Source organism: Mytilus trossulus, unplaced genomic scaffold, assembly GCF_036588685.1.
Source record: "Mytilus trossulus isolate FHL-02 unplaced genomic scaffold, PNRI_Mtr1.1.1.hap1 h1tg000070l__unscaffolded, whole genome shotgun sequence".
In the NCBI taxonomy this organism is placed as follows: Eukaryota; Metazoa; Mollusca; class Bivalvia; order Mytilida; family Mytilidae; genus Mytilus; species Mytilus trossulus.
Genome location: NW_026963294.1, coordinates 3972851 through 4117029, shown reverse-complemented (window position 1 = coordinate 4117029; position 144179 = coordinate 3972851). Strand labels below are relative to the sequence as shown.

At 32.5% G+C, this 144179-nt stretch overlaps 5 protein-coding genes and 2 pseudogenes across 8 annotated transcripts; 6 read left to right on the top strand and 1 right to left on the bottom strand.

Moving 5' to 3' along the window:
- Positions 1 to 54314: 54314 nt before the first annotated feature.
- LOC134699438 (isochorismatase domain-containing protein 2-like) lies at positions 54315 to 61654 on the bottom strand. Its single transcript, XM_063561037.1, has 4 exons — positions 61450 to 61654; positions 56715 to 56825; positions 55473 to 55605; positions 54315 to 54804 (listed from the first exon to the last, which is right to left on the bottom strand). Exons 1-4 carry the CDS (start codon positions 61628 to 61630, stop codon positions 54621 to 54623), a joined length of 609 nt encoding a protein of 202 aa, XP_063417107.1. The 5' UTR covers positions 61631 to 61654; the 3' UTR covers positions 54315 to 54620.
- A 188-nt stretch (positions 61655 to 61842) lies between these two features.
- LOC134699550 (GDH/6PGL endoplasmic bifunctional protein-like) lies at positions 61843 to 74988 on the top strand. Its single transcript, XM_063561140.1, has 4 exons — positions 61843 to 61975; positions 66734 to 67409; positions 69713 to 69804; positions 73337 to 74988. The coding sequence occupies exons 2-4, from the start codon at positions 66766 to 66768 to the stop codon at positions 74959 to 74961; spliced, it is 2361 nt and encodes a 786-aa protein (XP_063417210.1). The 5' UTR covers positions 61843 to 61975; positions 66734 to 66765; the 3' UTR covers positions 74962 to 74988.
- An 11877-nt stretch (positions 74989 to 86865) lies between these two features.
- LOC134699459 (uncharacterized) lies at positions 86866 to 91715 on the top strand. Of its 2 annotated transcripts, none has more exons than XM_063561050.1 (4): positions 86866 to 87041; positions 88328 to 88687; positions 89409 to 89521; positions 90115 to 91713. In XM_063561050.1, exons 2-4 carry the CDS (start codon positions 88331 to 88333, stop codon positions 91643 to 91645), a joined length of 2001 nt encoding a protein of 666 aa, XP_063417120.1. In that variant the 5' UTR covers positions 86866 to 87041; positions 88328 to 88330; the 3' UTR covers positions 91646 to 91713. The 2 variants fall into 2 exon arrangements, with proteins under 2 accessions (XP_063417120.1, XP_063417119.1); XM_063561049.1 differs by lacking the exon at positions 86866 to 87041 and adding an exon at positions 87186 to 87354 and having other exon boundaries at positions 90115 to 91715.
- A 7594-nt stretch (positions 91716 to 99309) lies between these two features.
- LOC134699445 (uncharacterized) lies at positions 99310 to 104943 on the top strand. Its single transcript, XM_063561041.1, has 4 exons — positions 99310 to 99436; positions 100748 to 101107; positions 101714 to 101826; positions 103353 to 104943. The coding sequence occupies exons 2-4, from the start codon at positions 100751 to 100753 to the stop codon at positions 104860 to 104862; spliced, it is 1980 nt and encodes a 659-aa protein (XP_063417111.1). The 5' UTR covers positions 99310 to 99436; positions 100748 to 100750; the 3' UTR covers positions 104863 to 104943.
- A 2417-nt stretch (positions 104944 to 107360) lies between these two features.
- Positions 107361 to 112080, top strand: LOC134699549 (uncharacterized; annotated as a pseudogene).
- Positions 112081 to 115347: 3267 nt separating this feature from the next.
- Positions 115348 to 119102, top strand: LOC134699548 (tyrosinase-like protein; annotated as a pseudogene).
- Positions 119103 to 124334: 5232 nt separating this feature from the next.
- LOC134699460 (uncharacterized) lies at positions 124335 to 133486 on the top strand. 3 transcript variants are annotated; one of them, XM_063561051.1, is made up of 2 exons: positions 124335 to 124451; positions 131782 to 133486. In XM_063561051.1, exon 2 carries the CDS (start codon positions 131800 to 131802, stop codon positions 132904 to 132906), a length of 1107 nt encoding a protein of 368 aa, XP_063417121.1. In that variant the 5' UTR covers positions 124335 to 124451; positions 131782 to 131799; the 3' UTR covers positions 132907 to 133486. The 3 variants fall into 3 exon arrangements, with proteins under 3 accessions (XP_063417121.1, XP_063417122.1, XP_063417123.1); XM_063561052.1 differs by lacking the exon at positions 124335 to 124451 and adding an exon at positions 129457 to 129572; XM_063561053.1 differs by lacking the exon at positions 124335 to 124451 and adding an exon at positions 129895 to 130135.
- The last annotated feature ends 10693 nt before the right edge of the window (positions 133487 to 144179 follow it).

The following is a 144179-nucleotide window of genomic DNA, read 5'->3' as shown; positions in this document are numbered from 1 at the left end:
TATGGATCTTGTCTGTATACCAGCTTGCATTATTTTGAATATGTACTAATTTTCACTTCGTTGTACTACATTTTTATGAACACCAATATTATTCTCCATAAATCTGTACAGAGAAGTTTTAGCTGTATTAATATGACAGAACTTTCTTGGTATTCCCAATTATTGAAATAATTTTATACACAACACACAAGTTGTATACCTAAAACGAAAATTATTTGCATTTACCTGTATATATCATGTATATTATCAAAACCGTTTTTTTTTCAAAAGTGATTATTTTCGAAGCGTTAAATATTTCGCGGTGGTGTCTTCCCATGGCTTTGTTTGGACTTGTTTGTTTGCTGTTTGGCCTTGAATGTTTGTCTCTGACATTTTATTGACTGTGCATTTGCATTCAGGTATTGCAGATCAAATTGATTCGTTCATAGTGTGTTGATTTACGTTTTTTTATTGAGTTTAGCCTTCCAATAGCCATTCTATCATGTGTTTTTCTATGTTGTGATGCTATGCTATTGTTTCAGAAAAGATTTGGTACCATTAAAACGTTTAATCCCGCTTCAAATGTTTGCACTATATGTACTTACTGTGCATCCTTTCTGGCCGATTTGTTTTTGCATTCTGACATGTGAAGCAGAATTCATTCAGAACCTTATAAGGGACAAAACAAAATGCACCTTGCAAAATTCTTTAATTAAATTTCAGATGTATTGCTGATGTTCACTAAATAACCCATTTATAAGTTAGTACTTGCATCTAAAAAATCCCAGTTAACTTTAAATTAAGGTTACTACTAAAACAAGAAAGAATGCTTCATATCTTGATCTTTTTCCTCGATAAATACACGACTTCACACTAAAATCTTTGACAAATGGGATGACTTCAACTTCAACAATATAGATTTTCCATTCCCCAGCAGTAACATACCCTCTAGATCTGCTTCGTCGTATGTTTTTTACATATCTTAATTGATATATAATGCTCGCGTACCATCATATGTTCAATCTATATGTATCTCATTAACGGGAGTGTGATTCTCACGTAGAAACTGCTGCAAAAGAGTTATGAGGAGAAAATATTAAAAATGACACTCCGTACATTTTCTGGACACCATCACGAATTCGTTTATCTATACTAAGTGTCTGCGTCTTAATTTACTAATGACATGTTTTCCCATCTTAGATTGTGTTTTAACATCTTAACATCTACCTCGGCTGTCTGCTTAGGACTCAACATGAACATGACTGTTTAATCGGTTGTAAATTTCCATTGCCATATTTTATGTCTCAGTATTTTGTTTATCAATCATTCATGTGATGTTTTTCTGTGTTTCTGTTGTGGTTTCGTTCGAATGAGATGTTATACTAGTAGTGTATACGTAATTGAATATAGTTCAAAATAACGCTTTCCGTACTATTTGCGTCACTGTTTGTGCTGTCAGTCGTTGATGAATGATTTTCGTTGTGGTTCTTTGGTTTGGATGTTGTGTCGAGCATTATTTGTTTGTTTGTGCGTTTCTCTATGACAAGTGATATTGTGTGTGGTTGTGTGTAGTTTACGTTGTGTTGTCATTTAAACGAAACAAAAATTAACATTGTCATATCAGCGGGAGGTTTGGCTAGCCACAAAACCAGATGCAATCCACAATGTGTCCTAAAATGTCCCGTACCAAGTCAGAATATGACAGTTATTAAGAAGTAGAACGTTTCAATGTATATTGGCATTTCCGCTTGTTACAGTTCAATGTTCTTGTTGTTCCTTTGTTTTCCCCTTGATTTTAGTTTGTAATCCACATGGGTTTTCTCTTAATCGAATTATGACTTATAAACAGCTGTTTACCTTTTTGAATGTTTTTACATGTTTACCTCCAATGCTTGTTTGTTTTGTTCACACTTCCTGTAAATATAGTTGCATAGTATGCGACTGACATGCATGTCAGAGGTTAAGCTATCAAAATTTAAAAAAAAATCAAACATTTCTATATCAGAAAATGCATCTACTTAGTCAGCAATATGACAATTATTATCTGTTCGTTTGATGTGTTAGAGATCTTCATTTAAACATTTGATTAAAGGTTTTTCCTTTTGAATATTCAACGGAGTTCGGTATATTTGTTTTTTTTACTATTTTGATGCCGTGTTCCTCTCAAATTGAAAATATGACCTGCAACATTAGCAAATAATTTCCAACTAAGTGCAATTTCAAGATGGTCTTAGGATAATGTGTTGTGTGTCGTAACGCTCTAGTATAAGTGTAAAACAAGGCAACAGTAATAACACCTGTTCAAAACTCGTAAATAGATGGACAAAAAAGCAAATCGAGGTAACAAACCAAAACTGAGGGAAACGCATTAAATATAAGAGGAGAACAACGACACAACATTAAAATGTAACACACGCATAAACGGACTTGCCATTACACAAAATCCGATGAGAATAACAAATTTAACATCAAAACCAAATACATGAATTTGTTATAGAAAAGAATAGAAAAGTACCGTGACACGTCTAATAGTAATGTGAATGCACACTAAAATATAAGAGAAAACAAACGACACAACAGTAAAATGTAAAACACACAGAAACGAACTATAATATAACAAAATGTCCATATTCCTGACTTGGTACAGGACATTTTTTAAAAGAAAAAAACAGGGGATTGAACCTGGTTACCTACAATTTTGTAGTAATTGCAAAAATTACTCACTTATAGGTTTTTCTGTACATATTCAGGTTTTGCTCCAAACATAAATATTGAAATTTCTGGAGAAATAGAAAAACATAAAAAAGGAAACAGATTTATACTGTCATGTTTCTCATGTTGGAAACCTCACGTGGAAGGTGTTGACTTTTATGTAAATGATGTTTTGGAAGACACTATTCGTAACCACGAGGACCTATGCTATCACAAGTTAAACCAGTGCAGGCCAGAAAGATGTTCATGTTCAGCTAACGGAAAGAATTTTACTTGGAGTTTCATGAGTGACCTATCTTACATCAAGTTCACATGTACAATGAGATTCGAGAATGAACGGTTCATTCGCCAAGCTGACTTAGTTTACAACGGTTCATGTAATTAAATTTAAAATTAGATAGATAAATATAAGATAAACAAAGGCTTAACTAAAAAAACGAGCAAGGACTTAATTGAATACCTTTAGGCATTTGAATTTATATGTAAAAATTATTGCCTGGTAAATCGTTGCTTATCCGTACGAAAGTTTCCAAACATATTTTAGTAAGAACTTTTGCGTACTGGCCGCACAAAATATATGAGTTGTAGAAGCTATCTCATTATTTTAGTTCCATGCTCCCCTTTAAACCTAAAAGACTTATTTAAATTGTACTTTCAATAAATGATAAATGTGAAACCCTTTTATTCAATGTCACTGCCATGATCATTCTAGTGGTTATAATGATTTCGATTAACAATGAAAGTGCTAAATACTCACTTAATATATATATAGAGACCTGAACAATGTTTCGTCATATCTAAACGGAGTACAACTTGTATCATTGGAGATATTTTGGTCCTCCAAACAGCATTATCGGTGACATTGATCATGTCATATAGTTTCTTTTCAATTTCTTAAATAGATCACTGGTTGTTGGTGTACTACTATACTGTTTCCTGCTAAACAATACCACCAATTATATTTAATTTAGAAATTTAACAATATTGTTTTTAAATAATACCAACTAATTATACATTTGAATGTCCACACCAAATATATTAATGCAATTAAATACTGATTTTATAATACATGTTAGAACGTATATGTAACAAAAAACACACAGTTAGCGACTAGCGTCACCAACAACAATGTCCAGGTCTTGATAATTCTCTTCAGATAGACGAAAGCCATTATACAACTGGCAATATTTTAACTCACGTTTTATTGAGTTTTACTTCTGTGCATGCACATATTTTGTCTGACGTACGTACATAATACAACTTGTTTTATTTGCAGTATTCATTCATATGCAAACGACAAATATGTCAATTTCCAACTCAAACAACAATTCACATAACATTACTGTCGAAACGGATAATGACCAACAAAAAGAAACAGGTATGTTAATAAGTTGTATTAGAACAGCAGGAAGTACGATACCATAATGAAATCCAAATTCAAAATTGTCACTCGGTAAAATTTAAGTTTTGTCTTGCATAAAGTGTTCCGTTAGTGTATTCGTTGGTGTGTTTCTCCCGATTCCTTTAATTTAAAGTTGATTGCTGTGTAAAACAGAGTTTTTCAAATAAAATAATCTTATTCGCGGAAATTTACTGATTTTACTCCTTGTTAAATAAAAGTGTTATGGTACGTTTGCGGTGTGTAGCTATTTATGAAAACAATCAAACAAGTGATTTTTATATTTACTTTATATAAGACATTTTATCGAACTTCAAAACATGCACTCCCAATACAAAAGGGGATATTGGATCATATTCACAAAAGTGTAACAAAAGATTTCTATATGACAGCATGGAAATATCGGAGGCCACTTTTACTTTTATTTGCCCAGCTTTAGAAGAAGAAAGACATGCAAACATTGATACCAAACGAAATGATAATCAAACATAATATTCTAAAACTCAAGACACTGTTTAACTCTCAAAATACCAAAGACACTCAGACAGCTTTACAATTGTATGATTTTGTTATAACAGTAAACATACATTTTGTCAACAATAATTTCAACGTATTATAACACTAAAACTTTTTCTTAAAATATGTGTATTTAATTACTTTGTATTTTTATATTTCTTTATTTTTTTTATAATTATCCCTGTAACATTGGTATTGTTATTTTATGAGAGAAAAGGCTATTTATCTATTTTTCTATCACTGAACAACACAAACACAAAAAATGTATATACATTTTCGGAGTCTTTACGTTTAAGCAAACAAACTCACCATTGACACCAAAATTAACACAACAGACGCGCATTTCGTCTACAATAGACGCTCGAATCCAAACACGTTAAAAAGGGCAAAATAAAGTTCCAAATTGAAGATCATTGAGGACCAAAAGTCCGAAACTTTTTGCAAAATACAGCTAAGGTAATATATTCCTGAGGTAGAAAAGCCTTAGTATTTAAACGTCAAAAGTTTTTTAAACAGTTAATTTATTAATATGATCATATCAATGACAATTCATGTCAGTACAGAAGTATTGACTCCTGGACTGGTGATACCTTTGAGGAATTAAAACTCCACCAGCAGTGGCATCGACCCAGTGGTTGTAAATGAATTCCTCGCAGAGACCTGGAATACATTTGTATTTACGCTAGACGCGCGTTTCGTCTACAAAAGACTTATCAGTGCAACATCTAACAGATAAAAGTAAACGCACAATATGAAATGATATCATACTAGAAGATCTTTTGGTGCAACACATATGCTATTTCCGAGGCCTTAATCATCGTTAGGCTTTCAAGTTTGAAAGAAATGTAATCTATGCCCCGCTTATCGAGATTGCCGCTATTGCTGACAATACAACATTGGGGTTAATACTATTGAGGTCAACATGGTCAATGGAGAAAACTGTAAAAATATAATTTCAAATGGTATAAACTTATTTGAATAATGATAAGGGTTTTAAGTAACTATTGTAAGTAAATACAATGAGATGATCTGGTTTGACTCTATCTACCGGATAAAATTGAAACAAACTTTGTGTCGATCAATATCGGTGAATCTAATACTATTGATTTTAAACTGATTTTGCTTGGTTTTCATAACCACAGTAGACACAAATGAGCGACACAGTAACTCGAGAGTCACTAGTTTGTTTATACTTTCAATTGATACATTTAATATGTATAGTAATGGTAGAGTAAGTTTATAATGATGACAGATAAGTATATTTAATATAAATTAAAACGATCTTTTGTTTTTCAGGAAACTTAGGATATGTTATATTCGGCATAATTGGTACGCTCATACTTGTAATATCTTTAATATGTGTTTTGAGAATACGTGCCAAGAGACGGAAGAATAAAATGTCGAAAAAGAGAGGTATGTTTCTGTACACATATATGAACATAAGAAAATGCGGTAAGATTGTCAAAGAAAAATCACTTGAAACCACGCGATATATCATTGAATTATATGTCCTTATACGGCCTACAGAAATGACCAATACCAATACCAAATAGTCAACAACAAAAGACACCAAAATAACAATACAAACTAGAGAACAAAGCATTAAGCATCAACAAAAATGATATCAACAAATAAAAGACAACCACTGAATTACAGGCTGCTGACTTCAGATTGACACATTAAGAATGTGACGGGCGGGTCAGGTTTGCAGACGCAAAACTCCTCACCCTGAACCTGTGACAGCAGTTTGAGTCTACAATATAAGAACACACTATAACAATGAAATATCAGCTGAAAAGGGCAGTGTTACATTTTTGATCCAGGTAAGGGTGAAGGTTGGCACATACAAAAACGTTTAAAAACGATGAATTTCTTTGCACCTGAACAGGAACCTTGTGTTAAGTTCGTGAACTAGGTTCATACGTGTTTCTCCATTCACTTTTTTTATATAGATTAGAAAGTTGGTTTTCCTGAATGAACAGATTTAACATGATTCATTTTCGGTTCTCAATTGCTTGTCTGTCAGCCAATTTCTCTAGTTGATGTCGTACTTTTCACTAAAATGGTTCACTGTTACTAATTGTGACGTGGATGGAGTGTTGTTTCATTTGCTTTCATGTCACATCTCCTTATATCTATTAACTCACCAGCTCGATACAAACATAAAAGTACAAAACACAAACCGAACGTTATACGGTATTTATACAGTCCAAAGGTAAATAAAACAGACACCTTGTACAGAGCTGAGAGAAATAATTATCTATGAATTCATGTAAATAAGACATTTATAAATATCAACAATACATATCCAACACTCGTTGAAATTAGTTTAAAGGCGTCATTAGCAGTCAGAAAAAAACATGTGCAATGACAAAGCACAGTACTAAACGCCTTATAGAATGTGCATATATTACATATATGATATTAAGTTTGGTTTTACTGAAAACTGTGTCAATGTTTCTAAGGATAAAAATTGTATTCATAGGTATAATTACAGTTATCAAAGGTACCAAGATTATAATTTAGTACACTAAACGTGCGTTTCCTCTACATAAAACTCATCAGTGACGCTCATATAAGTAAAATATAAAGCCAAACAAGAACAAAGTTGAAGGGCATTGAGGATCCACAATTCAAAAAAGGTTTGGCCAATTACGGCTAGGGTAATCTATGCCTTGGATAAGAACATCCTAGTTTTTTTTCGACAAATTCAAAGTTTTGTTAACAGGAAAATTATAAAAAATGACCACATTATTAATATTCATGTCAACAAATAAGTGTTGACTATTGGGCTTGTGATACCCTCATCCAGTTGTGTTTTAAAATTGTTTTCTTATAGATCAGGTGTCAATCAGTTTATTTGTAAAATATCTATTTTTTTTAGGCTGGGTAATGAACATTTCCGTGAAACTATGAATGTGATGATCCGTTTAGAATAAATGACAGCAAAATTTCGAAACCAATTCTTTGTATCTGGGACACAATGTTGTCAAGGTGAAAATCAACAAATCTCTTCATCCCACTACCGGGGCAACATGCATTTACAATATCGACCTTCTCATTAAAGAAAACAATGCTTTGAATAAATTGCAGCAAATAACTTCACAATCAGATTGTAGTAAAAAGAAAAATCATATAAAAAAACAAACTCCGAGGACAATTCAAAACAAAAAGTACATGATAAAAAACCTAAACACATGAACAACATGAACAACAAGTGTCATATACTTGACTTGGTACAAGCATTTAAACACTAAATGTTATCTAGAATATATTTACTCAATACTATATCTGAATTCTATCGAGTTAAAAAATGGCAAAATGCTTCAATTATCTTAAAACATTAACAAATAAGACATGTAATGAGTTTCCTGTTTATTCGTAACAGTGATTGTGTTCATACGATAAACACAAATATGTGGTGTACTAAATAAGAGGCTGGCGTCGTATACAACAGTATGTGACGTTAATTGAATAGGATTAAGTGTCAATTAATTTTTATTTTGTCAAACTGAAGAGAGAGAAAAACACAATTGCAGTACCCCAATCCCTTTAAAAATACAATACAACAGGAAATATATCATCACGCTTAGCAACACTGATCTTTTATACTTAAAGGAGATGTTGAAGAACAGAATGACGAAGTCTCACAACTATTACAAGGTATGTTTCGTTCAAAGTTTTTACTTATTTTGTTGTGTCAGAATTTTTTGCATCACCTTGATTTTTTAAAACTTAAAAAATCAGCCTCTTATTTTGGATGGAATATGATAAAATATGTGTAAAATGATATTGAAACGTGGTTTATGATAACATTGGCATTAAAATGAACAAAAAATGTATGAAAAAAAAATGTTTTATCTAACCAAAATTTTTATAACAAAATGAAGTGGTTTTTGTGCAAAAAAACTGTATTTAACAACTTTTACTGTAGTCGATCTTTACAATGTCAGACAATTCAAAATAAATCTCAAAATGATTGTCCCCATCATGGTTGATCATTATACGCCAAAGAATTAGTACTGTGTGCGCACCCTCAATTCAAACGGATAACCGCATCTTAACATCTTTTGATTCCTGCCATAAGTCGACTAATTTGTTGTTAAAAGAGGGACCAAAGATACCAAAGGGACAGTCAAACTCGTAAATCTAAAACTAACTGACAACGCCATGGCTAAAATGAAAAAGACAAACAGAAAACTATAGTACACATGACACAACATAGAAAACTAAAGAATAAACAACACGAACCCCACCAAAAACTAGGGGTGATCTTTGGTGCTCCGGAAGGGTAAGCAGATCCTGCTCCACTTGCGGCACCCGTCGTGTTGCTTATGTGATTACAAATCCGGTAAAAAGTCTAATTCGGTAGGTCAAATTCATGAAAGGGAAGGGGATTGTTAAGGTAGCAGCAACCATTCCTGACGAAGGGTATTGTTTATTTCATGACGTATTTGAACTGTGATGTCCTTTTGTGCATTTTACCCTTAAAAGTGTCCAATATATGCTCGATACGGTTCAAATTCGGGCTACGATCGGGCCAAGGAAGATAAACCGAATTCCATCGGAACAATGGATCTTTCTCCACGATGCTAATTTCCACCTTTTGTGAGCTCTGCACTATATTGGATACGGGCAACTATGTATCTGTTCGTAGGTAAAGGTTCCCGAAATGGTTTTATCGCACGATAACCAGTAGCGATAGGCCAATCTCGAACAGTTCTTGTTTAAAGGCTCATGTATGGTCATCACTCACATTTTAGGATTGTATTGTTTGCAATTGCTTTCCTTCTGACCAACCTTCAGTATGATTGATTTTCTCTTGCAGATGTTATAGGGGGGACTTCTTAATCTCGGAAGGTGTTAAATATCGTTTGTTGCCTGTTTTTTATTCTCAAGACGACTTATAGTGGAATGGTGATGACCAATAATACGTGAAATTTTCCTGCTTCTTTCATGCTGATTATTTGCCATCTTGATGCAGTTATGAGTTGTGGATGACCAATTACAAGGTGTCAATCACATAACTTTATAAAATTGGTTAGGTAAAGTGTTTAAAACAATGAGGATAAAAACATCTATTTTATTGTTTACGAGTGCAGTAGCTGCATGTGCAGATAAGAATTGATTGAATCGATATGTATTAATTAAACTCGGGTGATATTTTAATAATGTTCACTTAGTTATATTTCAACAAATTATATCTCAAAAAAATAAAGAGTGTTTTTTTTTTTTATTTCAATTATAATTTTGTGTTGCAATACTTTTTTCCATGTGTATACATCATCATGCTAACCAAAGCTGTTCTTTTTTTACTTAAAGAAGATGTCGAAGAACAGAATAGCCAAGATGTAGAGCCATTATTAGGTATGTTTCAATAACTGTTTTAATTTAATTTGTTTTTGTGTCAAGATTTGTCTAACCTATGTACAACGGTTAAATGTACATGATGTATGCATACTCCTTACCTGGAATTCAACTGATGTAAAAAAACAAATGGACTTGGAATTGATAAAACGTAGCTTTTCATTAATATGTAAGTCATATATCACGCAATAGCATACATTATTGGCATATAAGGAACATTGAAGCCGGATTTTTTTTCTTCAACCGATTTATGAAATTCGAACAGCGTGAAATTAATGTAAAAATTAAAAAGTTAATAGAACACCTTCCTTAATATCTATAAAAATATATTATGACCCTTAAGCACCAACTCCTATTTAGATTGTGGACTTAAATAAACATATACCTTAGACTTGATAGACAGCAGACACTTTATGTCTGAAATGTTATGACCTAAAATAACTTTCTTCATACAAAACTCCTGTTGATCCCTTTCAATGAAGTCAACGGATTTCACGTATCTCATACGGGTTTGAGGCAAATAACAACAACTGCAAATAAAACTGTGACCACCGAGACAAATGGGGTCCTTTGAATAATGCCCCTTTTTGTTATCTCTTATAAAAGATTAGATTAAATTAAATACATTAACTGTGTCCTAATCCATTCGGTGTCCACGCTCTTTCTTCAACACTTGCAAAGCTGTACCGCGATTTGACTGGCATCTTCAATTTGTTTCACATCAGCAGAATGGTGTTAGTAATTCTTGTTTTCATTAATGAGAACATTTTTTAGTGATCACCCATATCCATGACATAAAGTATTCATCTAAGAGAATGTGGATGACGAATACAACCCAGGTTAATTTTGTTTTAATAAAGAAGACCAGTTTCCTGGCAGAGGTACGCTGCATAGATATCACTTACATAGAAGAGCTATACCATTGGTTAGAAAAATTGTAATTTTGGTCAATTGGTACTGGGTACAAATCGGTCTTACATAGGAAGCTAACATATCAGACTGTCCCACTCTGTCTTAAAGTGACAAGTCGCCGATTCGAATGACAGCTTGTTTGATAATACCATTTCTGTATATACAATTGTTCGTTGTTATATTATAGCGGCAAATAGTATAATATTTTGAAAAGTATAATATTTTGACAGTCATAATATACGATATTGATATATTATGAACACGAATATGACCAGGTATGTGTCATGTTTTATAATTTACTGTGTTGGATTCCAACATACTGCCGTTTCGTTACCGATAGTTTTTACAAACCAATAATAGCTGCTTCAATTGATTTGTAATTTATTAATCTGAAGAAGAAAACAGAGATACAGTATAATCACATTTCAAGTAAATACATCATCATGCTAACCAAAGCTGTTCTTTTTTACTTAAAGGAGATGTTGAAGAACAGAATAGCCAAGATGTAGAGCCATTATCAGGTATGTTTCATTAACCGTTTTAATTTAATTTGTTTTTCGGCTGACATCTTTAGTTATTACCTAGGAGTATCTATGCGGGTTCTGTTAATGTTTTTATAAAGAAGAACAGTGTTCATGCAGAGGTACGTTGCATAAATGTTACTTACAGAAAAGAGGTATTATATGATGAAGACAATTATTAATGTGGTTGACGGGTACTGGGTTCAAATATGTCTAATATAGAAGGTTGGCATATCAGACTGTCCCACTCTGTCTCAAAGTGAGAGGTCGACAATTTGAAGGACAGGCTGTTTGGTGATAATATTTGTGGTATATTTCGTCCCTCTTTTCGTGTATTGTGGATATTATAACATGGATTGGATATTTAGTTGTAAACTTTTGGTTTTGCCGTATTGCATATTAACAGCTTAAATCGTTTTTTTTTTTTTTTAGATAATTATGAACGCTTTACTGATTACACTTTAAATCTGTTACGTAAACAAATGGATTTTCGTTTAAATCAAAACTTTTCGATTTGTTTGTTTTTTTTACTTTTAGATATTGGCAAAAACCAGAGCCACCACGATGAATCATCTCCAGGAATAGGTATGTCTTTTTAAGTGTCTGTTTTACCTTTTCTGCAAAATATCGGTATTTAGTTACTAACATGATCATAGAAGAACAATATAATTACTTCAACTTATACTTAGCAATAATCCGACTTCAAAATAAGTCCTTTTCTCTTTAAATTTGAAATAAAAAACTCGTTCGTCTGGATTTTTTTGGTTACATTCTGATACCACTGATCAGCTTTGTATATTCATGTAATTTATCATACTTAATAACGAAGTTAAAAAAAAATATATATAGAAAAATAATCAAGCAACTAGTCAAATTATATTTTGAATGCAAGTGTTATTTTGAATTAAACTAATTAATAAAGGCAGCAGTTGTATATCGCTGTTAAAAACTCGTAAATTGATTGAAAAAATCTAGATCGAGGGTAGCAAACTTGAACTAAGGGTAAAGCATTAAATATATGATGAGAACAACGACACAACATTAAACAAGTTAAATTGTAACACACACAGAAACGGACTAAAATAGAATTTAAATCTTATCAACATCATTTATTTTGTAGAAACTTTTAATCATGAGTACTCAAAAGAACTAGCATATAGTTCTATTGATAGCCAAAAACAAAAGGAATCAGTTTCGTTGGTGGATAATTGTCTTACCAAAGGTATGGTTTAAACATTGTAGTTATTATAATTCTCTACTCTAGGTGGGGTACAAACTATACTGTAATACTTTCAAATACAAATAGGCGAACATTGGAATCTATGAGATGTCCACTCTGTTTTTAAAAATATCTCTGCTGCTACAGTGCTTCTCTACGAATATTTTCAACACAATAAAACATGACATCTCAGAAATTTAAATAGGATAAATTCAGGTCGGATAATTTTCAACATTAGTTTGTTCAAAGAAAAAATCGGAAATAGGCCAAATTGTTTTGAAATGCTACCACTGTCAGTTGTTTTGCAATTCCGTGTAGTTTGAGTAATAAGTCGCCTCGTGATAAACTAAAAAACCCAATTTGTAAGAAAGATCTCCTTTCAAATTGTGCATATTTTCCAAGAATGTAGGGTGAAATAATATCTCTATAATTCAAATGAAAACTTTTCGCTATTATTAAAAGGACAGAACTGGGACAGAAACTTAATGCATTATTTATGACTATACATTAATAAAATGCTTATATTCAGGTCAATTCTCAATAATGAATATTTGCTTATTTTTCAAGGCGGCCATTTTGTATTTCAAAGATAGATCAAAACAAACTCTTGCTAAGTACACCAAGTCATTCAAATATGTGGATTTTTGTGCTTCCAGCATCAAATCCACTGTGGTTTGTGCAATATTGGGAAATATTTTAGAACGTACGGCAGACATCTTGAAATAAGCCGCCATTTTGAATTTTGAGGGTGGGTCCATAGCTTATATTGATCAGTACACAAAAATGTACCATCATGCAAAAATTGGTGCTTTCCTCATTATTTGAGCAATTTTTTCACCGATCGGCCGGACTATATGTTCCAGAGAAATGTAAAAATCAGAATAGCACAGAATCACATTTTTTGTTTGTGTAGATACAACAGTGACGCTAAGAAGGTCCACAGCATCACAATGTGTATAGCGTTTTAATAAATTAAGGAACTGCATACACATAACAAAAATATCGAAAGAAGAGCTGTTTTGGAGGTATTCGGATTTTGATGAATTTAATTCAGAAAGTGTTTTGGATGCAACATATTAATATTGTTTTATTTCAATTCTAAAAGCCTACAAATGTTTGAACATGGTAAATTTCATTGATCATGTTGAGTGTTGACCGTCATTATACGGTATTGTTGTTTAATGTTTTAAGTTTCAAATAGATCATGTTTTGTTGCGATCAAATGGGAAAATTGACACGCATTACAATTATCAAACATGGTAGTATCGTTTATTCCGTATTTTGTGTTATAGTCTCCTAAAGGATATGACAGTTTTGTATTCATATCATTTTTTTTATGTATTTTAAAGGTTCAAGTTCAGTATTTGGTGGCATTATCCAGACTAAAGATGTTCAAGTGGCTTGTATATGCAGTAATTCTCAAAAGGAATTAGAGTATATCAGTAAGCTGATGACAATTCTTCAAAAATTAGGTTTTCAGCCTAATAATATTACTTTGATTAGTGTTGCATTTCCGGATAACTTTTTTTCACAAACACTAAAAACAGTCATGAAACTTGTAATTGTTATTCCGGAAGAATATCAAGTTTGTAAGAAAACTTTTATCAAGCTAGTCGAAACGGCTGGGCGACACTTAAAAGGAAGTCCATTAGCGGATATCATTCCAGTTGTTCGATCGAAAAAGGCTAGTGTGCCACTGTGGCTTACTGAAATGAAAATGTTTCGGAGATTGGAATCACCATTTGAAAATGCGTTACTGCGGTATCCACCCGCTAAAAAACTAGATGGACCTTTGAATGCATTAAATGCTAATCAAAACACACTAAACAAAATTCAATTTGACAAAGAAACGTGTAAGCGATGGAGAAATTTAGCATTAGAAGTTTTAAAAGGTTGGGGAGTTGAAGTAGAACAAAAATTGTTAAGTGTTCGTTTGGGTATATTGCAATCCGTCAGTCGGTACGACCCTATTTGCTTAAATGACTTTGTAGATAGTTTTGTTAGAGACACATCCACCAGTTTTATAAGATTTTATGACTGTGAGCAACTTGATTTGGGAAATTTCAAGCTCCATACCCACATGCATAAACAAATAATGAAAATATTTAGAATCTTTTTTGGCAGAAGGTCGAATTATTGCTGGTACCATTACAGACGCAATGGATTACGCAGGAGTAGAAGCTCAATCGAAAATTATCTCAAATCCATATTTCTGAACGAAAACCCGTCTATGATATTTCAGCAGTTTAGTACATATGAATCGCGCTTACGATCATTTAATAATTATCCAAATGAAAACAAGTTATTTTGGGGGAAATTAGCATTTGCTGGGTTTTTTTATTTAAATTTTTCTGATTATGTTCAGTGTTTTTACTGTAAGGGATGTTTGCGTACATGGAATATCACGGATGATCCACTGAAAAGACACAGAGAAAATTTTGAGACATGTCCTTTTGTTATACAAATTGACAGGAAGCTAAGTTCGGAAGAGAAGAGAAAACCATCGACGAACTACAAGGTTGACGGATTGCAAGATCGAATTATTTCATTCAGATCATTTCCGGATAAAATCTCAAATAGTGATGTGCAACGGTTAGCCGTAGATGGTTTTTACTACTGTGGGATAGCGACGGATATTGTATGCCTTGCATGTAATATTGGATTTGCAGATCCTCGAAAATGCAATGAGATTTTAAGACTGCACAAAATATATTCCAAAGATTGTCCAAACATCTCTACGTGCGATAACCATACACAAAGCATCAACATGTTAGACCATGAGGACATTTCGAACTTTCATCGGTACTTGGAGATTGAAGTAAGAAGGCATGATATTAAACGTTAAGTTTTGAAACTACATATTTTGTTCTTGTTATCATTTGATGATCTGTATGTGTGTTGTTAGTAAATAGTTTTATAATCATACGTTTTTTGTTCTTCACTTTGATTTAAGTTGAGTGATTCTTGAAAAGGAGTATCACAGTGTTTACAATTTTTAATCCTAATAGGTCTTTCCCTTAAAATTCCGTGAATCGCTGTTGGTGAATAAATGAGTTTTTAGAAATTGAAAAATGAATAATTTGATTTAACAAATCAATGAAGACTTTTTGGTTACTAGACTTTCTACGCATTAAATAACTTTATTGACTTGTTTCTTTATATATGAAGATGTTGTATTAGTGCCAATGAGAGAACTCTATTATCCAAGTCACAAGTTGTAAAAGTAAACCATTAAGGTCAAAGTACGATTCTCAACATGGATCCTTGACTCACACTGAATAGCAAGCTATTAAGGGCCCCAAAAAATAATATGTGTAAAACAATTCAAACGGGAAACCATCGGTCTAGTTTATATAGGATTAGAGAAACGAGATAAAAATTATGGACCACACAATAACTGTACATCAGCTTCCTGTTTTAGACAGGTGTTAAGATAATGCAGCGGGTTAAATATTTTAATAGATACCAGTATTCGCTCTTATCTAAAACAATAGTGTAACATCAAATCAGAAAAAGACACACTTGAAATTGCTAAACTCAATCAAAAGATATATAAACACATATGAATATACACTAAACGAATAAAGTTGATTTGTGACACAATGAAAATACAAAATCAAAAACAAGGTGTTAACAGTTATATTTTAAAAAAACTTCATGGAACAAATTTACGCAAAATAGAATTATGTACACAGGTAAATGAATATAATTTAAGGTTGGTCAGTTTAATGAACCTTCTGGTGATGTCTTTCACCAAATTCAAGGGATGGAGTGAAATATTTTTGTCATTAGTTATTGGTTTTTGAAGTTTCAATTATAATTTTCAAATCAATGTAAACCGAAGAAATAATGACTTATCATACATACTTATCGTGAAATATGTCACCCCAGAAGGTATCCATTTTGAATTCATAGACTTAAAAAAAAATGTGGTATGTGTGATAATGAGACAACTATTCAACAAACATGACAAAGTCAAAATGTGTAAAAAGTTAAAAATGATATGTTAAAATACGTACATTAAAAAAGTTCACACCAAACACACATCTATAAAACGACACTAGCACTAGAGTCCCTAACCACTCATTTCGGACGAAAAAAGAAAATAATTATCTAAGAATGAGAAGAACGACAACAGAAGGTACCAATTATGCCATCTAGATAGAAACTTGACTGTATAAGCCATGTACATGAATGGAAACAAGAAGAAGATATACGTTATATTCTCGAAGTGTTTTAAGTGTTTTAATATAATCCTTTTTGGGGGGGGTTTCATCACCTATTTTAAAATCCAGGATTCAAATAAAAGATGAGCAACACTTTAACTAAAAAAGGAAAACAACGAAACAACAGAAACACTGAAGTGTAAGAAAAACAAACGAGCATGCAACACATACTGAAACGAACGCTAAGAAACAGTAATATTTATATAACCCAAATGAACACCATTATGAGAACTTCTCCTTTTAATGTATCCTATTTTGTGCCAAAATATTTTCTCGGTTGAGTTCATCTTCCCTAAACCAAGCAGCGTTGTGGTATATGAGTGTAAAAGAGGGACGAAATATATCAGATCGACAGTCAAACTTATAGATAAAAAATATACAGACAACTTTATGGCCCAAATTTAAGAAAAATAGACAAAAATAGCACAGAATCACAACACAGAGAACTAAACAAAGCAACACGAACCCAACCAAAAACTGGGGACGATCTCAGGTATAATGGTCAGTCGATTAAGATCTGCCATTGTGTGGCCACGGAATATTAAATCTTGACTGAGTGGAAGGTCTGGCTTGCTTTCATCGTCGCTACAATGGCAGATGAAAAAAGATGCGGATAAAAATGATATCTGACTTGCAAAGAAGTACTTAATACCCAGACTTTTAACGGTCTCTCCACTGGTAGGAAATACATCATATTTTGCTATATTAATTGCAAGACTACAAATGTATGATGTTTATTTTCTGCTGTCTAAATAAAGTAGCGTCCATTAATGTAAGTAAGATCTGTCAGTCGACAATTGAGATAACTTAGCACCACTAAGACATATCTCAACTGACGAGACGCCAAAGCTGTTTCAGTCGTTGTGTTTATCAAGAGGCAACTAACCATATTCAGACACGACAACCTTTAAACGCAAACTCATAGACAAGTTACTTTTGGCTCAAAATGGTCTAAATATATGTCTCTTTCACCAAAAGTTTCATTTCTGCAAGTTTGTTTGTTAGTTTAAGTAAACCAGGACATCAAAAGCACTATTTTGTGTCGGAGTAGAGCTACTTGCACAAACGTTGTGTACATTATAAATAGGAGGGATTATTTGATGGTGTGATACCTAAAGAGACAAAACAAATTATCAGAAATCCTCTGTTTTGCTTTATTCTTAATCCTTAGTCAATGTGTCAATAATGGACTTGTTTTCCTTCAATAATGATGTCTACAATTTGAACATGTATAATGCATGATGACCCAGGAATGCAAGACATAAAAGATCTTACGGGGTTTGCTTCCGGTTAATCATCACCACTGATCAAAGATTGGCGATTTGTATACATACATTATCTACATGAAGGATAATTGTCCTCGCGTATATAACATACGTACGGTGACCTATAATTGTTAATGTTTGTGTCATTTTGGTCTTTTGTGGATAGTTGTCTCATTAACAGTCATACCACATCTTCTTTTTTATGTGTATCTAATAATTGTATTTCAAAAGCCCATGCAGTTTTATAACGTAAACAAATGATCCATCATTTGGATCATACAAGGATGGTCAATAAGTCAGAAATTGCGCGCCTATATCACAGATAATATCGGATATGTTCCTTATGTCGTAACTACAATCCACTTCCCTTTTGACCACGAATTCGACCAACCAAATAATACTTTTTACCGGGTTTGTAATAACATGAGCAGGACGATGGGTGCCGTATGTGAAGCGGAAATAGCTAACCCTTCTTGTACACCTGAGATGACCCTCAGTATTGGTGGGGTTCGTGTTGCTTAGTCTTTACTTTTCTAAGTTGTGTCTTCTGTACTATTATTTGTCTGTTTGTCTCTACTTTTTAGCCATGGCGTTGAGAGGTTCTTGTCTGTATATAAGTTTTACTGCCCCTCTGATATCTTTCGCCCCTCTTTGATCTGAGTGGATAAAATAAATCCTCCGTCTAAAAAAAGAAAAACAACATTATCATGAGTATGAAACGTTTTTAAATAATGTTTTTTTGGTTTTTATTTTTTATCAAAAATACTTTATTTCACAAACAATACATACATACTGAATTACCATTAATTTGTGTTTCACTGCATTTATTGATCTAACAAACGGTGACATATCAAAGGTTGCAGTGCTCTATCTGATCAGTCCAAGCTGTGGTAATTGAATTTTGATAATACATATGAAGCATACAAATAGCTAAATTAACATATTTCTGTTCTGATTTGCATGTTAGAGAATACGTTGATATGATTGGTCGAGAGGACTTCAGGTATTTAATTTTGACGTTGGTTATTTTTCGATAGTCGACGTTGACCTAACTTCTTTTCGTAACCAATGTAAAGACAACAGTAGTATACGGCTGTTCGAAACTCATCAATCGATTGAGAAAAAAAAACAAATCTGGGCTACAAACCAAAACTGAGGAGAACAAGACGGCACATATAAAAACACTGACGTTAACAACACTTATTTTCACTGCATGTTACTCGTTGAATAAAATACCACACACAAACATTCGTTTGAATTTTAATAAGAGTTTATGCAGTTTTCTTTTTAAACAGATAGCAAATTTCATTGAGTACATATTTTGGCGTTAACCAACATATACATTCATGGCCTTTTCAATGACATACATGTACAATTAAGAGGTAACGAGTGTGTAAAAATATATTCTCTATCTGTAATTTTTAAGAATTAAAGGGTCAAAAGTTTTTTAAAAGGAATTTATTGGTGTATAAACTGTAGCAAGTCACTCAAAGACATCTAATGAAAGTACTTTTTTATTAAGGACATTCGAAACATACATATTTTAGTTCATCTATTGCTTGTGAATTCCACTCTAAACGAAACTGAAATAATTACTTTCTTTAAAGAGCATAATAACATCATCAGCCGTTTAATTATGTGAATATTATTAGTATTAGATAAATAGCATGAATAGAGTTGCACCAATTTTATGAATCATTATAAACGAATGACGAAGCTATAATTTTTATTTTAAAAACGGTGTTTAATAAGGCTTTTGCCGACTTTATAAAAACGTCTTCAAAAATATCCCATTGAAAGTGTCTAGAATAATCAAAGATGGTACCAAGATAAAATCAAAACGATGAAATAAGTGTGCAATTTCAGGTTCCAAAGTAATGGACATACGTTGTTACACTTTTGATTTTGATTATCTCGTTGGCTTCGTTCATCTCCTCTTTGTTCAGGTTATGATGTTGACTTAAAGTTGTTCAAATAATTTCCTGTCTGTCGTTTTCTTTTTAGTTTTTTAAAATCAGGATGGAATTTTCCCAAAATCAAATAGCAGTCTATCGATCTGTATTAACATGATTAACAAAATGTGTCTAAATTTTTTTTTTAGATATATAAAAGACACAAAACAAAAACACCTTTGGCAGAATATTTAAGTCTGCCAATATAGAATCTTTCAATATTGTCAAACTTGCTGATTGAGAATTAAATACTCTGCAATACATATGACTAAATTGTATGAATTGTGTATAATTTAACGAAAATGTTCCCTTACAGAACAAACAAATATATAAACGTGTCTGTAATAGTTATCAAAGGTAACAAATTATTATCTAATATGGCAGACGCGCGTTTCGTCTACATAAGACTCATCAGTGACGAGCAGATTAAATAGTTATAAAGTCAAACAAGAACAAAGTTGAAGAGCATTGAGGACCCAAAATTCCAAAACAAATGTCCCAAACACGATTCAGGTAATCCATTCCAGGGATAAAAAAAACCTAAGTTTTTCGAAAAATTTTAAGTTTTGTCAACTGGACATTTATTACAATGACCATAAAATTTATATTCTTGTCAACACCGAAGTGCTGACTTCTGGGCTGGTGATACCATCGGGGACGAAACGTCCACCAGCAGTGGCAACGATCTAATATAGTAGACTTCTTTTGTATACCATATTGAAAAGATAAATATTATGTTTTTCGTTTAAAATAAATTGAGAATGTAAATAGCAAAAGTTTCAAAGAGACAACAACCCGACCAAAGAGCAGAAAACAGCACAAGGCTGAAAGTATATCATCAATACAGCGCGAGTGTTTTGCATCCAGAAGCGATATATGACAGGCCCCTTACAACAAAAATGTATTAATTCAATAAAAACACTTAAACATATAAAGGGACTAAAATTTAAGAAAAAACACACAAGACAAATTATGGCCATAGGTACCTGGCTTGTGACGAAAGAAATACTGCAGCGGGGTTCAAAATAACTTGCGAGATCTCAACCCTATCTCGATCATATTAATTACATTGTATGAATATATGTAGCCATTAAACAGGAAATTGACCATTCTTAAATGAACATTATAGAACAAATCAATTAAACCAGGAAACATTTGATGTTTTTTTATAAATGATTCAAAATGTCAAAGGTAAGAATCGATTCAGTATTTTGTTTATATTCGAATACATTATTAATTTGCTTGGTTTATTTATTTGAAATATTTACGACAACACAGGTCATACAGATCTTACAAAAAATGTAAACATTCGTTTATGATTATAATGTTTAACTATGTCATATCCTGAACATGGAATTAGCAGAGCACACGAAGTTTTGACTTCATCGATGATCATTTTAACTTGGTGTAATTAAGAAGAATATGTCTTTAAGCTATATAATAAAATATTAACGTGTTTTTAATATCTTCGTGCTTGAACGTTCAATACCTAACACTATGTTCAACGACATTAATATGTTGCAAAATATATGACATATATATATATATATATATAGTCCTACTTATGTGATAAAACGAAAATATGGAAATATCATCAACTTAGATTTTCCAAGAAATAAAATGTTGGTTTTTTTAAATAACAATTCAGATATGTCAATTTATAAATACGTCACAACTACATGTAATGTGTCGAAATATCAATGAGTCAATGTTTCAATTTAGTTATCTTTGATAGTTATCAAACGTACCAGGATTATAAATTAGTACGCCAGACGCGCGTTTCGTCTACATAAGACTCATCAGTTACGCTCATAACAAAATAGTTATAAACCAAACAAATACAAAGTTGAAGAGCATGGAAGATCCAAAATTTCAAAAAGTTGTGCCAAATTCGGCTTAGGTAATCTATGCCTGGGATCAGAAAATCTTTAGTTTTTTCGAAAAATTCAAAGTTTGTTTTCATTTTTTTCCACAGTACTATGATGTGGCATATGAATACATACATCATAATGTGGTTAATGTTCAATGTATGCCTATAAGGAATATAACATCCCCTACATACTTTGCCCTGAATTTTGTTCATATTATGGATTCTGTGATTTTTTGAAGTCAAACAATGTAGTATTTGTCAAATGTTAAAATTAGTAACATTTGATTTAATCATCATATTTTGATCTATTAGACAAAGACATTTTTGTTTAATTTTTTAAGTTTATGTATTTATGGATCTTCGGAATTTCCCATCCATGATATTTGTCGTGTTATATACCTGCCTCGAAACAATAACTGCTCTTCATTTTTTACCCAAAAAAACTTTTAACAACACTTTTATATATTTATTATATTATATTGGCTCTCAGCAATGAAGACTTTAGTACATGTATGTACACTTACGATATTTCTCTTACCGAAATGACTTTAAATAAATGTTAAACTAACAATGCACACTGCCCTTTCCTGAATCTTGATATCTATGTCTTTAACAGAAAGCTGAATACCAAAACCAAAAGAGATGATTTTCAATGTTAATTATCCGTTTATAGATGGTGACGTTTCTTGATCACAATTTTATGGAGTTTATATATATATATCTTAACTTTTTCGATTCGCTCGTGTATGTAGCGTGTTCGATTTTTACAAAGAAATCACTGAAATACTGAAAAATTATTTTACCAGGTTTTTCGATATCACAAACTTGTCAAAAGATTTTCTTTTAAATTTTATCAGCGGTACAAGTACATCATTCGTAAACACAAATCAACATGCAGACATACCATACATTCGGTCTGTCAAATTTGCTTTTCATATACTGTTTTGCTATAATTTAGGTCGTCGAATTTTTTGTCTATTAATTGTTTCATATTTTGCATGTTGAGGCTTCTTATGGCCGTCTATATGGTACGGGTTTTTCTCATTTTTGTACGGTTGGCTATAATTGCTCACATCCATTTCATTTGAACTTTGCTGGTTAGTTGTCTCATTGGTAGTCAAACCAAATCTCTTACGTTTTGTATTTACTGTATCTCTAGAATGCATTTTTACAGCTTTGTATCACATCACATCAAAAAAAAATTTGGAATACCCTTATCATAAAATGTTATTTTTACAAAAAGCGTACATAATTGATATAGTTTTCAGAAATTGAAACAAAAACTAAAATATAGTGGATATATCTTAGCACCTATGCATCTGTCATTTGTGTTTGAAGTTCTCAGGTAATTTTGCTTTTTAGAGTGAATTGATTCATGGATTCGTACTGATTTTTATATTTATCCACTTCAACTTGTTTGTTCTTTTGCGCTGGAATACCGTTGTACAATAATATTGGGATGGTTAGACACATAATTATCCATTACACATTTGTATATAAAAAAGAAGATGTGGTATGATTGCCAATGAGACAACTATCCACAAAGAACAAAATGACACAAACATTAACAACTATAGATCACCGCACGGCCTTCCACAATGAGCAAAGCCCATACCGCATAGTCAGCTATAAAAGGCCCCGATAAGACAATGTAAAACAATTCAAACTAAAAAAACTAACGGCCTTATTTATGTAAAAAAATGAACGAAAAACAAATGTGTAACACATAAACAAACGACAACCTTTTGTATGTGCCTTCCCCCTGAAAGTTGTTATCGTTTAGTCATGATTGGTCATGGTTGTTATGTTAACTAATCATAAATAGTATTTCATGGATTAGAACATCACCATCCACATTTGAAATTTCTCTCTTTATTCATGTCAGAGTCTTTACAAATATATGTTAACATGTTCAGGTATTTGTTTTATATGTGGTGACAACCGTTCAATGTTATATTCATCATTTGAACTCAGTGAAAAATATGCACCATATCTCTTTTTCATTTATAAAAGTGTGACAATTTACATATTTACATAATTAGTATTGTATAAAGAAGGAAGGAAACATCATTGTATCTGGTTCAATAGTTTAGGTTAATTAAACATTTGTAAAACTGTAAATTTCCGCTTTCAAAGCAAACTCCCTGGCTATATAAAAACCCATCGGATTTACAAATAATACAAAAAATAGTATACATGGTAGAATTATTAGTTGTATTGTATACGTGGGTAGGGGCTGTGTTTCTTTAATTTTCGAAATAATTTTAAAAAAAATTAGTAAAGACCATGACAAGACCAAGAACAATATTTATTGATAAACCTATTAATATATATCACAAGTATTACGATATATTTTTGATATACTAAATCATCTTTATTCTTTCAGTTTTCTACAGAAATCTGTCTATTATGTATGATTTTATTTAATGGTAAGTCTAATTTATAAATCTGGCAAAAAGTCTGTGGAGTAGAATAGTACAAATATTTCATTCTTTTCATAATAAAATAAACATACTAAGGTAAAATAAAATATTTCTCATTTAGCAAATGAGAAAATAACATTGCATATCTTACAAAAACTAATAATTTTAAATACGGTTGATTATAGCTCTTCATCTTTTATATAAGCTTTGGATTGCAAATATTTTGGCCACGAGCATCATTGAAGAGACATGTTGTTCGAAATGCGCATCTGGTGCAAGAAAATTGGTAACGTTAATTTTATTACTTACTGTTTAACAGTTTATTTTATATCAAATGCATGTCCTTAAAAGACGACATACACATTATAAAAAATACAGAACAAGAATTCAAGCGGAAATACAAAATATATGTTTATTTTCCACATTAGTTGATGCTGTTTAAAAGGAATAAAAAAAAAAGGGTTACCACTCTTGGAGGAAGCTATTTGATGAAAAACAATACAATTATCGTTATTAAGTTATCTGTTCCTTACATAAAGAACTTCCTCTGATAAAATGAGAGCTATATACAAACAATCGTACAGTGTGTACGGCTGTATGTGTTTGTTTAGACGACATTGTGTAGAGGTATAGGGGGATTGATTTATCATACAACTTGTGTTATAGGTGGCCTTGGTCTGTTTTCTGCTCTTTGGTAGAATTGTCTTTGTGGCGAATTTCCACTTTTCATTCTTAATGTCGTTACCGTTTTAGCATGGTAAAGTAATAGACAGGAAATAACATTTCAAATTTTTGGTTTACAGCATTTACATTGTTTCCTTTTTTGGTATATTGGACCTAGAATAAAATTACTTAGTTTGTGTATTTGATGGATAACCGTTTAATTTTTGTAGGTACACAGTGTGAAACTTGGACAAGAGTATATACAACACCGGGATCTGTCTTACGACTCAACATGATTGATTTAGAAGAATCGGTTCACTGTTACTTTTATCCTACAGGACAAGAATTCAAAAAGAGAATAATTAATGCATCCAGAGAATATGACGCTAAAAAATATCAACTGATTACAAGTATTATATCTACTATAACTATACAAGCCCCACAAGAAATAGGGAAATTTGCATCAGGGTTACATATTCTTGAATTAGAAAGAAAAAAACTGCATATAACAGGTAGGAAACATTTTATATTTAATTTAAAATAAATGATATGGTATACAATTGCCTTAAAATTGTAGACTTTCAGAAGTCATTTAACTATACTAGTAACAGATTGTTTTAACAATTTAAATGTGATTGTGGATAACACACTATCTATTGTTTAAAGCAACTCGCGGGTATCAATCTATTTTTTCCATTTACTATAGGATTTCTCTATATATTTCTATAAATCAACTTTATATTATGCTTAATAGAAAAATGAAATTAAAAAATGGGGTCACAGTTCATTTACACACACAATCTGCCTTTGAAAGAGGCATATATCCTTTTTAATGTCCTTTTTTCTGTTGACCCAATAGAAGCAAACGAGGTAATACCGAAATAAAAAAAAACTAAATTACAGAAATCGCTTAGATTTTACAATTATTTAGGTTATATACACTTATTCGAAAACAACAATAAAAAATTGGTCACCGATGATTTAAACAAGATATTTCAATTGTAATGCCCAAAAAAGGCTTTTTTGCAACAAAGGAAGATAATTTGGAGCTTTTTCAATGATATCTACATTTAAAAAATTGCATGGGGCCAACACGAAATGTCTTTTTTGAAGGATTTTTATACAATATGATAAAGTAACAACTATTAAAGGTAATTACTAATTTGTATTGCGTCTTTTTTAAACGTGTTTGTCTTTTTGTATTTTGTTTTTGTTTGTTATGGCATCCTTATAAAAAAAATTGATTAAGATTTGAAAACTTTAAAATAATTATATAATTCAACTGCCGACCTTATATAATTACATTAATCGTTTGTGTATATTTTGGTCTAATGTGTAAAAAATATCTATGACATGTATTTTGTAGACTGCTGATTTATATTTGTTCTCTATACGAATAATTATAATTACCAGACGGAAACTAAATAGACTAACATGTACTTGGATGGAGAGTTGTCTCATTGACTTTCAAACCACATCTTCTTTTATATATATGTAACACTCAGAAACGTGTCCTTCCCCCCAAACGTGTCCGATTCCCCCAAACATGTCTAGTTGAAAACAGCGCCAAAGCGTGTCATTGGTATAAATGCCCAAACGTGTCTATTTCGCAACTAACCCCCAAACGTGTCCAATCCCCAAAACGTGTTCATGCATATTAAGTGTTATGTTGTTAATGTTTGTGTCATTTTGGTCTTTTGTGGATAGTTGTCTCATTGGCAATCATACCACATCTTCTTTTTTATATTATTTGGTTATTGGTTTTTCATTAACGTATACTAATGACACTAATCTTACCATTTTATTAAAAATATAAATAAGACACGTGAGTACTTTTTTCATATCGGCAGAATTAAACTGGGTTTAAGTGGGGGCGTCATTTCGGCTATATTGCATGTAAATTGTAGGCAAATATGTTTAGTTAAACTGTACAAATAACTGTTTCTTTCTCTGTGCATTAAAACGTTATTGTTCTATCTAATTATGCAACTGGACAATTCGCAATCAACAGTCTAAAGTTAATGTATTCAGTGGAACTGAAAAAATATTAAGACTTGTATGTTTTCTCTAAATATGCATGAAATACTTGCAACTGGACAATACTAAACCAATAGTCTAAAGTTTATCTTTACAATAGAACAGTAAAAACATTAAAACATGTATGTTCAAATGTAAAAAAAAATAAAAACAGGTAAATAGAACTGCAAAAACATTAAAACTTAAATGAATGAAATATTTGGCACTGGACGTTTAATATGTCTCTTTATTGTATGTCTTTAGTGATGCTGGAAACCTAAAAATTATTAAAAAAAAAAACCCGGATAACCAGTTAATGATTTGATGAGCTTTTGACTCACAAACTATTGGCAAAAGTAGGGGGAATGCTGTTAAAAACCGGCCATGCAATATTCGGATAAATATAAAAGGTATCATTGGAGTTAATAAGTACAAAGTTAACGATTAATTTAACTCCAGAATTATGTGCATTTTCCCTCTAAATGAATATGAAATACTTGCAACTGGACAATAAGCAATTTCAGTCAAAGTTAATTAATAATAACAGATTAATTTTGCAATTATTATAATCATTAAAAACCTACATTGTACTAACTAAATCAGATTAACGTTATCAGCGATTTTATTTAGGAGATACATGTACAGTATTAGCGCTAAAAGACGTGTGACGTTTTGGCGTTACATATTGGACACGTTTTGGCGAATAACAATTACCGGACACGTTTGGAGGTTATGAAATCGGACACGTTTGGGGAATATTGTACATTTCGGACACGTTTAGGGAGAAAAGACACGTTTAGGGGAATCGGACACGTTTGGGGGGAAGGACACGTTTGGGAGTGTTACATATATATAATCATTGATACAAGTAAATAGAAGATAAGCTCTTGATACACCATTGGTGTATATAAACGTATGTTTGTCTTTTGTGAATACATATGGATCCGATCATGTTATGTTCATCAAGTTAACCTTATTATAGAATAGTTTGACTGCTCAAATACACTTGTAGAAGGTTTTATGTATGATCCGATATGTCATATTACCAAAGTCACGGTAAAATAAACAGCAAACTATACGCCAAGGGTTTTTCTTGTTGTTGAAGACCGGAATGTTGACCATAATTCATAATAACCACATTTTTTTTAAAGATTGGTAGATAATTGTCTCATTGACAGTAAAACCACATCTCCTTATTTTTCATAAAGGCATTTTAATTGAAAGGACCGCAACTATAGTTAAGTTGGAAATCATTCCTGAAAATTTAATTCTAATGCGAAGAGCTCTGTATGACCATACGTGTTCTTTAATTAACTTTCTTGCAGGTCTTAATACCCATGTTTCTCATCATGGAAAAAATCCAACCTTTGAATATAATAAAAATATATTTGTAAGCGGTGCGACTTTTTGTGTGAAATGAGGTCGAAATTTCAAATTTGCTCCATCGAATAACACGTGGTATACAGGGCTAGTAGCATAATTATTATATGGAACAGGATTTACAGTCATTCCCGAGCACCTAAAACACTCATCAAATCAATTGGTGTACGTCGTCCATCATAGTCGTCGATGTCCTCAATGGTTTTCGAATAAGTAGTAAATATTATTATCAAGTCATAATCTGCAAATAGATCAGTTTAAATTATTCAATTGTCTGTTGTCGCCATATAGAAAGAAATGCCCCTTAGATTAGGCTTTGTTTACCATTTTGGTGCTTTGATTACACACTAAAAGTTCAACATGAATAACTGTAAATAGACACAATAGTCACTAACACAAGATAAACTACAACGACATTTTACTAACGAAATACATAATCGTTTACAATGTTTAAAATCATGGACAATACACTGGCTTCGATCATTATTAAAAAAAATATTTAAGTTTTTAATTGTAGATAAATCATTGTCATCAGAGAATGAAATATATGGACCGGAAGGGTCAAATATAAATCTTACCTTCACATTGAATACCACACGGCCTCTCTCGGGTCGTTCTTTACGTTTAGATGAGGACGCAGTCAAGTATATTTTTCAATTTAACCTGAAGATAAAGAAGACCTCAAGCGAAGACAGCGGCATATATAAATGTTTGGTAGTAACTCCATGGATTGATATAGTGGTAGCCCGTACGTATTTATTCAATCACATCAGATATCGATGTTGAATTTTGTAAAAAGTCGCGGTATGTCATGTATATAAAATAATAATCAGAAGTTGATTTTATTTAACGTATAAGTGTGTTGTACTTCTTTAAATCAAATGTTATAAGAAAACGCCGGCATTTATAGCCTGATTGAAAGTATGTTAACTGTTTAAGGATGCATTTTTGTAACCAGAATTTCAGGAGAAACATCACAGTTTAAAGGATCATAAAGATGAGCTGATGTCAATAAAATATATAATTTAATTTTTTCACCAGTTTAAAATATACCCAATAAACAATGCGTTTTTTTGTACAAAAACGTCATGATTGCTGAAATCTGGACTAAATAAGGGTTTGACTTTTTCGAAAGTATACTTATATATATATTATGGGTGATTATTACGTCATATGAAAAGAGTCACAATAAACCACTATAAATCGACAATGTAACAATGCGATTTGTGCACGAATACGCTATATAGATATAGGAAGATGTGGTGTGAGTGCCAATGAGACAACTCTCCATCCAAATAAATATTTAAAAAAAAAACATTATAGGTAAAAGTACGGCCTTCAACACGGAGCCTTGGCTCACACCGAACAACAAGCTATAAAGGGCCCCAAAATTACTAGTGTAAAACCATTCAAACGGGAATATATAGTTTACTGAAATGTCGCCAGAGTTTACATTTGGAAACTTTGCCATATCCAACATGTAAAAATCAAATTAATTCATGCCTTCCATATTTTTTTTCCGTTTTCATGGCCTGGGTTGTTACATTGAATATTTTCCCGAGCGTATGCATGGATACAGTTAAGACATTTAACAACCAATGTCAAAAAATATTTTGCCTGCATGAATTATTTGTTTAATATAAAATGACTACAAACCGGATACAGAAGTTCGACGAAATTGAATTTCCTGGAACCTTTGGAATTTACGATACCGGTTCATGAAGTGCATGTACTCAAAACATTGTATGTCTAACAGGAGGGTCGGGTGGCTACTCGTCAACTTCCCTTGTGTTTGAACGTATTCGGTTGATTGTATTAATAAAGTTAGGATTTATTGGTTGTTTGAAAATTTATAAAAATTCTTCGAATTTTCATTATTCCTAAACAAAAGTTTTGTATAAAACTTAAAAGTCCGTCCGATGGCGGACACTATATCTCTCTTTGATGTAAGAGCTAGGTGGTTATCTTTATTGTATATAATAAAGGCAACAGTAGTTTACCGCTATTCGAAAGTCATAAATCGATTGAGAAAAAAACAAATCCGGGATACAAACTTATACTGAGCAAAACGCATCAAATATAAAAGAAAGAAAAAAAACACGAAATAACAGAAATACTAAACTGCAGCAAAAAACTAAACGACAATGTAACAGACACAGAAACGCACTACAAGGTAACAATTGCCATTTTCCTGACCTTTTAAGAAAAATGGTTGGTTAAGCCTGGTTTAGTGGCTAGCCAAACCACCTGATTTTATGCCAATATTGAATGTCTCACCTCATTTTCAATTCTTTACAACTAATTATTTTGGTAAGTTCAGATTTTGTTTTCGTATACGGTGCAGGAAATGCTTACCCTTCCGAAGCACCAGATTTCACTTCCGGTTTTAGCGGAGTTCGTGTTGTTTCTTTATTATTATCTATAACTGTTGATTTAAATGTCCTTTGGTTTTGTGAGTCTTTGTTTACTATTTGGTTTTGATTGTTAATGTCTTTCAAATGAGATTTAGATAAAGAAAAAATGTATTTGTTCAAGATTCTTGTTTGCATATAACAAACTACGGTTCAAACTCAGTTTAAGTCATAATATATCAGTCCTTTTGTTCGTTTATAAACACTGATGCTCCTCACATTTTTCCGTATTGTTACATATTGACTGTAAGTTTTGAAGGGGTACTAGCTACGAATATGAAAAAAAGGAATATGATTTCGTTTGGTTCAATCGTTTATAAAAAATAAATTATATTGAAATAATGGGGTTTTTTTAACAGCAATATTTGGTACAAATTTTCAAAATAAACAAATAAATATCACTGATGAATGATTCTCTTGCAAGTTAATAATTCGACCTTATTCAATCAGTATTCATATGACATTCAACTTAACCGATTATATAGAGATTGGATAGGCATGCACAAGTCCTGTTCAGCCAATAGAATAAAAATAGCGTCAACATTGAAAGTGAAACAAATATAAACCATTTTGTTGACTGATTCGATCCACCAAAAAAAACCTATTCTTTTACATGTAATAACGTTTATTAACTATATGTTAACCTATACCATGAGATGAAACATACCGAAATCTTATTATATTATCGAGTACATGCTTTCTTAGCTGTTTCTTTCAAACTTATTGTAATTTGGAATATTTTAGTATGTTTGAAATTAAATATAAGAATTTGAATCAAATCGGTAAACTTCGGTTTTATCATGTATATCTATTATTTAGTCATTTAATAAGGTTTACTGTTTGCAAATGTATAAATTATTTTAAACAATAAGGATGTTCTTATCCCAGGCAGAAAAAAAACACTAGCGGTATTGGGCACAACTTTTTGAAACTTTTGATTCTCAGTGATCTTCAACTATGGACTTGTTTTGGCTTTCGAACTTTTTTCATCTTATCGTCACTGGTTGGTCTTATTTGGAAGAAACGCACGTTTGGCGTATTAAAGTTTAAACCTAATACATTTTGTTAGTTAATATTCGTGTGTTTCTCTGTCCTGTATGTTCTCGAATTTATTTGTATTATAGTCCTGTCATGTAATGTTGTCATTTTAATGTGATAACTAACTTTACCACAAAAGCGGGAGGTTTGGCATGCCACAAAACCAGGTTCAACCCACCATACTATACTTTTGTATAGATTTACAAGATTTATAGTTTCACTATGAATGTTTTGAAGGGTACAATGGGAAAACGAATGAAAATCAACTTCAAAATCATCTCAGCTTTATCTTGTGATTTAATTATTAGTTTTTTTGTTATTTGTAGCAATACGATTTTTATACCAGACGGATGACAATATGATATATGGACAAGAAGAAAGAGCTATGAATATAACATGTGAAACTGTTCCAGGACATAGCCACGAGAAGTTATATATTAAACATAACGGAACCACGTTAACAGCAAATACAAGTAACACTGTGACGTTCCATTTCAGACCAGACAGACACGATGACTTCAAAGAATTCGAGTGTACTGGAAGACAAGAACTTCCTGTTGTCCGTGTAAAATTGATCGTCAACTGTAAGATATGTAACTAAAATTTACATTGATCATTGATAATGCTTAGTATAGTAGAAACTTTTAGTTAATTTTTCAAATTGCAAACTTTAACATAGACTTAACATGTTTAAACATTATAACACTTCATTTTTTTATAACATTTTATATAACAATGGCTTAATCTCCTTCCGATGATATCTCTATATATGTAATTCTACGGAAGAGGCTAAAAAAATACTTTACTCTGCTTTATAAAACTACATTGCTTAGTCGAATACTGTAAACATTAAAATGTGCATGCTCATTTTGTTGTTTTCGAAATAATAATCAGAAAATATAGACTATGACAATATTCAAAAGATGATTTTATTCAGTTTTTCTAATGCAAAATTACTGCGTTTTAGTTGGTTTCTAAAGCTCCTCATACAAAACAAATCTGAATAGTATGATTACAAAAATTTAAGTCTTGGTCATAGAAAAAATCGATAGGATCATCTTAACTTATGACGTTGTCGTTTTTTTTTTAAATTGTCATTGCAAAGCATAAATGAAAGAATCATTTACTAAATGTGTACTTGCCATGGCGGAAAATACAGATTTCATCAGTAGAGCTGAAATTGTTTACCTTTCTGCATTTGTTTCAGTAGTTCACGTTCGTCATGTAATACATCAGTGTATCCATGTAATCAAAGTGAAAAGCTTTAACTTCAGACTGAATCCATTTGTTAACAGCTTAGAGAAAACAGAACTAGTCTTGCATAGACCATGCATGTACTATGTTCTACTATGACGTTTTTCCTTGGCTTTTAGAACACAGAAATGCTAAAATTTAAATATAGCATGGGTGGCACGCGATTGACGTCTCATTTGAAATTGCATCGTAATATATATGTCCACCCCGAGGTACTAATGTTCTACATTTTTGTATTACATGTACAATCGAACTAATTTTATGATGCCATAACTTATGCTCATTTTAACATCGTTATGCGTTATACTTACCATTGTTTATACAACTCGCTAAAACTTGCTATAATAAATTAACAAATATATTAGGAAAAATATCAAAAGGACATGAAAACTCATTTAGGTCAAAAACCTTACTTTCTTATTAAAATATACGTAAAACATATGTAATACTAAGTATGTTGTATTTTCGAATCCGAAGGACAATTTAAAAAATGCGAACTAGTCAGTCTTTTGTTTAAGTCATTAATATTTCTTAACTTATATAGTCATAGTGTAATAATTAGATGTTACTGACGAATAATGACACAAACCGAAATAGTTAAAATGCAACCTGTGTAATTTACAATATATATTTATAAACATAAAATTGCAATTATTAATCTCTTGTGACAACCTTACTTTGAATTTTAGTTGCGCCAGATGTTCAGGTTATTGCATTGGAACACAGTTTGAATTGTATCGCCACTGGTTTCCCACAAACATACACATTCAAGAAATGGGAACATCAATCCGAACAGGGAGAACATATAAGATTTTTAAAGGGGTTACCTAACGGAACATTAAACCTGGAAACGCTAAAGCTGAAGTATCAGATAAGTGGTAGATATGTCTGCACGGTCAGTAACGGTATACCTGATGTGAATGGAAGTGTTCTGCAGAAAGGTTTTGAAAGTTTACAGTATACTGGTAAGAAAAGTTAACACCTATGTACTGTAACTATTGTATGTGTCTAACTTTGTTATTTTTTTCACTGGTTTACACTATTCTTTTTTTCTAACTCATAGTCTTCAATAAATATTGCCTCCATCATATTTTGTAAAAATATCTCCAATATGCTTTCGATTGAAATGTTTTGTAAAAAAATATGAATAACATTATATTTGCCATGATCTTCCTGTAAATTGAGTTGCAAAATTTTTATTCAAACCTTATAAATATTCGCATACATGTACCTGTTTCTGCGATGTCAGATAAAAAATACCTGCATTGTGCAAAGTGCCGAATATAACACGGCCAACAAGACAAATCATTAGTTGAATAACTATTTTCTCTATCGGTTTTTATATAAAATTGAACATTACTAGTCTTGAAGTTATATCCATTTGATATACATCTTTTAACAGGTCATTTAGTATTTGCATCAGAAAACAGGAAGGTGAAAGTTGTTCAACTGTACAAGCCTATTACATTGACATTTCTCCTATACAGTGATCCTATTGTGGAAAGAATAATAATGCGAGGAGTTGCTGCTAGTCACGAGATAAACAAAACCATACATGATTATAGTATATCTAGAACAGACCTGATGTATACTGAATTTGGGAAAAAAGGGAACATAGAAGGATATAAAGTTTCTTTTGACTGTAAAATATTTAGTGATGATTACAAAATGTATAATATATGGGCAGGTAATGGAATTGGAGAAGATTCTTTTAGCTTCGAGATCCAAGCTATCGGTAAGTAATTCGGACAATATATGTCTATATAAATAAAGGTCATTGTAGTGCTAAGAATAATGTATGGCGGTCAACAATCTTGTTTGTAATTCAATTGGTGTTAGGATCAAATTTTGTATTAACGTCAGACACGTGTTTCGTTCAAAAGTTAAAAAGGCCAATTAAGTAGTAAGATAAAGAGCATTGAAGTCCAAAATTACTAAACGTTTTTCCAAATACAACGTTATTTATTCTTGAGTAAGAAAAGCCTTAGTATTTCAAAAATTCAGAAGTTTGGTAAACAGTTATATATATAGGTGTCAGAAATGAAACTTTTGTTGAAAGAGAAATATATTGAGACCATTTTGAGCCAAATTTTACCTGTCTTGGAGTTTGCATTTAAAATTGAGGATAAATGTGCTCCATGGTATACTTATTTAAGATTATCAGAAAACCAGGGGTTATTTTTAGTGGTACCTCCTTTCGAGAGCTCTCTTCTTTCTTATATGATTTTGAATGTATGTTGAAAATTGGCATGCAGAGTGTTATGACACCTATAGGGCCTTCTCAATGATAATTCATGTCAGCTCAAAGTGCTAACTACTTGGATGGGGATTATATTGTGGAGTTAAAACTCCACAAGCAGTGGCATCATACTACAGTTTTCAAATTATTTGGATTGGATTTACGCGTAAAGATTATAAAAAAAATAATACACAAAGTAGTCTTGATAGGCTAAACATATATAGAGAAACAAGGATTAAAGCTTTCTATATCAGTCGCACGCTTTTGTCTAGAGAAGAATCATCAGTGACGCTTGAATAAAAAAAGTTAAAAGGCAAAAGAAAGTACGAAGTTGAATAGCACTGATCATTAATCCTTAAGGTTTTGCCAAATACATCTAAGGATATGTTTGATTTACATATAAGCAAAAACAGGGTAAACTGTATTGACTAAATGACCTTATGATGTGGCTACATTATTTGAAGACGGTTTTGTTTTCAAATTTATAGATAGAAAAGGTATATTTGAAAAAAAATGAATTCTTAAAATAAAGATCATAGTCTTATAAATATCCATTTTTTAAATTGTTAATATAATTAATCGTTACCTACCGTATGTTGCAGGTGAGCCAATATTTGTACCAGAGAATCGAAATCTAAAGCATGGGGAGCTTGATCACTCATTACTTATGACATTTGTCTTATACAGTAACCCTATAATGGAAGAGATTTGGATCAATAGTAATACCAGTTGGAATAGTCACAAGAAAACAAAAGATGTTTTCAAGATATCAAAAACTACCTTGCCGTATACTGTCTTTGGAAATCAAGGAAACATCAGCGCATATGAAATTATTTTTGAAACAAAGAATTTGAAAAGTCACGACTTTCATGAGTATTATATATGGGCAAAGAATAAACTTGGAGTTGATTTCTACAGATTCGAAATTTTAGAAATAGGTAAGACCGTTTTAACCATCATTCTTTGAATAATATTTCTTTTGGGTTGTGTAAATTTCCCTTTTAAACGTGTAAGTTATAATGGTATATTAGAAATTGAAAGATGTGAAATAGTATGATAACATATATAATTTCAATTTAACATGATTAAGTGAGAAATTACACAAAAGGAATAATATAACTGACGTTATTTCAACTTTACTTCAAAGATGGTAATAAGTTTATACTCTGTACGTTACGTTTTTAATACCTGTTATATACGAAGATTATAACTTACGGAAAACAAAATAAAATTAACACCACTTTTGTATTATGGCAACTTTATAATTAATAAACATTAAGAATTTTATTAGTGTCAAAATTCGTTTGGTACAAAATTACATTATTGACAAATGCATCGGATGTGAAGTTTTTTCAAGTCAAAGATAACGACACAGATTATTTAAATATCCATAATTGTTGATCATTTTTTTTTAATTTGATATAGATACCCTTAAAAACAACGGAAAGTACAACACTCGATTTATAACAAGCACTTGTATAGGCGCCGGTCTATTTGTTAATTTACTCATAGTTCTACTCTGTGTTAGATTAAAACGGAAATCGGTATGTAGCAGGCAACGTACTACAACAGAGGAAATTCATTATCACACATATGATGAAATAGGATACATGCCTCATCAAGCGGTCACAATCACTAATTTGGTGGTTAACCAAGAAAGACCAAGCCAGCCAAATAGAATTTTCCAGACGACTGATATAAACAACCAAATGCCCCTGACCGATAGACCTGAAACTTTGTCCAGTGTATTTACAGAATATCCAGGAAATGAAACGCATCAAAATTTAGCATCAGAAGATTCCGAAATGTCGTCTGCATTGTCTGATGAAAACATTATGCATAGATATGGGGATTGTATTGAGGAAGAAAACTTTTCCTCTGATGACTCCTTACAGTCATCTCAAAGAAGACGGAACCAATGCGAGCGTTCTTCAATTACAAACGGAACGTCAGCAAGCTCAACAGACAGTGAGGAATCCAAATTTGATTCACTTAAAAGTACATCAGTTGATATCAATTTCGGGGATGGATATGAAAATCCTTACCAAATCATTGTGCAAGAAATCCAAGACACTCATCAATATAGTTCTATAATACACACAGTCGAAAAAATGGGCGATACAGATTATGTCAATCTTTGATTGGAATTTAAACGACCATTTGGGGTTGTCATATCTAGCAGCGTTTTATAAATTGTAAAGATTTCGTTAATTTGGTCATGCGTGTTGGCTGCACAACATATTTGTATGTCCCCGCAACGAAGTTGTCGGTGCCATATAGTTTTACCCTTGTCCAAAATTCCGTCATTCCGCAAAACAAACATTATACGCAATTTTTGTCTAAACGCCTACAGATAATGGGCTGATTTTTGGCATGATAGTTAACCATGATGAGTTATAGATCAAGTTTAAGATTTGTTTCGGTCCGCTTGTTTTTGCCGAAATTACCGGTTTTCTTCCGTCATTCCGCAACAAACAATTCTGAGCCGGTTTTTTTATAAACTCCTTTAGATATAGGGCTGGTTTTTGATATGTGAGTTAACCATGATGAGATACAGATGAAGTTTAAGTTTCGTTCCTTTCTACTAATTTTTGCCGAAGATAAGGGCTTTTGACTTTGGTAAATTGTTGAAAATCACAGTTACAAAAAAAATGTATATGAACCTTTTTCTAAATGCTTTCAGATATTTGGGCTGAATTTTGGTATGTGAGTTACTCATGATGAGTTACAGATCAAAGTTGAGATTTGTTCCGCTCGAATAATTTTTGCCAAAACATTTGATAACAGTTAATTTATAATTATGAACATATCAATGCGAGACTACCATCATGTTAGTGTTCACATGTGTTATTGAAATTGCAGATGTTTCGGTTTTTTTTAGACGAGGCCATTCGTGTCGCTTTGACACATCTAGTCTTAGCTGTCTTCAATTACGTATGCAAAGAATCAATACGATGTTAGATACAAATTAAAAGAACTTAATAAAGTATATAGAGTCGGACAGGATCTGCCTACCATTTTGGAGCTCATAAGATTTCTTCTAGTTTTGGTTGTTTTCGTGTTGCTGAGTCTTTAGTTTTCTATGTTGTGTCATGTATACTATTGTTTGTCTGTTTATCTTTTTGATTTATAACCATTGCGTTGTCAGTTTATTTTCGACTTATGAATTTGACTGTCAGAAACTGAGGGTGATCTCAGGTGCTCCGGAAGGGTAAGCAAAACCTTCTCCATGTGTGGCACCCGTCGTGTTGCTCATGTTATTTCAAACACGTTAAATAATCTAATTCGGTAGGTCACATTCATGAAAGGGAAGAGGATTGTAGTAACGACGTAAGGAACATATCCGATTTCATCTGTGAAACGTTTCATAACGGTCAACCAACTCGTGATGGCGTCCATAAAATTTACAAAGAGATGAATTCAACTTCACCATTTGGAACTCTTGGTTTAATAGATTCCATAGGAGCAGCAACTATCTTTCAAGGAAATCATGATAGGATATACAAGCACGGGAATATCGTATCAATTCTGAGATACATTCTCCGTTTGCAGGCGCTGCTGGTGTGTTGCTATAAACATGATAAATGGAAAGTTCAAAATCGGGAAGCTGAAATCATCTCTTTTGTCGTAATATTTTGTTTTCAACCGACCCTCATTGTCTTTTTCTAGATACAAGTCAAGTTATGAGGCCGACTTAACTGTACGCATATGTTGTGTCCTTTATCTCCAGTTCGATGGGAAAGGTGCATTCAACATAGCCACCGAATTTGGAATTATTTAATGAGAGAACACCATCTCTATGCGGAGAGTAAAGACGTTACAATATCGTTCTTAAAAGAAAACACATGCTGCAAACTGCTTAAACTTCTAGAACACCTGAGATCATCTGAATACTTGGTTTGGTTCGTTTCGCTTGGTCTTTAGTATACTATGAGCTGCTTCGTTTAAATCTTTTATCTCCTCGTCGTCTTTCTTTTTTTTTGCACTTGAGTTGTCAGTTTGATTCGATTTATGAGTAATTTCAAAATATTAATTGTTATATTTTGCTTGTCTTTTTCATAACACGATAAGATGATTCATTATATCTCTTGTTCTAAAAGTTTCTTATTAGATTAGATAACGAAATTACTGCAGAATAACACTAACGGCACCAATTGCAACTTGTTTGTTCCCACTACGCATCGTGACAAATAATGGGGATTAATGATGTTTCCCTTCAAATAGGCAAGTTCCACGAGTTGTAACATTAATATAGCTAATTTTAGATACTTTTTTTTTAAAATCATATGCATTGTAACTCCTAATATGTCAATGAAATTATATTCATACAATACTGGCTTTAAATGTTTTCTTTTTGATATTCTTCATAAAAGAAAATCAAGGAAAGCCTTCAGATACGGGAAAATTATAAAGTGAACACAAAACAGATACCAAGGAAATGAAAAATGAAAAAGAAAATACTTATATTAGTATATACTCGGTGTAGTTATGTATCATCTATCAACAATATGTTAACCTTCATATTTTTTTTAAAATATGATTGTTCTACTTGTCAAATTGGCATTCACCGAATTGATACAGGATGTTACAAAATGTATTTTGTATTCAATAGCTTTGCAATTCTCACAAACAGGAATATCGTTACCGGAAATAAATCTTGACTCAAATAATAAGTTTAACATGTTTCATAATGGAAATAGAATCACATAAGAAATAGGGAAATATATCAAACATATATGTAGTGGTTGTCGGGAAAATGGCACATATCAGTCGATAGTTCCATTCAATGTCAATCTTATTTATAAAAAAAACTTAATTGATGTACAGACGAAGAAAAACATTTTTTAGAGTATAATGCGCACTTTAAGCATGGTAAGCAAACATGTGTAAATAATAAGTACTATAAATTACCTGTTTACAAAATTTTGAATTTTTGAAATACTAAGGCTTTTCTAGATTACCTTAGCCGTATTTGGCAAAACTTTTAGGAATTTTGGTCCTCAATGCTCTCCAACTTCGTACTTTATTTGGCCTTTTTAACTTTTTGGGGATTCGAGCGTCACTGATAAGTCTTTTGTAGACAAAACGCGGGTCTGACGTATATACAAAATTTAGTCCTGGTATCTATGATGAGTTTACTTAGACTAATCTGACTTTTTCATATTTAAACAGCCTCGGAAAAAATACAAGCACCACCATATTTTTAAAGTCATATTACGAGCGACCGCTGAAAAATAATATTATTCCAATCCTTGAACCAATGCATGTATATATCACAAACTAATAAAATTGAGAATGGAAATGAGGAATGTGTCAAAGAGATAAAAACCCGACCATAGAAGAAACAGCAGCAGAAGGTCACCAACAGATCTTCAATGTAGCGAGAAATTCCCGCATCCGGAGGCGTCCTTCAGCTGGCCCCTAAACTTCTTAAGTCTATCCCAAGTCTTCAGAGCACGATTTTTATCATTATTTTCGCATACATTTCGTATAGTTGTCAATTTTGTTTAATCGGTCAGTGTTGGTGTGAAAATATGGCAGGTAATTAGGGTTCGTGTTTTGAAACTGAAAACTGAAACTGTTTATCAACAACCAACAAAAACGGATGAATATTGAGCACATGTTTAACATGTACAATCAGATAATGGTTTATTTTAAGGACATCCATGCGTATTGCGATCACCGGATTTTTACGAGATGGGTCACACTGAGGTCACTTTGCATACGAAATTGATTCCTGGAAGGAAGGAATGAAAACCATGAAAATAAAATAAACTTTTTCTAAATATAAATAAATTAAAGACTTTTCTTCAGAAAAAGTATATGTACATAAGTTTTATGATGAACACTATCCGTTGAGTTATAAAAAAATATCTTTTTTAATTTGAGGTTTCTTATGACTTTAAATACAAAAGTTCATAACGCTTTATAAAATTTTCGGTAGATTTAAACGATACCGTTTTCCTATTGTCAATAGGACATACTTTCAGCATGTATCTTAGATACATAATGCATTAGCTTAGCGTCATAGAAATTGACAATGAGGGTCGGATCAAAACATAACTTTACGACAAATCAGATGAATTCAGCTTCACAATTGAGAACTTAACATTTCTATATAGCAACATTCTACAGCGCCTGCATACGAATTTATATCTCTCAACTGATACGATATTCCCGTGCTTGTATTTCCTATCATGATGTCCTTGATAGAAGATTGCTGCTCACAAGGAAGCTATTAAACCAAGAGTTCCAAATGGTGAAGTTGGTAAATTTTACGAACGCCTTCACGAGTTTGTTGACCGTTATGGAATAACCGTTTCACAGATGATATCGGATATGAACCTCATGACGTAACTACAATCCATTTCCCTTTTCACCACGAATTAAGATTATTTAACCGGGCTTATAATACCATGAGCAACACCACGGGTGCACCATAGGGAGCAGGATCTGCTTACCCTTCCAGAGAATATGTGATCACCCCGTTTTTTTGGTTTGGTTCGTGTTGTTTAGTCTCTTGTAATCTATGTTGTGTCTTTTGTACTGTCTGTTTGTCTTTTTATTTTTAAGACATGTCAGTAAATTTTCGATCTCTGATTGTGACTGTCCATCTGGTATATTTCGCCCCTCTTTTAAGGTATTTTGAATATAAGGTAAAAACCCAACATTGGTAAATGTTGTCATTAAAAGGCAAATAGTATAAGGAGAAAATGTCGTTTATGATGTTCAGGTGTATCAATACTAGGAAATAGCCTGTGATGACAAAAGGCTGTAATAATACGGGTGTATTCATAAAACGGGCTAAAAAAGAAATGTTATCACACTCAAGAAAAATAGCATATAATTTACTTATAGGTATCTGACCCAGTTTGCATAATACTTGATGTCTGCCATTATTCTTGATTATAGATAACAGATCAGCAAGTGTATAATTTATACGATGTTTAATACATTGATTACGGTTTTTGCGTTTACCATGAGACCTATTATTTCTAAGTCGTTTATCAACAATATTAATGACATCGATAGAAGTTTTAGATATGTTCCCCTGTCCTAATAATTTATCATTTAGACGAGAGAAAAAGCTGTTTGAAGTCTTTTTATCCAAAACAATTCGCGAACTTCGCGTGAATTTTCAAATTGCTTGTGTGATTCTCCTGGTTGTTTCTGAACGGTTTCGCGGGGTTAGAATTTAATATATTTCTAATTATGACAATGTACATTGTATAGCTGATAATCATTCCATACACCAACTATAATTGACCTATTACTTAAAGTTGAAGAAAAACAGACCAAAACACAAAAACTATAACCACTGGACTATTCACACGAGTTTAAAGTAAAAAAAACTGCGAGTGTAACATGTACATCATAAAATATTTTTCATACACCAAATACGCCAAATATAGAAGACATATTGCATACAGTATAAAAACACAATAACTAGCTGTACCATGAGCGCATGGTATGCCCGTCGTCTTGTAAAAAACTTTATAAATGTTTTGGAATAACACGGAAATTGTACAGCAAGTCATGTTAAGTATACACTGACTCAGTCCTGTTCAATAGGAAGTTAAGATAAGAAACAAAATAAAATGATCACATCATGTTATATGTTTTTTACCAAAAAGCTCAATAAAAATTCAATAACTCAAGAATCACAAGCATTAGCCTTTCAAAAGGGCTAGTCGACTCTTAGCTGATGAAAAGTTTAAAGTGCTCACGCTTTGTAGATGAATTCATTCACTAGAATGGCCACGTGCATCAATCAATAAATTTTACCACACATGTGAGGTCACACGCAAAGAAGTAGTATATATCATTTAACGTTGTTGTTTACGAAACTCCAGAAGATTAGACTATTTATAGATAAAAGTTAACTGTGTACCAATATCATGAATGTGCATGATTAATGACCAGGCAAAATATAATTGCTAAAAAAAAGAGGACAAATCCGATACTCTACGGGATTGAAGGACATTGACTGTCATACAAGTGAGAGGTTTAGCTAGCTATAAAACCAGGTTCAATCCACCATTTTCTACATTAGAAAATGCCTGTACCAAGTCAGGAATATAACAGTTGTTATCCATTCGTTTGATGTGTTTGGACTTTTGACTTTTACCTTTTGATTTTGAACTTTCCTTTTTTGAATTTTCCTCGGAGCTCAGTATTTTTGTGTTTTTACTTTTAACAAGGTTTGGATTGTCCTTACCAATCAATAAACTTTGAGTATTCGCGTCTCGTAATATCTTCCAATCAGGAAGCAAGAAAAATTCACGCACTCAATATCCATCGTCCAATTCTTAATATCGACTTCTCGCTATAGGAGACCTTCAGATTAATATAACTAACAATTGGTAAAGTTTAATGCAATGGTAAGGAATAGTTACTGAGATAATGTGCGACATGTATACATCCTTTTTTCTTTTTACAAAAACAAAATAAAATTAAACAAAATTTGGAATAATCACAAAAACAAGAGGCTGTCACAACGAGGAGCAAACCGGATTTATTAACATTTATTTGTGTCCTGGCAATATCACAAGAACCATAACTGATGAATGGTGAAAGTGAAAATCAATATCAAATTTGACCTCTATTTTGTCATCAGTATCAACATATTAAAATTTGAAAAGCTTAGATTGAATGGTTCATGAGTAAATGCAACAACGTGAATGGAAACGCCATTTTACGATCTTTCAAGAACCATAACTCCTGAATTGTAAAAGTCAAAATCGTCATTATTGAACTTGACCTCTATTTTGTCATCAGTAACAACGTTAACATATAAAAATTTCAGAAGCTTTGGTTAAATGGTTCATGAGAAAATGCACGGACACGCCTGGAAACACCATTTTTTCAATTTTTCAAGAACCACAACTCCTGAACGCTAAAATTGTGACGATTTCAGTAATTTAGCATGACTTAATGATGCTAGTTCCCGATATATATGTGCATTGTATTGTAAAACACCGCCCATGTTTAAGTAGCAGAAACATTCTACATTCCAATAAATAACAAAAAATTTACATTTTAACAATTTTATAAAACTGCTATATTTAAGGCCAAAAAGGGGTCTTACTGGACCTACTCCTTTTGATAAGTTGTTCTCAAGTTGGGGTGCAACATGTGGACGCCGGACAGACGGACGTGTGCCATTTGTATACCACAATATGTCCTGTCACAATGTTGATGGCGTATAAAAACTTAAACTATAACCACTGAACCATGAAAATTAGATAAAGGTCAGATCACACGTACCTGCCAGTAATATATGTACACCTTTCTATCCTTCCTTACACTTACTATAGTAGACCTAATGATTATAGTATCCGAGATATAGACTTGACCGCCAAAACTATTCTTTTTTTCTCAGATCCATGGATTGAGGTTAAGGTCAAATCAAATTTGATAAGCATGATGTGTTTTGGACAGAGAAAGACCATTATCATATCCTTCTCTTTGCCAATCTGGGAAACAATAAAGTTAGTCTAATTAATCATGCATTATGACCTCATGAAGAAAAAATAAACTGTTATCACAGAGATATATCTCGCCTTTTTGAGTTTTGATTATGCAAATGCTGAAATCAAAATAGCAATTCTTTAACATCTTACATAAGTTATGCAAATATTCAAAGTCAATGAACCATGACTGAGTTACATGGCTAAACAATCTCCATGTAAATGAGATGTGCCAATGCTAAAACAACTACATACCATTGACTTATTATAAGTCATTCACAAATCTAAATATAACAAGATGTTCAGCAGTGCGCAGCTTTATACGACCGCAGAGGTGGAACACTGAACAGTTGGGGCAAGTACGATACGTTTAAGTTTGATACAGCTCTGAATTTGGATTGTGATTAAATAGTTAAAACAACATGGTCCGAGACCACAATTGTAGTCCTTTGATGTTTGTTGTTCAAGAATATAGTATTCAGTGTTGACAGTGGGTTACTTGCCAATATTTTTTATACCGCTTCCAAATTTAGTTCTCCATGTTTTATACCTCAAATTGGAAGTAGGGGGTGAAATTAAACTTTAAAAAAAAATTTGGGTCGAGAATTTTAAAGGAAAGTAGTGATTTGGTCCAGCTGAGATTTTTTTTAAATTAGCACTTCAGAAGCTGTCGAAAGATTTTAAGGCGCCATTAACATACAATTGTCCATATTTTGAGTTAGACCTAGTAGTGGCTACTACTAGAGCTGATGAAGTTTTCTAAAATTTTGATATAATTTGTCCCAAAAGTAGTACAACACACTGTAAAAATTTCATTGAGAAAGCGCAGGTGGGATTTTTTAAATTTTCATTTATGTTCTAAAAGAAATGCACTACGAACCACATAGGTTTCTGACACAAAATAAATGTGATCTAAGAACTTAAACTGAGAAACTTCAAATTGGACATTTACATTATTATGGTCCAATATCCAATATCCAAAATCTAAATACATGGTTAGATTTAGCATATGGAAGAACCCCATAAATTCATTTTTTGTTGAAATCAAAGTTTAATTTTGGGCCCCGATTTGGACCAACTTAATCAAAGAGCTGAATAGCTTTGAGGGGAAAGACGGCCCTTGTTTCTATTTAATTATGTTTTTGGAAAGGGGGGTATCTTTTGATAGTTTTCATATGAAGAATGAAAAAGAGAACAGCTAGAACATGTAGAAAGGTTGGCAATATTGAAATCAATTGTTGTTTATGTAATTTCATTTCCTTAGTTTAGGATTCAATTTGGACCAATGAAAGAGATCTGCATCTTCTAAATCTAAACATTTGATTAAAGTTGATTATAAAGCTAATTATAAAACTCAACTGAATTCTGTCATTTCACAACAACTACAATATTTTCTGAAATCTTGATTGTGTACTACTGAACTGCAGGCTCGGGCCATTTTCCATTTTTTGAGACAGTTCTCTTGGATTTTTTGTTTTTTTTCTTTAGAAAGTGTGGACTGAAAAATCTATTCAGTTTTAAATTTCCATTGTTGAAGTTCGGAGTTATAACTCTCATCACAGGGAATCAGGTACTAATAAAAAAAAACAATATGAGAGATGTAAACTGTGTGGAACTTGTTTCCAAATCTTAATTTTGAAAAATTTGTAAATAATAAATATGTTTAAACTACAAAATGCAATTTTTTATTAATTTTTTTTACCATTACAATGATTATGTAGGTACACAAAAATTTAGTTTTAATAGAAGACTACTAATCCAATGAAATGTTACATTTGAAGTGTTTAAATACATTAACTTTTATTTTAGTGGATAATTACTCATCAATTGAGGTGCTCCTGAATTGGTGGAAGATTCTCAGAATTTTTACAGAAAAAGTGGTCTCACTAATTAGCGACAAGAAGAATTTTAGCGACAAGAAGCGACAAGAAGAATATTTTTTTCTTGTCGCTAAATAGTCTTCTTGACGCTTTTTGTCGCTTTTTGACGCTTCTTGTCTCTGATTAGTAGGACTCGAAAAAAGTAATAAAATCGTTTCTTTCCCCTGTCTCATGTAACCCCACGATCTTTGTTGATTTTGAAAGTTGTTGACCTACAAATTAAAGTATTGTATGTTGATGTTTAAATCATCTGCAGTAAACAATATTATGTTTAGATTTAACAAATACAAATTTGTAATTAGTGCACGATCTCTAAGAATGATTGAAATATTAAACCAGTGAACTGGTGAAGGATATCCCTGCTTCTTCCAAGAATGACGTCACTATAAAATGCCGAAGCAAGACATCTCGGCACATTACAAACTCGGGACATGTCAACTCGGCATACTGCAAACTCGGCACATTACAAACTCGGCATATTACAAACTCGGTACATTCATAATAAAAATGTATCAGATTTATTATTGTGCCAATAAAGACTTATATTCAATTAATTTGAAATTAATACTTAGTAAAATATATGAACAATTTATACGTTTATTTTGTTATGATTTCTGCATATATATTATTTGTGTATATATTTGTATTGTATAGTTTATATATGCCTCCAAACCCCTAGGGGAATAAATGAATAGTTGTGTTTGTATTTAATATTTTTACGGTGAAATTCAGTTTTTTTTTTCTTTAAAAATTTTGATAAACATTAAAAATGGCATCCCCGTTTTGCATCGTATGATACGGTGCTTTTTGTCCGCAATTCGCTTTTTGTCCGCTTTTGCTTTTTGTCCGATAATTTTGCTTTTTGTCCGAAACTTTTGCTTTTTGTCCGTTGCTTTTTGTCCGTTTTGCCTTTTGTCCGATTATTTTGCTTTTTGTCCGAAACTTTTTCTTTCTGTCCGTTGCTTTTTGTCCGTTTTGCCTCTTGTCCGATTATTTTGCTTTTTGTCCGAAACTTTTGCTTTTTGTCCGTTGCTTTTCGTCCGTTTTGCTTTTTGTCCGATAATTTTGCTTTATGTCCGATATAAAATGTGTATATTTTTGGCAGGTTTCATTTTGAACTTCAAAATACCATGTCCTTTTAGGAGTTAAATACAGACCATACTCACATTATAAATGATTTGTACATGAAATTTCATGTCTTTTACAATATATCGCATTACCTTTAAAATGGCTCGAAGCACTAATATCCTAGACCCGTAGGTGTTGGTCAACAGAGGGCAAGGGGAATACCCTTGTATATCCCTAAGTCTAAAAAACAACTATTTATACCATATAAAATGACCATGAGCACGTATGACCTAGACCCGTACGAGCTAGTCAGCATAGTGTAAGGTTGGAACCCTAGTATATAATAAAGTCGAACTAAACTATTGCTGGATGGCTAAGAGATTCTCCGCGTGGGCCATGATACCAGAGGTAGAGGTTGTCATTGCCTCTAAAATGGACTAAATCACTTATTCCCTAGAGAAGTACGCGGTATTATTAAAGGGTTTTAAAGGGAGTTGGAACCTCTGTTTACAAAGAAGTCGAAATAAATTATTGCCGGCTTGCTTAAGTACGAGATTCTCCAAGTTGGCCATTAATCCCAGGTTAAATGTGTGCATTGCCTTTTAAATGGCTGATAAAACTAACGCCCTAGACCTGTACGAGTTTGTCAGCAAAAGGTTAAAGGGGGGATGCGATGTCTCATTTTACAACGAAAATATAAATTAAGCCGACTGGCCTAACTAAGAGATTCTATACGGTGGTATTATATCAGAGGATGAGGTAGGCATTTCCTCTAACATAGCCATAACATGTATGTCCCAGACCCGTGTAAGTTAATCAGCAAAGGGTAAGGGGTGTACCTAAGTATATCACAAAGTCGAAATAAACTATTGCTGGCTGGCTAAACGAAGAGATTCTCCACATGGGCCATGATACCAGAGGAAGAAGTGACAATAGCCTCAAAAATGGCCACTTATGCCGTAGACCCGTACCAGTGCTTCAGCACAGTGTTAAAAGGGGGAGGTGGTATCTATGTTTACAACGAAGTCGAAATGAATTATTGCCGGCTGGCCAAACAAAGAAATTCTCCACATAGGCCATTATAACAAAGGTAGTGGTGGACATTGCATCTAAAATGGCCCATACTTCTTATTCCATTGATCTGTACGAGTTTGTCAGCAAAGGGTAAGGAAGGTACCCTGGTATATAACAAAGTCGAAATAAACTATTGCCGGATGGCCAAAATTAAAAGATGATCCACGTTTATCATGATGCCAGAGGTAGAGGTGGACCTTGCCTTTAAAATGGTTTATAGCACTTATGTAGACGAAACGCGCGTCTGGCGTATAAAATTATAATCCTGGTACTTTTGATAACTATTTATGCCAGCAAAAGGAAAGGAGGGTATAATATTCTAGTATATCGCAAAGTCGTTATGAAATATTGCCGGCTGTTCAAACTACGAGATTCACCACATGGGCCATGCTACCAGAGGTATAGGTGGTCATTGCCTTTAAAATAGCCTATAGCACTTATATGGCATATACCCGTACGAGTTTGTCAGTAAAGAGCTAAAATGAGGAGGTGGTACCTCTGTTCACATTAAAGTCAAAAATTGTAAAATGTAGCCGGTAGGCCAAACTCCGGGATTCTCTACGTTGATCATTATACCAGAGGTAGAGGTTTATTTCGACTTCGTTGTAAACAAAGGTAACACCTTTTATTTTTAACCCCTTGCAGGCAAAATCGTACAGGTCTTTGGAATTAGTTTTATTTGCCATTTTAAATGCAATTACCATATCTATCTCTGGTAAAATGGCCTACGTGGAGAACGTATTAGTTTGGCCAGCGGGCAATATTTTATTTCGACTTTGTTGTAAACAGAGGTACCATCTCCCCCTTTCGATTCATTATTGTCAAACTCGTACGGGTCTAGGGCATAAGTGCTATAAGAAATTTGTATGGCAATGCCCTCCTCTATCTCTGGTAAAATGGCCTACGTGGAGAATCTTTTAGTTTGGCCAGCCGGCAATTATTTTTGAGTACGGATGGATTTATACACTAGCAACCTCTTTTTATAGACGATTAACAATACTTAGCAGGGCTTATTTTTCGGTAAGGGTCTCCATTGCAAAGATAGGTTCTTATTGAAAACTATCATATTTGATGAAACGACTAATCTATTGCGATGGTGATACTAGAAATAAATCACTGAACATGATATATTTAAACGAAATCATTCGAATATGGAAAACTCCTCAAATCTCAAACACTTTTAAATCTTTCCATTTGCACCACAATTTCTTTACAAGTTGTTAAGACTGTTGTTTTTTTTCTAGTGATCTGATGATTTAAAATCCGGTCAGGTCTATGAGAAATGCTGTCGATTACATTTAAATTTCATCAGTCATGAGACTTATTGAAAACTGTAAGAAGTGTTGTTTCTGGCTATTTTTTTCTTGGTCACAAATATCAAACTAACAACTATATCACCCGAAAGACATGTAGAAACGGCCAACCGTTTTCCTTCCTTAACATAATGATGTGTCGTCATTTTTTATAACTATCTATCAGTTATAGAAGAGGGACGAAATATTCCAGAGGGACAGTATATAAGCAAAAAACGAGGGCAACACTTTTGCCTAGGTAACTGCATCACCTTAAATACACATAGCATATATCAATGACCAGGAAAAAATGAATGTAGGACAGAAAGTCAAAGAACAAAAAAAGTCACAGGAAAAAAATTACAATTAATTTGGAGACATTTGTTTGAATATATAACAGAAAGATCTTGCAATGTTTTCTTTTTATTACAAAACACATTTTTTTTTATATCAAGTGACACTGTTTTCTTATTTATGTCACAAAACTATATATAACTTGTGACTTTTTGTCCTATAGTTTGTTCCATTTCTCACCTATTTAAAAAAATAATGTTATCTTTTTCTCATCGTAATTATTATAAAAAATTTCTTTTTATGAACCATTGCCATAAATATATTCATTGGTGTGCCGAGTTTGTATAGGTAATGTGCCGAGTTTGTATCCCTAATTCCTAAACTGTTTGGACCAGAAGTCCCAAAATCAATCCTAAATTTTCTTTGTGTATAAATTTCAAAGATTTCTTTTTACAGTACTTATACTAAAGTTATAGTGTGAAAACCAAATATCTTCAGACAATGACAAATGCTAACATCATACCAATATACGACAAAAAAAAATCAATTTTTGCGGTTGTATAAAAATGAACTTGTAAATTAAGTAAAAGTCAATAAAGCATGAATAGGGGTGGGGCTATACAATATCCATGAAAACAATACTTGCAAATGTAAATAAATTTTCTGACCTTATCACAAACTAAATTACCTAATAACGTACAAAAATTTTCAGTCAAAAGACCATGACTGAGGGGGCAGGGCCAAATTATCTCCATGGAAATGAGATGTGATAATGCTTACACAACTGCATTGAAATATTATTTACCTATAAATAAGGGCATAAAATCAGATACAATTGATTTACATAATTAGTAACAACAGCAATAATAGAGGCATATTATACATATATAATTAGAATACAATGTATAAGCATTGGTCAGAATCAAGCTAAAACCCACATATATATTGTGAATAAAAGAATAATAAAATTACATTATACATGCATATGTATTTATTTTCAAATTATTTACTTGACTAAATGTCAGTGTTCATGCCTGATCTCCTTAATTCAAAACAGTCACAAATATAACAACCCAGTTTTTCCATAAGAGTAACATTTTCTTGGGTCAAGAGCCATAAAAATTGAGAAGATTTATTTAAGTTTATAAAATTTTAACAATTGTTAGAAATGTCTTGAAAAAAATCGTCCCTTTGAATATCATAAAGAGGGCATTCTAATAAAAAATGAAGCTCATCTTCAACTTTACCAAGTGAGCAATTAGTACAAAGACGCTCAGATCTTTCTATATGCTTTTTTGAATATCTGTCTGTCTCAATTTTTAAAGAGTGAGCACTTATTCTTAATTTACAAATTGACTGCCTTTTTTTGAAGTCCTGCAATTCTAAATATTTTTCTTTTTTAAAACAATTTTTTATGGAAAAATAAGTACCAAGCTTCCCTTTTTCAGAGTTAATTGTTTGATACTTCAGTTTATTCCAAAAAGTGACATAACTTTTACATAGTTTATTTTTAATATACTGACATAAAGAACCAATTGATTGGTCAAAATTTGGTAATTCAATTTCTCTCTGAATATAATCTATACTAGAATACCATGTATTTACATTAGAGCTATGTAACTGTTTACAACATATAAACGCATCATATAATAGTCCTTCTGTTAAATGTTCCAGTCTATGACAATATTTTAACATTGATAAAATTATAGTAAAATACATAGGAAATCTACCAAGCTCTGACATTACAGCTATATTACTTGACTTTCTGTTTACACCAAGAATGTATTTCATAAATTTGGTGTGAGATTTTTCAGAAGAATCCTGACCAAAGACTTTTTCTAGTATATAATCATTATCTTTTTTACAAGCAGCTGAATCTGTTATAAACATTCCCCATATTTCACTGCCATATAATAGTATGGGTTTAATTGTATGATCATAAAGATGTAAAAAAGTGGCAATACTAGGGTTAGATGATGACAAGCATCTCTGTAGCTTAAAACAAGCTTTTAAAGATTTGATGTATAATTCATCTTTACACTGCTTAAATAAACCACTAGATGTAAATGTGATTCCAAGGTATCTATATAATTTTGCACTTTCAATCTCTTTACCTCCAAAACGTAAAAAGCATTTTAAAAATTTTCCTGGCTTGTTAAAAATTATACTTTTTGTCTTTTTTAAATTTACATCAAAACACCATTCTACACAATATTCATGTAACATATTAATTCTCTTTTGCAAGCCTTCCTGTGTTTCTGAAAAAAATTACTACATCATCAGCATACATAAGACAGTCTACTCTACGGTTATTAATATTTACTGGATCAGGACAAGATAAAAACTTGTCAGGTAGATCATTGATAAATATTTTAAAAATATTTGGGCTTAAAACATCACCTTGTCTAACCCCTATAAATGATTTAAAACATGGAGTCATCTCATTATCAATTTTAACACAGAGGTCACTTTTACTATACATGTCTTTAATGATAGAATAAAACTTTCCAGTAATATTTTTTGTTAAAAGCTTATATCTGATACCCTGATGGATCACTTTATCAAAAGGCTGTTTAAAATCTACAAAACAGGCAAATAGTTTGCCCCCTTTTTTACTTATATATTTATCAATAATGGTTTTTAAAACAAAAACATGATCAGATGGTCTACATTTTTTTGAAAATCCAATTTGACATGGATTAATCACTGATTCTTTTACCAAAAATTTATCTAGTCTGTTATTCAAAACAGAGTTAAACAATTTACCAACACAAGAATTAATGGCAATGCCACGATAATTATCTGTTTTACTTGGATCACCAGACTTAAAAACAGCAGATAAATAGACTGATGACCACTGCATTGGATAAATACCAGATGAAAAAACATGATTAAACAGTTTCTGAATTAAAGGATTTAGAACTAAACTTCCTGCCTTTAGCATCTCATTAGGTATACCATCCAGACCTGAGGCTTTACCACTTTTGAGTTTAGATATTGAATCAATTATTTCTTTAGTAGACAATCTATAATCTAATTCACAAAAAGTTTTATTTTTTTCCATATTTTCTATTTTAGAATTAATTTCTTTAATTCTTGTTTCACTTATTGAAGGAGATTTATTCAAATCTGAAAAATGATTAAACCAGGCTTCTGGTTCTACTGACTTTCCTTTACTATCATCTGTAGACTCATTTAAAGAATTTATAAGTTTCCAGTATTGTTTTGGATCAGAATCTCTTAAATTGTCAAGGCTATTCAGGATGGACTGTTTAAATGTGCGCATTTTATATTTACGCAATTTATTATACTCTCTGTAGCATTTAAAATATGAACCTCTGACAATAGGATCATACGGAAATTTTGACAATAATTCTCCTTTAGATACTAGAATTTTCCTCTTTACACTTAAATCAGAATCAAACCATTTACAATTAGGTTTTCTTTTTATAAATATCATATATACTATGGATCCATTATTATTTGTGGGATACCAATATCATTGGTAAGGTGATAAATCCAAGTAAGGTGTTTTGATGCAGTAGGTAATGACACTGACATGTGTAGCTATTTTTGTGTTCAGATATTCATACATAAAGCAATTTTTTATATAAATTCTATTTAGCTGAAAACAATAAATTATAATGGTGAATTCCAGCTATTGAATTGTTTTCAAAAAGACATCTTACAAGTCATTAATTTTGTTTTCTGTATGAGACACAATTATTCCAATTTATTTCCACTTTACAGTTTATAAGTAAAAGTTAAAAAAAAGTCCATACACACCATTTGAGATAAAAATATAAGAATTTTATTGCCGATAATTTGATAATATCATGAATATTCAGGCCAAATTATAACAGAAATATAGAAATTGATGAAATAAATTTTATTTTTAAAAATGTATCCTTAATAACATCTATCATATATGATATAAAAAATAACAATAACCTCACAATCCATCTGATTAAAAAATTGAAAACAACACGTTAAATAATTTCTTGTGTCCGAAGCGCTTTTCTGGATTTACCTTCATCAGGAAGGCTCAAAGACAAACATTTAAAATCCGAAACATATGGTAAATAATTTACAATTTTATAATCAAAACATTTGAACAAAATCAACATAATTATCTTATTGCCACATACAAGCACACATATTTTCGAACATTATTCTAATATCACAGAGCAGTTTCTCCTTTTATTGTTGTATTCAGCAACCCTGTGTCCGGTGCTGATTCTGTAATTAGTTTCTGTACTGGTCTAAATTTAGGATGAGCTGCATCCCCACATAGTCCAAGCAGCATACACTCACTGGTGGTTATATAAGCTCCTGCTTCTCTCATTCTCTGGAAGGCAAACATCCTGAAATCAAAATCAAATATCTATTAGTAATAAAAGAAGAAAGAAGAAACGCTGCTCCAAGGTGGTTTACCACTATAGTCTACAGAAAAACATAATATGGAGTCAAAGTCTACAAGCCTTTGCTTCTACTCCTAAATGTCACATATTTGTTGCAGATATACACATTCCAATTGTATAACATTGACAGAAATAATAATTGGTATGAAATCAATCTTTATAAAACTCTCCTAAAGGTGAGTTTAATGTTGATACAAAAAAAATGAAATAACAAATATGTCGGGAACACATTCTCATTATTATATCTTAAAAATAGTACAATATTTGGTTGTAGTATATTCATGCATATCTAGCTAGATTATTTCCCCTGAATTAAACACTGCAAAAATTGTCTCCCCTTACAGCATCACTAATGCTTGGATTCAGATTTCAATAATATTTATGATATATTTCTATCAATCAAAACAATGTAATTATTTGATTTTGAAAAAAATGATAAGAAATGTGAGGCATTTGTTTTGCAAGGGTTTTACACTGTTTGAAGAAGACTGCATAACCATATTTCTATCCCCTAGTAACTCTTGGGGTAGAGAATATTAGAAAACACCAAGTGTCACAAATAAACAAAAAAACAAATACAAACAAAGTAGTTTACAATCTACAGTACAAACCTATCTGTCATTGACCTTGATGAACAAGCATCAGCTATGATATGTACATCAAAGTTTTCCTCTAATAAATCCAGTACTGTATTCTGTATGCATACATGATTTTCTATTCCACACAATACTATTGACTTAACATCTGAAAGAAAATTCTAAGCTGAAATAGGGATGTTAACCAACAAACAATCAATCAATCAATAAACTAAAATATTTTTCCATATTTTTTTCTGAATTACCTCCCTTTTATTGATATCATTTGTCTTTTCTACCCCTGGTCAGTCTATACTTTGAACTATTTATTCATTTGTTATTTCTTAGTTGTAATTAACAGTTTCTATTTCTTCAGATGTCATTGGCATTTTTGTGTTGTTTATTCTATATCTAATTCTGGTAGCGCCAACATACTTGCATAGATTCACAATTCAAAAAAAAAATATCACAAAATTTTTTGGAAAATAATATTTTTGGGATCATGAATGTCCATTTTCTTCGAGTGCAGGATTTAATTGCTGTATTGAAGACCCATTGGTGGCCTTCTGCTGTTTCTGCTCCTTTGTCTTGTTGTTGTGTCTTTGACAGTTTCCCAATTCCCATTCTCAATTTTTTTTCTTTTCATATGAACATGATGAAATAATCAGCAAATTTTTTAGAATAGGATATAAATCAATATCAAAATAAATCACACATATATACGAATTCCTCAAACAATTGGACTATTAAACTGAAAGATAATCGTATTGCCCCATAATGATTGTTGCATAATGTTCAGTGGCAAATAATATTTCAAGCTCTTCATCATCAGCAAACAAAACTTGTCTATTGAATGATAGTTTTATGGCTAGCCAACTTTCCCTATTATACCTGGCATTGCCTGTAAATGGCAATGTTAAAATCAAATGTTTTTTAACCATGTGTGGTTAAAAATTTTCAACCTGAATGCTTAAGTGATTGTCAGAGTATATGAAACATATCTTTGCTTAATGTAAATGTAATCGCATAAGCATCTTACCGATCATTTTTCCTTCTTATATCATTAATTATACATGTTACTAAACATCATATTAACTGTATCTGTTACCTTAACTATTGTGTCTGTATTTATATTGTATGTTTCTCTGTAAACTTGTATCTAGTTTTTAGAGAATAAAGTATCTATCTATCTTACTTTTGAACCCCAGTGGATGGTTTTCTAATAGACAAATGTACCACATTTCTTTATAATTATATTGTGTGTATATTTATTCTTACCTGGCAAAGTTTTTAGGTGGTCCACAACACCGGGAACTAACATAGAAAAAGAAGTCTTTGGGAATACTTTCTCCTGGCTAACGTCTATTTCAGAAACTGTTGGACCTAAACCTGAAATACAAAATAGAAATTGTTTATAGATTCACAATAGCAATTCAAATCACTACGACTGAAATCTAATGAAATTATAAAGTTGATTCAAAATGGTGTCATTTGATGATAAACGTAGTGCCGATTCATTACAAGATGATCACAAAATTATATATAATAATAAGTTAAATATTTCATGTATATGGCTGGCATGGAGTTCTATTATCAATGATGACGGTTAGCATGGTTAGGCTGTTGTTCATGAAATAAATAATATTTCATGTCAGAGTTTAATTGAAAAAGTTAAAGTATATATCTCAATAACTTGTTGCCTGCCTAATTCCAGAGAAACATAGGGCAGGTAGGTAGTTAACAAATTTAAAGGGAGAAATATATTTCTTTTGTAAAAAAAACCATCTAAATGAAGAAAATCATCCTTTAACCCCATTAAACACTTTGACAGTTTAAAAAAAAAACAGGTTATTTAGTCCTGTGATTCAATTTTTCTAATTTTGCAATATATAAATATATATATAAGGGGAGATAATTCAAACAACTTTACTTTTATAATGGCATACATGTATGAGATTGTCCTATTTTTGTTTTGAAGAAGCAACACTAGTCCTATGACCAGATGACACATTTTTTTTTATAAACATGATAAATGCTAGTAAATATATACGAATTGTTTTCTTATAATTATCTTATAAAATAAATGTTATTTTACACGATCTACTATTAATAAACTGGGAAGTAGAACACTGACATGACTAAGTTAAAAATAAATTTCAGCACAATGCTAATTTATCATTACTAATTAACAAATCAATTTACAATTATAACAAAAAGTGTGTCATGAATACAGAAACTTATCATCATTAATCATATCAGACTTGGGGTCAATTACATTGGAATGTAATTAATTAAATTACACATTACATTGCAAAAATGATCAATTACATCAATTACACATTACACTGTTTTTGAAATGTAATTAATTAAATTACAATTACTTTACTAAAGTAATTAATTAAATTACACATTACATTTCGTCATAGTATTTTTTAACAATATTATACATGTATAAATAATGCATGTGTAAAATATTCATGTAAGCATAGTTTAAGCGTTGCATTTGATAATCATTAGCTATTTTAATGTTTTGTCATTTAGTCTGAATCTCTCTAGGCTGAACACTTTGACATCAATTCTAAATAGCTTTTCGACAGGAGCTAATGTGGCAGATATTGCTTGATCAGAACAAGGAAGTTCTATGATCAGAAGATCATCATATTGAAAGGAGGGGGAATTGGTTCCTATTAACTTGCCAATACATCATGGGGTATTTTGACATCTAAGAAATGAAGTCATTTAAATTAAACATAATATAAATAAAGATATTATACATAAATCATAAATATTTTTTTTACATTAAAAATATCAAAAAGTGTGCTTGTCACAATATTGAAAATATTTTTTAGTACAATTATGTATGTATAACTTCAGTATAAATTATAGATTTCATTATTAAAAAAGTATGTGATATCAATATTTGAAAAACAAGTATTCTTTTAAACAAAATCTTTATCTTTAACACCATAAAAGTATATGTAGTTGAAAAGTAATTCAAAAGTAATTGAGCATTACATGTTTTTTTCAATGTAATTAATTAAATTACCATTACATGTAATTAAAAAAATGCTCAATTACACATTACATTCAATTACATGGAAAATTGTAATGCATTACACTTAATTACCATTACATTTTCAATTACCCCATCCCTGAATCATATATGTTTGTTTTCTGAAACTTGAAAATCAAAAGTATGTCAGGTGCAGCTAATAACCAAATCAGAAGGCAATCTGTCCTTTAGTCTTTTTAAGTACAAGACCTCAGACCACTGCTTATGCAAACCCCTTAAATAATTCTCTTTCAGAGTTCAAACGAAAAAAATGGATTCAAAGTTATGATGTTGAAGGACAGTCAGGGGTACTACTTATTCAAGTGATTTTTATTTACTTGAAGAAGTAAAAAAAAATATACACATAGAAGTAGGATACTTATACAAGTGAATTTCATTTACTTGTATAGGTAAAAAAAAAATGCTGAGTTATGTCCCTTAGACATTCAGATTTTTTTACTTGTAGAAGTAAAAAAGTCATCCTATCTTCTTTTATTGAATTCTTAGGATTTCTTTGCTCTCATAGACTTTTGAATTATCTGCTATTTGCAGATGTCTTTACTAATCATTTCAGTGCATTTCATGGACAAGGGAAATCCCATTTGTCTGTTATCTTCAAAACACTGCTCATTTACAAGCCCCCAAGGAGCAATTTTTGAAGGCCTTGCGCAAATACTTAAGATCTTTGCGCAATCAGTTTGTTTGTTGAATTAATGAGATGAAACATTGAACTTAAATTAAAAAAAATTGAGCAAACCTGGGAAAAATCATTAAAGGCATGATTTTACATCTCAAAACTTGAGGATTTTTTGGGATTGTAAGAACAATTTACTTATACAAGTAAATTTTTGAGAAAATTAAGGGGAGCTTATTCAAACATTATTTATTTACTTATATATATATGTATATTTTTTTTTAATTCTTCAAGTAATTAAATGAACTTGTACAAGTAGCACCCCTGACTGAAGGAAGGCATCACAAAAAAAAACAAAAAAACACTTTTTCAATACATCATAATTATTTGGGATGGCATTACAACATGTACAACAGAGAAAAACAATTAAAATAGCCTTTCAAGAGGAGAGGTCAGCAATAGTCAGAGGGGTCCTGATCCCAAAATCCTGGGCTTAAAAATATGAAATCCCAAGGTTCTGTTTGTTTTTTTTAAATAATCCTTCCTAACATCCCAAAATTCGAAAAAAAAATAATCCTGAATACGGAAAGCTTCAATCACAAGGTTAAAAACACCCTATCCTGACGTCCCCAAAGAAGTTCTGCCCCCTACTTCAACATGTTCAAGACACATAATTATTTGAATTGGACTAAGTAATTGTAACTAAAATTTATCTTCAAATTTATTACACATATCAGGAAATATAAAAATAACTCAAGTCAATCACTGAAGAATACAAGGTGACCAAGGTAAGACAACATCTGACGTTAAAAAACAGCAGGGATGAGAAAGTACGGTCAGCAAGAGTAGAAATAAGAACTTGAAGGAATTGGTCAACAAAGAAGACAATAGAGGTTGCTGAGTCACGATTAAAGCACAGTGAGATAGTTGGCAAAGTTGCAGTTGGAAGACAGGGGCTGGATGTTACACCTACAGCAAAATGGAGAACAGCAATAGTGGAAGAAAAACGACACTTGGTGCAGAAAGAGGTACGATCAATGGAAGAAGAAAGTGAATGGTAAAGGCAGTGAGCATGAAGAAACAGGGAAGCTGGTTAAACTCGGAGGGAGCAAGACTGCAGAAGTAAGGATGGAATGAGATCTGGAAGATGGAGCCACATAGGTTGCAATTTAAGCTGAAGTCAGTATATATGATGTATTGCCAAGCCCAACAAATCTAGCAACATGGGGATTGATAGATGACCCAAAGTGTGTTCTTTGTGGTAAGCCAGCAAACTTGGAGCACATATTATCTTCATGCTCGAGTGCTTTGAAAGACGGGAGGTATACATGGCGACACGACAAGGTACTAGGGACACTAGCAGACACCCTAGAGAGAAACATCAGGAAGCCAAGGAAAAACAGGGAAGGACTTACTTTTGTCAATTTTGTTAAGGAAGGAGAGAAAGGTCAGAAGAAGAAGGAGGTGGAAGGAAGTGGTTTACTCATGTTACTGGTAACAGCAACTGATTGGATCTAAAACAGAAGTTACAATTCCTGCCACAGATTGCAGTAACAAACCAGAGACCTGACATCGTCATTTGGTCCGCCTCAACAAAACAGGCAATCCTGCTGGAACTAACTGTACCATAGGAGGAAAGAATAGAAGATGCCTACGAAAGAAAGAGACTGAAGTACCAAGATTTACTTGCAGAATGTAGAGATAATGGATGGCCGGTTTGGTTATTTCCAGTGGAAGTGGGAAGCAGAGGGTTTGCAGTGGCGGATCCAGGAATTGTCATAAGTGGTGGCCCACTGATTGACCTAAGAGGGGGCCCGCTCCAGTCATGCTTCAGTGATTCCCTATATAAGCAACCAATTTTTTTCCCAAAAAGGGGGGGCCCGGACCCCCCCCCCCCCCCTAAATCCGCCTCTGGTTTGTTGGATAGTCTATGTGGCGAGCATTGGGAGCACTTGGTATTGTTGGAGGGGAAAGAAGTACAAAAAATGTAAACTGATAGGGAACTTGTGTAAAGAGGCAGAGACAGCATCCATGTGGTTATGGAGAAAAAGGTCAGAGCAGTGAAAGCAGTAAAGAGTAGAGGCAGAGATGGATAGCCAAGTGGTTTCGGGCTGGGACTTGATCATCCCAGTCGGCGCACCTCTGGAGGTTGTAGTGGACAGCGCCAGGGAACAACGCATCTTTCCAACAGGATGTATTAAGGTAACTAAAATTTATCTTTAAATTTATTACACATATCAGGAAAAATAAAAATAAATTTAAAAATAAATTTGAAAACAAATTTAAAATTTCTTATCATTGCTTATGATCATGAACTAGATAATGACCTTTAGGATATTGTTCAGTGACGACAATCGGCATTTCAAGAACTTTAGCGCCTTGCAGCATCCTATTAGCTACAGAGATTATTTGTGGGTAATACACAATGTTTCCCCTAAATTTTTCTTGCATGTCACACAAGAATAACGCCGTATTCTTCAAATTTATCTTTCCAAGTCTTCTTGCCATGGTTTTCAATTAGAGTTATTCCCCTTGTAGCAGGTGTGCGAATTTACTTTCGAATTTACTTTCGCACACCTCATTTAACAGTTTAACGTCAGTTGCTTACACTGGCCATGTTTGAAATTAAAAAATATAAATTTTCAATAAGAGTTAGGTAATACATACTTACAACTTGCTACTTTTAGAAGGTGGTAAATATTCGAAACTATCCCATAGAATTAAAGATGTCTGCGCCCTGATTCCACTGTCAAAATGTGAAATGTTTGAAATTCTTTAACTTTGCCAAGAGATGTTCGTTTCGGAATTGGCATCTTACATATAAGATCACAATTCACATTGCATTAATTCCAGGTAAATCGCAATTGCTGTCAATATGAAGAAGTTACAATATTTATCAATTTAAATGATCAGAGTTAAGGGAAACAACTCCTTCTACTTTCGTTTTCATTTTGAAGGTCTAACAACTATGTTACAAAAATATACTCACACACATTTTGAATTTTTGTGAAATCAATATTTCTTAATCACCATGTAAAAGCTCAGGTGTGCATATCGTAGATGTTAGGCAGCAACCATTTGATTGTCTGGGGGGGGGGGGGGGGCTATGTTTTTGTTTGGAAAAAAAGTTTGTTTCCAGGTTTTGGTGAAAAAAATAATTTGTTTTGGACCCTGAGAAAAAAAAATTGTTTGTTTCACCCTCAGCTGCCACCATATGTTATGCTAAAATTGAAAAAAAAAATTGTTTTCGTTTCGGTTTGTTGCTAAAAAAATAGATTGTTCTTCGCTGAAGGCGAAAAAAAAAGTTTGCACAGAAAAAAAAAAACATAGCCCCCCCCCCCAGAAAATCAAATGGTTGCTGCCTTACAGAGACAAGTTACAGAGACAAGTTTCAGAGACAAACTTTTGTCTTTTTGTCTTTTGAGAAAATAGAGCAAGAATAAAATTATTTCATTTACAAAATAAGTTTTCATCATAATTTGAGACAGGCATAACCTGTGAATGGGAACCAAGTCTGTATGTATTTTTTTTTTAATGAAACATGTTAATAAAAGAAATGGAAATACCGTAACGTTCCCGATTTTGGTTCTGTTGTTAGGGATTTAGCTGTGACGTTCTTTAAGTTATAACGTCATATTCAATGTAAACAAAAGAAACGCTTTCATCAGTTCAGGCCTCGACAATAACGCTTGTCTGATTGTCCGGAACCAGAGGAAAAAAAGGTCGGAAAGTAAAAGCTGTATGTCGGGACAAGTACACTTATTCTGTAGAACATAGATTTAATTCAACTTTGATGAACGCAGTAATTATAAACAAAAAACAAGAAAACAAATATTATTTTTACATGTTTCTGAATTCTGTTTATTTAAATGCAAAACCTTTTTCATCAACATGTTTACTTGCAATCCATAATTTTTAACTGGTTCTTTATCAGGTACTTTTAAATAGGTAAACAGTATACTTTTCTTGGAAACCAGTCTTACTGATCCGAATCAATGATGCGCTTTGTAGATGAGGTAACTTTACAGCACAGTTGTCACCTGGAAAGATTCAGCTCCAAGTTTAATAGACAATTTGGCACTGTAGGAGACATATTTAGTAGACATGATTGATAGACAGTTTGACAAGGCAGGAGACATTTCGGGACCAAGACAAACCAGTACCTCATTTTGCTACCTTATTCTGTTCCTTATGATAAATACCATACCAGTAATTTTTTTCACAATTTTTTTTTTTACCATAAACGTGATAAAATTCACAAAATCATATTTGATTATAAGTAGAAAAAAAACAATACTTGCAATATAGTGACCTATTGTTGTTAGATTCTGTGTCATTTGGTCTCTTGCAGAGAGTTGTCTCATTGGCAATCACACCTTATGATGGCTCATCTTCTTCTTTTTATGCCCCACCTACGATAGTAGAGGGGCATTATGTATTCTGGTCTGTGGCTCCATTCGTTCATTCGTTCATCCGTCTGTGCGTCCGTTCGATCGTTCAGGTTAAAGTTTTTGGTCAAGGTAGTTTTTTATGAAGCTGAAGTCCAATCAACTTGAAACTTAGTACACTTGTTGCTTATGATATGATCTTTCTAATTTTAAAGCCAAATTAGACTTTTGACCCCAATTTCAGGGTCCACTGAACATAGAAAATGAAAGTGGGAATTTCAGGTTAAAGTTTTTGGTCAAGGTAGTTTTTGATAAAATTGAAGTCCAATCAACTTGAAACTTAGTACACATGTTCCCTATAATATAATCTTTCTTATTTTAATGCCAAATTAGATTATTACCTAATTTCACGGTCCACTGAACATAGAAAATGAAAGTGGGAATTTCAGGTTAAAGTTTTTGGTCAAGGTAGTTTTTGATAAAATTGAAGTCCAATCAACTTGAAACTTAGTACACATGTTCCCTATAATAAAATCTTTCTTATTTTAATGCCAAATTAGATTATTACCCAATTTCACGGTCCATGGAACATGGAAAAGGATAGTGCAAGTGGGGCATCCATGTACTTTGGACACATTCTTGTTATTGATTGCATTTGAATAAACTTTTTTCAACTTAAAAAAAAAGAATACAAATCTAATGAGTGTACAGGCCTATCAGATGGTGCCTCATGTTTACAGTCTGATGAGACTGGAATTGATGAAACTAGAACCTTATTCCTGTGACATGACTAGTTTTGCAGTTGTACTTGACACATATTTTTGAAAAGTATTTCAAACAAAATACATCAAATTATGTTATATTGTTTAAATTACAGAGCTCCAGATAAGAATTCACAAATTGGGGTTTTTACCCACCATTTTCTTATATAATTGGGTGATAAAGTGTTTTAATTGCATTATCAATTCCAATTCACCCCTCAGGTTAATATCAAATTGGGTTTTTCACCACCAAGCTCCTTAATGAATTGGGTTTCTTTCATCAACACAATATTGAATATTTAGGCAATATCAACCCATTTTTCCCATCTTAAATATGTTTCTTTCTTTGTTCAACTGTTTTATTTGGTTTGGGATTATGGTTAGGGTTATTTGCTAGCTGTTTTATTTGGTTTATTCACTGAGGAGCAATTGTAGGTTTAAATTGTGTCCCGTTTCAAACCTTTTGCCAGTTTTGTATTTTCTCACAAAAACAGATATGTGTATTCACAGGCACTCGTCTTATACCTTAATTTAATAAATTCGGATACCAGTGCCTGTGTGCATGGTATGTGTATTCATTAAATAACCGTAAAATGAATAAAATTATAGTATAAAAACTCTAATTATACTTGAATGCTTTTGTTTTATTCAATTGACATAAATCTGGGTTTTGTTGTATTTTATTTAGAATCTTTGGTTTCTGATGCTTTATCATTTCATAATTGATTTGGCCTTACATTTTTTTCAACTGATTTCGATTTTGATGAAACCCCGTGTTTATTAGCAATGTTCTCGTTATGGTACGCACACACACCCGTGTATTTGATGGACGCTTCCTTAAAACACTGGCTGAGTCTTGTTATCATCATAACTTTCCCTCAGCTTTTCAAAAGAAGCCGAAAACTTGCTTCTATTCAATATTTTTACCGGACATTCACTTTTGTTTTAATTTAATGTATGTTATGATAAATTCCGAGCAGTGCGAAAAAAATATGACTCATGAAACACGCTAATTAGATAAATGCCAAGAAGATCGAAATGTTTACAAAAACAAGTGTACCTATTGAGCAAAGGAAATCTCAAACAGGGACCCATTTCAGGTACTTGATGCAGGGATCTATTTTTAGAACGACAGGAAATTTCCAATTATAAATATTATAAAAATAGTTTACGCGACGACTTTACACAGATAAGGGTAAATAACGCAAACTCTAGTCAATAAAAGGGTTGAAAACTCATGGTTTTGGCATATAATTGGGTTTTCCGTTGAATTAATTGGGTTGTTGAACCCTGCACTGGACAATTGCATTGGGTTTTCTAATATTTGTATTGCGTGATCACGCAAATACGCAGCTTATCTGGAGCTCTGAAATTTGTTTTTCTCCTTTAATCAACTTAGTTTATTTTTTGTAGAATTTTTTTGGACAAGTAACAATTTCATTCAGACTAGTAAATTTTGGTATGTACTTGACCTACAGGACAAGTTAAAAAAAAAGTAATTGTAGAGGCCTGCAGTTAACGTTTTTTTCATATCAAACAAATATTAAGTATTATTTTTTATTGAGTTCCACATGTTCCAATTTTATATTTTTCTAGACTGATAAATATAAAAAAAAATCAGTCTCATGCAAACAAGACAGATTATTGCGCAAATGCAGGGAAAACCAGAACAGGAAGTAGATTCGGAAAAAAAAAGTTAACAATTTTGAGTTTCATTAATCATGTTAATAGTAGACATGGTAGAATGACAAATTCAGGAAAAATTCCTGATTTTTCTACCATAATTGGGGACTTCGTCCCCATATTATATAACTAGCTCTGCTGGGTGATCTGCTTTTAAAAGATCAGCATCTATGAAAATTATTTATCAATATCAAGGTCTGCTTTGACAGCAATTTCAACAAATAGTATCTGTTTTATCATGTTTATCAACCTGCTGTGTTATTTGCTTTCATGAGATCAAATACTCCCATAACATTTTAATCAATTGAATTTGGCTGCTAAAATTGTGGCTAACCATGCAGACTGTTAAATTGTATTTATTGTTATCCAGTTATTTTGTCATGATTGTTCTTGTCATGAATGAAATATTTGCCACTGAATGTTAGCATGGTAGTTAAGCGACCAACAAGTAATCAGGACTACCAGAAAAATATGATCTCTATTTTTAAATAATTAATGACCAAAACAAGTCTTTGCTTTTAATTTTACAATGCCAGGTTGAACAATTTAAATTTCTAAAGCAAAGGAAGAAAACTAGAAATCTGGAGCAAGATGACTTTGGCATATATGTTTCCATATATATATACAAATGTATAGTGTGATGGTCAGTGATCCTCATTTGCTCCTCAACTTTGTATGAACCACATGTTTTTATTTTCATGACATGCAACTGTTATCTCATTTTCAATCATATATGTACCTCATCTTAATGATCTTCTTATTTTCAATATTTCTTTCAGACTGCACCTACATTTAAAAGCTGACTCTAAACATGAAGACCTATTTTATGTGTATGATAGTATTGTTTGGTATAACAGAAACAGTGAACATCATACGACATCATACAGATGTTGTCCTTGTCGGGGCTCAAGGTGACCTCTCCAGGAAATATCTATGGAATTCTTTCTTTAGACTTTATTTGAAATACTCATCAACTAATTCTACACTTCGATTCTTTGCTTGCGGAAGAATTCAACCGAAAGAGGGTCAAAAGATCACAAATGAAATTTTACAAGACAGAATAAAATGTGACAAAAATGATGTGAATTGTGTCGCTAAACGACAGACTTTTATAAACGTTGTCAAGTATCTTCCTGTTAAAACAAACCAGGATTTTGAAGATCTTGGAAAAGAACTAGATTCATCAAAAAAAGATGGCGTATCCACTGGGAGAATTCTATATTTAGCTATACCACCAAGTGCTTATGTCGACACATCATACAAACTTTATAATTGCTGTTATCATGCTAACCAAAATAGCTGGACAAGATTAGTTTTAGAGAAGCCATTCGGAAGTGACCAAGCATCCTCTCAGAAAATGGCCACAGATATTTATAAGTACTATGTTGAAGAAGATATATTTAGAGTTGACCATTACCTTGGGAAGTCTGTGGTGAAAGAAATATTACCATTTAGGTAAATTACATGTATTTGTAGTCAAAGTTAGGTATACTGTAGATGATTCAGGTAAAAATCACTCTTATTGGCATGATTGGTGATTTTTCACAATGAAAGTACAAATGAAGTATGGTGAAAGATAGTGATTCCCAAGGATTCACTTTAAATTTTACATTAAGTCAATTGGGAACATCATACATTACCTTCTTTTATTGGAATTTCATATGAAAAGGCACATGAACACATTAAGATCACTCAGTGAAAAAAGATTAAAATGTTAAAGAATACAATGTACTTGTTAAAAGAATACTAAAACACTATAGCAAACATATTTAGAACTACATTCTAAGGGAAATAACTCAAACTTTATTAGTATCATACAGTTTTCATTCATAAATAAATATTGCATAAGAATGTACATAATCTACATGATACAAAAAAAAAGTATTTGTCTCAGATACATTGTACTTAACCATGTTAGTGACCGATTGAAAGAGAGCTCCTAAAATTAACCAGGTTGGAACTGATATGTTTTTAAACAATTTCCTTAATTTCACATTTGTTCCAGAGTCAAAATTGATAATACTATCTGATTTTTGTCGAGCCTTCGACTTTAGTCGAAAAAGCGAGACTAAGCGATCCTGCATTCCGTCGTCGTCGGTGTCGTCGGCGGCGTCAACAAATATTCACTCTGTGGTTAAAGTTTTTGAAATTTTAATACCTTTCTTAAACTATACTGGATTTCTACCAAACTTGAACAGAAGCTTGTTTATGATCATAAGATAGTATCCAGAAGTAAATTTTGTAAGAATAAAATTCCATTTGTTCCGTATCTTTCTTTTAAATGGACTTAGTTTTTTCTGCGGAGAAACATAACATTCACTCTGTGGTTAAAGTTTTTAGAATTTAAGTAACTTTCTTAAACTATCCTGGATTTGTACCAAACTTGGATAGAAGATTGTTTATGATCATAGGATAGTATCTAGAAGTAAATTTTGTAAAAAAATAAATCCATTTTTTCTGTATTTTACTTTTAAATGGACTTAGTTTTTCTGCAGGAATACATTACATTCACTCTGTGGTTAAAGTTTTTAAAATTTTAATAGCTTTCTTAAACTATCCTGGGTTTGTACCAAACTTGGACAGAAGATTGTTTATGATCATAGGATAGTATCTAGAAGTAAATTTTGTAAAAAAATAAATCCATTTTTTCTTAATTTTACTTTTAAATGGACTTAGTTTTTCTGTGGGGATACATTACATTCACTCTGTGGTTAAAGTTTTAAATTTTTTTATAGCTTTCTTAAACTATCCTGGGTTTTTATCAAACTTGGACAGAAGCTTCTTACAATCATAAGATAGTCATGATAGTATAAAGAGGAATATTTTTATTGATTTTTTTCCTCATTTTGTTTGAGCCTGTGATTTACAGCAAAAGTAGGCGAGACACTGGGTTCCGCGGAACCCTTACAAATTTTTCTTTTCAATTGGGAATTTTTTTTTCTTTAAATATTTTTTTAAAATATACCTGCCTACTGCATATGATATTTTTTTCAACAGCAGTCAGGTGAGGAAAGTTTGTTTTTCTTGGGACAATTTTTTCTTCATGTTCTGTATGATTTATGATTCAAACTTTTTAAGTTTGCGTGTGGTGAATGGACAGATTTTGAGAAAGTTTTAAACTTATACCGGTACATGTTTTTTTATTTAACTCTGCATGTCATTTTACCCAATTTTGAAAATTAGGGATTACATATATAACATTTATGATGTCATTCATGTCATTATGAAATGTATTATTTTGATAAATATAATTTCTGGTATAGAAATAAACTACTCTCAAGATAGATTACTAGTCATGAGCATGAAATGTATGACATGCATGATAAGTAGTTATTTAAATATGGTTGATACAAAAGTAAAGAAATGTGGTATGATCATGATGATTGCCAATAAGACAATGGTTGTCAACCAGCCCAAATAACATCAATGATCTGACAGCGCAATCATAGGTCACCAACAAAAATGGTAGTTGAGCTGTTAAAATAATTGTTCAATGACATTTGAATATTTACTATTACATGTAATTCCAAATTTTTAGATAGAACTATACTCATTTTTTAAATTTTGAATTGTGAGTAATTTGTGATGTTTAGCATAAAGTAAGTCATTTTGTAAGTATCTGTCATATTTTCAACTTCTCTTCCAAAGTTTCTACCACAGGACACCTGTATATATATACATCATGTTAGATGCAGAAGGAAATTCTATTTTCTGTCTTCAACATTTCACTTATTTTACCATGTTTACTTATTTTACAGATTAGCAAATATTGAAAAGTTGGAATACCTCCTGAACAACAAACATGTAGAAAGAATAGAAATAGCCATGAAAGAAACAATTGGTGTCAAAGGTGAGGAACAGCTGGTTAATTATGTCAGGGATTACCGTAGAATGATACATATAATATAAAAAAGAAGATCGGGTATGATTGCCAGTAATACCATACTCCACAAGAGACCAAATGACACAGAAATTAATTGGTTACTTATGTCAGGGATTACCGTAGAATGATACATATAATATAAAAAATAAGATCGGGTATGATTGCCAGTAATACCATACTCCACAAGAGACCAAATGACACAGAAATTAATTAGTTACTTATGTCAGGGATTACCGTAGTATGATACATATAATATAAAAAATAAGATGGGGTATGATTGCCAGAAATACAATACTCCACAAGAGACCAAATGACACAGAAATTAATTAGTTACTTATGTCAGGGATTACCGTAGTATGATACATATAATATAAAAAAGAAGATGGGGTATGATTGCCAGTAATACAATACTCCACAAGAGACCAAATGACACAGAAATTAATTGGTTACTTATGTCAGGGATTACCGTAGTATGATACATATAATATAAAAAAGAAGATGAGGTACGATTGCCAGTAATACAAAACTCCACAAGAGACCAAATGACACAGAAATTAATTGGTTACTTATGTCAGGGATTACCCTAGTATGATACATATAATATAAAAAAGAAGATGAGGTACGATTGCCAGTAATACAAAACTCCACAAGAGACTAAATGACACAGAAATTAATTGGTTACCTAGTCAGGGACTACCGTAGAATGATACATATAATATAAAAAAAAAGATGTGGTACGATTGCCAGTAATACCATACTCCACAAGAGACCAAATGACACAGAAATTAATTGGTTACCTAGTCAGGGACTACCGTAGAATGATACATATAATATAAAAAAGCAGATGGGGTATGATTGCCAGTAATACCATACTCCACAAGAGACCAAATGACACAGAAATTAATTGGTTACCTAGTCAGGGACTACCGTAGAATGATACATATAATATAAAAAAGAAGATGGGGTATGATTGCCAGTAATACCATACTCCACAAGAGACCAAATGACACAGAAATTAATTGGTTACCTAGTCAGGGACTACCGTAGAATGATACATATAATATAAAAAAGAAGATGGGGTATGATTGCCAGTAATACCATACTCCACAAGAGACCAAATGACACAGAAATTAATTGGTTACTTATGTCAGGGATTACCGTAGTATGATACATATAATATAAAAAAGAAGATGAGGTATGATTGCCAGTAATACAATACTCCACAAGAGACCAAATGACACAGAAATTAATTGGTTACTTATGTCAGGGATTACCGTAGAATGATACATATAATATAAAAAAGAAGATGAGGTATGATTGCCAGTAATACAACATGTACAATACTCCACAAGAGACCAAATGACACAGAAATTAATTGGTTACTTATGTCAGGGATTACCGTAGTATGATACATATAATATAAAAAAGAAGATGGGGTATGATTGCCAGTAATACCATACTCCACAAGAGACCAAATGACACAGAAATTAATTGGTTACTTATGTCAGGGATTACCGTAGTATGATACATATAATATAAAAAAAGAAGATGGGGTATGATTACCAGTAATACAATACTCCACAAGAGACCAAATGACACAGAAATTAATTGGTTACTTATGTCAGGGATTACCGTAGAATGATACATATAATATAAAAAAGAAGATGGGGTATGATTGCCAGTAATACAATACTCCACAAGAGACCAAATGACACAGAAATTAACAACTTAAGGTCACCATACTGTTTTCAACAATAAGGAAAGCCCATACTGTACGTTTATTCACATGGTTGAAGTATAATATTAAACTTTAAGAGACAAGATATATATTCACGCAAAAAATAGCACCTCAATTTACTCTTAATTCCTGTAATTAGCAATATGTAGGTAAATATTTCAATTAACATTCATGATTAAACAATGTCATATATATATATTGACCAAAAATTGACCTGTTGGCCATGGGTTATTAAACATGATTAAATGAAATGACTACAAAATTTTTATAAAGATATAGATTTGTTATCAAGTAATAATATAGAAATTATGATTAAGATAAGGCATAGATGTGGTAAAATAATAATGGTAAACTCTAAAATAACAAAATTTTGTGAGCAAAGGGAGTTAACTGTTATTGATTTGAATTACTACAATAAATTAACTTTTGTATGAATACTCAATATGGGAGTTCTAAATTATTAAAGTGCATCAATTTTTGTATGCACAAATTATAAGTTAAATAATCAGATGCAACTGATATTTTATTAACATTTTGGTATGTTTCATAACTCTTAATCATGATAATTGTTAATTTTTTTCCAGTTTTGAAAATGATTTGATAAAATACCAACTATCACCAAAATGGATTTATTTCCACTTTCATGACTTTAAAAAAATGTGCATCTGTTTTTTTATGCAAGCACATCTTACATTATTTGATTTCTAGTTTTTTGGATACAGTTGAATGCTCTCTGTTTTGAATTTTCCTTGTTGTTATTTTTTTTTAGTTTAATTTATAAAGATTTATAGGCTTTGTCAAACAATATTTTCAAAATAAAATTTTCTCAGGTACTTATTAGTATGATTAGGGTTTATGAATAGCATGTAGAATTAGGGATGTCAGGTTAGCTTTTAAAAACACGAGTTTTAGTTTAAGACTTTAATTTAAAATCATAAATGAAACAAGGAAAAGGCTTTAAACAAAATTAAAAATGAAAGTTTTACTTTTAGGGTATTAGTCAATAATACAGAAACCAAAATGACACAAAAACAATATAGATTTCTTTGATTCCCTGAATTGGGTGCACTTTTGTGCACATCTGGCATATTGAATTATAGTCTTGGTACCTTTGATAACTAAGTTGTGTATTAATTGCTGTAAGCATATCATCATATTGACCATTCCTATTCATACTTTTTTACGGTACAAAAGATTGATAACACCTATTAATTTAATTCTTGATTTAATAAGAAAGATTGAATTTGACTTGCACTTGTACATGTTGGTACATGTAGTGGATACACTGACTATAAAATTGAGTACCAATACTTTCTTTAAAAATAGTGGAAAGATACTACATAATATAGAACTAAGAAGATGTGGTATGATTTCCAATGAGACAACTCTTCACCAGAGACCAAATGACACAGAAGATAAGAGCTATATAAAGTATGCATGGTATTTACATGCATTTATTGTAGTGTACAAGTATTTCATCTTGAGCCATATTCCAAATCTTCTTTTAATCATATGTCCATATGTGTCTAACTGTGAATTCATTTATTTTCCTGTGTACCAATTTTCATAGATATAGTAAAACTTATATATTTAATTTTGTGGTATAGCTGAAGTCTGCACACACGCCTATCATGCCTATAGATAATTTGTCATTCGTTGAACATTTTAACCTTTCCCCACAAAATCCATGAAAATTGGTATCCAACAAATAATAATAATGAATTCACAGTATGAAAGTTCATCCAATTATTATAATTTCAGGTAGAATAGATTTTTATGACCAGTATGGTGTTGTACGTGATGTGATGCAAAATCACCTTACAGAGTTACTGGCCTTGATAACCATGGATCTGCCTATCGATATAACTGATCAAAAAGCTGTGGAACAAAAAAGATTAGAATTATTGGGAAGTGTAGAAAAGGTAGAAAGTAAAAAAATTCTTCTTGGACAGTATTCACAGTATATTTATCAAGCCGCTGAAGAAAAAGACAACACTTCTCAGTCAATGAAAACACCAACATATGCTAGCGCTCTTTTGAAAATTTGTAGTTCAAGATGGCACGGTGTTCCCATTGTTATGGTGGCAGGCAAACACTTGGATGAAAGATCAAGTTTTATTCGAGTATTGTTTAAAAATGATAGATTTTGTGTTTCGGGCTGCAACAAGTTGAATGGTTCAAATTATGACAATATTCGGCAAATTATTTTTCAAATTAATCCTAACGAATTGCCATCTCCAGGAATTTTGATTTCAAAGAGTCTATTTAAGCCATATCTGCCTGCTGCGTTAAAAGAACTGGCTATTTCAACCGGTCATACTGGGTTGTATGGGCAGAGTATTAATGATTTTCATTTTTATATTCCAATTGAAGACCGAGATGCGTACACAGCTGTGATTGACGATTTATATCTGGGTATTAAAACAGGCTTTGTCAGTACTGGAAGATTGTCAAAACTTTGGCATATCTGGTCCCAAGCCATAGAAGAAACAGCATTAGTTGAACCAAGAAAGTACTTAGAAGGTGGAGACCAGTCATTAAACTTTTTTATTGCTTCTGACAAGCTTCAGTTTATTAGACCTGCTATAGTTGCGGAAGACCTTGATGCAGACTTGAAGCAGATGAAATACAACAGCATTCCAGCGACCTATTTAGGTCACCCTCTCATTGTTATAGAAGAGTCTGACCTACTTCAGACCTTAGCCAATCACATTCATTCATTAGTTTGGCAGACAATTCAAAGTAAACAAAGTTTTCATCTTGCTGTTTCTGGAGGAAAAACACCAGGAAAATTATTCAAACTTCTGTCACAAATGCAGTTGCCATGGCAATATATTCATCTATGGCTGGTAGATGAGAGATGTGTTTCGTTAGCAGATGAACATTCAAATTTTAACCTGCTACACTCTGAACTCATTAAACATGTTGACATACCATACCTAAATATACACCCTATGCCGGTAGACAATTTAGGTCAAATTTGTAACGATGCTGATCAAAGTGATCAAGCATATGAAGACAGGCTTAATTATTTTTCAAAATTTAAATTAAATTATGTTTTACTAGGAATAGGCACTGACGGCCATACAGCATCTTTAATGCCTAATTCAGATTCGCTGAAAGAAAAACATAAATTTGTCACATTTACGAAAACACAAAATTTGAAATCAAAGCGAATGACAATGACATTTAATTTGATTAACAATGCACAGCACATATCAGTATTAGTAACAGGATCTCATAAAAATAACATAGTCATGGAATTATTAGAGAGCAAAAATCATTTAAAATATCCCATACTGGGAATCAAACCCATCAAGGGTAACATGACATTTTATTTAGATTTTCATGCTTGGTTACCAAAAATTGTTGATATTTATAGTTAATGTTTTTAATATAAGTGTTGATTTTAATTTTGCTTTATTGTTCTTGCGAATATCATAATTTCAGCTGAAAAAATATTTCACCGGAAGGAGAATAAAGTACAAAGTTACCTAAGTGACATTCAAACTCATAAGTTGAAAACAAAGTGACAGAAACTATGGTAAAAAACTGAACAATCAAAAAGACAAAAAGTACATAAAACACAATAAACATGATAAAGAAAACTAAAAACTGAGAAAAACAAACACCCATAAAACCTTGAGGTAATCTCAGGTACCCAAACTCCAATGGCCTGCATGTTACCCTTCCTGACAGAGAAAGGGGGTGGTGGGTAGGTATCTACATGTTCATTCATTCCATTCAGGCGCGTAGCTCCCTATACGCCAACACGCAGTTGCGTGCACATCGATTCGGCATGCAAAAAATAAATAATGGCAAAATAAAAACTTATAAATTGAATGTTAAAGGAAACATCTATGTTGTCACTTTTTTAATTGATGAAATATCATTGAATAACGGAATTTGGTTTCAAAAGTTTTATTGGAATTGATGGCAAAATCGGACAGTAACATGTATCTTTTACAAGATTTGAATTTGCAATATTCAGTCTAAGACATGTAGTTTTGGAGCACATTTTACAGTGTACGGTTCAGCAGTTTGGAATGAGATGTACCAATCGGCATTAGAATTATCAGGTACCTTCGATATAATTGAAAATATGCCGAGGCGATGTGGTCAACAGACTACCGGAGCCAATCACCCTGCAAACATGCCAAAACAGTATTGGACATGTTGGAAAGTCTCATTATGTTTTGGTTCATAGACCATATGATAAGGGAATTGGAGAGTGAAGTCGCGTCTAGTATTATCAGAAAATTGCTTCTTTGTGCTGTATCTGCTTCATCGTGTTGTAGGAAATATTGCAGACAAACAAATCTCAACAATTTCTGAGACATACGAAACTGATCTGGCATGTAATTTTGACGAATTTAATTGGGAGATCGCAATATGCCGAACATATACGCTGGTTTATAACATCTTGCGAGTGCTACCATAGAGATATATCAGTGTACTACGTATGTTGAAAACAAATGTACGATCCGTGAACAATGAACAACGACATGCAGTTACTGCATATTCATTCAGTGTGAATATTGACAAGAGCAGTTTGTTTCTGCCTAGACCCGAAGAGAATATTTTTGACGAATTTGAGTAAATTCTGTATCAAAAATATGTTTTGTTTAAGTATTACTCTATTCAGAAGATTTATTAATAGTTTTACAATCATAATTTTTGATAAGTCCTGACTACATATAGCGCCTCTTTTAGGATTGAAAACCGAAAAAAAAAAAAAATCTGCATAAAAGGGTCTCAAATTTTTTTCGACTCGCTCCGCTCAGCGGTAGTTGCTTGCACATCGTTTCTTTCTAGCTACGCCCCTGCCATTTATTGTCTCCTAGCAATAATAGTAAACTGCTTTTAGTTATAAAGGTTAAAGTTTCATGATTAGGTCTGTTTCTCAAATACTATAAGCAGAAGGATAACTATATATGATGTATGGAATGACCGTAACGAGTGCATGTAATGTATGGAGAGTTGTCTCATCGGCACTCACACCACATCTTCCTATATCTATGTAAGGGAGCTACCATTTGATTTTTGTGTGGGGGGGTGGGGGGGGGGGGTGGGGGGGTGGGGGGCTAGGATGAAATTTGAAAAAAATAGGCAGGACAGGAGTTTTGAGTAAAAAAAAGGCAGGATGAGACACTTGCAAAAAAAAAAGTCAGGATGACAATTTATGTAAAAAAAGTCATGATGAACTAAAAAAAAAAGCAGGACTGGATAGGACAAAGATTTCAACTAAAAGAAAATGCAGGACAACATTTTTCATCCTACCCAATACAGTATGCAATAGGTCATTTATAGTTGGTGTATAGACATGATAGATATGAACTACTAGGATAACTTGCAATATCAGATATAAAAAGAATGAAAACATTTTTGGTTTTTATACAACCATAATATAATGGTATGATGTTGTCAGTGTCTGTGTCATCCTTGTCTTCTCCCTTGTCGGAAGACATATTTGTTTCCAGGCAATAACTTTTGTTTAAGTGCATGGATCTATGAAATTTTTAAGCAGGTTTAAAACTACAAAAGGAAGGTGGGGATTGATTTTCGGTATGATGTTTCATAACTGTCAAGGAATTAGAGGACCAAAAGGGCCCAAAACAACCATTTATCTTGTTTCAGGACAATAACTTGTGTATAAGTATTTCAATTGGTTTGAAATCGTACCACAATGTTTAATACCACAAGTCATGCAAGTAGAAGGTTTGGAATTTTTATAAGAATTAAGGGCCAAAAAGGTCAATAAACAACCATTTTTAACTCACCTGGCCTGAAGGGCCGATTTTCCCATCACTTGTCGTCCGTAGTCGTCCGTCTTCTGTCTTCAACTTTTACAAAAAACTTCTCTGAAACTACTGAGCCAAATTAAACCAAATTTGGCCACAATTATCACTAGGGTATTTAGTTTAAAAAATGTATCCGATGATTCCACGAACCAACCAAGATGGCCGATCTGACTAGAAATAGAACATAGGGGTAAAATGCAGTTTTTTGGCTTATATCTCGGAAACTAAAGAATTTAGAGCAAATCTGACATGGTAAAAATGTTCAACAAGGTCTATTCACCCTGAAATTTTTAGTCGAATCCGACATGCAGTTAGAGTGAACAATATTTTATTATGAAAAATACAAGTATAAATTATAAACACATTCACAATAAGGATCCAGAAACAAGCAACAATTTGCTTATATTAATCTGTCTTTCAGTTGTTGGGTGCTGCCCCTGAATTGGTGATTTTAAGGAAATTCTGCAATATTTGGTTATTATCTTGAATATTATTAGGGCCCCGACTTATATCTCGGAAACTAAAGAATTTAGAGCAAATCTGACATGGTAAAAATGTTCAACAAGGTCTATTCACCCTGAAATTTTTAGTCGAATCCGACATGCAGTTAGAGTGAACAATATTTTATTATGAAAAATACAAGTATAAATTATAAACACATTCACAATAAGGATCCAGAAACAAGCAACAATTTGCTTATATTAATCTGTCTCCTTCAGTTGTTGGGTGCTGCCCCTGAATTGGTGATTTTAAGGAAATTCTGCAATATTTGGTTATTATCTTGAATATTATTAGGGCCCCGACTTCAGGCGGGTCGCCCTATAGTGATTGAACTGTCCGTCCGTCCGTAACACTTTTTTTGAACAGTCGATAGTTAATGCATTTTGGTGAGTCTTGTATTGAGGAGTACCACGTCTGCTTGTATTGGTCGATTAGCCTCATTTTGATGCTCTGGTTTAGCCACTTTGAGAAATCTCCATTTTGTTGTTGAAAAATATTTGAAAACCCGCTCATGTTAAGAATATTTTGAACATACTTGATCCATTTAATGCCTTGATTTTTCACACAGTGTTGGTAATATGCAGTCTTGTAAATTAATGAAGACAGTTTGTTTTCGTCTGAACATAGTTTGCACCAGAACGAAATAGTTCGGCATTTTATGCTGATGTCAAGTGGGTATCTACCCGTTTCACCATACACAATTATGCTTGGTGTTGATTTTTTCAGGTGCAAAATATGTTTTATATAAAAATTTCAGGTGAACTTGTTCGATGACATCATTTTTCTCGGATCCCCAAACTTCACATCCATACAGAAGGATAGGTTTAACTATTTTGTCGAACAGATCAATTTGGCATTTTATTGAAAGGTTAAATAAACGGCTTTTTTGTATAACACCATACATGGCTTTCGTTGCTTTTTCTGCAATTTTTTTCTTTGCTTTTGTAAATGTTCCTGTCCTGGCAAGATTTATACCCAAATAGTTGAACTCGTTTACTATGTCTAGTTTGTTTCCTTTATACAAGAAATGTACGTTACTCGGTGGTCTTCCCTTTGAAAATATCATAACTTTTATATTTGCCACATTTACTTTTAATTTCCAAATATCACAGTATTCACTAAATATATCTAATTGGTTTTGAAGATCGTCTTTATTCTCTGACACGGTGTCATCAGCATAAAGTAGTATAAATAATTTAATGTACACATTTAGATCATTTTCCAAACATTCAGATATGGACGATAAGCCATTAATATTTTTGCTATTCAAATAATCTGTTAAATCATTTATATATAAAGAAAATAATAGTGGTGATATGTTTTCACCCTGTCTAACGCCTATATTGCAAGAGAAAAATATTGAAGTTTCATTGTTATATGTTATCCGCGATTTGATACCATTGTACATATTTACTATCACATTATACATTTTACCATTGATGTCATTCAAGTTCATTTTATATAAGAGTCCATTTCTCCAGACAGTATCGAATGCCTTTGCAAAGTCGATGAAAGCGCAGAACAGTTTTTTTCTCCGGTTTTTCATCATTTCAAAAAGACAATGTAATATGAATAAATTATCAGTGGTGGAGTAATTTTTCCTAAATCCGCTCTGGTTATTATGAAGTATAGAAAAAGTTTCAATAAAAGTGGATAATCTTTCATTTAAGACAGACGTAAATAATTTCCCAAAACAGCTCAAGATCGTTATTGGTCTAAAGTTATTTGGATCCTCCACATCTCCTTTATTTTTGTACATCGGATTTATATTTCCAAGGAGCCAGCTTTCCGGTATAATTCCAGTATTAAAAATTATATTAAACAATTTCACATATATATTCATCATTTTATCAGCTGTTGATTTTATGTAATCATTAATAATAAGGTCTTCGCCACAAGCTTTATTGTTTTTAAGCTTCTTTATACATTTCAATATCTCTTCTGCTGTAATTACATCATTAATAATTTCGTTCGACTCTTTCTGTACATCGGTATCATCATGATCATTTTGTTGTGTGTTTCCATTTGCATCGTTGCTTGTTGTCTCATTCAATTCCTTAAAGAAGTCATATAAGATTTGTATAGGTATATTTGGTTGTTTTTGTTTATGTCCACCATTCAGTAATTTCCAATATTCCTTTGGGTTTTTTGTTTTCATATTTTTCATTTTATTTCTCATTTCGATCCTATATTTTTTAATACATTTGTTTAAGGTCTTTTTGTATTCTTTTTCGCTTTGGGTTTTAATTCTTTTATTTTCTTCGGATTTACACAGTCTGTATAATCTTTGAGTGCGCCTCGTCTTTTTTTCTTTTTTGTCTGCATTCGTTGTCAAACCATGGTTTATTCGATTTCTCTTTTTGCGCATTGTAGGTTCTTTTATCAGATTTATCAATTTTTGGATTGTAAGTTCCAAACGTTTGTTTTGCTGCGTTGACAAATATATCACCAATATTCTTTACAGTATCATTAATATTATTCAGGTTAACATGGGCATGTGTCAGTAGATCCAAAGCATTATCAATAGTTTCAATTTTTGCAAGATCCAAGTATTCATTAAATTCATCCGCTTGGGCTAAATTCCACTTCTTAATCTGTTCTTTTTTTGGTTTGATATCCGTTCGAGGGTTACATGCATTACAGGTACATGTAGTAGTGTTGATGTTTATAGAAATGTCCAAAGGACAGTGGGCGTCAGATTATAAATTACTAAAATGTAGCACATCAGAGTTTGAAATAATATTAAGGAGGTCCGGGGTTGCTAAAAAATAATCAACGGTAGCTCTGCATTTTTGCTTGTTAGTTTACCGGTAATGTTATCACCTATTCTTCCGTTCACAATATATACACCAGTGTATCTACATAAATCTAGGAGTAAATTACCGTAATTATTTTTCGTTTTATCCATATTTTCCCTAGAAGTAGGACATGTGAGGTTGTCAGATATGTGCAGACTATTTTCTTCAAAAATGGATGATTCGATGAGAATATCGTCAAAATCGTTGTGTTCATTTGATACATGATCTAAGTCTATCGATGTTCTGCTGTTAAAATCACCGGCTAAGCATACATATTTATATCGAGAAGAATATTCTAAAATATCATTTTCAATTTCCCGAAAAGAATCGGAGGAACTGTATCGTGTATTTTCAGGTGGAATGTAAACCGAACCAAGAATAACATCGTCGTCTAATTTAGTGTATTGGGATGAAATATTAATCCACATGACAAAATTGCTCTCATTTTCTATAAGTCATAAGAACCATTATGATTTCATACTCCATACTCTACATGTTAAATAACCACCACAAGAGGGCGTGTCATGATGTATGTACAACTTCCTAGGTCAAAGGTCAAGGTAAAAACAACTTTGGTTTCAGTTGACAACCCTGTGTCCTGTGGTGAAGATCGTGTCCGCTCCATATCTAGATAACCGTTATGATTTTATACTTAATACTTAACATGTTTATTAACCAACACAGAGGGTGTGTCATGATGTATGTACAACTTCCTAGGTCAAAGGTCAAGGTCAATAACTTTGGTTTCAGTCGACAACCCCGTTTTCTGTGGTGAAGATCGTGTCCGCTCCATATCTAGATAACCGTTATGATTTCAAATATTTTACTTGACATCCATTTTAACCAACACCAGAGGGTGTGTCATGATGTATGTACAACTTCCTAGGTCAAAGGTCTGTCTGTCTGTTGGTATGTCCATCGCTAACAAATTTGATCCACACTATATTTTGAGAGAACAGCTGTTATTATTTCATACTTTATACCTGACAACCATTTTCACCTTAACATCAGAGAATGTGTCATAATGTATGCATCCTAGGCCAAAGGTCAGTCCGTCGGTCTGTCCATCCGTTCGTTGTTCCTGACAAATTGTGTCCGCTCTACCTCTCGAGAACCGTTAACATTTCGGATTTAATACTTGACTGTCTGTCGGTTTGTGCATGACTATGTAATAACTTCAAATAGTGCTTCATATCAGATTATCCATACAACTTATTTACCCCCACGTTATTGACAGCGGGGCCCACAGAGATATTACCCTCACACCCAGTCACTAGGTGTATAATCTATTACTTATGGTTTTAACGTTATTTTACATAATTTTCAAAGCATCAGTAAATATAGGTGAGCGACACAGGCTCTTCAGAGCCTCTAGTTAGTTTCCGGACAATAACTTGTGTGTTCATGTATGGATATCCCTGTCATTGTACCACAAGGTTTGATAAAACAATCGAGCAGCTGTGATTGAGTTTAGGGTTACTTGCCCCAAAATGCAGGAACTAGGTACCAAAAGGGGCAAAAAACAAGCATTTTTTTCTAGTTTCCAGACAATAGCTTGTGTTTAATAGTATGGAATCTATGGATGTTTCTGAAATTGTACAACAAGGTTCCATACTACAAAAGAAAGCTTAAGGCTTGGATTGAGTGTGGGGATAATTGCTTAAAAGGGGAAATCAAAAAGTTTAGGGGTTCAAATTTTTTCGAAGGGGTTTAAAAAAAAAATCAAAATTTTTAAAATTTCCAGTTTTCGAAAAAATTCAGAAAGAATCTTTAATTGTATAGTATTGTGCAATATATTTGTAAGATCATGACATTCATTTTGTGTCAGAACCTATAGTATGTCTTAAATTTGATCTCTATCCAAATTTAGACAGTATCAAGCTTGCATATTGTGTTTTTTTTAATTTAAACATATGTTATTTGCTTAAATTCGCAAAAGAGATGAGACACAAGTCAATAAAACTTATAAAGTCTTCTCATATTGTGTCCAAATTGCCCCAGCTGTTCAGGGTTAAACCTCTGTTGTCGTATCAGGCTGTGCTCAGAAAATCAATTCATTCTAATAAGGAATGCATTAGGTCAATTGTATTTGGTGCATGAAAATGCTTTGCAATGTATATGTCCATGTTTTATTTGACCTTGTCCTTATTTTTCGGTTCATTGCTCAATGCTAAGTTGTTTTTTTATAGGTCTGTTTTTTTAATACTATGAGCAACAGTTAAATTAAATAGTTATTCATAATTTTGTTCATGAAATGATTGTCAGGTGTATAAAAAATAAAACATACAAAAATACTGAACTTCGAGGAAAATTCAAAACCAAACGGCAAAATTAAAATTTCAAACACATCAAACGAATGGAAAACATTCATATGCCTGACTTGGTATAGGCATTTACTTATTAACCAAATGATGGATTGAACCTGGTTTTAAAGCTAGACAAACATATCTTATGACATTCGCATCAAATTACAATACATTGACAACGATGAGTGAACATAGCAAACAAGCAAAAATGTAAAATATGTCTGTCTGGAGATTATCATCTGATCATGACTTCATTTTCATGGTCCATTTGGTCAATCTTTGGTTTCTTTCTTAAGTCGGTTTCTTAATTATCAAATGCATTAGGTCAGCTATATGTAAAGCATGTATTGATTGAAAGGTTGTCTATCTGGCAGGGTTTATCTGACTTGGACTGATTTTTATGGTTCATTGATCATTGTAAAATGTTACTGGTTGAGTTTGTTTCTTAGATACCACATCCAATAGGTCAAGCATAGTTAAAGCATATTTGGTTAGGAAATAATTGTAAGGTTACATGTTTATCCAGTTTGGCTTATCTGACCTTGGTCTCTTTGCCTTGGATCATGGTAAGTTTATATGACAACACGGTACATATTGCGCGTCAGGAAGGAAATAAGAACATTTAGGATATAGGTAGAAAAGCTATATATTCCGGACTATCAACATTAATTCAATGATAAATTAAGAAGGCAAGACATTTCAGCATGGGTACTCTTGTTTATTGCACAGATGAAATCAATTGTGCGGGAGGTTTTGTGTTTTTCATTAAATAAATTTTCAATGAGGTCAATTGTGAATGTTGAAATAGCTCTTACTATATCATGTGTTCTAAACGACTATCTTTTCACTCCATACTGTTATATCAATAGACCAGGCGAACATTAGATTGATTATGAACATGCTTTATACATATATTTGGCTTCCTTTTTTCCAGAGCAATTCCAGGGAAAATAAAATAAATCTTTAATTATAAACTATTCGTGCAACGGTTGGTTGAAATCATAATCGAGTACACACAATATCGTTGGTTATGAGGGGGGACATATCCACATGAAATTAATAGCAAGTTGCATCTAAAAATGTTAAAAGTACTGGGCGCGGGGAAAAGAGAGGGCTACACATACACGTAATTTTTACAACATATTGTATTCGGCCAAACTTTAAGAAACTTTTGGTCCTCAGTTCTCTTCAACTTCGTACTTTAGGTGGCCTGGTGACTTTAATAGATTTAGACTTTAGAGCGTCACTGATGAGTCTTTTGTAGACAAAACGCGCGTCTGCCGCAAATACCAAATTTTAATCCTGGTATCTATGATGAGTTTATTTTCAAGACATTCATACATAACAACTTAAGTTAAATTTACTTCTTTCACTTAATTTTCGCCCCGTTCTTTTCATGTAATTGCATGCTTAATATTGTTGCTTAAAATGTATAAATATATTTTATTGTGTAATTGCAACAGGTAGCAGGTGCATAAACCTTGACGATTTGTAAGGTTAAACAATGTAATTATCATGCGTCAAACACATGAACTTGCTTATATATGCAACTTAACTTTAATAACGTGATAAGAAAACAAGATATTTATCATCTTTTAACAACAATTGAATACATTTCTAGTGTATAAGCCGTTTATATCCTGTTAGAATATTTATAGGCAAATACAATTGAAAATATTTATGATAACCTAACTTAATGATTTCATGCAATTTGCATGCATTTGGCGGTATTATCGCTTAAAATAAGAAGCCGATTTAAGGGGCTGGGGATCTTATGGAGATATGTATATAGTAAAAGTTAATTAGACATAAGAGCAATGAAGAAGATACGGTATGAGTACCAATGATACAACTCTCCATCTAAGTCACAATTTTTAAAAAATAAACCATTTTGGTATTAGTATGGCATTTAACACTGAGCCTAGGCTCACATCAAACAGCAAAAGGTAAAATCACAAAAAAAAAAACTACGAAGAAAATTAAAACGGAAACTCACTAATCAAATGGCAAACTCAAAGGCTCAATCACATCAAACGAATGGATAACAACTGTCATATTTCTGGTACTAATGTATACATTTTCTTATGTAGAAAACTGTGGAATTAACAGAAAGCTTAACATATAACATCAGTGACACTCCATCAAATTACATATCATATTGACAACGATGGGTGAACAAAACAAACAGACATAATCGGTAAAAATGTCAAAACAGGGGTACAGTGATCAAGCTTTAAAGGGCCCAAAAAATAACTAATGTAAAACCATTCAAACAGGTACACCAACAGTATTATCTATATAAATAAAATCAGAAACAAGAATGACCAAACATCAGATGCCTGACTAAAGACTGGTTAAGATACATTCAGTAGATTTATACGTTTAAACAGGGGCTTAGCTTTACCCTAAACTAAAATTATAATGTAACATCACAACATAGAAGGACACACGATACTATATCAATGGATATGGCTTAACTCAATAAAAAAAAAACTATCAGAGAGAAAAAAACCTCTGCAAGAATAATTGTATATATGACAGAATGCAAATATAAAATTAATGGAAAGGGAGTAACACGTAAAACAATATCAATAAGCCATTGATTTTTTAATCCCGCATGTTTTTTGCCATTGTCCCAAGCCAGGAGCCTCTAGCGTATGTTACTCTTGTATACTTTTAAATTTTAGTTCATATATATGTTTTGTATATGTATATGTATAATCTGATGTACAGTAGTTGTCGTTTGTTTATGTAATATATACGTGTTTCTCGTTTCTCGTTTTGTTTGTATAGATTAGACCGTTGGTTTTTCCCGTTTGAATGGTTTTACACTAGTAATTTTGGGGCCCTTTATAGCTTGTTGTTCGGTGTGAGCCAAGGCTCCGTGTTGAATTTAAGGCCGTACTTTAACCTATAATGGTTTAATTTTTAAATTGTTATTTGGATGGAGAGTTGTCTCATTGGCACTCACACCACATCTTCCTATATCTATTTGGAATTTAGTATGGCCCGCCTCCTGGTGAGGGATTTTCTCACTGCTTTGAAGACACGTGTGATGGCTGTTTTCTCTTTTGACCCCATTTCCATACTCAACTATAACCTTGGATAAAATACCTTTAAATAAAATAATCAAATACTTTTTTTTAAAATACCTTATATTTGCTGTTCATAGTACGAGAACAGAAGTGAAACTATATCGTCATACTAAATACTTATTATAAAATTTTCGTTAACAATAAATCACGTTGCATCCTCTATTTCACAGCGATATATATATATCAGAGATATGGTTTGAGTGCCAATGAGACAACTCCCCATTGCAGAATTAAACCATCATAGGTCAAAGTACCATATAACAATTCTCCATTTTGTTTAAATCACCATTTCCCAATTTGATTAACTTTGATAAAATATTTAAACATAACTCGTTTATCTTCATGATAGAAAATAATCAAAATTCAAAGTGAAAAACCTGATCCATTATCTAAGGGAGATAATCAGGAGCAATTTTTTTCAGTGCACTCACCAAACTTTTTGTTAATACGTAAATCTCTTTACATTCGCAATAAGTGATGATTAATTTCACAGAGTCACTTAGTTACATAAATACCACACCTGTAATAAAAATCCCCTGTATTTTCATATTACATGTAATAGCTACTTGTACCACTCTATTTTAATATTGTGGTTAAGTCCTTGAACTCTCCTCCAAGAACAGATTTTTACATAAAAAATGTTCCGGTTTCTAGATAATAAACAGTAAAAAAATCCAAAGTTTGTATTATGCTACAATTGTCATAAATCATAAAGCTTGTCCCCGTCACATGTGTGTCCGGATTATGTAATAACATTGTTTGTATTTGCACAACAATGTTTTGGGTAGTGACACGAATTTACTCGAACATGTTGAAGTTACCAAACAAATCTGTTTTCCAAGAATATGTTCGGTCATATTTTGGTCAACTTAATGGACAAGGACCACAGCTTTTTTTTTTAGCTCTTGGTATATAAATCGTTACAATCTGCGATTTCTGGATTAGTTTTGCCATTCGGAAATAAGGTAAAGTACGAATGCAATTATTTTTGCTTTGAATTATTAGTTCATTGCTTTTTAAACCAAGTCATTAAACAATAATCTTAAATTTTGCATAAAAAAGTACTTTAAAAAAAAAGGAAATATAAATTCTAATATGACGTTCTTCTTTAGATTTGAGTACAAAGCCATGTTCTTATTCAAATAGAACATGGGTTGCAAGTGATTGACGTCACAATTGAAATTGCAACGTCAGATGCATTTTAAACAACGCCAGAAATCTAAATGGACATTTTTGTTGGTGTTGCTCACTAGGAAATTAAATAAAAACATTCTGAAAGTAAGTTTAAATGTTTCTATTCTTTTTTATTATTGATAAACTGTTGATTTTTCTATAACGATTTTGTTCAACAAATCAAAATGGCGACATTTCGAGCGTCTACTATAGGTCCGCTTCGAAGTACAAAGTTCAAAATATTCCTATTAGAATCAAAATAATTCAATCATGCCATGCTCTATGCTCAATATAACATGGGTAGGCATTATATTTGTAAACATTTAAGACCTCGCTATTGCTCTGTATTGAGATGTTAACAAATATAAGGCCTACCCATGTTAAATGAGCATAGAGCATGGCATGAAATAATTATTTCTTAGATGTAAGTATCTATAAATATTTTGGATAACGTAATTTCTTCATCAGCATGTTTATGATGATGTAAAACCATTTGTAAGAACATAAAGCAAACCATATCAGCAAAGATTAATGTAAGCATTTGGATTGAGACTTGTCTCATTGACACTCACACCACATCTTCCTATATCTAATTGACAAGCAAGTTCCCCAGCTGAAAGAAGAGGGAAGAAAGATACCAGAGGGACAGTAAAACTCATAAATCGATAATAAACTGACAACACCGTGAATAAAAATGAAAAAGACAAAATGACAAACAATAGAACACATAAAACAACATAGACAGCTAAAGAATAAACAACACGAACCCCACCAAAAAAACAAGGGGAGATCTCAGTTGCTCCGGAAGGGTAAGCAGATCCTGCTCAACTGTGACATCCGGACGGATAATCAGATCCTGCTCCACTGTGACATCCGGAAGGGTAAAGAGATCCTGCTCCACTGTGACGTAACTTAATGTCAGTGCACTTCATACAATCTTCAATAAAAAAAGTTTCTCAAGTATATGATCAAAACAAATATAACATATCAAATTAAAATGACAACATCACAGTTGAAAAATCAATTAATGCCATAAAAATCGTCGTTATGAGTTGGTTTTTTTTCTCATTTTTTGCAGACAATGAGGTCTTATTACCTTTTACTGGTATTTATTCCGGCGTCAGCACTCATTGTCGAAGATGTTTTCCCACCTAGTTTAGCAGAATGTTACTCTGGACAAGTTGACAAAAACACCACTCCATATGATGTTCAAACGAGCTGTTTGGAAAGATTTTTGGGTCATATGTACAAGAATACTAGCTCAATAGATTTAGGGAAGGATGCATTTGACTGGTTCGATTCTCTCGGCAGAAAATTACACATTCGACTGAGACGACAAACACGGTACAAATTGCGCGAGAGGAAGGAAATAAGAACATTAAGTCAAACTGAATTAATCAATTTTTTTGACGCAGTAAATGCCCTGAAAAATGACAAGGTAAGTTTATTCGTAACTATGGTAACGATTAGAAATTTAGACTTTTTTTGTAATGTATTGTCCGTCTAACCTGTTTGATAAATATTAAAACTAGATAGTTTCTGACGAATTCATTTCGAAATCAGGGCAAAATAAATCTTAACAAATTGTACAGACGCCTGTCTATTGTTGAAAAAGGGGAAGCGTTTTGGTTATTGAATATAATTGTAAACGGGGACCTCCTTTGACAGGAGGTCTAAATAGTTCTAATCACTGACCTGTGAACACTCGGGTTGCCAACTCCGATCTTAATTGACTAGTCAGTTTTCCTATCGAAGGTCAGTGCTTTTTCCCGGCACTCCGGCTTCATCCACTGATAAAAACTCAACGCCGCTAAATATGTCTAAAAAGTGACAATTAAAACATCATCAATCTATCAATCAATCAATCAATCAATGTTAGACAAATAACACAGTATATATATCGTAAGTTGTACTTTAAATGTTTTTAATTATTTGTATCGTTTAATCAGTGTCTAATTATGATCTTATACCCAACTTTCCTTTAGATTTATTTATAATGAAATATTCATATGTTGGAGTTATGATTACATTTTGTTGATTAAATATCCGCTTTCAGACTTTTTTGTATTCTGTTTCATGCATAATATGTGGTAAGGGCCTGTTATATATCTGACTCATAATGCAATTTGTTCAATATCTAATCAGGGCCTTATTTTCAGAGTGTCAAACCAAACAAATATGATTCGTTTGCAATAATGCACCAAGGAGGCGTCGGCGCATCTGCACATGATGGTCCAAACTTTGTTAGCTGGCATAGATATTTCCTAGTATTGTAAGTTGCACTTTCTTTTTGTACAAAAAATAAGTCAATAATAGTGGATTATATAACCGTATCACAAACGTTTATACATGCACGAAAAGAGATACAACATGGCATAGCAGAGATCACAACTTTTACTAGTGGAATAAAAAAAAGGAAGTGTATATTATTCAAATGAAAAAAAAAAAAAAACACTAAACGTATTCTTGTGATCTGCGTTTTCATCATTGCAAATATGTGTTTTATTCAGTAGTTGCTCTAAATATCTCAGTACTTAGACTTATAATATCTATTCTTGTTTAATGCATAGGGTAATCTCCAATTTGGATGTACGCATAATGAATGTTTAATGGATAGACAAAAATAGAAGATTAATTGTTTAAATTTCCTTTAATGAATCATAGAAAGTATGATATTACAATATGAAATACAAGTCTTTATCTTGTGTGATAACCATTTTGTTGCAACTTTCACCAAAATAATGACAATAAACATGTAATCACTATACAGCTATATTCAATTGACTTTATATGTTACTAACTCATTCGTTTCTTTAAATCTTGTTATACTAATGAAATATTTTAATATTACTATTTCTATAACAGATTCGAAAACGCTCTTCGGGAAAAAAATAGCAGAGTGACTCTTCCTTACTGGGATTCAAGAGCAGATTTTTTGATGAAAAACAAGGAGGATTCTATCTTATTTACTGAATTGTTTTTGGGAAATGCAAAAGGCGTTGTGTATACAGGTCCATTTGCATTTTGGTCAACACCAACAAACCCGAGTACGTTGTTGAGACGAGAAATCGGGGTAGTAGGCTCTCCAGTTCATCCAGAGAGGTTAAAAGAGGTGTTTACAAAAAAATATCATCGGGAAATTCTTAGGCCAAGTACTCCAGACAGTAGTTATGCCAATTTAGAATCTCACCATGATAATGTTCACAGGTGGGTTGGAGGAAATACTGGACAGATGTCGAGCATAATATTTAGTCCAATGGATCCAGTTTTCTGGCTTCTGCATTGCTTTGTAGATTACCTTTGGGAACAATTTAGAGAAAATCAAAAGAAATTAGGAATAAATTCAGAAACAGACTACCCAGCAACCACTATAACAGCACATAAGCCAAATAGACTAATGGATAATTTGAAACCACCAAAGAAGAATATTGATGGGTATAGTAATTCATTTACCCAACAAATTTATACATATGCAGATGCTCCGACTTGTGCTAACAACTGTGGAGGAGCGTTTAAAATATTTTTGTTCTGTGATAAAATTAAAAATGGATGTGTTTCCGGATCAAGGTATGATTTTATTCGAAATGGAGGATTTAGTCGAGTTACGAATTATTACCCATCAAAGGCAAAAGGTAAACCGAAGAAGATTCCTCCATCTATTAAAAACATTAAATCATCGGATCAATCAAAAAAAGTATCTCAGTCAATACAAGCAGAAGGGGGTTTACCAGACATAAAGGGTGGAAGCATTTCACCATTCGAAAGCGCAGAGAACGCACCAGTAAGCCGAGCTTCAGCAGCTCCGAAAAGTACAACATTATTTAGAACCCACTTCGATAATACTGCAGCAAGAGGTCGCAGATCAGCTGATTTCAGTTTGATAGGCAACAATTTCAAAATTGGCTTTGATATAGATCTTCGCCTGAGACAAGAGATGAGAAACCTCAGTTCTTTGAATAGTGCTTCATATCAGTTCGACAATTTGGCATTGTCCCCAATAGCAATAATAAACAAACACAGAAGAAATAGAAACCCAGGACATGATGAAATTCAAAAGCAGAGAACATTTAACATCACATTTCAGACAGATGGATTCTCCTACAATGGTCGACATATTGACTTTATTTCTATAGATGAACGCACGCACACATCTGAATCGGTTGGTCTTATTATGTTTGAGAAGCCAGTATCTGGTGAAACGAAAGCGTACGTGCGAGTGTACGATTCAAACGGTGAAATGTGTCAACCGAGTTGTCTGGTATCAAGATGGTTGTATAAGGAATGTTCGGGACTGATAAAAATTACGTCTGATTTTCCTCGTATGTACGTAGATTCATATAACAATGCTTTAGATTCAGAAGTAACACCGTTTCTTAGGTTTGTTTGTGTAAATTAAGGCGACCATTTTACTTTAAAAATATGACTTGTTATTTGTCTTAGAATATCCAAAAATACTGTGAAGTAAATAATCAATTTAATGATATGTTATATTTAGCAGCAACCAATAAAGTTAAATAAATATCATGAATATGTATTCTCTCACTTATATTCCCAAAGTTTTATCCACATGTGGAAATATATCCTCTTTAATGAGACAGCAATACAACGAAAAGACAATATAAAAAAACCTTCTCTGATATCAATTTAGAGTCTATATCGACGGAGAATGTGTCGTCATATAAATCGCCCTGAGTTTTAAAAAATGGTAACTAAGGTAAACAGAAACATTCAATGTCTGCTGCTTCGAATACTTTCAGAATTTAATGCAACGGTCATACAAGTGAGAGGTTTAGCTAGCTATAAAACCAGGTTCAATCCACAGTTTTCTACATAAAAAATGCCTGTATCAAGTCTTGAACATGACAGTTGTTAACTATTCGTTTGATGAGTTTGAGCTTTTGCTTTTGCCATTTGATTTGGCAATTTTTAATTTGAATTTTCCTCGAAGTTCGGTATTTTAGTTATTTTACTTTTTATTTATGACATATGATATTACTGAGGAGTATCTTGACCTTGAACAACCACATTTAAATGTTGAGAGGATAATCTAAATTTGTTAGATCCCAACAATCTCAATCAGCAGAATAAAAAAAGTTCATTAAAGAAAATTTCACTATAACTTGTACAGATATAGCAGTGAATTCTATAATAGTATATTACTCGATTTATTTCACTTGACTGGGTGGAGTTTAACCGGTTCGCACATAATAAAACAGTCCATCTATAGATAGGTGTATTAGGATAAACTCATCAATGAAGTGTCCAGTAATTCTTTTGTAAATTCCTTCGATGACACTGATAGGTGATTAGAAATCAGTAATAATTATAACGGCAATCATTCTTATCACACACATCTTCAAATAGACTGTCCTTATGCAAATTAAAACTTAAGCTCCGCCTGATCAGTTGAAATAACATTGGTAATAATAGATCAATAAAAACTAGTGTTGTCAAATCGAACAGTTTTGATTAACCGGTTAATAGGATAATCGTTCGACCGATTAACTGGTTAACCGGTAGTTTAAGTTGATGTTTGGAAACCTTATTTATATTACCCTACAAATGTTTGTGCTTTGACATTATAAGGCTCGTCTGTGAGGATTCCTGGCGAAGGTTGACTTTTAAGGATAATGATGTAATACTACCGTATCTACTACGGCGTTTGTAATAACTTCAGATTGAAAAGATAAACAAACTGCTTGATCTCGTCGAATTGAAAATGTCTGAAACCGATGAGTCTTTCATTTTCTCTTCATGGCACAGAAAATACTGTGGAGTGTTTCAATTTGAATTGATTGAACGTGTTACTCGTACCAGCAAGTTTACATCAAGTATAAATTAATTACGTTCACGTTGATTTGCATTTCACAATTTTTGAGTTGGCATTACGTTTAAAGTATGACAAAACCTTGCACGATGGAGGTTGCACATTCAGACGAAGGTCTACGCAATTTTAGATAAAAAAATTAGGACAAGAACTAATTGGATAACTGATTTAAGGTTATTGTTTAAAAAAACATATAAACTAATAATGTTTACTTAAGATCTTGCCCCGAGGTGATAGACACGTTGTCTAATTATTTTATGTTTTTTTAGAATAACAATAGCAATCAATATTGGTATTCGATATTCGGTCCCTCCGATGGTTAACCGGTTAACCGTTGACAACACTAATAAAAACATACACCGTATTAAGGAATGCTTGCAGTTACTGACAGACAAACATCAGTCATAAAAACAGATCTAATAGTATGCATCTACACTTTAAACCACACAAGGCATATCTTTTTTTTTGTCCTTACAATATAACACAATTTTTACGATAGTGAAAACGTGAGAAAAAAAAACATACAGAAAGTGTGACCTTCTAGGATAAGCAACCACTTAAAAGAAAATAAGTGATGAACTGGGTTTTATTTCTTTCCACAAAATAAGTTAAACATTTAAAAAAAAAGATCCAAGCCAAAGGTCACAAATCTAGCTGACTTATAGCGCGAAACTACAATATATCCTTTTCCCAACAAATATATGTATTCACATTGTTTAGAACTCTACAAAATAACCCAACACTGCAACAGGAGGCACAATCCGTCAAAAACAAAAGCAACAAATTAGATTTTTTATCACAAACATTTGACTTATTTAAATCAATCTTACGGTTTTCATCGTTTGGAAATTTCTCAATTATAGTCTTTCCCATTTGTTATTAAGCATTTGAAAAACGTTGTTGACCAAAGCTAGGTCGTCAATATAGAACATTGTACTTAATGTTTGTTTCCCGCATTTTACATTGTGAAAGTTTCTCAAACAAAACAATAATGGTAGAGGACAATTTGTTAAAACACGGATGCACCATATTCATCATTTGTATAGGCTGTAAGGATTCTTTTTTCTACTAAATATCTTATTACTGGCACCCTATACGCACTGCTAAGATTTACTCTGTTCTACTTGTACCATACATATACATGTATGCATGTGTTTGCACCTGTACTAATAGTTATCAAAGTACCAGGATTATAATTTAATACGTCAGACGCAAGTTTCGTCTACATACTGTAAGACTCATCTGTGATGCTCAGATCAAAATAGTTATAACGCCAAACAAGTACAAATTTGAAGATCAGTGATGACCCAAAATTCCTAAAAATTGTGCCAAAAACGGCTACTGTAATCTATGCCTGGGATTCGGGAACCTGGTGTTCAATGGTTGTCGTTTGTTGATGTGGTTTATAAGTGTTTCTCGTTTCTCGTTTTTTATATAGATTAGACCGTTGATTGTCCCTTTAAGGTTTAATACGTCTAATAATTTTTGGGGCCCTTTCTAATGTTCTGTTCGGTGTGAGCCAAGGTTCCGTGTAAAAGACCGTACTTTGACCTATAATGGTTTACCTTTACAAATTGTGACTTGGATGAACAGTTATCTCAGTTGCACTTGTACCACATCTTCTTATATCTATATACATGTATAGAGTTAGTATATGGAATACATTCAGTTAGAATTAAAAAGAACTAAAATAACAAAAATACCGAACTTCAACAGAATATTCTTTATAAAAGGGGAAAAACGAAAGCTGAAAAACATGTAACGAGTGGAAAACAACTGTTATAATTCCTGACTTGGTAAAGGCATTTACAAATACAGACTTAGATGTCATATCTACAAAGAACATCCTCGAGTAACGATTTGCATTTACTTTAAACTGGTCATAAATGAACATTGATCCTATTGCTTATGGAACCTATGATCAAAACAGTCTTTATACAAATTGGTTATTACCAATTTACTGCACCATTCAATTTTTAGTTACGCTTGTTTTACGCTTATAGTGTCTTGTTTTACTTTATTTTAAAATCTAGTTTCCTCAATTTACTTTTTTGTAGCATTTAGCTTTTCTGTAAGCACAATGCTGAACATTGATATTGTAAATTATTAAGTTAAGGAGTTCTCTACCATAAATTACATAAAACATTTACTAAATAATTTCATAGATACAAAGATTTTAATATGAATTTTGGCTGAACCTGTAGAAAACGTATCAAATAAAGGCAACAGTAGTAAACCGCTGTTCAAAACTCATAAATCCATGGACAAAAAGCAAAATCGGGGTTACAAACTAAAACCGAGGGAAACGCATTAAATATAAAAGGAGAACAACGACACAACACTAAAATGTAACACACACAGAAACGGACCAATCATCAGACAAAATCCCAAGAAAATAACAAATATCACATCAAAACCAAATACATGAATTTGGGATAGACAAGTACCGTGACACGTCTTATCGCAATGTGAATTTACACTAAAAAATAAGAGAAAACAAACGACGCAACGTTAAAATGTAACACACACAGAAACGAACAATAATATAACAATGGCCATATTCCTGACTTGGTACAGAACATTTTTAAAGGAAAAAATGTTGGGTTGAACCTGGTTTTGTGCCAAACCTCGCACTTTAATGGCAATGTTAAATATAACATTGAAATGACAACATAATATTACAGAACTACAATACAAATCAATAGGAGAACGTATTAGACAAAGAAACACATGATTAATAGATAACAAAAAGCATCAGGTTTAAAATTCAATACGCCAAAAACGCGCCTCGTCCACACAAGACTCACCAGTGACGCCCAGATATAAAAGATCGAAAGTGAAAAAAAGTACAAAGTTGTACAGCACTGAAGATCAAAAGTTGAAAAAGGTTGTGTCAAATACGGCTATGTTTTTATGTTTTTAAAACGGTATCTCATATCCTAAATTTTACAAAAATCACCATGTGTTCAGTTTCAACTCATCCAACCTTTAAACCAACTTATGAGTCAAGTTGAATACCTAGGTGACGTCAAACGCGCTATTGTACGTCAGAGTTAATGTTAATTTAATCATATGTCTGGATTCGGTCCCAATATTTAAAATCTTTCAATCCTTTATGGGTTGATTTAAGATACATAAATACAATTGTATAACAACAACAAAAAACGCGGTTGATAAATTTTGATGTAAGCCTTTTTGTGCTTCTTTGTTATATTTGTTTGTTTTTATAGTGATTAGGATGATACCACAATACTGACTACTGTCTTCCTATTGTTGACATTTGTGCCGATTGTGTCTGTTTGTTTTGTTCTAGCATCGTTGTCAATATAATGGAATTTGATGCGCCTGTCATACAAGTGACAGGTTTAGCTAGCTATACAACCAGGTTCAATCCACCATTTTCTACATAATAAAACTGCTTGTACCAAGTCAGGAATATGACAGTTGTTATCTATTCGTTTGATGTGTTTGGGTTTTTGATTTTGCCTTTTGATTTGGGACTTTCCTTTTTTAATTTTCCTCGAAGTTCAGTATTTTTCATGTTTTTGTGATTTTACTTGTTATTGATATTGTAATAAGATCGTTTAATATTGTTAACAATTAAATCTACTTTATTATTACACACACGGGCATAATACTGAACGAATTGAGTTCTACAAAAACCGTATGATGAAGCCAACGAAATATTGCCGTGTAAAAAAGAAAATTAACAATGGAGAATTAAAAATCGTCTGTTATGTCGTATATTTAAGTGTGAAGTTTCCTTTTATAAATGAAAATGTCTAAATTTAGAAAAGTATAACTACTGCTGTTAATGTTAGATTGAATAGAAGAGGCCCACAAAATTGCGGTACAGTTGGGCAAGTGTTGAAGCAAAGTGTTTTTATATTTTGCGGGCACTACATAGACTGAGCATGCGCGAAAGAGTAAAATACACAGATCGATCACGGTCTTCGAATTGGATATTTTTTACAAAAATTGGCCATTTCTGTGGAAAAAGGATTATTTCAAAGACAAGTTTAGGTAAGAACAAAACACTATATTTATACATTTTATCACAACTATTTCCGCCTTTGTTTGGTTTCAGAGGAGACGCAGTTCAATGAAATTAGTAGTTCAGATTTAAAAAATATGTTTAGAATCAATTCCATTGTGTAAAAGAAAAGGAACGAAAGATTTCAGAAAAACAGTCAAACTCATAAATCGCAAATAAACTGACTTTCAGTAGTATATTTTGAGAACTCTTGATTATTAACGAATTATATTACCAAGTTTAAGGTAGGTATTATTGCAAATGTCAATCCCAAACCTATAAATGACTATTCCCTACTGCGTTTGACCAAACACTGTGATAAACAGCAATTCTAGATTCAATCTGTTGTAAAGTACTAACAGCAAGACCTTTCACAGGAGAAAATAAGCTTTGATCATATCTTCATATTTGTATCAAGCATTATTTCTGTTTTCATTATAGAAAAAAGCTTTGGATGTGTTACAGCAAATAAATTTGAATTTACTTTTCAAAAGACCTTTTAATTATACTAGAGAGCTGTAGAGAAATCCTTCCTATCAACAAAATTAGAAGGACTATCAAAAGCTAGTATTCTAAAACCTCTAAAGAATTTTGAACACTACAAAAATAATTAATACCTTTATTGTTATTAATACATACAATAAGCATATTTTTAATTCATGAGTACCAAACGCATTCAACACCGTTTGAGTCTCTGGACTGATTCCAGTAACACACAACTTAAATATTTACATTATAACGCAAGTATTGGCTAAATAAAGGCAACAGTAGTATACCGCTGTTTGAAATTCATAAATCGATTGAGAAAAAAACAAATCTGGGTTTCAAACTTAAACTGAGGGAAACACATGAGATAAAATAGGAGAACAACGACACAACAGAAACACAACATTTAAATAAACACAGACAGAAACGAACTATAATATAACAATTGACATTTTCCTGACTTGGTACAGTACATTTTAATAATAAAAAAATATGGGTTTTGTGGTTCCTCACATTTTTATAGATACCATTTCTTCTTATGACTGATTCAAGAAACAGGGTCTACATATTATTATCAATATTGACTTAAGACATCATACTCGCCACACTTTTCATTAATAGTTATCAAAGGTACCAGGATTATGATTTAATACGCCAGACACGCGTTTCGTCTACATAAGACTCATCTAAAAATAGATCATCAAGTCAAAATCTATATGTATTTAATATTGAGGACACTCCACACAATCGGCAATCCTTGGGTGACTCCGCTACTCTCCTGTTAGATGAGGTACGGAATCGGCCGAGTTGTGACGAATGCACTCCACAGTTATGTTGGTTAGTCTTTATTTTCCAATGCTGTGTTTTGTGTACTAGTGTTTGTCTTTTTCTTTTTTATCCATGTCTTTGTCAGTTTATTTTCGATTTATGAGTTTGAATATTTCTCTGGTATCTTTCGCACTCTTTCAAAGTGTCAGACCTCAAACCATGGTGTACCGTATGTCTCAGATGAAAAAAAAGGTATACGTTACATGACGGAATGTCATCCACACTTTTACAATCATATCTGGGAAGAAAACTTCCTATTCTGTTAATGCTTTATGTACTTCTATTCAAAATGAAACAAAGCATAGAGAACTTCGAACCTTCGACATTTAACTCCTTTTGAATTTTACCGCCGGACTATGAAATTTCTCTAAAACTCGGTCTGAATGGAAAATAGACTTAATTGAAACCCCGATTCTCTGTAGTGGAAAGTAAATAACATTTATTGCGAAATCGCAATCTTTGTACTCACAAAAAGGTAAGATACGTGAATCTCATAACACGCGGAAAAAAAGATGATTTACAAAGAGCACCAAATACTATCCACACCTGTCATAAATTCCCCTTAATTTTCACATTTCATGTTGTAACTACTTATTTCTTACTATTTCAGTACTCTATGTCAAAGTATTTTGGTATTGTGGTTAAACCCATGAACCCTCCACGAACTATTTTTAAAATCAAATGTTACAGTTTCTTGACAAGAAACAGCATTCATGTTGCACACGTTAAAATTATGTAATTTTTTTCATAAATAAAAAGACATTGTTGTGCTCCGTCAAGTCAGTGTCCTTATTACCTTATAAATTTGTTTGTATTTGCCGGATAATTTATGTTAGGTGAATAAACTAACACGAATATAATTAAGTTTACAAAACAAATATACTTTCCAAAAACATTCTCGGTGAATCTTTGGACGATTAAATAGACATGTAACATCGTCATTCCATAAAGATCTGGTATATAAATGGATGTACTCAGCGATTTCTGGATGAGTTGTATCATCTGGAAATAAGGTAAAGTATTGTTTTTAACATTTTAAGTAAATAATTGTTTCTTTAGGATCTTTAACTTTGTCTTTGAACAATAATTGCATAATCTTTAAGTTCAATTTAACAAAAGAACACTTGGATATTGTAATAGAATATAAAATTATTGAAAGGGAGACAGGGTGTTTTTCATTTCATTATTTTTATTTTATTTTTTCACTTTATTCTGTATTCTTTATATTTCAACAATCGATTTATTACTATTATTTCTCTTTGCTCTATTCTTAAACTTTTTAATTAATTATTCTGCACATTTTGCTTTTTGTTCTCTGTTCTGTAAATATCTCTTTTGTCATATGTTGGGTCTTCTGTGTTGTAAATAAACTCATCATCGATACCAGGATTGACATTTTAAATTTGCACCAGATGCGCGTAATTTTCCGCTTTTTGAATATTTATTTTTGAGCATTGGCAAAATGACTGACAATTGTTGTAATGTTCCGTAGCAAATACTTGTATTTAATGCATAAAAGAATGATTATCTGACATGGTGATATGAATATTATAACTGAACTAGTATACATTTTTGTTAAGGGGCCAGGTGAATCCCACCTCCGGAGACGGGTGTTTTTCTCTGCATTAAAGACCCATTGGTGGCCTTCGGCTGTTGTCTGCTCTTTGGTCGGGTTTTTGTCTCTTTGACACATTCCCCATTTCCATTCTCAAATTTATGAACTCTTGACTTCTGTAGAATGGCAAGCTGAGCCGGACTAACGTATTTGCTTACACAGTTAGAATTTGCTTGTAGAAATTTCAGCTACCATTTCAAATTATTCTGACTCTAGGTCTTCAATCCTTGGTCCTAATTCATTCTGCCGCGTGTTAAGTGTTGAAATTATGTTTGATCAAATTTTTGGGGTCGACATTTCGCCCAAGTTCACACAACCACGAGAAATCCGAAGCATTCGTTTAAAATCGAAACATGTATAGACCTGTCATTGGTAAATGTTATGGGATAAGTCTTAATTTCTTACAGACTTATTCAGGAGAATTTGTCAGAAGATCTGCTGTTACAGCGAAAATTACATGCAAACAATAAGTTACAAAGTGTGCATTGACGTATAGTTTTACTGATTGTATGATTTAAAGTTATTAAAAATTCAGGACTGCATACAGTTATCCAACACGACTGATATTGTATAGATAAGTGTACTCATGTGGTAAAGAAGTACATGTCAGGTAACTTATTATACCTCATTTACTTATAACTTTTCAGAATTGAACAAAATTTACTATATCAAACCAACCGCTGTCTTGAACGATTTATTTTAATTTCAGAAAATGAGGTCTTATTTTCTGTTAATGGTTTTTATTCCGGCATCAGCGCTCATAGTTGAAGATGTATTCCCACCAAGTTTAGAAGAATGCTACGCTAGACAAATTGAAAGAAACAGTACTGCATATGATGTTCAAACGAGCTGTTTAGAATTTTTTTTGGCACAGATGTACAGAAATACAAGCTCAATATGTTTAGGGAAGGATGCCTTTGAATGGCTAGATTCGCTCGGCAGGAAATTACATATTCGACTGAGACGACAAACACGGTATAGATTGCGTGAAAGGAAGGAAATAAGAACACTAAGTGAAAATGAATTGAACAATTTTTTTGACGCAGTAAATGCCATGAAGAAAGACAAGGTAAATTTATTCGTAACAATGGTCACGATCAGAAAGTCAGACTTTTGAGTCGTTTAAAGAATGAGGGTTACACAAACAGAAACAAATGACATAGACGCCTGTTTAATATAATGAAAAAGAATGTCAACTGATTATCAAGAAGAAGAACGTCAATCATAGACACAATGTCCTGGAAGTAATAAATATATTCTTTAAAATAGACATTTCACTGCAAGACCTCTTTTAAATTCGTTAAAAGTTTTGCGATTGAAATTTTAATTGTGTTTAGATACAATAAAGAGCAATGAATAATGTTTTCATCAATGTCAAATGAAATATTCGGAAATTAAGATCGTTTGAATAGAAAAAAATATGCTTTCACTTCTTTTCAATCAGCTTCGAAAACTGTGGCAGTTGTCATGTAATCTTGTTGTTTAATTGTCGACTGTCATATTTATTTTAGGCGTTTTACCTAAGTAATATGTTTTTTTTCTTCAAATGAAGCTTTCGCTTTCAGTTCGTATGTTGTTGATTTTTTTTTAAATATATACGAATAATTGACTATTCATCTGTAACATTTTTCAATCGGAATGTAATTTTTTCATCGTTTATGACATATATTTCCAGTCGGTTTCACCAAACAAGTATGACTCGTTTGCGATTATGCACCAAGGAGGCGCCGGAGTTTCGGCACATAATGGTCCAAACTTTGTGAGCTGGCATAGATATTTTCTGGTATTGTAAGTTATACATTCTTCTCTTTTTATAGACAATAACATTTACATTTTAAATACCGCAGCACAAACTGTAAATAAACCACTTGTGTAACGGTTTGTGTCGGTCTATATTCAGAAGCTTAGGTGTTAAATGAAAAAAGAGAGAAGAGAAATCCGAAAATTACAAGAAAAAAAAAGAAAAATGGTGTTTTTGCACGTTCCAAATTTATGTCTTTAATTGTCTCAATTCTATGTCTTTTATTGGTAATTTTTTATTGAAATATATGGCTAAAAGTGTGACGTAAGACATAGCCGTACACTCATCTTTAATTGCTTGTATATAGAAGTCTTTTTCTCTGATGTTGTTATTAACTTATATTTCGTATTTATTATAAAGACGTGATGAGTAAAGGGAAGGTACGATAATTACTACAGAACAATTAAAACACGGGATCAAGAACAACAAACAATTTGAAAATAAAAAAGTCAACATTAATTACACACGCTTGTAAAATTTGTAAGCACACACATGGAGAACACATCCCAACTTAACATTAAATTATGGGAAATGACTTAACAAAAAAAAAATCCTATAAGGTCGTACTTATTAGCTGTATAGACGGGTATCAATTTGCGCATTGCAAAACAAACTGGAAAATGATTAAAGAAAAGGACACAAGTCTGAGGTTAACATTTATTTGCGAATGACGTTACGATTGAAAACAAATTTAAAAATACTCGGACACAGATTTGATGCCGTAAATTTATAACATATATAGATTAGCGATTGACGTCACGATGGGGCACATATTTGAGCATCGGACACAGATTTGAGGCTCTACACAGATCTGAGGTTTACAATATAATTACAGTCATTGTATAAATAAGTATATCAGGAAAATAAAAAAGTTTTGGAATGCAGATGTAAAGGAAAAGGTAGCACATCACTACAAGATTTAGAAAATTTTGAACACATTCTGTAAAATACGTGTACCAAAGATTTCACCATTACAAATACAATTCTATAATGAGATAAAATTATATAAGATTATCGTGCTGTTTTTGTCGGCATTTTAATTTATTATAATGTAATTTATCAATTATTAGTAGTTTTTTTTATGTTTATACTTTTAATGCAATCTTATTCTAGACATATTAGTAGCTTGAATCATTCGAGTGTATTTTTAACGTTTTTTTTGTTGAAATACCGACAAAAATGCGAGATAAAATATTAGTTATTGCGCAAATAAAAACATCGCACACATTGCTTACCCAACTGGAGCACATGAGATCACCCCAACATTTTTCTATTTTGTCTTGTGAACTATTATTTGTCTGTTTTGGTTTCTTTTTTCCAAAATGGTTATCAGTTAATTTTCGATTTATAAGTTTGAACGTCCTTCTGGTATCGTTTGCCTTCTTTTACTACGCATAATTTTTTTGACGTAGACTTTATATGCTAACTACTTATGTTATTATTAATTTCAATTTCTATTAATACTAATGAATCCTTTTATTTTTATTTCTATATCAACATTTCTATGGTATAGATTCGAAAATGCACTTCGAGAAAAAAGGAGTCGTGTGACTCTTCCATACTGGGATTCAAGAGCTGATCATTTAATGGACAAAAAAGAGGATTCTATCATATTTACTGAAATATTTTTAGGAAACCCAAAAGGTGTTGTTTATTCTGGTCCATTTGCATTTTGGGAAACTCCAACAAAACCGAGTACGTTGTTAAGACGTGATGTAGGAAGATTTGGGTTTCCTATTGATCCAGAGAGGTTGAAAACAGTCTTTACTAAAAGATATCACAGGGAAATTCTGCGACCAACAACTCCAGATAGTAGTTATGCAAATTTAGAGTCACATCATGATAATGTTCACGGTTGGGTCGGAGGAAATGACGGCCATATGTCAGACGTAGATTTAAGTCCCATGGACCCAGTTTTCTACCTCCATCACTGTTTCGTAGATTACCTTTGGGAAAAATTCAGAGAACGCCAGAAAAAATTAGGAATAAATTCAGAAACAGACTACCCACCAACTACTATACCAGGACACATGCCAAATAGACCTATGGATAATTTGACACCACCAAAGACGAATATTGAGGGGTATAGTAATTCATTTACAAAACGAATTTACAGATATGCACCTGCCCCTACTTGTAGTAACAACTGCAGAGACGCCTTTAAAGGATTTTTGTTCTGTGATAAAATTAAAAAAGGGTGTGTTTCCGGATCAAGGTATGATTTTATTCGAAATGGAGGATTAAATCGAGTTAACAATTATTACCCATCAAAGGCAAAAGGTAAACGGAGGAAGATTCCTCCATCTATTAAAAACATTAAATCTTCGGATCAACCAGCAAAAGTATCGCAGTCAATACAAGCAGAAGGGGGTTTACCTGACACAAAGAATGGACGCATTTCACCATTTGAAAGTACAGAGAACAGTCAACTCACTCGAACCTCAACTGCTCCAACAATTACAAATAGATTTAGAACGCACTTCGGTAGTCGTAGTTCAAGGGGTCGAAGATCAACAGACTTCAGTTTAACAGGCAATAATCTCAAAATTGGCTTTGATATAAATTTTCGCCTGAGACAAGGAAAAAAGACTCCATACCGCTTTGACAATATAGCAATGTCCCCAATAGCAATAATAAACAAACACAACAGGAATCGGTACCCAGGACAAGATGAAACTAAAACCCAAAGAACATTTAACATTACATTTCAGACAGAAGGATTCTCCTACAATGGTCGACATATTGACTTTATTTCTATAGATGAACGCACGCACATGTCTCAATCTCTTGGTTTTATTATGTTTGAGAAGCCGGTGTCTGGTGAAACGAAAGTCTACGTGCGAGTGTACGATTCAAACGGTGAAATATGTCAACCCAGTTGTCTGGTATCAGAATCATTGTATAAGGATTGTTCGGGGCTGATCAAGATCACGCCTGACTATCCTCGTATGTACTTTGACTCATATAATGAGGCGTTTCATTCAGAAATAACACCGTTTCTGAAGTTCATTTGTGTAAATTAATATTATATTGCCCTTATGAAATGTCTTCCTTAGTGTCTCTTCAAAGATGTTTTCAGGAAAATAATAATCAATTTGATCAAATGTAACCTTCAGCAGCAATTAAAAAAAAAAAAATTACAAGATATATATTTTTGTTTAAAGTTTTATCAAAAAAAGAAAGAAAAAGGACAGGGTTTCTTTCAGTGATGCAGCAACACAACGGCAACATAATGTAAATCTATATCAAGACATCAACTCAAAGTCCGCATCAACAGGGGGCTCGCGCGTAAAGACCTTTTTTAAAATAGAGGATTTCGTTATTTTTTTCTATAAATAAACTTTATACCTATACTTGACGGGATAATAAAATAAAAATATGGAATCACCGTTCATTTAATCTCATAATCTACCTTCGAAAGAAGCATGTATTTTTGTGAAGGTACTTTTTTTCTGTTGAACTAATAGGAGAAAAAAAGAAATATCGAAATAAAAAGTGAATTGATTTTACAGAAATCGCTTAAATATTACAATAGTTTAGTTAAATACAGTTTATTTGAAGAAAAATAATAAAAAACATAGATGATTTAAAAAAGTCATTTCAATCTTAATGCAAAACAATGGCCTTTTTTCATCAAAGGGAAATAATTTGGAGCTTTTTCAATGATATCTTGGCCAAAACGAATTGATTTTTTTGGGAGAAATGAGAACTTTCTACCACAACTGGAATTGATTACTAATCTGTATTTGCCAAATATTTTGGATATTTGGGTTGCTCTTCAATCACATATTGTATTTGTAAAAATAAAGACGAATACGAAAATATGTTATAATTGCCCATGAGACAACTCTCTAGCTAGAAGAGAGTGAAGGACACATAAATTACCAACTATAGCTCGGCATACGTTCTTTAACAATGAGCGTACACTAACTTTATCCTGGTATATATGATGAGTTGATCTGTCACTAGTAACAATTAGAGGAATAAAAAAAAGATATGCTAGACGATAACTACTGATGGGTCCTGGACCGTCTGCAGCAGCATGATAGGTTCTCTCGAACAGATTATATTAACAAAACGCACACACAGGAACACACTAACAAATAGAACCATAAAGAAGTTGACTCTTACTGGTTTTACATTTAAGACAACAAAAACACCAAATAAAAGACGACTGCCTTAATTAACATATTGTTTGTGTCCGTTATTGTGTCTTAGACATTTCTAATTGACACTTTACCTAACAATGAGAAGCAAAACATCTGATACACAGCTACTTTTGCATAGGTACTATTTCTATACTAAAATATGTAGTACTGGAAATTTACTTTTAATATTTAGTACTATCTCTTAACTTTAAAATTATTGTAATATTTAGGTACTTGTATTTTACAGTACTTGATTTGTACTAAATATTTTGGTACAGAAATTATACAATATTCCATGTTTGAAAATCATAATTTAAGAGATTTGAAATAGACAAACTTTCAAAATGCTGAAAATGTAACGGTAGTAACCCAAAGTCTGTAGTACCTAAATTTAAAGTACAAATCAAGTACTGTAGGATACAGGTACCTAAATATTACAATAATTTTAAAGTAACAAAATAGTACTGAATATTAAAAGTAGATTTCCAGTACTACAGATTTTTGATACAGAAATAGTACCTATGCAAAAGTAGCTGTGTATATAGTTTGTTCTAATACTAAAGTTTTGCTGTAACATCTCTGTCCAGGGTTTTTGTGCTCACGAGCATATTTTATCATGTTGCATATATTTGTGATTTTCCCTGTCCGGAGTTTAATGGTTATCGTTTGTTTATTTGTTACATTTTTTATTCGAACATTGTTTTCTGATGAATAAAGCCATCAGTTTTTTCAACAAAGTATATCGTGTTTGCATGTTGAATCCCTGGTTCCATTAATAAGATCGCAAGTGCTCAATTGAACAAAAATACCGAATTCAGAGGAAAATACAAAAATATAGGTCTTTAAACATAACAACTTAAAACATTATAACAATCAATCAATATAACAAAGGGAAAACAACTGTCATATTCCTGGCTTAATACAGTTTTATTATTACAGTCGGAAGAAAAAAAACCTGGCGGGATTATTGTAGAGAGTACGTGTAGTTTAACATATATATTTGACAAGGACGCAAACAAAATTAACATTTGAAGTTAAAAGTAATAGCAAATTAATAACAAAAGCCATACTAGTCTACACTTTCCGGATAGTACAGATTGAGAAAAATAAGTATAAAAGGGTAAACTAATGAAAACAACATTGGAAAACAGTATACGTTTAAATTGTACCTTTTGACCCATCTTTTCAAGATCGACCAAAACCCAAGACCCCTGAAGCTGAATTCACAATAACCGAGCTACATCAACAGTCATATGATCAAAGGAAACATAATAGTAATATAACATAAAAAGCATTTTAAGGGAAACTATAAAATGAATAAACTTCCCCACATCTGCAGCACATAAAAAATATGATTTATATATACGTACTTCATGAAGGTAGAATGTGACGAACAGGAACGCAGTATAATATCACAAAACCAAGGGATGTAAGCCTTTCTACTTTACAGATGCATGTAACGAAATTAGAGACCACATCCCAACACTCTATTGATACGGAGCAAAAGAGTATAAGTAACGGACAACTGTCATCTTGCTGCCTTAAAAAAGCCGCTATATTTAAAAGTAAAACCAAAGGTCAGTTAACTGGGAGGCAAACTGGCAAAATATCCAGTTTTGACAATATCTTGGATCAAAGGTGTCAAAAAAAGAACCTTTAGAATGTAGAAACTGGAATACAATAATTGGCACGATCAAAACAAAACTGTATCCAAAAAGAAAGAAATAGAGGTAAAGAATTAATCAAATACTAGCTAAGAAAGGTATTGAATATTTGCAAAGAAACCTATAAAGATTAAAACTGATACTATCAAGAATATATCAGTATTTCAACAAAACAGCCATTTGTCATGGTATGACCAATATATACATATTAAAATTATCGAACGTTAAAATATAATTTTTTGATGAGAATGTATTTGGTTATCATTATTTAAAAAGGAATGGGAAATCTTTGTATATTTCCTGCCTCTGCTTATAGTCATATAATCAAGCAATTTGAACATAACTGCACAATTTGCATCGTTCTAACATCCGCAGAATATGCATGTTTTTACAACTGCATAAACTGATTGACTGTATATGTACGCACAAGGGTTTAACGTATTTGCAAACCACGGAGGGTGCATCTCTCTGTATTCTATATTTTGACTCTTCTTTACAAAAAAGATCTAGAATATCAGCGGAAAATAAAAAGACCTTGTTGATATCAATTTCATAGATAAGATAAGATAATACACGGTGGTCTTGACGTATAGATTCTAGGTTCTGACGTTGTTTATCATCTTAAATAGGTGTTATAGTGTTATCATTGTTTTTCTTGGTAAAATAATACTATTAATGTTTAGTCGATTTTTTGTTTTATCCATTTGTCATGGCTCAGTACTTATCGATCCCGTCATTGTGTTATGGTAATTTGTAATATTCTTCTCTTAAAGTTTTTGCTTATGTGCTTAGTCGAAATTCCGTTTTTTATTGACTTTGTTGGCATCTTTGTTTAGATTTTATAGTGATTAAAGGGGCACTAGCTACGATATATATAAAACATATAAAGTATGATTTTTTTTTGTTCAATCATTAATGAAAGTGAAATAGTGAAATAATAATTTGCTTTTATCAGCTAAAATGGTTCAATTTTATCAAATTAAGCTAATAAACATTGATAATGATCAGTTATTTACTTCCAAGTGAATACTCCGATCTCATTAAATCCGTATTCATGTGAACTCCAATTTAACCCGGTAGAAAGAGATAGAATAACGCATACAACGTCCGTGTACGGTTATTTAAAGGAAAAGAATGTCAACATTGAAAGTGAAACAAAGGTAAATAATTTGTTTGACTGATTCGATCCACAACAAATCATTCTTATAAAGGTAAAAACGACGTTTACATAAATGTTTAATCTATAATACAAAATTTAACAGAGCTATACAAATCCAAATGCACTAGTTGCTTAATCTATTTTTATCTATGTTTATGTTAACATCGCTTATATGGTCATAGAATGTCACCTCGATAGTTAATTAGATGGCGTCTTGGCTAAAATTCACACGAAACGAAGCTACATCTTATTGAGACCATGTCCTGTAAATTGTTTATTTAATACGTTTCATAGTTTTGAAAAAAATTTACATTGTTGTAAATAAAATATGAGAATTTTGGTTAAATCGATGAACATGAATTTGGCAGCTAGTGCCCTTTTAAGATTATAGCACAATGCTGACTGTTATATTGCTATTTTTGACATTTTCACCTTTTATATCTCTTTGGTTTATTCACATATTGTTGATATCATACTAATGAAAGGTTTAGCTAGCTTTAAAACCAGGTATAATTCACCATTTTCTACATACAAATATCCAGGTACCAAGTCAAGAATACAACGGCTGTTATCGATTCGTTTAATATGCATCAGCTTTTGATTTCTCCATTTCTTTATATTTTTCCGTTTTCATTTTTTCTCGGAGTTAGGTATATTTACAAACAATTGTTCGTATATTTTCACCACAAACTTTATTTACCTTTAGGTGTACATTGCAAAATATTTTAAGTTTGTCAACGCTTCAAAAATACCATTTTCTTAAGTTTCGAATTCAACTCGCACTTATCGTGCACAAAAGAATCATTTGTGACGGTCGATACGTTAAAATTTTAAATAAAGTATGAAGTTGAACATGTTGATGCCCGTTACATACTAGCAATTCCGAAAGGTTTAACCAAATACATATTATATTTTTCACTCGAAATGTAATTTGTTTCATCGCCAACGTCATATTTTTCAGTCGGTCTCCCCAAACAAGTATGATTCGTTTGCCCTTATGCACCAGGGAGGCGCCTTAAAATCTGCACACATGGTGGTCTTAATCTTGTGAGCTGGCATAGATACTACCTCGTGCTGTAAGTTGTACAGTATTTTCAGTGTTTAAACAATAATAACACTTAATAGTTTACTACCGTAGCACAAGCTTTTAAGAATGACTTTAGTTTCAGTCGTATAAAGAGGAGTGGGCGAACGTTAAAAGGATCAAGAAAATAAGAAGAAAAAAAACCTGTCTAATAATCCAGAAGTTTGTAAGTGTTATCATTCCTGTTCACTTTTCATAATAAGGATCAATAAGGAATAAAGGAAGAATAATGGGGACAATACGTAGAGGAAAACACATTTGCTTTCCTCTGGGCTTCTACGCTTGTCAGTTTCGGTGCTCTAGAATGTTGTTTTTCTTTTCTTTACAAAGTGGCTTTTCAACGTGTATATGATTGATTTCTTCCCTTGATATGGTCTTGAATTCATTTGTTTGATAACCATTTACACCACCGACATTTTATGCAATATTGTAAATAAAGTATGATGCTGTTATCTTCAGTATCCGTGATGTTTTTAGTAGTAATTTGTTACAATTATTCTGTTTTTCATGAAGCCAATAATAAATATAATTGCAGTCTTTTTTATGATAGACCATCCCAAAACAAAACAATCTAAATCATATTTTCAATTAATAATTAATTAAAAATGCTCTTCGTGAAAAAAAATAGCAGAGTGACTCTTCCATACTGGGATTCAACAGCAGATTATTTGATGACCAATAAGACGGATTCCATCCTATTTACTGAACTATTTTTGGGGAACCCAACAGGCGTTGTTTATTCAGGTCCGTTTGCATTGTGGGAGACTCCAACAAAACCAACTACGTTGTTAAGACGTGATGTAGGAGCTGTACAACGTAGCTCTCCCATTGATCCCAAAAAGTTAAAAGCTGTGTTTCGCAAAAAACACCACAGAGATATTTTAAGACGAACAACTCCAAGACGTAGTTATGCCAATTTAGAGTCTCACCATGATAGTGTTCACGAGTGGGTCGGAGGCTCTGACGGTCATATGGCAGACGCGAATTTGAGTCCGATGGATCCAGTTTTCTACATCCATCACTGTTTCATAGATTATCTTTGGGAAAAATTTAGAACACGACAAAAAAGGTTAGGAATAAATTCAGAAACTGACTATCCACAAACCACAGTACCATAACACCAACCGAATAGGCGTATGGATAATTTATTACCATCAAAAAAGAATATTGAGGGGTATAGTAATTCATTTACAAAACAAATTTATAGATATGCACCTGCCCCAACTTGTCGTAACAACTGCGGAGGAGCGATTAAAGGATTTTTGTACTGTGATAAAAGTAAAAAAGGATGTGTTTCCGGATCAAGATATGATTTTATTCCAAATGGAGGAGTAAGTCAAGTCTAGCATTATTAACCTTCAAAGGCAAAAGGAAATAGGATGGAGATTCCTTTATCTGTAAAAAATATTAAAGATTCGGATCAATCATCAACAGTATCTGGGATAACACAAGCAGTAACAGTAACTGGGATAAAACAAGCAGTAACTACACCTAGGACAATACTACATGAATTTCCAGGCATCACACCACAGCTTCCTATATCTATAAAGAGTGGAAGCAATTCATCATTCGAAAGCAAAGAGAACAGACAACTCACTCGAACTTCAACGGCTCCAACAATAACAAAAAGGTTTAAGTCTCACTTCGGTAGTCGAAGATCAAGGGGTCGAAGGTCAACTGAATTCAGTGAAATAGGCACTAATCTCAAATTTGGCTTTAGTATAAATCTGCGTCTAGGACAAGCTAAAAAGACTCCATTTAACTTTGACAATTTGGCTATGTCCCCAATAGCAATAACAAACAAACACAAGCGTAATCGAAAACCAGGACTTGATCAAATTAGAAACAAAAGAACATTTAACATCACATTCCAAACTGATGGATTTTCCTATAATGGTAAACATTTGGACTACATTTCTATAGATAAACGCACCCGTTCCTCTGAATCTATCGCTCTTATTGCCTTCATGAAGCCAATATCCGGTGAAACAAAAGCCTATGTAAGAGCGTTTGACTCCAACGGTGAAATGTGTCAACCTAGTTGTCTGGTATCAAAATCGACGTATAAGGAATGTTCGGGACTGATCAAGATTACGTCCGAATTTCCTCGTATGTACGTTAATTCATATAACGATGATGTTGATTCAGAAATAACACCGTTTCTGAGGTTCGTTTATGAAAATTAGTGACATATTTTGCCTTAAAAAGTTTTTGTATACTTGTATTTATCTCCAAAGATGCTGTGAATAGTTTGATAAATAATAATGTAACCTACCTAATTACACATATTTCCGGGCTTGAACTGACATGAGCAACACGATGGGTATCACATGATGAGCAGGATCTGCTTATCCTAATTCCAGGACAAGTGATATCAACCCATGTTTTGGTGGGGTTCGTGTTGCACAGTCTTACATTTTTAATGTCGTGTACTGTAGTTTTTTTTGGTTTTTTTTGTATTGTCCATGGCGTTTTTTTTTTACTTTATGCAACCGGTGGCATTCCCCTCTCTTTAAACAGCAATGGAAAATAGAATAATTTTCGGAATATATATTGTTTTCTAAAGTGATAATCGAAAAAAAGAAAAACAAAACAAGATAGAACTCGATCATCAGTATTACAGCAACATAATGACAAAATCCTCTAAGTGTACATCTATATATCAGTTCAACATTTTCATCAACATAAATATGTCCTTGCAATGTGTCAAGGTCTAAATCGTTCTTAATTAAAAAAAAAAAAAAGGCAGTGGGTAATTCTACAAAAACAGTTATTTTCGTTTCGCTTGACTAGCATAGTAGTAGATAACACCGACATACATTTTGTACAACAACATTGACAAACAAATCATACAAAAATAATAATGTATACGTTAAATACACCAAAAGAAACAGATAGAAATGAGATGGAGGAAGCTGTTTCTGTTGTTTTCCTAATATATAGTTAAGGAGGGTAACTTTTAAAATGAATACCAGTACAACAAGTTTGGGTTGTTAATGAAAATCATCATCAGTATACCTGTTTGCCAAAAAAAAAAGGAATTGATATTCTTGTTCATACAAATGCATGAAATTACCTCTACTCATATGACATTTAAAAAATGGTTAGTTAAGTTAGGACCTCCGTTGATACCAGTAGGAATATCAAAAATTCTAACTCTATATTCAACAAATGTATTTTCAGTGTCAAACTTTAGCATACTTATTACTTGTTTAGTGTTAAAGTCTGTTTTGATATTGGCATCATTTTAAAAAAATATTCAAAACATTCCCAGAACAATGAATTTTTACACTGATGTACCCTATTTATGGAGAGAAACTCTACGTTTTATTTTCAAGTATGTGTGTGATAAGGTGGTGTAACAGGAGGGAAAATTCTATTTTTTTCCTAGAATTTATCAGAACGAACAGTTCCAAACTTTTATTTTTTTGGTGTAAAAGCCTTTTTCTTCAATGATCTGAAACGGAAAAAATGAAAATTATTTACACATATTGCGCTACCTTAATATGATTGATAGAGATATACTTTATATGGAGTCAACTCAAGAAATTGAATCCTGTGAATTCAGGAAATATTGTGAGGTTTTATTTATTTGAATATTTCGACAAGGTGAGTATCGCAATCATAATAACTTGTAATCGATATCAGATACACAAAACAATATGTAGATTTTCTTTAAATCACAACAATGAATCTCGTATAGTTGACACTCCGTAAAAAATTACAGTAAAAAACGAACACACTAATGTTTGACTGTACATTGAGTATACCCGCATCTCTTTAGTAAACTTGTCATATAAAGCATACGGTAACAAACACGTAAGGAATATGACAGTTCTTGTCCAATCGTTTGATGTGTTTGTGCCTTTGATTTTGCCATTTGATTAGTGACTTTTCGTTTTGAATTTTCCTCGGTATTTTGTGAATTAACTTTTTTTTCACTTTATTCTAGTAATCACTTCATGCAATTTTTCCAGACACCATAAATGTATGGAGAAAACTGAATTGGAATACACTATTTTGGTAGCAGGTCATCAATGCTAAACCTTAAAACAAGGTCAAAACTTTTATTACAAAGTAGTGCCGAACGATACCAGAGGGACAGTCAATCTTTTAGATAGAAAATACACTGACAACGCCATGGTTGAAAAAAGCAGACAGACACATGTCTTTGTTTAAATCCCGTTTGATAAGTATATTATGTTACACTGTTCTGGGTTAGCCGTCACAAACGTATTTCTTTTTGCCACGTTTTTTTAAGTGCTTATCCCAAGACAGGAACCTGTAGTTCAGTAGTTGCAGTTGGGTTTCGTTAATTGTCTTGTTATAAATTAGGCCGTTAGTTTTCTCGATTGAATTGTTTCATATTTTGTCATGTCGGCAACTTTAATAGCCGACGATACGTTTTGGATTGTTTTCATTGTTGAAGGACGAAGAGTTGGCCATAATTGCTTACTAGTATCGTAGTTGACCAGAAATTTGCAAAAGGTTTAATCTAACACAGTAAGGGTAGTCTATTCATATGTTCATAATCACTAGATCATTTGAATAACTTAAGTTTTTCTATATATTTATGCTAACTATACAAATATACCTACATGTATCCGTTTATTTCTTTGATTAATAATCCAATTCTAATAAACAATTGGGAAATGATCATAATGATAAAATATAACAAACACCAGAAGACTCGGAACCCAGGAGAGGATGAAATAAAAAACTAAAGAACATTTAATATTAAATGTCTAACAGATGATTTTTCTGATCGTGGTAGACACATTGACACTACTCTAAAGTTGGATGTAAAGTTAAAAGTAATGTGTTTACCAAAACGAAGGTTCGGTCCATATATTTTGTTTGAGACGACTGGACCATTATGACGAAGTGTTATAAAATATAATAACATTTAGAATGTAATCATGATACAAAAAGTGCTGACTTGATCAAACCGATGGTCGTCTTTAGGTGTCATACCACCAATTAAAAGTCCCTATCTGTTCAACCAAATTTTGCAATTTTCACAGCTTTCTAAATATTTTACCTTGAGTTTGAACTTCATAAAAACTAGGTATATCCTGAATTGTACAGGTGTCACCTTTCTGCATGCCAATTTTCAACATACATTCAAAATCATATAAGAAAGCAGAGAGCTCCCGAAAGGAGGTACAACTAAAATAACCCCCTGGTTTTCTGGAATTCTTAAATTACGTACTATGGAGCTCAATTTTAAATGCAAACTCCTTAACAGGTAAAATTTGGCTCAAAATGGTCTTAATATATTTCTCTTTCAACCAAAAGTTTCATTTCTGCAAATTTGTTGGTTAGTTTAGGTGAACAATGACATCAAATGTACTATTTTTTGTCCGAGTAGGCCTACTTTCACATACGTTCTAAATTTGAGGGAGTAATTGGTGGTATGACACCTTTAAGGAATTCATAATTTATTTCAGACAATGAGGTCTTATTGCCTTATATTGGTTATTTATCCGGCTGCAGCGCTGATTGTAGAAGATGTATTCCCACCAAGTTTAGCAGAATGCTATTCTGGACAAGTTGACAAAAACACCACTACATATGATCTTCAAACGAGCTGTTTGGAAAACTATTTGGCTCATATGTACAAGAATACTAGCTCAACGGGTTTAGGTAAGGATGCTTTTGATTGGTTTGATTCTCTAGGCAGACAATTACATATCCGACTGAGAAGACAAGGGTACCACCGATTGCGTGTAAGGAAGGAAATTCGAACATTACGTGAAAATGAATTGGACGATTTTTTTTATGCAGTAAATGCCCTGAAAAAGGACAAGGTACGTTTATTAGTTAGTTCCCATGGTAACGAATATAAATTCAGACTTTTTGCTATTGATTTTCTCATCAAACTTGTTTGTTACAAATAGTTTATGTTAAAAGTTTAAAGAATCAAGTTAAGACAACATTAACAAATTGTACAGACGCTTGTCTTGTGTTACAAAACAAAATTACATTCGTTTACCAAAGGACCAAGTATCCGACAAAGACGAAATAACAGGAAATTAAGCAATTCTGTAAATTGATGACTGTTTAGCTATTTTTTTGTTAATGTTCTCATTAAGTAACTGTATATCAATAACCAGGTCTTCTAAGTATTCGTTGATTAATATATATATATATTCAAATGCGTTTTGTTTAAATATACTTTTTCACTCTTTTGGTCTTTAGGAAAATGTTGTTTGTGCTGTTTTTAGACCCTTCTACAACGAAATTTGTTCGACATGCACACGTATAAAAATTGCGGTTTTTATCCAACGCAGTCATAGGTTTGAACGTAGTTTTCAATTTAGACTCGTATATATATATATATATATATATATATATATATATTTTCTATATCAAAATAGTTTACTTTGTTCAGAAAATCCCTAAAGTGAAATGAATTTATTTTTTCATCATTAATTGTCATAAGGTGTAACTAGAAATCAAAATTATAATAATAGATTATAACAGGTATGTGTTTGCACCTTTCTAATTAGAGTTCAGTACTTCTCAGAGTGCATTCATCCTGTATAATTGTCAGCTGTTATCTTTAACTAAGGCTTTTCATCTAAGTAAAACACTTTCGTTTTAAATGCCAAGTCTGCATGTATGAATAGAAATAATTAGGTAATTATCTGTTATACATTTCACTCGAAATATAATTTGTTTCATCGCCAACGTCATATTTTTCAGTCGGTCTTACCGAACAAGTATGATTCCTTTGCCCTTATGCACCAGGGAGCCGCCATAACATCTGCACATGATGGTCCTAATTTTGTGAGCTGGCATAGATATTATATCGTGCTGTAAGTTATACAGTATTTTCAGTGCATACACAATAACACTTTTAAATATTTGACTACCGTAGCACCAGCTTTTAACAATGATTTTAGTTTCGGTTTTAATAAGAGGAGTGGTCGAAAAGGAACAAGAAAATAAGAAAAAAAACCTGCTTTTTCTATTGTCTAATAATCTAGAAGTTTATAAATGTTATCATTACTTTCCCCTTTTCATTTCTAAAGTTATGGAGGAATAAAGGAAGAATGATGGGGACACTACGTAGAGAAAAACACATTTGCATTCCTCTGGGCTTCTATGCTTGTTAGTTTCGGTGCTCTAGAATATTGTGTCTTTTCTTTACGAGGTAGCTTTTCAACGTGTATATGATTGATTTCTTCCCTTGATATGGTCTGGAATTCATTTGTATGATAACCATTTACACCACCGACATTTTATAAAATATTGGGCATCGATGTTTTGTAAATAAAGTAGGATGCTATTATATTCAGTATCTTGATGTTTTTAGTCGTACTTTTTTATAATTATTCTGTTTTTCATGAAGCCAATAAATAATATATTTGCAGTCTTTTTATGATAGACCATCCCGAAACAAATAGCTTTGGAATGTAGATGTTTATTCTGAAAACATTCTTTAGAATGCATGTTGCATTTTAGAAAATTATGATTCTTCAATGAAGTAAACCCATATGAATAGTCTAAAGAGAGTCACGTGTTGTTTCGTTAATTCTAAGTCACATTTTCAATTAATATGAGAGAGAGAGAGAGAGAGAGAGAGAGAGAGAGAGAGAGAGAGAGAGAGAGAAAGTATAACCTACTTATAATTTGACAAGTATCGAATTATACTAACGTTACTTTTAATAGTGTTTGTATCAACATCCCTTTTATACAGATTCGAAAATGCTCTTCGTGAAAAAAATAGCAGAGTGACTCTTCCATACTGGGATTCAACAGCAGATTATTTGATGACCAATAAGACGGATTCCATCCTATTTACTGAACTATTTTTGTGGAACCCAACAGGCGTTGTTTCTTCGGGTCCATTTGCATTGTGGGAGACTCCAACAAACCCAACTACGTTGTTAAGACGTGGTGTAGGAACTGTACAAGGTGGCTCACTCATTGATCCCAAAAAGTTAAAAGCTGTGTTTCGCAAAAAATATCACAGAGATATTTTAGGACGAACAACTCCAAGAGATAGTTATGCCAATTTAAAGTTTCACCATGATAATGTTCACGTGTGGGTGGGAGGTTCTAAGGGTCATATGGCAGACGCGAATTTGAGTCCAATGGATCCAGTTTTCTACATCCATCACTGTTTCATAGATTATCTTTGGGAAAAATTCAGAAAACGACAAAAAAGGTTAGGAATAAATTCAGAAACTGACTATCCACAAACCACAGTACCAGAACACCAACCGAATAGGCGTATGGATAATTTATTACCATCAAAAAAGAATATTGAGGGGTATAGTAATTCATTTACAAAACAAATTTATAGATATGCACCTACCCAACTTGTCGGAACAATTGTGGAGGAGCGATTAAAGGATTTTTGTTCTGTGACAGAAGTAAAAAAGGATGTGTTTCAGGATCTAGACATGATTTTATTCAAAATGGAGGATTAAGTCAAGTTGCTTATTATTACCCTTCAATGGGGAAGGGCGAACGGATTGAGATTTCAAAATTTGTTTTCGAATCTCCAGATCAATCCACAACTACTGTAACTGGGACAACACAAGCAGGGGGGCATTTACATTCACCAGACATAAAGAGTGAAAGCATTTCACCATTCGAAAGCAAAGAGAACAGACAACTCACTCGAAGTTCAACGGCACCAACAATTACAAAAAGATTTAGGTCTCACTTCGGTAGTCGAAGATCAAGGGAACGAAGGTCAACTGATTTCAGTGTCACAGGCTTTGGCTTTAGTATAAATCTGGGTCTAGGTGCTAATAAGATTTCATCCAACTTTAACAATGTGTCAATGTCCCCAATAGCAATAACAAACAAACACGATCGTAATCGAAAAGCAGAACTGGATCAGATTAAAAACAAAACAACATTTAACATTACATTTCAAACTGATGGATTTTCCTATAGTGGTAGACATTTGGACTACATTTCTATAGATGAACGCACCCGGTCCTCTGAATCTATTGTTCTTAGTGCCTTCAAGAAGCCAATATCTCGTGAAACAAAAGCATACGTAAGAGCGTACGACTCCAATGGTGTAATATGTCAACCGAGTTGTCTTGTATCAAAATCATTGTATAAGGAATGTTCGGGACTGATCAAGATTACGTCCGATTTTCCTCGAATGTACTTTGATTCATATAATGATGTGATTCATTCCAAAATAACACCGTTTCTGAGGTTCGTTTGTGAAAATTAGTGTCATATTTTCCCTCAAAAATGTTTTCTATATTAGTATTTTTCTGCAAAGATTTTGTGAATAATTTGATAATAGTTATCAAAAGTACCAGGATTATAATTCTATACGCCAGACGCGCGTTTCGTCTACATAAGACTCATCAGTGACTCTCAGATCAAAATAGTTTGAAAGCCAAACAAATACAAAGTTGAAGAGCATTGAGGACCCAAAATTCCAAAAAGTTGTGCCAAATACGGCTAAGGTTATTCATTAAGGATAAAACATAATGTAACCTACCTAATAACACATATATCCGGGCTTGGACTGACATGAACAACACGATGGGTACCACATGATGAACAGGGTTCGCTCATCCCGATCCAGGACACATGCATGTGATCAGCTCAAGTTTTGGTGTGGTTTGTGTTGCTCAGTCTTATATTTTTTTATGTCGTGTTAATGTACTGTAGTTTTTTGTTATTTTCTTTTTATTATCCATTGCGTTGTCAGTTTATTTTGACTTTTTCCAACGGTATCATTCACCTATCTTAAAGCAGCAATAAAAAATAAAATAGTTTTTAGAATATGTATTGTTGTCTTCAGTAATTATCCAAATAAAAAAGAAACAAGACAAGATAGTACTCGAGCATCAGTAGTACAGCAACATAACGACAAAATAATTCAAGTGTACATCTAGATATCAGTTCAACGTTTTCATCAACATAGATATGTCCTTGCAATGTGTCAAGGTCTAAATTGTTCCGAATCAAAAACAGGCAGTGAGTAATTTTACAAAAAAAACAGTTATTTTTGTTTGCCTGACTAGCACAGTAGTAAAAAACACAGACATACATTTTTACATTGACAAACCAATCATACAAAAAAAAAGTATACGTAAAATACACCAACAAAACAGTTATTTTTAGAAATGAGATGAAGGAAGCTGTTTCTGTTGTTAACTTACTATACAGTAAAGGAGAGTAACTTTTAAAATGTGTCCAAGTAAAACAAGGTTGGATTGTTAATGGAAATCATCATCAGTAAACCTGTATGAGAAAAAGGTTTAGTTTCCTTGATATTCTTATTAATGTAAGTGCATGAAATTATTCCTGCATATATTACAATAAAGAAAGGTTGGTTAAGTAAGGCGCGCAGTTGATACAAGTAGGAATGTCAACAACTCTAACTCTAAATTCAACAAATGTATTTTCAATGTCAAACTTTAGCGTATTTATTACTTTAAGGTCTGTTTTGATACCGGCATTATTTTTAAAAATATTCTAAACTACATATTGTACTCTGATGTACCCTATTTATAGACTGATTTTCAAGTATTTGTGTGATAAGAGGGTTCACAGGAGGAGATTTTCCATTTATTCCCTAGAATTTATCAGAACGAACAGTTCCAAACTTTTTTTTGGTGTAGAGGCCTTTTTCTTCAATGATCTGAAACGGGGAAAAAATGGAAATTTTCTACACATATTGCGCTACCTTAATATGATTGATAGAGATATACTTTCAAGGGAGTCATCTTAAGAAATTGAATCCTGTGAATTTAGAAAATATTGTGAGGTTTTTATTTATTTGAATATTTCGACTAGGTGAGTATCGCAATTATAATAAAAGAGGGACGAAAGATACCAAAGTGACAGTCAAACTCATAAATCTAAAACATACTGTCAACGCCATGGCTAAAAATGAAAAAGACAAACAGAAAAACAATAGTACGCATGACACAACATAGAAAACTAAAGAATAAACAACACGAACCCCACCAAAAACTAGGGGTGATCTCAGGTGCTCCGGAAGGCTAAGCAGATCCTGCTCCACATGTGGCACCCGTCGTGTTGCTTATGTGATTACAAATCCGGTAAATAGTCTAATTCGGTAGTTCACATTCATGAAAGGGTAGGGATTGTAGTTACGACGTAAGGAACATATCCGATATCATATGTGAAACGGTTGTTCCATAACGGTCAACCAACTCGTGATGGCGTCCGTAAAATTTACGAAGGGATGATTTCAACTTTACCATTTGGAACTCTTGGTTTAATAGCTTACTTGTGAGCAGTAACCATCTATCAAGAAAAGCATGATAGGAAATGCAAGCACGGGAATATCGTATCAATTGGGAGATATATAACCCGTATGCAAGTGCTGCTGGAATGTTGCTACTTAGAAATGGAAAGTTCACAATTGGAAAGCTGAAATCATCTCTTTTGTCGTAAAGTTTTGTTTTCAACCGACCCTCATTGCCAATTTCTAGATGTAAGTCAAGATATGAAGCCGACTCAACTGTATCTGTAGTATCTTTTATCTCCAATTCGATGGGATAGATGCGTTCCACATAGTCACCAAATTTTGAATTGTTCAGCGAAAGAACGTCATCTATATAGCGGGAAGTAGAGTTAAAGGATATTGCTAACTTCTTATCTTTCTCCCTAAGAAGTTTCTGTTCGAATTCAGCCTCTAATAATAAAGAAACAAGTCGGCAAGAAGAGGGGCACAATTAGTTCCCATTGGAATGCCGATAGTCTGTTGAAAAACACGTCCTCCGAACGTAACAAATATGTTGTCAATCAAGAAATCAAGCATCTTGATAATGTCAGTTTCAGAGAATTTTTTGTTTGAATCAGAGTGATTCTTTACAAAGTAAGATTTTTACCTTCTTAAGACAAAATACTTGTATCTACGTTGGCCATTCTTTTTTATGAAACAAAGCAATACCAACTCTTTCAATTTGTCTTTTAGTTTTGAATGTGAAATACTTGTGTACAGTGTAGAAAAGTTAAATGTTTTAATACTATTAAAAGATGAAAGAGAGTTAGATTGTATGTACTCTAAAAGATCTTTGGAATATTTAAGTATCCACATCTGATTCACGCCACCTCTAGAATAGGCAGTTTCACAACAACTTTGAAGCCCATCTTTGTTTGCTGATAAAATAGATGTTAATAATTTAGAAAGAGCTTTCTAGGAGCACTTTGAAGACCCAGCAATATACCGTTGTTTGTTAGGACACTTACGCAGGTATCCAATACAGTGATGGAAGATCCAGTTCATCATCTTTGGTTGAAATTCCAAAGGAACATAACACAGACCTATGATTATCCAGGATTTCCTCTTTGGTAAGTGTCTTGAGGGTATATGTTGGGTTTCCAAGTGAATTGTCTATACCTAATTCGTTTATCAAGCAGTTAATGTATGAGTTTTACACACAAAAACGATGTTGTTTGGGGCTTTATCTGCGGGCACAACAACATATTTGTCATGGAGGTAGGATAAGTGTTTTGCAACATTAGGGTAACTTCTGTTACAACAGTTTTAAAGTGAAGAATATTTTGAAACCAAAAAAATAAAGAAATATAAGAGAGTCGGAAGATAGCAAGGGGATATTCAAAAATCATAATTCGAAGTAAATCTGGCAATGTTCGTAAAAAAAGATAAAATATTCGAAAAAAGAACAGGACCACAAAATAATTCATTAAGGGTTACTGAGCACGTAAAGTGTAAACAAAATTCGTAAACTCATGTACAACGAAAGGGTAAGCAGTTCCGGTTCCAAATGTTACAACAGTCCTATTGCACTTACAAGTACAATAACAATAACAATTATCATCCGATAATGTAACACTCACGAAAAGAGGACTGGATTGTTTTCGACAAATACATATATCCAAGGTCACCTGAGACATTGATATGTAAATAGCTATCAAAGGTACCAGGCTTATAATTATATATGCCGGACGCACGTTTCGTCTACATAAGACTAATCAGTGACGCTCAGATCAAAATAGTAAAAAAGCCAAACAAGTACAAAGTTAAAGAGCATTATTGATCTTAAATTCCAAAAAGTTGTGCCAAATACGGCTTAGATTATCTATGCTTGGGATAAGAAAATCCTTAGTGTTTCGAATAGTTCATACTTTTGCAAACAGTACATTTAAAAAAATGACCATATATATATATTTATGTCAACACAGAAGAGCTGACTACTGGGCTGGTGATACCCTCGGAGACGAAACGAACACCAGCAGTGGCATCGACCCAGTGGTTTAAATAGTTATCAAAGGTACCAGGCGTATAATTTAATATACCAGACGCACGTTTCGTCTACATAAGACTCATGAGTGACGCTCAAATCAAGCTTATTAGAAAGCCAAACAAGCACAAAGTTGAGGAGCATAAACTGTTATCAAACAACTCTTGATGGGTTCCGTTAAACTGCTAAAGTGATGAATTACAAATTATTCGATGTAACCCTGTTGACGTGAACATGGTCCTTTTGAAGTTCGAACGATTCAATAATGCATGTGTTATCTTGATTTGTCTTTTCAATCAATCTTTTACATTTAAAAACAGGTAAATTACTTATTTTCTAACTTCCAAAGGTTTTTATTTTGTAAAAAAAGCAAAAATATAATATGAAATGCTCTATTTAACTTATCAAATAGTCATGTCATTACTTAGTTTTATGTCACCAAATATAAATACGGAATACTTGTTTTCATTTAAAATACAAAACGTTTTTGGATAGGATAAGATTTTGAATTTCGTTATCGCACCTTACATGAGGGTGGTAATGGGATACCAAATCATGTCAATTAACGTTTACAGGTTTTGCTGAAAGGAACCAACTTTTTCCTCCAGTTGATGTTAAAAGTAGCCAAAAACTTGATTTGACGAACGATGACAACAATAACTATTGAAGACCAATTTTGTAACTATGTTATCCAAACAGAGAGAGTATGATGATTGAAGATACAGGCAATGGCTACCCTCTTAATTTGCAGGTAGTCATGTTCGTTTTCGGACACGTCAGGATGAAAGGGTCGTTATGATTCAATAAAGTAACGTAACATTGTCTTTTAATCTTTTTGTCTAATCAAAAATGAATGCCGCACATAGGCGGATCCAGTGGGGGGGCCTCGGGGCCCGGCCCCCCCCCCTTGTCGTGGGAAAAATTTGGTTGATTATATAGGGAATCATTGAAGCATGACTGGAGCGCCCCCCTTAGGACAGTCAGCGCCCCCTCCCCCTTAGGAAAAGTTCTGGATCCGCCATTGCCGCAGAAGAACAACTATATAATTTAAACTTCATTTTTATACCATTTTTCTCTATTCCTTTATTTTTTCCATCCTTTTTCTATTATTTATTTTGTATCAACCGAGTTATCTTTATCATTTATTTGTCGCCATTATTTTCTATTGTGTTAACCCCCTGAGAACCCCCATATATCATACCTTCAACTCAAGTAGTAATTCAAGTTAGAAGGTTGCTATCTTAGGTGTTGAGTCGACGGAAGGAAAAAGTATGATTTGACTGAGAGAAAGTCACTTTGTTGTGATTGTAGTAGTTCTCTAAACTAAGGTAAGTACTGTAAAGTCACAATGTTAACGTTTATAAATGAATTATAAAGGAGTATAACGGAAAAGAAGTTATATATTAAATGTATGGTGAATTTTTCATACTATAAACAAGGAGTGAGGTTAGAAGGCCAAAAGAAGATAATTTAAGAATATAAAAGAAATAAAGAAATAAAAGAAGCAGGTCTAGATTAAGGAAGACAAGGGCAAGAAGCCCCCTTATGATTTATTTGTTTACAATGAATAATGCATTGACTCGTAATGTGTTTTATACATTATCTTTCTATTATTTGCTTATTTGTCATATGTATACCTATTTTAATTAAACTAGTGTATTCGCCCTTTCTTTTCACAAAAAGATGTCAACCGAATCAAATTAATGCATACCTTGTCTCAATTTAAAACCCACCGTTCAGTATTTAAGTTATGGATTTAAATGACGGGGAAATATTTTGAAGGTATTCGTGACGTTTTCCGCATATTACCAAAAAGAAGGTATTAAATTGAAAGAAACAAATAAACATATATAGTACCAAAAAGATGCTTAATGAATTTAATTGTTGTATATTTTCATAACTAATAAGCACCTAGCACAACGGTCACTTCTACTGTGAAACATTGCGTATCATTCAGCATGGATCAAATAATTAACAAAACTTGAAATGTTAAAATCTAAGTTTTCTGAAATAAGATGTGAATCAATAACAGCAATATTAATACATTGGAGATACATATCGTTGTTTAAATATTAAAAGATGAGCTTATATGTTCTCAATACTTTTAAATTGATTTAAAATCATATTAGCCATATGTCAAAGAACAAAAAACTTCAGGGAGTTCGCTACTCAGTTTCAAAATAATTAGCTTTTCATAAAACTAGTATATATTGATAGGTGATTAATAAAGGAACCAAAAGGGCCAACAAAAAAATATAGGTCAATGTACTTGTTATTGAGATATAAGCCACTGAATTTCGGCGGGGAAATGTCTTCTATTGATTTGTTTATTGCTATATCATGGAACAGTTTAAGTTCTCAAACACTATTAAAAAATAACAACGAGTGTATAAGACTTTAACAGATGGCTTATAATAAAATTGAGAATGGAAATGGGGAATGTGTCAAAGAGACAACAACCCTACCAAATAAAAAAACAACAGCAGAAGGTCACCAACAGGTCTTCAATGTAGCGAGAAATTCCCGCAGCCGGAGGCGTCCTTCAGCTGGCCCCTAAACAAATATATACTAGTTCAGTGATAATGAACGCCATACTAATTTCCAAATTGTACACAAGAAACTAAAATTAAGATAATACAAGACTAACAAAGGCCAGAGGCTCCTGAATTGGGACAGGCGCAAAAATGCGGCGGGGTTAAACATGTTTGTGAGATCTCAACCCTCCCCCTATACCTCTAACAAGGATACATGTAAAAGATTTATAAAAAGAAAAATTGGGGGTCAATGGGCAAATTTGTTTAAGGCATTCAAATGGATAAAACCAGAGGATTCCGAAAATCTGACATAAATTCCAAAACATGACAAGCAAACTTCCTTAAGTGAAATAATACCATTGTGTTGTGTTAGACAATGTCTTTTAGCATTTTTCTCATACTGTTTTTACAATGTATGTTTAAGTACTTTGACTTGAAATTGTCAAAATCTCTTATGCGTCCTTTTCATTAAAAAAAAATTTAAAATGTGCCATACCTGATTTCGCATTTATATGATAATCTCTTCATAGATACCAGGATTTAAAATTTTGTAATTGGGCAAAACGCGCGTTTCGTCTACAAAAGACTTATCAGTGATACTGGAATCAAAAAAAGTTAAAAAGGCAAATAAAGTACGAAGTTGAAGAGCATTGAGGATCAAATTACCTAAAAGTTTTGCCATATACAGTTAAGGTAATATATTCCTGATGTAGAAAAGCCTTAGTCCTAAAAAAACAAACTTTTTAAACAGTTTATAATTATGACCATACCAATGATAATTCATGTCAACACAGAGCTGGGATGGTGATACCCTCGGGGAATAAAAACTACATCAGCAGTGGCATCGACCCAGTGGTTGTAAAAAAAAACCCATCATAGATACCAGGAATGAAGAAGTATACATGCAGGACCTTTTCAGGGACTAAAAAAACAAGGAAAAATCTTTGAATTGACTTTCAGATGTATAAATGATGCCCTATTACTCAATAAGCTATGTTTCAGTAAATTCTTGCATCCACTACATAACGGTCAACTTGATATTAGGGATACTACCGTAACAACAAAGTCTGTTTTATATCTTTTTCATTTCCTCGACTTCAAACTGTAATCTATGTCAACTGTGATAATTTTAACTTAACAATTGTCATTTTTTGAATTTCTCAGCTGTAAAAAAAGCTCTGCCCATGATGTACTGCGTTTACATTTCTCAAATAAGACGATACGCTTATGCTTGTTCAAACTAATCGGACTCAATTTTTAAAAAATCAAAAGAGTTATTAGGACGAATGACTGAAATCGAAACTACATACGTTTTACTGTCACCATCACGATTAAGTTTACAACTACGATGTTTATGTTTCACAACTGACTTGCGACATGTTTCCAAGGTTGTCGTAGATTATCAGATACCATAAAAGTAGTTTGATCTGTAATCTTACCAATTGTGTAAATTTTACTGAATCGTGTGAGTCTGAATTTGCATAGCAGTGCTGCATACATTACAGGAAAGGCTTACCTTGTCGATGCAACCGGTTTTGCTCCATTAGGAATTCGTGCCAATCCCTCCAATTATTATATTTGTTGCCGTGAATTTGTTTATTTAATCCATTAATGAGATTTGAACATCGGTAATTGCCTTAATTTGCAGCAGTATCTGTGGTTTTGATAGGTTAATATTTTCAATGATTTTGAAAAAAATATATAATTGGCAAAAGAGTCCGATTATTCATGAGGCATTCTTTATTCAAACTAATGTAATTGTTCTTTTTTTATCGCCTTTCTGTTAAGCATTTAAAATACTTGTACATTATTTTCAAAACTGAATGAAACCTGTATCCGTCCTCGCTTTATTGGTTTGTAAAATGTTTGTTTTTTCGTGTTCCTCGATCATTTTCACTTTTATAAGTAAAGTAAAGTACTTTAAATCAGAACTTTCCTCCATTTATACAGAAACAGGAACTTCTCTGTATTAATGAATATTTTTTGTTATTTTTCGCCTGTCTTTTTTAAGCAATTTAACCTTCTGTGATAACGGTACAATAGATACATGAACTAAAATCGAATGAACAAACATATATATATTAATAAAATCATTGTCAGTCAAAACTTCCGTTCAAACTAAAACAACTTGAAATGATAAATTCCGAAAAAAAAAAGAATAAAAATACAACAAAACCAAATACAAAAATATATTTATTTTTTTATAAGAAGACGAGAAAAAACGTTTAGTTGTTTATTTTTTTCTGGATATATTAGATAACAGAAGTAAACACTCATATTTTTCTAAAGAGTAAGGTCTGCATCACCAGCCAACATATCGGTTTAACCAAAGTTGGGCGGTAAATACCACCCCCGGTATTTACCAGTGGTATTTACCGCCCCGGACAATACTCCCCAAGTGGTCAATACTGGTCAATTGAAATTTTCATGGTTGTTTCTACTATTAATTGAAGTAAAATCTTTATAAAATGTCAAATGTAATATGTCAGCTTATAAAATTAATGAATTTGATATGTTTTATTCATTTATAACACTAGCTTATTCTTATACTGATTTAAAATTCAAGTTTTTATGAATTATGATATTGCATACCTAAAGATATATATATATATTTACAAATTTATATTTTATTTCAACATGTTTAAATCAATATATTTTTATTCAAAATGTATAATTTTACAGGTAATTAAAATTAAAGGTAAATAAAACTACAGGTATATGAAGTTACATGGGTCTTTTTAACTATCACCTGGCATTGCTAGGTGTGAAAATTTAATTACTAAAACAACAGCCTCCAATAAAAGTTGACAGTTCTTGGGTTGAAAGTAATAAAATGGATACATGAAGACTCCCTTAAACAATACATTATTTCCTGTCTATAGCTAATTAACTGTGAGATAAAAACCTTCTTCATGCTGGAAATTAATAAAATTTGAAGCAGGGACAAAAAGTTGATCTTTTACTACAATATTATGTACACATTAATCAATATAGTTCCCTGTTTGAATTTACAATAGAATAAGAAATGAAAGCATTAAAAATGATTTGAACACTTTCTATATAAATTTGTTATTAATTGTAATTATAATTGACCAAGTAGATAGTGGTTTTTATAGTTATGACCACTCAAAATTTCAATTGACCAGTATTTGCCGGTATTTCCCAGTATTTGCCAGTATTTGCCGGTAAATACCGGTATTTACCACTGGCTTGGTCAATACTAATATTGATCGCTTTTTTGCCAACCTTGGGTTTAACGTTTCAATATTTCCAGACATACGTTGAATCTTCCAACTGATAATTCATTCTAAGTTCATTAATGTACATTTTTGTCATCCACCGATCTAGACTGTGAAAGAGATTAGTACTTAAGATTAAAACTAGTTCCATTCCATCTCTCTGTTTTGTACGAGTTTATATGCATAAACTGTTATAACATCTTTTGATTTTCTGGTTAATAACAAGTTTGCCATTGGCTAATGTTATTTCCAGATTTTGTTATTTCTGGTTAACGTATAATATCTTTAAAAATGAAAACAACCCTTTGTAATTGCATGCGTCCGAAGCGCTTTTCTGAAATTACTTTCAACAGGAACGCTAAAAGCCGAATATTTGAAAGCCAAAGATTTATAAGAACCGATCTATATGATCAAAAGAACAAAAGATTAATAACAAAATCTTTAAAATTGAAAATAACCACTTGTTTAAGTACGAATACGTCAACCGAATCAAAATACTGAATACCTTGTTTAGTTTTAAATATTTACCTTTTGAATATCATAATATTTGTCATATATTGATTTAAATGGCAGAAAAACTATTTAAAGCAGCCATGTTTGTTACTATAGACATGATACATAAACATTGTCAATCAGACAAAGTAAATTTGTCATTGACGAATTCATTTTAGTCAAAGTGAGTACTGTATAGATATAATTTTAGTTATTTTCCTAAAATGAACGGAATGTGTCGGGTTGCTTCCTCGTTGATGTTCATTATAGACATCTTTTTCAAGTAATAGTTTTACAAGCGTTATCCTTTCAAAAAGGGTTATTCGACTCTTAGCTGATGAAAATGGAAAGTGCTCTCGCTTTGTAGATTAATTCATTTACTAGAATCAATCAATAAATTTTACCACACACGTGAGGTCACACGTTATGAAGTACTGTTGTATATATCGTTTAACGTTGTTGTTTACTCCAGAAGATTGGACTATTTATAGATAAAAGTCACCTGTGTAAAATCTTATTGCTAAAATAGAGAGGACAAATCCGATACTCTACGGGATTGAAGGACATTTACTAGGTTTGGATTGTCCTAACCAATCAATAAACTTTGATTATTCACGTCTCGTAATATCTTCCAATCAGGTAGCAAGAAAAATTCACGCACTAACTGTCCATCGTTCAATTCTTAATCTCGACTCCTAGGAGTCGATAATTAAGTTGAAATGAGGACAAGGTTACTTCGGGTAACAGGTAAACACGTGTATTTATACGCGTATAAGCATACCGTTTTTTGAATAATAATTGTGTTATGTATTGTATTGTGTTAGTAACAGATGATTAGCTTATATATTGAGGTACGATTTGGGGCAAACTTGTCCCTTATTTCAAATACATTTCAAACATACTATCTCGAATGTTTAGAATTAAATGTTGAATGTATGCACTTTAATGAAGTAATGTCGTTTTACTTTAAAAAATTCACCCATTTCACGAGTTATAAAGCCTTGCAATGTCATCAAATTCGGTATAAGGTCGAAGTTATGCAAAATTTTGATTATTTGACTTGTATATGCTAGGAATAAAAGAGAGCATAACCGTCCCCAAAATGATATTCACTGGCAAAACAATATTTTGGCGACGCTTGTGCTCAATGTTATTTTGACAAAAAAAAATTATGGTTAGCCTGTTTTGGCCTAAAATCTGACATATCTCGTTAATAATGTCACTTTAAATACGCCACTGTCGAATCGTGTCATCAAGGCTTCGTTAATATTCACAATTTCTAAAAAGCCCTTCTTCTGATACTTTTTTTTTTTATCAGTAATGACATCAGGCAATGTTTTATTTTTGGTATCACCAGCCCAGTAGTTAGCACTTCTGTGTTGACTTGAGTTATCATTGATTTGTTCGTAATTGTAAATTAACCGTTTACAAAACTTTTGAAAAACTATGTTTTTTTTACCTCAGGAATAGATTACCTTAGTTAGCTGTATTTGGCAAAACTTTTAGGAATTGTTGGTCCTCAATGCTCTTCAACTTCGTACTTTATTTGGCCTTTTCCAAATTTTATGACAAAAATGCTTGAATCGTCTACATTAAGTCCTGGTTAAAATCTGCTGCCTTTATGGACCGACTGTTTTGAAGAATTTTCGCCTATGGCGTCACATATGAATATTTCTGGCCTTTCAAATCCTATTTGTGTGCAGCATATAGATATTGTAAAGAAAATCGTCTTGCTTTCAATATTTGATCTGGCTAGACGTTGTCAATGATCATATGGGTTCCGCTTTAATCTATAAGCATGCCTTTGGGTTGCTATTTGCTAGTGAAGTTACATTACTTATTTCTGATTATATTTTTGTTATTTCTATATTGCATGCTGTATAGTCAGCGTCGTGTAATAAAGTTCCAATCATAATATATTGGGCCTGTAGAATGTGTTTACTTGGGTGGTTGGTGAGCACATTCTTACTTTAACTGCCTTTCAGACGTGAAACCCCATGCGGGACCTTAATTAGGTATCACAATGTCGACCAGGTTCTTCCAAGACGTCACAGACGATCAAGTCAGGAATGTGACAGATGTTTTCTGTTTGTTTCGTTAGTTGATATAGTCGTGCGTATGAATTTGTCAGGTTTTATAGACTTAACCCCATTTGAATTTACCTTGGACATGTTGGAGTTCGGTAGTTTTGTTAATACTTTTTTTTCAAATAGTATATAGAATATGTTTTAGGTATAAATACATTACAGTTCACTTTTAGGAATTTGCTTGAAACTTAATGGCTTCATCGAACAGAAAAGCACAAATTCCTTTACCTTGCAAACAACTATCAATTAATTTAATTCAATATTGTTCATCATGATTTTTTTACATGCAATATCCTTTACTTTTAGGAATTGGTTTGAAACGGAATGACTTCATCCTTAAGGATAGCACAGTCGCCATTGTCTTGTCAGCTTTGTGACAATCCTAACGTCATAAAATGGAAATGTAAGGATTGCGAATTGTTAATGTGTGACAACTGTAAAGAACGTATCCATCCAAGATTTAAATTGTCCGAAACACATACTATAATTTCCATAAAAGATATTGGAAAGAAGGAAAGTGATATGTCTACTCAGGTTGGATCGTTACAAATTTCACAACCAGTGATATCGTCACTACTATCTACATATACGTCAGATTTTCCTGCCTTCAGTAAAATCCAATATTCTGACAATGACACAATTTACTGCTCGTACCATGTAGATCAAGACGTACACAAGTTTTTTGTTATTCGGTTATTGAAAGAATCAATAAAAGAAGTACAAAAACTAGATATACAATGTACAGATTTTGCTCTCGGCAGTAAAGATGATATTTATTACGGACAATTCCGTGGTTCTGAGGTGAAAGTTTTATCAAATGACGGTATAACAAATACAATTATTAGCACTTCACCAATGCTAATATTGTGCATACATATCAATAATGACAACGAGATAATCCTAGGTCTACGAGAACAAGGGTCTACATTTCCAGTCAAAGAATGCTCTAACAGACATATTGCTGTATTCGGTGAAAACAACAAACGAAAACTAATGATTGAATACGATCAGAAGGGTAAAAAATTGTTCAGTTATATCTGGAGAATATCCACTGATTCAGATAATAATATCTATGCAATTGATCTATTTGAAAATTTAGATGGACGTTTAATCGCGTTAGAAAGATCTGGTTGTGTAAAATTCATATACAAAGGTCAAAGCAGTATCAATATAACACACAGATCATTCAATCCAATGGGTGTTGCTATCACAAAGACAAATGTCATAATAGTCTCTGACGAAAATAACCATTCTCTACATGCACTCAACACAAAAGGAGAACTTATTGGATTACAAACAGTTATTAATCTTGGAATTCAACTTCCGGTGAGTCTATGTTTGAATAATGAAGGATTGTTATTGGTTGGATGTTACGCCAGCGACAGCGGAGCAAGAAATGCCAAAATCCATGTCACTAAAATAGCATTATGATTTATTTCTTTAAAAGATGACATATAATGAATTTTCTGTATAGTTTTTATTTTGTATTATTTGTGCATTACGAGTGTCCAGGTTGTAGCTACAATGGTGCGATGTGTGTCTTATTTGCATATTCAAAATTGTTATGATGCATTTTTCGTAACTATGTATAAATAAGAATTGAATTTTGCTTTAAGGTTCCATTTGTCGGACCACAAACATGACAAATATAATTTTTTTGATTTAAATATTTTTTTTAAACTGAACTTTTGCAGGTCTTTGATGGTGATGTTTATTTTTCTCATGGATTCCTATTTCAGACCGAAGATTTACTTATTTGTGTCTGGAATTCGTCTTGCATTTACATCTATGTAGGAGCATTCCGTTTTAAGTCATATTGGTTTAATGAAGATTCTTCATGCAGATTTGCACATGTTTTCCAATTTGTTTTAACGTAAGATGTCAAATTTTAGAAAAGAAAACATCATATTGGTTATACAGCTCGTATTGTTCCCTTTTAATTTGCTGCAAATATTTTATTATAACACTTCCATCTATTATCATGTTAAAAAGAAAGGAGTTTTCAAATATGAAAATGTGCTCAATAAATCTATTTTTCAAATGACGATTACAGCAACCATCTCTGGCACAAAAATGCCCTAAACACTATTCGCAAATGAAAGATAAGTCTCATTGTGACTTTGAGACGAAGGACAGTCATAAAAGCATTGTTCCTTAGCTATGTGTGTTTTTGCTGTGCACATACTAACTTTGTGTTACGGATGGATACCCAATATCCTTTCTTTTCTATTAAAAGAGGGGTGCTCGATATCAAAAGGACATTCAAACTCATACTAGTCAGTCGAAAATAAACTAACAACGCCATGACTAAAAAAGAAAAAGACAAACAGACAAACAACAGTTCACAAAACAAAACATAGAAAACAAAAGACTGAGCAACATGAACCCAACCAAACACTAGGGGTGATCTCAGGTGCTTCGGAAAGGTAAGCAGATCCTGCTCCGCATGTGGCACTCGTCGTGTTGCTCTTGTAAGTACACACCCGTTGATATGTCTAATTCTGTAGGTGAAATTCGTGGGAAAAGGGACGAGATTGTAGTAACGACAATTGGAAAATATCCATCGTCATCTGTGAAACAGATATTCAGTAACGGTCAACCAACTCGTGATGGCGTCTGTAAAATTTACGAAGGAATGATTTCAACTGCACAATTTGGAACTCTTCGAATAATAGCTTCCTTGTGAGCAGCAACCTTCTATCTAGGAAATCATGATAAGAAACACAAGCCCTGGAATGTCGTATCATACGGGAGATATATAATCCGTATGCAGGCGCTGCTGAAATGTTGCTACATAGAAATGGAAAGTTCACAATTTGGAAGCTATGATCATTACTTTTGTCGTAAATTATTGTAGTGGTAATAAAGAGTTATAAGGATCAAAATCTATCCCTAATTTCCGTAAAAGTTAAACATTTCTTCATCTAGAATTTACTTGCACGTTTACCTGTTATACCACAAAACTGCAGATACTCTTGGTTAAAACTAAATCTGAAAGTACACACAACAAAACCCTTTTGCCGTGTTTAACGTTATGAAAAGAAAAAAATATTAATTCGTGTTGGAAAATATCCTCACAAATTTATCAAAAACAAAGGCTGGAACAGCCTTGTGTTGATTTGTTCATGTTAAAACCTCAGCACAGCGAGGCCTGCTACATAGAGCAAAAACTCTCAAGATGTTTTAAGTTAGGGGCGGTCTTTACAGTACTTAGCTTTGAAATATTTGATAGATGTCGTTCATGCTACATATGTGCATAGACGCCAAAAAATGGATAAAGAAAATAAAAGAAGAGTACGCGCAAAGAAATCAAGCAAATACAGTTAGAATGTTCCCAACTATGTAATTTTTGTCGACCATGCAACATTAAAGTCGCGAAAGCGAGACATAGTGATCCTAGATTCCTAAATTCCGTCGTCGGCGGCGGCGTCAACATTTAAGGTTACTCTGTGGTTAAATTTTTTTTTTTTACATCAATAACTTTGGCTAACCTATATGAAACTTTATGAAATGTGGATAGAAGCTTTTTGTATGACCATAAAGACAGTATCGATATTACAATTTCGAAAATATATTTTGTACAGTTAACATTAAGATACAGTCTACGGTTGAAGTTTTTCAGCCATCAATTACTTTGTCAAACCTTCATGGAATAGTATATATGTTGGGCAGAAGCTTTTTTATGATCAAAAGACAGAATCCAGAGCGAAAAAAAACCTAGATGTGTCAAAACGACACGAATGGCCCCATTCCATCAATTTGAAAAATCTGCAACTTCATCAACACATGTGGACACAAACAAGATGGTGGTCTCACATATACTAAATCTGCTCAAAATCTTAAGGCCTTAAAAAATCCTATATAACTGAGATTTTCAACAATTTATCAAAGTTCAAAGCTCCTAATTTCGAACAAAATTAGTGAAGCGGAACGAAACTCAAACTTGATCTGTAACTCATCATGGTTAACTCACATACCAAAAATGAGTCCAATATCTGAAGGCGTTTAGAAAATAAGTCTGTATAACTGTGATTATCAGTCCAAAGCCCGTAATTTCGACAAAAATTAGTGAAGCGGAACAAAACTCAAACTTGATCTGTAACAAATCATGTTTATCTCACATACCAAAAATCAGTCCAATATCTAAAGCCATTCAGAAAAAAAGCATAATGGTTTGTTGCGGAATGACGGAATGACGGAATTACATGTACGGAATTTCGGAATTACGGAATTACTGAATTTCGGACAAGGGTAAAACTATATGTCCCCGACCACTTTGTTGCTGGGCCATACAAAATGCTGTTCCACTGATAAAAGGACTGAGTTTTTTGCAGTTAACAAGTAGATACAGTCTAAATATATTTGTTTCCTTTTCAGTATTTTACTGATAGGTGGATTTAGTTTTTTGTAGTAAACACTTACAGGCATGCAGTCTTGGATTAAACAAAGGATTCCGCGGAATTTTTAAACACAGAAGCAATACAAACATTTAAATATCCCAAGGGTAACTCATTTTTGTTAAAAATTAGTCGAGTATACATGAAATATTTGCCACTGCTCTTTTTTTTGTTCTATGAATTCTATATGAAATTAAGAAAGTTGCCGGTCCGGGATATGAACAGATTGGTTAGAAAGCGAGGTTTTAATTTTAATTAGATTGGAAAGCTTTGTTCGAAGGTTGAAAATAGATAGCACATAAAAAAGGGGGGGGGGGGGGTTCCACAGGGAATATTTGTATCTTATGAACTCTACATTTGAAAGGTTTATTATTAATTTCATTTAATTAAAAGAGAAAAACGAACGTAAAACAAATTGTGAATGGTCTGTCTACCTTAAAGTTTCTTCCATGCCAAGAAATTGCCTCCGTTGAAATTATATACATGGATGATTGATATTGACCATTCAGTATATGGCTGTGTTCTAAGCGACATGTACATGAAGGTAATACATTAATTTGTTTTGAATGAAATCAAATCTTATAATACTAATGGGTGCCGTAGGAGGTCGACCGGATTTTTTTGCGAGGATTTCGTGGCATGAATAAATCAAAAACGGGAAATCCGGTAAAAAAATAGCAAGTCATAAATAAATGTAAAATACACCCGGTTTACTGTCATCCTCATATTTATGTCGTATACTTTTTTTCCCATTTCCATTCTCAATTTTATTGTTTTAAAACTGGTGTTTGTCTTTGAGTCTCTTTTTGTTTTTACTCAATGTCACCAGAAGTGTCGGCACTGATATAACAAGACCGGACGGAAGGACGGACACCCTGTAATTCTATGTTCCCATCGACGCGTCGCGTGGGAGACAAAAACCAACGACATCTTAAAATCATTTTCAATTTAGATTCATATTAATATGCACTTTGGTCTTCGGGGGTGTGTGTGTTTTTGGTGTTTTGAGTTAGACATGATGGATAGGCCTGGAACAGATGGTTAAAACGCACCTTTTCACAAAGTGGGGAGACAAAACGACCCACAAACAGTTAGCAAAGTTGCCTTTTTATGGGGGCATCTTGGTCACATAGGCGTCAGAAAAAGCCCGAGAGTATTCACAATCTCTTATAAGGAAGGAGTTTTCTTACAAATATACAAGTGATGTAAATCAAAAGGGTTGCTTTTTGCTTTATTTACACAAATAGACATGTTGAATATACACAGCCACTGGCAAATTAACGACAATCAAAACCAAAGACATATAGATAACTATAGAAAGACTAATGCAGGATGGACAACAACATAGACAACGGAAATATATTTTACTGCTAATCTGTTAAAGTATAGTTTTAGTAAAGATTCGTTGGTCTCTTGAATAGGAAAGATAATAAGTATATTTAGTATTGCAAGTATGAAATCTATCAAATTATAAAATCACATGTTCACGACAATAGTCAGATTTAAGCTATAACAGCAACAAATTAAAGTTCAATCTCCTAGAACGTATTTGTTTGTCTTGATTAAAATCAAATCATTATGACATAAGGAGATGTGATATGATTGCTAATTACACAACTTTCCATCAAAGACTAAATGACGTACATATAATAAGATCTCGCAATTAACATCCCAGTAATACTATGAACTGCTTATACATAAAGATATTTTGTCACCAAATGATTTATTATAATTTATAAAATAGAACCTCATTATATATGTTAAATAAATTGTGTGTCCTTGGCTAAATACTGGGATCATATTGTTTTACCAGTGTACTTTCGACAGTTCGTCCCGCATTTGGTATACTAGTATAGGTTTATACGGATGATGTCGTAGGATTGTGTACAGTTTTTAAGCTTTAACTTTTAAACAATGTACCTGGTGTTAGTACATACACTAAAGATTCGCATCTTGTCATTTTTTTCTCTTTTCGACAGATTGCTAAATTTGGTCTTTTGAAATATATTGCGCCGGTTTATGTTTTAACCTATGTTGAGGATGCACATACATATAATATGACTTATTCCAATTTTCAATCCACGAATATTGAAGCTTCTTGAAGAATAAATTGTAAATTTTAAAAGTTCCACACATAAATAAGTTTTGGTATCTCTATCGTTTACAAAGTAAAAAACCTTTAACTATCGTAATTATACAAAGTCATATTTGTATTTTTTCTCTAAAAGGTTTGATTTTTACAGGTAAATGCATATTACAGGTGGCTAGAGTATCTCAGGTTTACCTGTTATATTGTTAAAAGGTGTCAGAAGATAAATTTCTATAATAACTGGCCTCAATAAACGTTGACATAACAGGCGAAAAGAAATAAAGTTTTTTTTGAAGAATGTTATAATCAATAAATTAATTCGCAACTGTTTAACAGTAAGAAACAAATTTTAAACATTCATAAACAAGAAATCTTTAAATATTTATGTTCTATGGTACTTTTTTTTGTAATTATTTGGGTTTTTCTTATGTACAGAAATCTATATTATATTTTCATATAATATTTTATGAAGTTAGTGTGTCTTAACACTGATTAGGACTCCTAAGTGCACGAAGGAATTATAATACTAATATGACACTCTTGACACGAAGGAGTACTGTTACATGCAAAAAAAAAATCATGGTAATATGTTAGAGATTGATATTTAAACTCAAAATAATAAAATAAATTCCAATAAAATTTCTAAACTGATTAAACAGAATAAAAAGTAAATGAAAGTATTTAACAATGTTAAACGTGCCGATTTTCTTTGATTTTACCGAAAATTGATGAAACGCAAGACATGGGTCAAATTACATATCTGATTACTCTTTTATCTTAAAAAAAAATGAAAATTTTCAAATTATTTGCATAAGAAAATATCTCAGACATTATATATGTTTACCATAGAAAATACTTTGATATTCCGTGATTATTATTTTCAGTAAGACATCTATAGATAAAAGCTTAAGTATACCTTGGTGAATTCAATGTTGTGATGTCACTGTAGATCTGAGGATACAGAAAGTTGTTACTTTAACGATATTTTTATGAATTGACAAAAAAAAAAGTTTGTCCCGAGTAACCGCCCCTTCCCCTCTATGATTTGGTATTGCCGAAGTGGCCATGGAAGGCTAAAGTTTTAAAAAAACGTGACCTAATCGACTACGGAACCGCAGACAGTGGATACAATATTTGATATGTTTTAAAGACACCGTTGGACACAAAATGATTGCACTGGATAATTTCAACTACCACATGATACCCTATGAAATAATTGACATACTTGAACTCGTCTAAGGAATATATTCTCGGTGAACAAACATTCAGTAAATGTTTACAATACAAACAGACACCAGACAGAAAGTGTTGGATACAATTGTGGCTTTTATTGTTTAATTCATTTAATTTTAAAGCAACATTTGATCGATTATTGGTGGCTTAACGTCCAGTGGCAAACATTTCATGCATATTCTAGACGAGAAGTAGTTTGCAACTACCCTTTGTTGTTCAGTTGTTGTCTTTGTTGGTGTATTAGTTCATTCATAAGTGCTTCTTGTTTCTCGTTTCTCGTATAGATTAGACCGTTGAGTTTTCAGTTTGAAGGGTTATACACTAGCCTATAAGTAGACTTATGGATTTATTTGGAAAAAAAGTTTAGTTTCCAGTTTTTTGAAAAAAAATTATTTGTTTTTGAACCTGAGAAAAAAGTGTTTGTTTCACCCTCAGCTGCCACTATATGTTATTCTAAAATTGAAAGAAATAGATTGTTTTCGCCGTAGGCAAAAAAAAAAGTTTATCCAGACCCCCCCCCCCCCCCCCCTCCGAAAATCAAATGGTTACTGCATACGAGCTATATACCATAAATTTGATTACTTTATTGTCATTAACTTTTTAAATCGATTTAGAAATAATTAATGCAATTTAGAAAAAAGGAAAATCATTTACATTCTACACTCAAAACAAACTTGTTCATGGCAAGATTTTTCCACTAGTCTTAAAATTTTTAATAGGGAAGTCAGAGGACTTTAATTCAACATTCTCTGCAATATTGGAAACTGCTAACACCCAACGTCAGATTCATCCGAACCCAACAAATTGCTTTATTGCCGTCACGAAGCTGTTGTCTAGATATATACCAGATCAGCCTTTCAAAAAATAAGTACTAGTATTATAGGTTGTTTCCCAATATTCCCATTGTTTGTGCAATCGACATGACTCTTCAATAACTAAAAAGAAGAACCAGACTTTCATTATAAAAATTAAGAAAATGTTGTATGATCGCTAATGATTCAACTCCAAAATGGACCAATGACACAGAAATTAACAACTGTATGTTACCATATGGCCTTCAATAATGAGCAAAGTCCATACTGCATAGCTATGAAAGGCCCCAAAATGACAAATGTAAAAAAAAAATATTCACGGAATCATGACCGGAAAACAAATATATTTTACAGCAACAAACGACAACCACTTAATGGGTTCTGACTTGGGCGAGCACAAATAAAAGTGGTGGGTTTAACATAAGAATAAACTATCATTAATTATAAGTTTAGTGGAAAAAATGCTTAATATACCATCAGTTGGGTACAAACAAAAATACATCTAACAAACAAAAAAGCACAGCGTGCTATGACTACAGAATATTCATCAAGTGATTGCTATGACAATAAGATATTCAATAAGTACCTGCTTTGAGTAAGTATATGATATTTATCAAGTACCTGATAAAGCAATTGGATATTCATCATGAATTGCTTTGACAATAGGATATTCATCAAGTAACTGCTTTGACAATATAATATTCATCAAGTACATGTTTTGGTAATAGGATATCCATCAAGTAAATGCTATGACTATAGGATATTCATCAAGTAACTGCTATGACTGCAGGATATACTTCTAGTAACTGCTATGACTGCAGGATATTCATCTAGTAACTGCTATGACTACAGGATATTCATCAAGGAACTGCTATGACTGCAGGATATTCATCAAGGAACTGCTATGACTGCAGGATATTCATCTTGTAACTACTATGACTACAGGATATACTTCTAGTAACTGCTATGACTGCAGGATATTCATCTTGTAACTACTATGACTACAGGATATACATCTAGTAACTGGTATGACTGCAGGATATTCATCTAGTAACTGCTATGACTACAGGATATTCATCTTGTAACTACTATGACTGCAGGATATTCATCAAGGAACTGCTATGACTGCAGGATATACTTCTAGTAACTGCTATGACTGCAGGATATTCATCTTGTAACTACTATGACTGCAGGATATTCATCAAGGAACTGCTATGACTGCAGGATATTCATCTTGTAACTACTATGACTGCAAGATATTCATCAAGGAACTGCTATGACTGCAGGATATTCATCAAGTAACTGCTATGACTGCAGGATATTCATCTTGTAACTACTATGACTGCAGGATATACTTCTAGTAACTGCTATGACTGCAGGATATTCATCTTGTAACTACTATGACTGCAGGATATACATCTAGTAACTGGTATGACTGCAGGATATTCATCTAGTAACTGCTATGACTGCAAGATATTCATCAAGGAACTGCTATGACTGCAGGATATTCATCAAGTAACTGCTATGACTGCAGGATATTCATCTTGTAACTACTATGACTGCAGGATATTCATCAAGGAACTGCTATGACTGCAGGATATTCATCTAGTAACTGCTATGACTGCAAGATATTCATCAAGGAACTGCTATGACTGCAGGATATTCATCAAGTAACTGGTATGACTGCAGGATATTCATCTTGTAACTACTATGACTGCAGGATATTCATCAAGGAACTGCTATGACTGCAGGATATTCATCTTGTAACTGCTATGACTGCAGGATATTCATCAAGGAACTGCTATGACTGCAGGATATTCATCAAGTAACTGGTATGACTGCAGGATATTCATCTAGTAACTGCTATGACTACAGGATATTCATCTTGTAACTACTATGACTGCAGGATATTCATCAAGGAACTGCTATGACTGCAGGATATTCATCTAGTAACTGCTATGACTGCAAGATATTCATCAAGGAACTGCTATGACTGCAGGATATTCATCAAGTAACTGGTATGACTGCAGGATATTCATCTTGTAACTACTATGACTGCAGGATATTCATCAAGGAACTGCTATGACTGCAGGATATTCATCTTGTAACTGCTATGACTGCAGGATATTCATCAAGGAACTGCTATGACTGCAGGATATTCATCAAGTAACTGGTATGACTGCAGGATATTCATCTAGTAACTGCTATGACTACAGGATATTCATCTTGTAACTACTATGACTGCAGGATATTCATCAAGGAACTGCTATGACTGCAGGATATTCATCTAGTAACTGCTATGACTGCAAGATATTCATCAAGGAACTGCTATGACTGCAGGATATTCATCAAGTAACTGCTATGACTGCAGGATATTCATCTTGTAACTACTATGACTGCAGGATATTCATCAAGGAACTGCTATGACTGCAGGATATTCATCAAGGAACTGCTATGACTGCAGGATATTCATCAAGTAACTGCTATGACTGCAGGATATTCATCTAGTAACTGCTATGACTGCAAGATATTCATCAAGGAACTGCTATGACTGCAGGATATTCATCAAGTAACTGCTATGACTGCAGGATATTCATCTTGTAACTACTATGACTGCAGGATATACTTCTAGTAACTGCTATGACTGCAGGATATTCATCTTGTAACTACTATGACTGCAGGATATTCATCAAGGAACTGCTATGACTGCAGGATATTCATCTAGTAACTGCTATGACTGCAAGATATTCATCAAGGAACTGCTATGACTGCAGGATATTCATCAAGTAACTGCTATGACTGCAGGATATTCATCTTGTAACTACTATGACTGCAGGATATACTTCTAGTAACTGCTATGACTGCAGGATATTCATCTTGTAACTGCTATGACTGCAGGATATACATCTAGTAACTGGTATGACTGCAGGATATTCATCTAGTAACTGCTATGACTGCAAGATATTCATCAAGGAACTGCTATGACTGCAGGATATTCATCAAGTAACTGCTATGACTGCAGGATATTCATCTTGTAACTACTATGACTGCAGGATATACATCAAGTAACTGCTATGACTGCAGGATATACATCTAGTAACTGCTATGACTGCAGGATATTTATCGAGTTTAAGCTGTCTGCATGTGAGGCGTACTTTCTTTAAAAGGGTTTCACCGTCTATATGATTTTATTTTTTTTCTCTTGACAAATTTTATTTAATTATGTACACTTAGATATTCACTAGACATTACCTGTCAGCCTCTGATGGGGGTTTACCTGGGAATATTCCTTGCAGGAACCGAAACATTGCATATTAAATTCTATAGAATTAAGCAATATAAAGAACGTAGTGTCAGGTCATAAATATTGATGCCATTCCATAAATAGGTGGATTTATAGTAATTTTATACACCAAACAAATAAAATTTAAAAGCTACTTTCTCGGTATTTCTTTTATAATATAATAATTAGTTCTGTAGCCCGAGGTGTGACTGGATTTACAGGTGTGCGATTGCGCAATTTATTGCCCTCCAATCGCCTGAAATTAAGGTGTAGGTGAAGTTCTAAATGGATTACCACTTGGTAATTGTTTTTACAACTAAACAAATTACTTTATTTAATCAGAAGCACTGGGCAATAGTGAATACTATGGTATTCAATCCGGAAAAACAATATATATATGTGTCTCTGTTGATATAAAAAAAATGCACGATTTTGTAATATCAAATATTTGATATAAAAAAACCTATTTTGTTATATTAAAAATGATAAAAGATGCATAAATATTGATAAATAGAAAGTAAATTATTCTGTAACGACTTGCCATGACGTATATGAAATTAGTGCCAGTTATAACTTATTAACTTGGTAAAATTATTATAAATATAATAAATTAATATTCCAAGGATACGTGTCTGTTTAACTCTGTTGCGTTGCAAACGTAAAAATAATAACTGTAAATTTGCATGTAATTAATTTCGTCTCAATTTTTACAGATAAACAGTGTTTAATTCTTTTAAAATACTATTAATTCCCGGTTGTTGAGATCTAGCTAGACGATTAATTTGACTTAAATGTGTTGTCATTTGAGTCGATGGATATGATTGGACGAAATTAATTAGTATTGTCGATAACCTATTGTGATTGGGTACATATGAATTGCTATCTAAAGC

Coding starts and splice junctions, on each gene's coding strand:
- LOC134699438 (XM_063561037.1), bottom strand. CDS start 61,630: ATGGCAAGAAGACTTGGAAAGATAAATTTGAAGAATACGGCGTTATTC. Junction 56,826..61,449: donor CACTGAACAATATCCTAAAG/GTCATTATCTAG, acceptor TTTGTATTTCAG/GTTTAGGTCCAACAGTTTCT. Junction 55,606..56,714: donor CCACCTAAAAACTTTGCCAG/GTAAGAATAAAT, acceptor ATTTTCTTTCAG/ATGTTAAGTCAATAGTATTG.
- LOC134699550 (XM_063561140.1), top strand. CDS start 66,766: ATGAAGACCTATTTTATGTGTATGATAGTATTGTTTGGTATAACAGAA. Junction 67,410..69,712: donor AAAGAAATATTACCATTTAG/GTAAATTACATG, acceptor CTTATTTTACAG/ATTAGCAAATATTGAAAAGT. Junction 69,805..73,336: donor AGAAACAATTGGTGTCAAAG/GTGAGGAACAGC, acceptor TTATAATTTCAG/GTAGAATAGATTTTTATGAC.
- LOC134699459 (XM_063561049.1), top strand. CDS start 87,271: ATGCATTTTAAACAACGCCAGAAATCTAAATGGACATTTTTGTTGGTG. Junction 87,355..88,327: donor TAAATAAAAACATTCTGAAA/GTAAGTTTAAAT, acceptor CATTTTTTGCAG/ACAATGAGGTCTTATTACCT. Junction 89,522..90,114: donor CATAGATATTTCCTAGTATT/GTAAGTTGCACT, acceptor TTTCTATAACAG/ATTCGAAAACGCTCTTCGGG.
- LOC134699445 (XM_063561041.1), top strand. CDS start 100,751: ATGAGGTCTTATTTTCTGTTAATGGTTTTTATTCCGGCATCAGCGCTC. Junction 101,108..101,713: donor ATGCCATGAAGAAAGACAAG/GTAAATTTATTC, acceptor ATATATTTCCAG/TCGGTTTCACCAAACAAGTA. Junction 101,827..103,352: donor CATAGATATTTTCTGGTATT/GTAAGTTATACA, acceptor TCTATGGTATAG/ATTCGAAAATGCACTTCGAG.
- LOC134699460 (XM_063561051.1), top strand. CDS start 131,800: ATGACTTCATCCTTAAGGATAGCACAGTCGCCATTGTCTTGTCAGCTT.